Source organism: Elephas maximus, chromosome 25 (genome assembly GCF_024166365.1).
Source record: "Elephas maximus indicus isolate mEleMax1 chromosome 25, mEleMax1 primary haplotype, whole genome shotgun sequence".
Taxonomy (NCBI): Eukaryota; Metazoa; Chordata; class Mammalia; order Proboscidea; family Elephantidae; genus Elephas; species Elephas maximus.
Window position 1 is genome coordinate 20,255,727 of NC_064843.1, and position 140,135 is coordinate 20,395,861.

At 44.6% G+C, this 140,135-nt stretch overlaps 3 protein-coding genes, 1 long non-coding RNA gene and 3 other non-coding genes across 10 annotated transcripts; 1 reads left to right on the forward strand and 6 right to left on the reverse strand.

Moving 5' to 3' along the window:
• Positions 1–883: 883 nt before the first annotated feature.
• On the reverse strand, positions 884–20,817 carry LOC126067224 (somatomedin-B and thrombospondin type-1 domain-containing protein-like). Its single transcript, XM_049868932.1, has 5 exons — positions 20,546–20,817; positions 11,317–11,511; positions 9,301–9,379; positions 5,818–5,994; positions 884–1,298 (listed from the first exon to the last, which is right to left on the reverse strand). Exons 1-5 carry the CDS (start codon positions 20,787–20,789, stop codon positions 1,181–1,183), a joined length of 813 nt encoding a protein of 270 aa, XP_049724889.1. The 5' UTR covers positions 20,790–20,817; the 3' UTR covers positions 884–1,180.
• A 28,589-nt stretch (positions 20,818–49,406) lies between these two features.
• On the reverse strand, positions 49,407–52,056 carry LOC126067229 (uncharacterized). Its single transcript, XR_007515362.1, has 5 exons — positions 51,954–52,056; positions 51,489–51,595; positions 50,566–50,624; positions 50,181–50,265; positions 49,407–49,627 (listed from the first exon to the last, which is right to left on the reverse strand). It is a non-coding gene; the product is annotated as an uncharacterized LOC126067229 (long non-coding RNA).
• LOC126067883 (small nucleolar SNORD12/SNORD106) lies at positions 50,367–50,458 on the reverse strand. The gene has a single exon (XR_007515495.1). It is a non-coding gene; the product is annotated as a small nucleolar SNORD12/SNORD106 (small nucleolar RNA).
• LOC126067884 (small nucleolar SNORD12/SNORD106) lies at positions 50,700–50,790 on the reverse strand. Its single transcript, XR_007515496.1, has one exon. It is a non-coding gene; the product is annotated as a small nucleolar SNORD12/SNORD106 (small nucleolar RNA).
• Positions 51,667–51,757, reverse strand: LOC126067885 (small nucleolar SNORD12/SNORD106). The gene has a single exon (XR_007515497.1). It is a non-coding gene; the product is annotated as a small nucleolar SNORD12/SNORD106 (small nucleolar RNA).
• A 514-nt stretch (positions 52,057–52,570) lies between the features above and the next one.
• Positions 52,571–82,818, forward strand: ZNFX1 (zinc finger NFX1-type containing 1). Of its 4 annotated transcripts, none has more exons than XM_049868911.1 (15): positions 52,586–52,661; positions 54,515–54,693; positions 55,567–55,724; positions 58,360–60,168; positions 64,227–64,358; positions 65,900–66,048; positions 68,569–68,718; positions 69,710–69,824; positions 72,045–72,292; positions 73,868–74,007; positions 75,400–75,554; positions 75,959–76,104; positions 77,032–77,142; positions 77,473–77,568; positions 79,329–82,818. In XM_049868911.1, exons 3-15 carry the CDS (start codon positions 55,664–55,666, stop codon positions 81,765–81,767), a joined length of 5,751 nt encoding a protein of 1,916 aa, XP_049724868.1. In that variant the 5' UTR covers positions 52,586–52,661; positions 54,515–54,693; positions 55,567–55,663; the 3' UTR covers positions 81,768–82,818. The 4 variants fall into 4 exon arrangements, with proteins under 4 accessions (XP_049724866.1, XP_049724868.1, XP_049724869.1 ...); XM_049868912.1 differs by having other exon boundaries at positions 55,610–55,724; XM_049868909.1 differs by lacking the exon at positions 54,515–54,693 and having other exon boundaries at positions 52,571–52,661; positions 55,610–55,724.
• DDX27 (DEAD-box helicase 27) lies at positions 81,915–102,964 on the reverse strand. The gene is made up of 21 exons (XM_049868915.1): positions 102,800–102,964; positions 100,230–100,376; positions 98,092–98,151; positions 97,639–97,837; positions 97,316–97,362; positions 97,103–97,189; positions 96,205–96,310; positions 93,909–94,082; positions 92,952–93,102; positions 91,321–91,420; positions 91,021–91,162; positions 90,060–90,213; positions 89,152–89,233; positions 88,855–89,032; positions 87,116–87,222; positions 86,790–86,892; positions 85,675–85,769; positions 85,453–85,576; positions 84,858–84,945; positions 84,189–84,263; positions 81,915–84,055 (listed from the first exon to the last, which is right to left on the reverse strand). The coding sequence occupies exons 1-21, from the start codon at positions 102,890–102,892 to the stop codon at positions 84,037–84,039; spliced, it is 2,331 nt and encodes a 776-aa protein (XP_049724872.1). The 5' UTR covers positions 102,893–102,964; the 3' UTR covers positions 81,915–84,036.
• Positions 102,965–140,135: the final 37,171 nt, after the last annotated feature.

A 140,135-nucleotide genomic window follows, 5' to 3' on the forward strand; every position in this document is an offset into this window, starting at 1 on the left:
AGCTGCGGATTGAGGTTCAAACCCACCCAGCAGCTCTACGGGAGAAAGACCTTTCGATTTGCTTCCATAAAGATTACAGCCAAGAAAACCCTCTGGAGTAGTTCTCCTGTGTCACATGGGGTCACCATGAGTTGGAATTGACTCAATGGCATCCAAAAACAACTTCTTAATTTCATGTTTGAACAAAGACACAGCAGGCTCTGCACTCAGCAACTTGGGTGGACACAAGACCTAGCCAAACTTGTTTGGCTTCCATTGTGTTTATTTTTCTGGTTGCCTTCTAATTATGGCAACTGGCCATTCACTTATTCATTCATTCACTCACTTATTCATTCAACAAATATTTATTAAGCATTATTGTGTGCCAGGCACAGTCCTAGGTACTAGGAGCGCAGCAGGGAACAAGACAGACCAAAATCCCTGTCCTCGTGGAGCTGACGTTCTAGTTCAAATCCTGGCTCTGTCACTCACTAGCTGTGTGACTTTGGGCAAGTGACTTGACCTCTCTGTGCCTCGTTTCCTCACCTGTAAAATAGGGATAATAATTGTACGTAATCAGGATCCAGTGAGTCAATACATTTAAAGGGCCAGGACAGTGCTTGGCACACTGTTTACCAGGTGCCATCGAGTCAGTCCAACTCACGGCGACTCCCTGTGTGTCAGAGTAGAATAGTGCTCCACAGAGTTTCCAATGGCTGATTTTTCAGAAGTAGGTCACCAGGCCTTTCTTCTGAGGTGCCTTTGCAGTGCTTAATAAATGTTTGCTACTATTACTTGTTTTCATTTATAGCCATGATCAAACAGTCCCTTTTTAAACAAAGTATTTAAGTATATTCCTTTTAAAATATGTTTATTTAAGCTTTAAAAAGGGGGGGTGGGGCGGGGGAGTGGAGAGTCAATTAAAAAAAGATTGTGTACAGGTAAGAAGGACCAGGCAGAAGCCATAAGGGTGTGTGTGTAGACAGGGAATTTAGGAAGTCCTGAACTAGAGGAAGATGTGGGTAAGGCTGCGACTCAGCTGGCACTATTTTTCACATAAGGACAAGGCTTGTTCCTTCAGTCTTGAAATTGCAGGCTTGTCCCCATCCCCCCATCCTGCGGGATCTCAAGCCCTGGAGGTTTCCCTGCCATCCAGGTGGCTTTGCAAGAGGGGTTCTGGGCAGTCTGAGGCCTGTGGTCGCTAGATGAAGATGAGGCTGTGGACGGCAGGGCAGGTGCAGTCCTGGAGCTGCCTGAGTCGCTCCCAGCTCCCTCTGCACTGGGCGTGGCCGGCCGCCTGCCACACCAACAGCTGGTTCCTGCAAGAGACAAGGCTGGCTCAGGTCACACAATTACTGTCCTGGGCTCCGGAGACATTTGTCCTCGTGAGCCCCTTCCTCCATGCAAAAAATACTTAAATTTATGTTTTACGACTGTATTGTATAAAGACAAAGGCTTGATTCATTATTATAACCAAACCGGCTGCTGTCAAGTCAATTCCAGCTCATAGTGACCCCATGTGTGTCAGAGTAGAACTGCACTTCATGGGATTGTCAAGGGCGATCTTTTGGAACTATATCACCAGGCCTTTCTTCCAAGGCTTTTCTGGGTGGACTCCAACCTCCAACCTTTTGGCTAGTAGCTGAGTACTTAACCATGTATACCACCCATGGACTCTGGATTCATTACTAAATAGTCGTTATGGTTATATCATTTTTCTTCTGATATAAAAAAGTTATAAAATATTTTTGTGAACCCTAGAACTGTGTGGGTACTGGGTCCTGTGCCTAATAGAGAAGGAGTCCCTGGACTGACCACAGGGCTGCCAACACTCAGAGGCCACCTGGGGCAATTCAGATGGCTCTCAGTGTCCCAGGGAAAGGGGGGTAGACAGCAAGGTGGTACTATCAACGTCCTTGCTGGGCAAACTCAGGCAAGTCGCTTGCCCTTTCTGTGCCCTCTTTTCCTCCCCTTTTGGGAGGAAACACAGTGGAGTGGTTAGAACCACAGGCTCTGGAATCAGCCAGGATTCGTGACCCAGCTCCTGGAAGCCTCAGTCTCCTGAGCTGGGAAACAGGGTTATCAATAGCCCTCACCTCTCTGAGGTGTTGGGAGGGTTATAGGGGATACTGTGTGCAAAGAAAATAAAAATAATAATGATGCTGGTGATGATGATGATGATAGCAACTAACCATTTCAGCCACAAGAAGGAGCCATCTACTGCTACAACACAACCACGTGGATGAAATTTGCAAACCTGATGTCAAGCAAAAGAAGCCAGATTCCAAAGGGCATATCCTGCATCATTTGGTTTATATAAAGTTGAAAAAAAAAAAAAAAAAAAGCAAATGTATAGCATTTAGAGGTGCACACCGAGGTGAGCCAAGCTATAAGGAAAACTACAAAATAGATTGCTTTAAACATCGGTGGATCAAATTGACAACAGCACCTAGAAAGATTAGAAAGAAACCTCAGGGGGCAGTGAGTCTATGTTAATGGGAGAGGAAGACCTCAGAAAAGAAGGGTGAGAATGTTTGCACAACTCGAAGATTGTAATCAGTGTCACCGAATTGTACCTGTAGAAAGCGTCGAATTGGGGTATGTTTTGCTGTATGTATCCTCAACAACAACAACAACCACATAAATATGATTTTTTTTAAAGTCAGTGGAAAAGGAGTGGCTGTAGTTAGAGGAGTACGTGTAAAGGGGCTGGGGGGCTGGCCAGGTTCTGTTTCTTAGAAGTAATGACTACCCAGGTGGGCCTCCTTTCCAAACACCTGTTAACCTGTTCATGTATGTTTTAGCCAGTTTTCTGTATGTAGAATTCAAATCTTTAAAAGATGTAAGATAATAACAATAATGAATACTGTGTGCCAGGTACCATTCTAAGCTTCTAAGCACCTGGCTCGTAATAGGTACTTCACAAACGACAGCTGTTCAGATCACTATTACTATTGCTATCATAGCATTTAAGTGGAGTGACTGTCTTTTGCCTCAGAAGGACTTGTGAGGCCTAGATAAATGAGAAACACACATATAAAGCACCTATTTGACACCCAGCACACAGTAGGTATGCAGCTAAAAGGCAGGTATTCTCTGCTCCTCCCCAAATCAGAGACACTTCTCCGACTAAATAACCCAAACCAAACCCATCGGTATCAAGTCGATTCTGACTTATAGCAACCCTATAGGACAGAGTAGAACTGCCCCATAGGGTTTCCAAGGAGCGGCTGCTGGATTCAAACTGCCAACATTTTAGTTAGTGGCCGAGCTCTTAACCACTGCACCGCCAGGGCTCCCTCAGGCTAAACAAACCCTCCTAAAATCCCCAACTGACAGGCTAATCCCTCTCCAGCCAGTGCCCTTTGCATGCCCACCCTTGCCAGCTGCCCACGGAAAGAATCCGGCTGCCAGCTCATCTTCCTCCTCTCTTTTATCCTCTGCTCTGCCCAGTCCTGCCTGGTGAGCTCATGCTCCAATTAGACCTTCTGGGAACCTGGCCCTGGGTGGGGTGGGAGCAGGGAGAGATGCTGCTCTCTGCTTTCCGCTCCTTTCCATCCTGGTGGAGGCAGGGATCTCCACAACTCCCATCTCAGCCTCACCACAGTGCCATATTTCTCATCCCAGGGTATTTCCATCCAAAAAGGAAAACTTGGGTTTAATCAGAGTCTTCAGGCAGGAAAGGCTCACCCAAAGATGGGTGGATAAACTTAGGCTCTAAGATGTGAACATCTAGCCCAAGGAATGAATATCTAATGGTGGGATCTCAGATCTAGGACGGGTAAGTGGGAGAGAGGTTGGAGGAGGGCAGGCAGAGATGACTTCCCTACAGTATAATAATATCTGTCATTTATTTGTTGGGCACCTACTATGTGCCATGTTCATGACATCTATTATGTCTCATTTTCACAAAGTAGGTACTGTATTATTGTACTTATTTTACAGCTTAGCCATGACAATAGGAGCACCCACTAAGCATCCAAGAAGGGCCAGGTGCTACAAAAGGGCTTGGAACCCTTCGTACAACTCTGTGCAGTGGGTCTACTAGGATCAGGTGGAGGGCTTACCCAGAGCACACAACTAGTAAGGAGAGGCAGGATTTGAACTCAAGCCTGTGTGGCCCCAATGCCTCTTGTCCCAGTACATCTGTCCCTAACACCCCACCTGGCATCTACATTCCCTGCATTAAGTTTGCAGTGAAAAGGGGCTGCTTAATTTTAAAAGAAAGGAAATTAACACCCTTGGAAATGGGAGAACTTCCTGGACAGACCCCAGAGACAGCCCTCGTTCCAACAATGTAATAATCCTTTGCACTACAAGCGCACTTTCGATGGGAGATAGTTTAAAATAGACTTAAGAGCTTGGCTCTGGCGTCTGAGTGGCTTAGGTTCAAATTCCATCTCTGCCACTTGCTAGATGCGTGACCTTGGGCTCCTCTTTGTACCTCATCTCATTCTCCTCATCTGAGAAGAGAGTATCCTAAAAGGACCCACTTTAGATTCTTGGAATAATTCAATGGTCTACTGTGTGTTAATGTGACCTCACTCCTGGCTCACTCTGCTCCAGCCGCAATGGTCTCCTTATTGTTCCTCAAATGGAGCAGGCACACTCCTACCTCAGGGCCTTTGCACTTACTGTTCCCACTGCCCAGAATGCCCTTCCCCCAGATACTCACATGGCACCTGCCCTCATTTCCTTCAGGATTCTGTTCAAATGTCACCTCCTTACTGTCACTTTCCTTTATCATGCTTTTAAAAATAACAATCCCCAGGACTGGCCCCTCACTCTGCTTTCTTTCCCTAGCACTAGTCTCCTGTCTGACAAATTATAGACTTACTTGTCTAAGGTCTGTCTTCTCACAGTAGAATGTTGGTCCCATAGGAGAAGGGACTACGTCTGCATTGTTCACTGCTGTATCTCCAGTACCCAAAACATAGCCCATACTCAGTAGTAAGTGCTCAGTAAGTATTTATTGAATGAATGATGAATAAATGGCTGTCAACAGCTTAGAATAATACCTGGCACATAGTAAGTACTCAATAAATGTTGTTGTTGTTGTGTACTGTCAAGTTGATTTTCGACTCATAGTGACTCAATGTGACAGAAGAGAACTGCCCCATAGGGTTTTCTAGGCTGTAATCTTTACAGAAGCAGGTTGCCAGGTCTTTCTTTCATGGAGCCACTAGGTGGGTTCAAACCAGCCACCACCACTAGGTTAGCAGCCAAACTACTTAACTGTCGTGCCATTAGGCCACCTTCCATAAATGTTAACTGTTATTATAACTAGTACGCTAAGGGCTTTCAGTGACACCCTCCTCCTATAAGACACAGTCTAGGGGGCTGATGTGATCCCAATCTGGGTTCAAATTCCATTGTGTGGCCTTGACTAAGTTGCACTATCTCTCTGAGCCTGTTTCCCCATCCATAAAATGAAGGTAACCAAACTTGGCTTTTAAGGGAATTTTGAAGATACATTGATAAACACCAGCTCCCTTTTTCGAGCACTTCCTGGCTGCCAGCACACTGTGCCAAGCCCTCAACTTGTACAATCACACTAACCCTTGCCCTACCCGCGGGAAGGTCCTCCTATTATCTGCATTTTCAGATGAGGAAACTGGAGTTCAGAGAGGTTAAGAGACTTGCCCAAGGTCACACAGCTGGAGGTGGCAGGAGCCGGCTCCTATCCCAGGCTAACCTCCTTGGGCATTGGGATCAGGACCCTGCTGACCCCACTCTGGCCAGGGAGCAGCAGCTGGCCCCTGTGGCACCATCTCAGGCAGCAGAGAAGCCCCCAGGCTCAACAGTCACACTTCCCCACACCCAAGTCCCAATGCTCACCCTCCAGCCCCACCACCGTCCCCATAGCAGCGCTGGCTCCTGGTGTCCTGGGCTGGCCACTCGCACCTCACGCAGACCGTGTGGCCCTGGGTCAGATACCTCATCCACTGGGCGTGGGGTGCCCTCACCTGCCTGCAGCTCCCCGGGATGGGCCCCAACCGGAACTGGACACAGTACCTGCAGCCACACAGGGAGACACCACCCCAAGCACCATAAGCATTTATGAAGCACCTATGGTATACCCAGCCCTATGCAGGCTCAGGTTGGCAGAGTTTCCTCTTGATATAGAAACCTTCTGGGAGACCAGAACTAGTGCGTGGCTACCACTAACAGCCGTTCTGATCAGGGCCACAATAGATGGATCCCGATAAAACAGGAGAAAAATGTGGAACAGCACTCAAATTCTTAAAAAGTCCAGACTTACTGGACCGGTTGAGACTAGAGGACACACTGAGGCTATCACCCTGAGATGCGCTTTAAACCTTAAACCAAAATTATTCCTTGAGGTCACCTTTTAGCTAAATAACAGATTGGCTCATAAAATAAAGAATATTACCCATAAGTAATCAGCTCCTTTAAAAAATCATCGATACGAGACCAAATGGTCAAAATTTACTCTAAAGCAAAGATGAGAAGGTAAGGAGGCAGGGAGACTAGAGTAATGGAAATGGTACAACCAGAATGGAGTATATGAGAATGATGACACATTGTGGATAATGCAACCAATACCAATGAATAATTTGTGTAGAAATTGTAAAATGGGAGCCTAATTTGCTGTGTAAACTATCACCTTAAACACAATAAAATATTATTTAAAAAAATAAGAAGAAACCTTTTGGGCAACCCAGTTCAGATCAATAGGTTGCATACAACACAAGACTCAGCTCCTGATTTTTAAGTCAACATGATTGAGGGCTTACTTAATGTACCAGGCCCTGTTCTAAGCACCTTATCCAACAGGCTATCTATTTGATTTCTCCTCTGTCTGCTCCACCAGAATGTCAACTCTACAAAGGCAGGAATTTTTGTTTATTTTGTTCACTGTTGCGTCCAACTCCTGGAGTAGTATTTGGCTCAATAAATATTTGTTGAATGAATCATTTTGGGCCAACGAAATAGGAAAACCCTGTGAGGCAGGTGTTGCCCTCAGTTTTCAGTTTAGAATACTGAGGATCAGAGAGATAACTTGCCCAAAGTCACACTAATAAGTTGTGGTGTCTAAACTGGAACCATCTAGACATACCAACAATCACGAAGGTGGTACAGCACCGGGCAATGTTTCATTCTGAATACATAAGTTCGCTGTGAGTCAGTATCAATTCCACAGCAACAGCAACAACGCTGTGGTTGTTGGGTGCCATCAGGTTGATTCCAACACATAGCAACCCTATACGACAGAGTAGAACTGCCCCATAGGGTTTCCTAGGTTGTAATCTCTACAGGAGCAGATCTCCAGGTCTTTTCTCCCCCAGAGCAGATGATAGGTTTGAACTGCTGACCTTTTGATTAGCAGTTGAGCACTTAACCTTTGCATCACCAAGGCTCCTTCACAACAAAACTAGAAGAGCCTAAACTGACACTCATATCCACGTTGCCACATCTAACAAAAGATCTTCTTTTATAGAAAAGATCTACCGTGAGAATTACTGCAAAGGGAAGCTCCCCATTTCGGGTATCTGAAATAAGACTCAATTTACCAAAATTTTTACTCCTACCCAACTTTTTTCATGTGTAGCAATAAATGGCACCCCCTGCTGGAGAGGACACAGCTTGTCAAGGGCTCAGGGGTGACTGTGTAGGGCTGCTGCCCCCTGGTGGCTGAGGGCTCTAGGAGGCCGGAGGAGTAAACCCTTGCCTTCTGCCAGGGACAGCCCAAAGCCTGCTCCTAGCCCTTCCCTCTCTGAGATGCCCCCCAGAACTCTCAGGAATCTGGCCCTTACCAGACACCTGTGATAAATGGAAAGCATGTCTTCCCGACACACTTTCTCTCTCCCTCTTTGTGGTATCTTTGGTAAACTCTTGCCCTCACCCTATGCAGTCTTGAAGGGGCTGGTCACGTGCCAATCAGGGTGCCTCGTCTTGTACCACCACATCTGCCACAAGAGTGGATGGGTGATCAAAGTTAACCAATCCGAGTTCCCCACAGGGTCTCAGTGAGAATGATACACTGAGTCTGGGAGAGAAGATACCTTCTGCTGGAGTTGCTACCTGGGAGGAGGCAGGAGGGGCGGGGGCTGGTGACCATCTTGCCCACAGCAGGGAGAGAGCCTGCTTGAGAAGGAAGCCAATATATGAAGAGAGAGAGAGAGAGCGTGAGAGCAAGTCTGGACATAATTGGAGCTCTTGGATCCAGCCATGCTTAAAGTAATACTATTCCGAAACTTCCTTCCTAGTTATGTAAACCAATAAGCCTCCTTTTCACGTGAGCAAGTTTGAGCTGAGATTCTTTCCCTTGCAATCAAACGAATCCTAACTAACATAGCTCTCTTCTCCAGCTCCACTTCCACTGCCTTAGTTCAGACCTCGGTCTTTCAATTGATATTTATTAACTACCAGTGTCAGACACTGCCCTAGAAACTTGAATTTACCACCACTATCTTGCAACATACTTGTCTCCAGTCCCTACAATCCACGCTTCACAAGGTAGCAGGGCTGCCATCCTGGTCCAAACCACCTTCATCTCTTGCCTGGACCATAACTGTTGTCTCCTCCTCACTGGTCTCCCTGATTCTCCCCTTGCCTCTCTGCAATCCATTCTCCACATAGTATCCAGAGGGATCCTGTGGAAACCTAAGTTAGATCATGTCACTCCTCTGCTCAAAACCCTCCCATGACTCCCATTTTATGCAGAGAAAGTGCCCAAGTTCTACAGCCCTCTGTGATCTCACCCTCACTCTCTTTCTGACCTCATTTCCTACTCTCTCACTATCCCTGCACTCCAGCCACACTGGTCTTGCTGGTCTTTGAACATACTAGGTGTGCCCTGCCTCAGGATCTTTGCCCTTGCTGTTCCCTCTTCCAGATATGTTCTTCCCCAGATATTCTCCTCTTGATCTTAGTTCAAATTCTCAGTGAGGGTGTTCCTGGCACTCCTACCTTCTTCCCTGCTTTACTTTTATCCATAGCTCTTAGTACCATCTGACACGTTATTTACTTTTTTTCTGTCTCCTCCCACCAGAATGTCCACTCCATAAAGCAGGTTATTTTGCCTTTTTGTTTGTTTGTTCCTTGCAATAGCTCCAAGGCTTAGCACAGCACCCGCCACATAATAGGCACTCAATAAACATTCAATCAATGAATGAATGAAGAAATGAAGACCAACTGATGAGGACTTCAAAATCCATGTTGATGAGTTTACAAAAGCAACATGGTAAGAAGTGGGGAACTATTGAAGTAAGACAGAGACATCATGAAAGACATTTAGTCCAAGGAAGAATGGTCATAGATTCTAGGTTGCCTTAGGGTTCATTTGTTTCAACTTACCCTACTGTCTCCTGCTCCTTAGGTACACCTCGCTTTTTCCGCTCTTTCCCATATCTGCCCGTGGTTATCAGAGCTGGGACTGTAGAGCAAGGAGAAAACTGAATCAGGCAGCACAGTACCCAGGTTGTGGCACCACAGAGGAGCCAGGCCTGGGTATCCGCGGCACCAAGTCATTTATTTGAGAACCCCAAGGAGACGGCAGGATCTTAGAATTGGGTAGGCAGTCCTCATACCCTTTGTTCAGTATTGGAGGCGGAATCATATTTACCCCTGAGACTCCAGGGCCTAGCACAGGGCCTGGTGTGTGCACAGTGAGTCTCAGTAAAAGCTCCTTGAGTGAATGAGTGATTTTGGTGAATGAATAAGTGGATAAGTAAAAAAGAATAGATAAAAGAGTCAGTAACTGGATGGATGGATGGATGGACAGATGGATGGATGGATGGATGATGGATGGATGGATGGAAGGAATAAATTATGGAAGAAAGGAAGGATGGAAGATGGGAGGATGGAAGAAAGGAAGGACAGAGAGATGGGTAGATGAATGATAGATAAAAGAAATGATGAGTGGAAAGAAGGATGGATAAAGAGAAGACAGGTGGATGGATGAATAGATAAAAGAAATGGTATAGGATAAAAGAGTGGATGGATGGATGGATGGATGGATGGATGGATGGATGGATGGATGGATGGATGGATGGATGGATGGATGGATGGATGGATGGATGGATGGATGGATGGATGGATGGATGGATGGATGGATGGATGGATGGATGGATGGATGGATGGATGGATGGATGGATGGATGGATGGATGGATGGATGGATGGATGGATGGATGGATGGATGGATGGACGGCCGGATGGATGGATGGATGGATGAAAAGATGAGAAGATGTAAGGATGGAAGAGAGGAGATACAGAGGGATGGTTGGATGGATTAATCAATTAATAAAATTATTTTGTTGGGCCAACTTTCAAGTCTTCCTTCCTAGAGCAAGCAGATTAGGAGAACACACAGGAGGAGACTTGATAGCCACAATTCACAAGAGTTAGGGGAAAACAAAGCCAAAGAAGTCCCCATCCCTCTCCACTCCCTGAGAGATCGAGTTGGATGAAACACCAGTGCTTAACTAATGCTGGTGACCTAGAGGACGGCCACACAGGGACATCCCAGGTACCTCCTCCTGTTGCTGCCATAGGGATTGAACCTATGGCAGCTGTAACACACTGTACACACAATCTCCTGTCTCTCCTCTCTTCCAGCAGCGATCCTGCTTCTTTTGATGCAGCCTAAAGCAGTGAGGAGAGACCCAGATAAATCTGGTTTCTGGTCCCGGCTTCCCCTCTTACAGCTGAGTGATTTTGGTCAAGTTACTGCACCTCCCTGAGCCTCAGTTTTCTCATCACAAAAATGGGGATAATATTAGTACCTACATCATAGAGTTGCCAGAATTAACTCAAATCATATATGCCCATTGGTTCATCAGTGGGCACATGACCCGTGTCAGCCAACAAGTGTTGTCCTAGGGCTTTTGCTAGAATTAAGAGGAAAGGGGCTACTTCTTCCTGGAAGCCTAGAGCTATCAAAGACCATTAGAGGAGGACACTCTGCCTGGCAATAAGGCCAACACAGAGAAAAGCAGAGCTGAGAGAGGGGGAGAGACACTTGGCAGCATTGTTTGAGCCCCTGGATCCAGCCATGCCTGAATGTATCCCCGGCAATTTTAGTTACATGAGCCAAGAAATTTTGCTCAGGTCATTTTAAGTTGGGTGTCCCATCCCTTGCACTGACAAAAAGTCCTGATCAATTTACACAGAGAAATGAGTAGAGAGAGGACACTGAAATGCCCAGAAGAAGTCAGAACTTCTTACCTCATCCACAAGGTGAGGAGGGGAGACAGGGCAAAGGAAGGCAAAGTCCCACCCCAAACTCAGGCCCCTCCCAGGGATCATGGGGGCCCCGACAGTCCAGCCAGATTGCTCCCACTGACAGCCACTTGTGGCCACCCCCAGCTCACGCAAGGACTGTTGGCACTCCACTCCCTGGCGGCTCCAGTACTCCATACAGCCAGCCTGCTCTTCTAGCGGGGGACAGGGGGCACCACCATTCCTGGGCTCCTGCAGGATGTGCCTCTGGCGGACGCGGTAGGAGACCTGGCAGGGCTTGGCACAGCGACTCCAGTCACTCCACTCTGCCACCACGCAGGGTACCGCTGGAAGAGAAGGCGGCATCTCCAAGGGGGGCTTTACAAGGTCTGGCTCGCCGGTGGCCAGGTCTTCCCCACCTTTCCCACAAGCAAACCCCACTGACAACTAGAAATTGTGCAAATCTGAGCTCATGCCTTCCTTGAAAGTCTCCCTACAACTGTTTCTGCCTACCCAGGCTTAGAATTTCACATTTTATTTATCCAGTATCCACGGTGATTGTTGGGTTGTTTCTATTACTCCTTCCTTCAATAAACCCTTCCTAAGGAAGCACCTCTCTGTGCCTCAGTTTTCTCCCTTGTGAAATAGGAATAGGAACCGTGTCTACCACATTGGGTGGTCTCGGGGGGTCCACCAGCTATGACATATAAAGCATTTGTTCCTGGCACGTAGCAGGTGTTCAGTAAACACTGGCTGTTCCTCCTCGTCCGCAGAAAAGAATGAATGAATGAACTACAGCTACACCCACCAACAAACAGGAGCGGACAGAAGCTACTGTGAAAGGAGACATACATTCAGTGAGATACGATTTACACAGAGTTTTTAAACCTGCAAAGCAGTGCTACATAAACCCAAAACCAAACCCATGGCCATCGAGTCAATTCTGACTCATAGAAACCCTGTAGGACAGAGTAAACTACCCATAAGGTTTCCAAACTGTAAATCTTTACAGAAGCAGACTGCCACGTCTTTCTCCCGTGGAGCAGCTGGTGGGTTAGCAGCCAAGCACTTAACCACTGCACCACCAGGGCTCCTTACAGGACTATATACCAAACACATTGCTGTCGGGTCGATTTCGACTCATAGTGACCCTATAGGACAGGGGAGAACTGCCCCTTAAGGGTTTCCAAGGAGCAGCTAGTGGATTTTAACTGCCAACTTTTTGGTTAGCAGCCAAACTCTTTAACCACTGCACCATCAGGGCTCCGCAGTACTTTTTTTTCTTTTTTTTTTTTATAGTGTTTAGAAATTACAGGTATAGCAAAAATGTTGTTTTTAGGTGCCATCGAGATGATTTTCAACTGACAGCGACCCCATGTGATGGAATTGCACTGCCCACAGGGTTTTCTAGGCTCCAATTTTTATCAGATTACCAGGGCTTTCTCCTGCAGAACTGCTATTAAATATTAAATATATATTAAAATATACAAAATATTCATATACATAAAACACCAAAATACACATATTTCTTTCTTCAGAGGTAAACACTATTCTGAATCTGGCATTTATAATTGACAAGCATATATATGTATTATATGGAGCCCTGGTGGCTCAGTGGTTAAGAGCTCTGCTGCTAACCAGAAGGTTGCAGTTCGAATCCACCAGCCACTCCTTGGAAACCCTATGGGGCAGTTCTACTCGTTCTATAGGGTCACTATGAGTCAGAATCGACTCGACAGCAATGGGTTTGGTTTTGTATATGTATACATATCTATATACATGTCTATAAATATATATAGACATGTCCCCCCACCCTCTCTCCCAGAAAGTGTGTCTAACACCAAGGCCCCCTTGCCCACTATCTTGAGTTCAGCCAGTATAGGTGGGGGACCCAGCAGAGATCACAGGGTGGGAAGAGCAAAAGGCCCAGGTGTTTATATCCCCACTCCCTCTGGCCCCCTCTGGTGGCTGTAGCCTACCAGTGGCTGCATTCCTCCTGACTAAAGGCCCTGCCAGTGGACCCTCAGCCATGGACCCTGCTGTCCCCATTTCCTTCTGCAGCCCTGGCCCCCTCTCTGTGAACAAGCCCTCAGTAAATCCTCTTCCATTAAAGCCTCCTGGGCTGCCACCTGTCACCTGCCAGGACCCCAGCTCCTGTGTGTGTTTGCACTATAGTCAACCCATTTCACAGATGAGACCACTGGGGCTTAAGAGGCAGTGTGCCTAAGTCGAACCAAGGTGTTGGAGTCTGACATACCTGCGTTCAAACCACAACCTCACAGGTGTGTTGCAATGACAAATGCAGACAGTTGGCATGCTGTCAATACAACAGGGACCTTTATTCATTCATTCCACAAGTATGTACGCCCTACTGGGTGCTGAGCACTGGGCTGGGTGCCGGGAACACAGATGAGCAAAGCAGAAAAAGCCCATGCCCTTGAGGTGCTGACATTCAGCAGCGGAAACAAACAATAAGCAATAAAGTGTAACTTTGAGAAAAAACAAAGCAGAATGAGAGTGGCAGGGTCAGGTGATAAGAAACTATTTTAGACAGTGGGGTCAGTGCCTCCATAATGAGTGACATTTGAGCAGAGACCTTAAGGAAGTGAGGGAGGGGGCTGTGTACATATCTGGCGGAAAGTGTTCCAGGCAGAGGGAAAGCCAGTGCAAAGGCCCTGAGGCAGGGTCAAGGTTGGCTATCGGAGGGACAACAAGGAGGCAGAATACCTATAAGGGAAAGTGGTAGGAGGTGACATCGGAAAGGGGGGGAGATATATCGTAGAGGGCTTTGATGGCCACTGTAAGGAATCTGAATTTTATTCGAACCATGAGGAAAAGCCATTGCCAAGTCTTGAGCAGAGGGTGTCATGCTCACATTTAATGTTTTAAAAGGAAGTCTCTGGCTACTGTGTGGGGGTGAGGGTGGAAGCAGCAGACCAGCAAGACGGCTAATGTAGCTGGCCAGGCAAAACAGGGTTGTCAACAGTAGAACCTCCTAGAAAAAGAGAGATTTGCGCCACTGGATACGTTCACAGAGTGGCTGGACAACCTGGCAGGGAGACCACAGACGACATTCAGGCACTGGTGGGCAGCTAGACCAAGGGGCTCACCAATGCCCCATCATGATCCCCTGCCTTGTCTGCCAGGCAGGGACAGCCCTATGCAGAAATTAGAAATTTTTATCCATGTCGCCAGCATCTGTGAAGTCACCAAGCTGCATGTGCACAAGTCACCCCCAGGGAACTAACACCACCGCTCCCACAGGTCCAGGGACTCGAACTCTGTACACGGGTGTGCTTATCCACATCACGGCCACCTCCTCCAGTAGAACTTCAGCTCCGTGGAAGCAGGGTCCTCGTCTGTCTCTTTCTCTGCTGTAGCCCAGCACCAAGCACAGTGCCCGGCACAGAGGGACTCCCTGGTGGTGCAGTGGTCAGGAGTTCAGCTATTAAAGGAAAAGTCAGTAGTTCAAACCCACCAGACGCTCCACAGGAGAAAGATGTGGCAGTTTCGTAAAGATTACATCTTTGGAAACCCTGTAGGAAAGTTCTACCCTGTCCTATAGTGTTGCTAGGAGTCAGAATCGACTCAACAGCAAGGGGTTTGAGTTTTGTTTTGTTTTATTTTTTTTTTTTAATATGAATACTGAATGAGGAAATCCGGTCTTAGAGACAACAAAGCAAATAGGGCCACATGTTGGCATTTCAAAAGGCACCACCAGATGGCAGTGTTTCTCGAACTAACAGCCCTCCCCACCTTTTTCTGCGTAAGAACCAAAACCAAAACCAAACCCAGTGCGGTGGAGTCGATTCCGACTCATAGCGACCCCATAGGACAGAGTAGAACTGCCCCAAGGAGCGCCCGGCAGATTCGAACTGCGGACCCTTTGGTTGGCAGCCGTAGCACTTAACCACTACGCCACCAGGGTTTCCCTGAGTAAGCAAAGAGAGAGAAATTCTAGCTTATCAGAGAAGCAGAAGAGAGTTAAGGCTGCTCATCCAACCTTGGGGACCCAGATAATATCGTGCTAGCTGAAACTGCTGGAGCCAGACTGAATTTCCCACATCCTCTTGGAATCTTTCTGTTCCCACTAGGACATGCCCAGGCTTGCAGGGAAATGCCTTTCTGGACTCTCCAAACCCCACGTCCTCTCTGAGCCTCAGTGCCCATCCCCTTAACCATCCACCCTCCTGTCTACCAAAAGGATTTTTCTAGAACGCAGCTCTGACCTGCCACCTGAAATCCATGAGTGGTTCCCATCTCCTATTGCAGTGGGTCACAAACGGTCTTTTTTGATGGTGAATCCTGGAGACCCCAACCCCAGTAGCTCAAAAGCTTAATTTTTCCTGCCAAGCATCTGCGGTCACTCATCTCCTCCTCCCCCTATTTAATATCTCAGCGTGGTTTTACTTTGAGTTCCTGAAATTCCTGGTTTCTCACAGCTAGGAGTGGGCGACTGTCATTGCTGTCTGCCCAGTCTCCTTATGCCCAGGCTCTGGTAACAGTACCTCAGCTTTCTTTTGAGGGACCACCCATCCCCACTCACAGTCCACATGGTTTGGGCTGGGCTGACCTCATCCTCTCATTCCTGGGGTGGAGCATGTGACCCAGACATAGCAAACTGGCATATTCCTTCTCCCTGGGCTCCGTGATTGTTTGGATACAGCCACAGCTGGGCCAATGAGAACCAACCCTAGGGCTCTGGCTGTACCAACTGGGAAAAGGATGCTCTCATTCCACTAGGTTGCTAAGCTGCTTGATTAATGCCAGTTTGGAACTACTGGAGACTATCTTTGTCACCATTTGGTTACAGCATGCCTGAGAAAGAAGTTAACACAAGCAGAGCTGAAACATGGAGATCGAGTCCTAATGACATCCTTGGAGAACCTGGATCCAGCCAAGCCTGAAGCTAAGATACCTGAGTTACCTGAGCAAAAAAAAAAAAATTCCCTTAAATCAATTTGAGTTGTGTCACAACTCTACGAGTACTGACTAATACAATGAATACGTAAGTGAATAAATGGGGACATTGGTCCTTACAGGGTTGAATTAAGTATTAAAGAGTATAAAATATATGAAAACATTCAGTAAAGAACTTGAAAAACGTGAAGAAGTGATATCCATCTTTTTAGGCCTTGTTAGTCACTTCGGCCCCATTCTCTCCCTGCCTCCACTCCATACTCAACAATTATTTCCAAGCTTCATCCAAGCCCTAACTAAAATGATTTCCTTTACAACTACCTTGTCTCTCAAAAATAGACTATCAGCTTCAAGGGGACCAGAACCCCATCCTTGCTCCCAGCCCCTACTGCTGCTGAGCTGGGTGCATAGCAGGTGGCCATCACTTATAATCGAGCTGACCTTGGAAGATGTCCAGGGCTTTCACCTACAGGTTCAAATGCTCCCTCTCCTAACATGCTAACCCTTTCCTACCTTGAGCAACTATATACTGTAATATTGTGCTCTGGGGCCCAACTGCGAGGCTCAGATCCCAGATCCGCTACTTAACAGCTGTGCCACTGAAGCAGATCACTTAACCTCTCTGTGCCTCAGTTCCTCGTTTATAAAATGGACATGATAACACCATCTGTTCCACAAGGCTGTTAGGAGGCTTAAAGGAGACAATGTATTTACAGCACTTAAAACACAACCTCCCTGACAGTTATTGTTGTTAGCTGCTGTCAACGGGGCCCTGACTCATGGCGACCCCACGTACTATGGAACAAAACGATGTCTGGCCCTGCACCATCCTCATGACCAGTTTCGGATCAAATCTTCCTGAGCCATACGGATTTCACTGGCTGATTTTGGAAGCAGCACGCCAGGCCTTTCTTCCTAGTCTGTCTTGATCTGGAAGTTTCAGTGAAACCAGTCCAGCATCTTAAACCAAAACCCGTTGCTGTCGTGTCAATTCCAACTCATAGCAACCCTATAACCCAGACCCTATAGGACAGAGTAAAACTGCCCCACAGGGTTTCCAAGGAGCGGCTGGTGGATTCAAACTGCCAACCTTTGGTTAGCAGCCGAGCGCTTAACCACTGGGCCACCAGGGCTCCCGTTCAGCATCATAGCAACACAAAACCCTCCACTGACAGACGGGGCGTGGCTGCGCGTGAGGCACATTGGTCAGGAATCGAAAATGTCTCCCTCGTGGAAGGTGAGAACTCTACCGCGGAACCACCGCTGCCCCCAAGTAGATGTTATTTTGTGCCCTCTATTCTCACTCATAGCAACCCTATAGGACAGAGTAGAACTGTTCCATAGGGTTTCCGAGGCTGTAATCTTTGTGGGAGAATATCACCAGATTTTTTCTCCCTTGAAGCGGCTGGCGCATTCAAACAGAACAGGTAACTTTTACCTTTTGGTTAGAGCCAGGCGCTTAACCACTGTACCACCAGGGCTCCTTAAGTACATGTTAGGTATTATTTAAAAAGAAACAAACAAACAAAAAAAGTCATCCTTGACGTCTCCCTCTACAACGACCAATTACTGAAGTCAGTCTTTATCCCCTAAATCGCTCACGAAATGTGCAGTTCTCTCCAGCTCTCCTTTCCTGGTCTCCACACTCCCTCCAGGCTCTGATCCCTTGGGAAGCAAAAAATGTGAAGTTTTCACTGATCCCTTCACACGACCCAGCGGCCCCAAAGGAGCAAATCAAATGGAGAAGCAAAGCTTTGAGGTCCTGGGCCCACCAATGCTTTGTAGGGAGGAAAACATTGGGGAGCTGATAACCTCGTGTGACCCTGTGGCACAAGCGAACCCTGAGAAAGTATCACTCCTCCCTCTGCTGGCCTGGCTCCAGGGGCGCCCACTCCTGGCTGCAGCAGGGGAGCCCCACAGCCGGAGGTAGACCTAACCAGGCTCTGCATATCCACCCCCCCACCACCACCAAAAGTAAACGGACAGGTACAAAAGGATCCCCGAGACAGTCCTTCTCTAGGGCTAATCTGGGGGAGTCTCATTTGCTATGATTTGGGGAGACACCACACCCGAAATTACTTGTTCCTCTCACTGCTGCCTGAATTTCCACCATTAGCCACTCAAACTTGTGGGAAGCAGCAGTGAGCTAGAGGACTTGGGATCAGACCCCACTTTCACCACCTGCTGGTCCACTTTGGCGGGCCAACGCCCTCCCTCTCTGCGCCTCGCTTTTTTTAAAAAACATTCACACTTAACCCCCACGGCATTGTGAGAATATAATCAGGCTAGATGCGACACAAGCCCAGTTCCGGGGCAGAGAGGGTGACCAATAAATGTGACTTCCCTTCCACGTTGAACGTCTTTAAAATTGCCCTTTCTCATGAAGAACACCAAGGTCACACGATAACTATGAGCCCAAGAGACAGAAAGGGCCACATGAACCAGAGACTTACATCATCCTGAGACCAGAAGAACTAGATGGTGCCCGGACACAACCAATGACTGCCCTGACAGGGAGCACAACAGAGAACCCCTGAGGGAGCAGGAGAACAGTGGGATGCAGACCCCACATTCTCATAAAAAGACCAGACTTAATGGTCTGACTGAGACTAGAAGAATCTCGGCAGTCATGGTCCCCAAACCTGTTGGCCCAGGACAGGAACCGTTCCTGAAGACAACTCATCAGACATGGAAGGGACTGGACAATGGGTTGGAGAGAGATGCTGATGAAGAGTGAGCTACTTGTATCATCAGGTGGACACTTGAGACTGTGTTGGCATCTCCTGTCTGGAGGGGAGATAGGAGGGTAGAGAGGGTTAGAAACTGGCAAAAAGGTCAGGAAAGGAGAGACTGGAAGGAGGGAGCGGGCTGACTCATTAGGGGGAGAGTAAGTAGGAGTATGGAGTAAGGTGTATATAGGCTTATATGTGACAGACTGACTTGATTTGTAAACTTTCGCTTAAAGCGCAATAAAAATTATTTTTAAAAAAATAAATAAAAATTGCCCTTTCTCTCTTTTAAATGTAAACTCCAGAAGGAAGCCCCGCTGATGCCTCAGAATGGAAGGAGGGGTCCAATCTCCCCCCGTCAAAGGAAAGTTGGACCACATCCATTATACACAGTGACAGAATTCAGATTTTGATGGTGGAAATCGAGGTTTTTGTCTCTTTTGGTATGAAAATTGTACTCTTGAGATTTAAAAAAGAACCAAGTCCTGCCCACGGTGGCTCAACAAAAGCAGCATCTGATTTCAGGGCCTGGCTGATAAGCGCTCGCGGAGAGGCCGAAACCCTTACCAGGAATGCTCGGGCTGGGTCTGTAGCCACAGCCAGCCCGAGGACCACACGAGGACGTTGCCTGCGTACAGATCAGCCCAGTCCCTCCGCCTCCCGACCCAGCCAGCCTAGATTTTATTGACCCCGCTCCCCGCTCCTCCAGTCTGTTAGCCTTCAGCTCCTAAGGCTTCTGGCGTCTCTCCACGCCCTCCACGCCAAGCCCCTTCCAGGCCTCGGCACTTCCCTCGGCTCTCGTCCCCCTGTCCGTTTGCCTGGTGACAACCCTCCCCCGCAATTTAGCGCCTGCGCCTCATCTTCCCTCTCAGTCCTCCACGCCCGACGCCTTCCCCCAACCAAATAAAATACCGGACGCCCAGAATTTCAGAAAAGCAATCAATAATTTATGAGTCCCAAACTCTAGGACATACTTATACTAATATATATATATATATGTTATCTTAAATTCAAATTTAACTGGGCATCCGATATTTTTATTTGCTAAGTCTGGCAACCCTACTCCGAGTCCAAGAGCTCCCGCCTTCGCGCCCCTCCATGGTTCACCAGCCTGCCTTACCGCCCATGATGTCCAGGAGTCCTCCTTAGCGCCTGTCTCCTCCTCTCTCGCACCCCAGCAGGCCCCCAAGCGCCCATTTCCGTTCCGTCTCCTGCTCCCTGCACCTGTGCCTGCCTCGTGCGGCTCATCCACAAGCTCCCACCCTCGCACCCTCTCCGAGTCCCGCAGGCAGTCCTTACGCCCCCACCTTCTATACACCCCTCCTCTCTCCACGCGCCCCTCTCCATTCCGCCCTTCGAGTCCCGCGCGCAGTACTTGAGCCCGCTCCTCCCAAGCACCCCTCCAATCTCCACCCGCCGCCTCCATTCCGCCCTCTGAGGCTCGCGCGCCCGGTTGGTGGCCCGCGCACCTTCCTTCGCCCACACCTCCACAGCCCAAGCTTCCCCTTGGTGTCCTGCGCGTCTGTGTCCCTCCTTCGCGCGCCCCTATCCATATCCCCCAAGCCCAGTGCGCCCCTGTACTCCCTGTGCGCCCCTCCCCGCCTTCGGCTCGTGCGCCCCTTCCACGCTCAGAGCCTCTCAGTGCACGGCTTCCTCTCTCCCCCGCACCGCTTGGCCGCTGCTCTCCTACGCCCCGAGCGCCCCGCCGGGGCTTTTAGCTCCCCAGGCGCACCTGGACAGACCCGCGCGTAATCCGCGCAGCAGTCCCGCGCCGCGCCGCACGCCTGGTCGCAGAAGCAGCGCGGGGAGCCGCGGGCGGCGCAATTCGGGTCACGGCCTGGGCAGCAGCGGCCCAGCGCGGCGCAGCCCTGCCCGGGCGAGAGCGAGCCCGGAAGCCCCTGCGCCCAGGCTCCCACAGCCACCGCGGCCAGAGCAAGAGCCACGGGCAGAGTCGGCGCCGCGCCGCGAGGGGCCATAACCGGGATCAGTCTAGGACCCGGACACCAAGGGCACGGACCCTCCGTTGCCCGCCCCGCTGTGGGGCGGGGTATCTCGGCCCGACCCCTCCCTGGACCCACCTCCTACCTTTCGCCACGCTGATATACACCCCCTACCGTCCCATCCAAACTTTGCACAGCTTCGGTGTCAGTGAAATACTAAGATAACGATGATAATGGCCTCAACAACTTTGCAGAGTCTCCATTGCCCACAGGTGCCACGGAGATAAAGACGATACCAAGATCACCAGAGCAATATATTATAACAGATAATAATATGATAAACTAGTTGCTGGCTAGTTGATTCCAACTTGTGGCGATTCGCTGTGTTTCAAAGGAGAACTGCACTCCATTGGATTTTCAATGGCTGTGATCTTTCAGAAGCAGATAGCCAGGCCCTTCTTCCTCGGTGCCTCTGAGTAGATTCAAACTGCCGATTTTTTTGGCTAGTAGCCAACTTTTAACCATTTATCTACCCAGAACTTCTAACAATATAATAGTGTTATGGGTATTCTTGGTAATGTCGCTATTGTAAGAATAAATAGTGGCTGATAAAAGCAATAGCCGCTATTTATTTTTATAATTATAATAGGAACATTACCAAGAATAGCTATAATGTTATTAAAATCGTAACAATAACCATAAATATTGCCATGTAAGGAGATAGGAGCCAGGCTGTGTACCAGTCCACTATATGTGTCTTCAGCGTTGCCCGAAGATAAATGCTTGGAGACACCTTCATTTTTGGCCACATTCCTACCACCTGATCATTATTTCCTTTCCTGAATATTTCTCTTTAAATGGATTCACTCTTTAAGCTTAGAATTAAAAAAAAAAAAAAACTATATCACTACCATAAATGGAAAGCCAGAAATGTTTTGTTCTGTTTTTAATAAATAGAATGGCAAGGAAGGAAGGACAGAAAGACAGAGGAGGTGCTAGAATGCTCTAATTCATTGCCATAAGTCAATTCCAACTCATAGTGACCCTATAGGACAGAGTAGAACTGTCCCATAGGGTTTCCAAGGCCATAATCTTTATGGAAGCAGACTGCCACATCTTTTCTCCCTTGGAGTGTCTGGTGGGTTTGAACTGCCAATCTTTCAGTTAGCAGCAGAGCACTTAACCACTGTGCCACCAGGGCTCTTTGTAGAATGTTTTAAGTGAGCTAAATCCTCATGTACTGGCACAAAAATAAACATAATGTTAAAGATGATAAATCCACACATGGCCACTTGAGCACATTATTTAGCTCTGTGCAAGTCACAGCTAGAAGAAATAGTCACCAAGGCTAGAAGTGGTTGCCATGACAATTAAGGATATGAAAAGATGCTCAACCTCCTAATAAAACCAGTGGCTGTGGAGCTGACTTGACTCATAGCAACCTCATGTGTGTCAGATTAGAATTGTGCTCCATAGGATTTTCAATGGCTGATATTTCAGAAGTAGATTGCCAGGCCTTTCTTCCAAGGCACTTCTGGGTGGACTTGAACCTCTAACCTTTTGGTTAGCAGCCAAGCATGCTAACTGTCTACACCTCCCAGGGACTTCAAACCTACTAATAAAACATTTTAAATATAAAAGTACACTGAGATACCATTTCTTGCCAATTAGATAGCAAAAATCAATAAGACTGATCTTCATTGGAATAGAATTGGGGAGGATGTGGGGAAATGAGCACCTGAGTATGAAGCTGATGGACAAATACGGAAGCACACTCTCCTTGGGAGACAGTTTATCAATATCAAAATTACAAAAGCACTTCCCTTTTGACTCAAGAATTCTTACAGGTAGCAGCACACATGTTCAGAGGACGTAAGTGCAAGATTATTAGCCGCTTTACTGTAATACTAAAAGGCTAGTATCAATCTCAGTGTCCTTCAGTAGGGGCGGGTTAAATCCATTATGGTCCATCCCTGCAAGGATACTGTGCAGCTTCCTAAAATAATAAAGCATTTATTTATGTGCTGATATGAAAGACCTCCAACACACATCATTGGTGGAAAAGCAAGGTACAGAACAGTATTTATAGCATGTGTCTCTTACGCTGGGTTTTCTAGAGAAGCAAAACCAGTGAAGCATATATAGAGAGAGAGAGAGAGATTCATCTCAAGGAAATGGCTTACACGGTTGTAGAGGCTGACAAGTCCCATGTCCATGGGTCAGGCGTCAGTCTGGAGGCTTCTACTGACTCACATAGGTGCAGGGCAGACAAACCCAAGATTGGCAGGTCAGACTGCAGGCTACTGGTTCACAGGCTGCAGAAGCTGATGAATCCAAGATCGACAGGTAAGCTGCTAGCTCAAGTCGCAAGAAGCGGAGATCAGATGATGAAAAGCTGGCTGCAGAACCCAGAGCAAGAGCCTTGCTAGAGCATTCATTTATAAACTGCAGGCAGGCCACATCCCCCAAGGAAACTTCCTTTCAACTGATTGGCTCCTCATAGCAGATTTCATCATGGAGTGGATTACATCATTACATAACTGCTAAACTACATCATAACTGCCAAACCACTGAGAATCATGGGTCAGCCAAGTGGGCACACAACCTTAACCATTACAGCATGTTACCATTTCTGTTTTTTTGTTAATATTTATATTAGATGCTGGCACATGCGTAATATATATCTGGGAAGAGATGTAATAAATTGGTAGGAGTGGTTGCCTTTGGAGAGACGAGCCAGGTGGTGGAGATGGAGGAAGGGGACTTACTTTTCCGTTTACCTCTTAGCACCTTTGGAAACTATTACCACGTGTCTGTATCGCCTATTCAAATAAAAGTGAAATAATACTGTGATGGCTTCCGGTGGCGGCAGGGGTGGGGAGGGAGGCGGGGAAGATTGCTTTTAGTCTCGTTTGTAAGTATCACTTGTTTTACAAAATGTCTTAACTATCAAGAAAGAGGAAAGAAATAAGCAAAGAGAGAAAGGAAAAGCAAGATGAGGTCTCTACGGACATCAGGGTCAGGTGAGGGCAGGTAGCCTCTCCTAACCATGGCATGTTCCTGGAGCAACCCCTATAACAAGGCCCAGCAGCTCCTATAGTTTCCAGCAGCCTTTATCTAGTTTCTCTCTGTCCTGCCAGGTTGGAATCATCCAAGTAGCTAGTGACCCAGTTCCCAGAAATTCTCTCCTGCTGTCCTTTTGTAATGGCCCTGGGGGCTGTGGGGCTCTTGGCAGATGCTACATCTGTGGGCACAAAGGGAAGCTTATTCTCCACTGAGCAGGGCGAGTAGGATCCATCAGACTGCCAAAAACTACCCAGCTGGGGTGGGGCATCCCTCTCTCCATGGGTCTGGGTCGAAGGGTGCTGTGCTGTGGGTGGAGGATAAGGGATTAGTCAGTCTCCCTTCTGTCTCGGTTATCTATTTCTGCATAATGAACGACTCCAAAACTTAGTGGTTTAAAACGATAATTTACTATTATCTCTCACGGTCCTGTGGGTTGACAGGGTTCAGCTTGGTGGTTCTTCCGTGGGGTCTCTCGTGTAGTTTGTGGTCAGAAAGCAGCTGAGGCTGAAGTCACCTGAAGGCTTTGTTGGGCTAGACATTCAAGATAGCACCTTCACTCATCTGTCTGATGCCTCAGCTGAGTTGCTTGGAACAACCTGGGACTGACTGGGCATCTTTTTCTCTCCATAGCCTCTCCATGTGGCTAGCTTGGGCTTCCTCAAATCATGGCAGTCTGAGTGGTCAGACTTCTGCAATGTCAACTGGCTTACCCCGGGGCAAGTGGGACCAAGGTGGAAGCTGCAAGGCTTCTTATGACTTAGCCTCAGAAGTCAGGCATATCATTTCTGCCATATTCTATTGGTTACACAGGGCCAGCCCAGAATGAAAGTAGGAGGGATGCATGGTTCTTGGGAGGCCTTGTTTGGAGGTCAACTACCACAATGTTTCTTGCCATGCAACTCTTTTTTCCCTTAGTTCTCCTCCTACCTCATCAGCCAGCCCTCCTTGTGCATCAACTTGGTTGGGCCGTGATTCTCAGTGGTTTGGCAGTTATGATGTAGTTTGGCAGTCATATGATGATCTGACGACTTCCATGATGAAATTTGATATGCTGGGATCACCTCCATTTTGGGATCTGCCATGAGTAGTCAATCAGTTGAAAGGAAGTTTCCTTGGGGTTGTGGCCTGTATCCAATATAGGTGGACTCTCTGGTAAGGCTCACCAGTTTTCGCTCACTCTGGATCCTGAAGCTGGCTCCTGTTCATTTGACCTCAAGTTCTTGAGACTTAAGCTGGCAGTTAACCTACCATCTTGCCTGTTGATTTTGGGATTCGTTGGTCTTCGCAGCCTGTGAGCAAGAGCCCTGCTGTCTGACCTGCGGATCTTGGGTTCACCAGCCCCTGTGGTTACGTGAATCAGGAGAAGCCTCCAGCCTGATCCACAGACTTGGGACATTCCAGCCTCTACAACTTCATGACTCATTTCCTTGACATAAATCTCTCTATATAGATATTTGTTAGGAGCCCTGGTATGGTTAAGAGCTATGGCTGCTAACCAAAAGCAGCAGTTTGAATCCACCAGTTGCTCCTTAACTCAATAGCAGTGAGTTTTTTGGTTTAGTAGTACCTCATTGTGATTTTCATTTCCATTTCCCAAATAACTAATGATAGTGAGCATCTTTTTATGTGCTTATTGGCCATTTGGATATTTTCTGAAGTGTCTGTTTAAATTTCATTGCCCTTTTTCTTATTAAATTGTTTTCTTGAGTTGTAAGAAAAAAAAATCCAAACTTGTGACTGTTGAGTCAATTCCAGCTCGTGGCAATCCCATGTGTTACAGAATAGAACTGCTCCACAGGATTATCTTGGCTGTAATCTTTATGGAAGCAGATTGCGAGGCCTTTCTTCTGTGGTGCTACCCAGTGGGTTTGAACCACCAACCTTTAGGTTAGTAGTTCAGCACAAACCATTTGTGCCACCCATCTTTCAGTTGTAAGAGTTCTTTATATACGTGCTAAATGCAGCTAAGAAGGTGTCTTAGGCTGGGTTCTCCACAGAAGCAAAACCACTAACGCATATAAATATCTATATAAAACCCCATACCCATTGCCATCAGGTTGATTCCAACTCATAGTGACACTATAGGACAGAGTAGAGTTGCCCCCATAGGGTTTCCAAGGCTGTAATCTTTATGGAGGGAGACTGGCGTATCTTTCTCCCTCAGTGCAGCTGGTAGGTACAAACCACTGACCTTTCAGTTAGCAGCCAAGGACTTTACCACTGTGCCAGCAGGGCTCCTTGAGATACCTGTACATATCCATTATTAGCTAGAATTAAAAAGACTAATCATACTGTTATGGATTGAATTGTATCCCACAAAAATGTATGTCAACTTGTCTAGGCCATGATTCCCAGTATTGTGTGATTGTCCACCATTTGTGATCTGATGTGCTTTTCCTATGTGTTGTAAATCCCACCTTTATGATATTAATGAGGCAGTATTAGAGGTAGTTATGTTAATGAGTCAAGACTCAGTCTATGAGATTAGATTGTATCTTGTGTCACTCTTTTGAGATATAAAACAGAGAAGCGAGCAGAGAAACAGGGGGACCTCATACGCCAAGAAAGTAGTGCCAGAATAAGACAGAGGTCCCCACGTTGTGGAAAATTCCACCGCCTCAAGCAGCTTGCTTGGCACACTCCACAGCTTTTCATTAACATCCTGGTTCCCTTTTCCTTCACTGCTGCCCAGAACTAGAGGAAACTGGTGGAAACCAGTTTAGGTGTCATGTTGATAATCTGGATAACCTTTTAGCTCATTAAGTGCCTCATACACAGTAACTTCCCCACCTCTTGGTGGAGTTTAACCGCCATTTTCCGAACATGTGATGCATGAAGTTACATGTAAACCCATTGCACCTGCGTAGTATGATTAAGAATGTTGCTGATGTAACTTGTATGAATTTCCTGCTTGTAAATCCCATAAAAGTAACCTTTCCTCTTGCCCTCACTGAGCAGTCTTGGGGGCAGCAGCCTCAACTGTTCCTTTCCTTGCCCAATGAAATAAAGGAACCTTTCTAATCTCCTACCTCAGTCTCTTGTTTATTGGCTGAGATGAGTCGCTCCAGGCAAAACCTGGGGTTTCCACCTGGCAACAAGGAGAAGAGCCTGTCCTTTGGACCCACAGTTCCTGTGCTGAGAAGCTCCTAAAGCAAGGGAAGATAGATGATGAGGACCTTCCTCCAGAGCTGACAGAGAGAGAAAGACTTCTTCTGGAGCTGGGGCCCTGAATTTGGACTTCCAGCCTACTAGTCTGTGAGAGACTAAACTTCTGTCTGTTAGACCCATCCACTTGTAGCATTTCTGTTACAGTAGCACTAGCTGACTAAGACTCATACCAAGTGTTGGCAAGGATGTGGTGCACATAGATTTCATATGCTGCTGATGGGAAGGCAAAACGTGGGACAACCACCTTGGAAAAGAGCTTGGCAGTTTCTTGAAAAGTTAAGCATGTACCTTGTGGTCAAAGTTAAACATGTATCATATGGAAATATGATATGACTCAGCCAATCCACTCCTAGATATTTACCCAAGGGAAACTGAAGTGTTTGTCCACCCAACAAGTTGTACAGAAATGTTCAGAATAGCTTTACTTGTAATCACTAAAAACTAGAAACAATCTAAAAATTTCATCAACAGATGAATAGATAAATAAATAATGGACTATCCATACAATGGAATACTACTCAGCAATAAAAAGGAACAAATTATTGAGACCTGAATCACAGATGAATTTTAAAATCATGCCAAGTAGAAGATCTCAGGCAAAAAAGAGTATAGGCTGTGTAATTCCACTTACATACATTCTAGAAAAAATGCAAACAAATTTATCGTAATAGAAAGTAAGTTGGTGGAGGAAATGGAGGAAGGAAGGAGTTACAAAGAATCAAGAGGAAATTTGAGGGATGATGGGTATGTTCACTAACTTAACTGAGGGAATGGTTTCATGGGTATATACACCTGTTGAAAATGATCAGATTGTACACTTAAAGTGTATGCTGTGCCATCTACTTCAATTATTCTTCAATAAAGTTGGGTAAAAATTGAATCAAAAGAAGAAAAAAAAAAAAGAAGACACATATTTGGGAGAATACAAACCAAACAGTTAACAATTGTTACCCTCAGAGAGTGGGACAGTTGACAACAGTTACCTTCAGAGAGCGGGAGTGGGGGACTTGTTTCCTTACACACAGCTTTCTAGTTTGAATTGTTTACGACAAAAATTACTTACAAGTTTAAATAAAAAATCAAAACAGTTTTTGCCTCCAAGCCTTGGCCTACTGCGAAGAAGATCTGTCACGTGACCTGAAACCAACCAACTTAACAAGGCCAAGAAGCAAGTCATTCTGCCAAACAAAGACACCTCCTGGACTTGAGCCAAAGGTTTCTGGGGGCAAATTGCCATCTGGAGACAATGAAAACTGTGCTCCCTCAGAACAGGGGCTTTATTTACACCTTATATCTACATTCTAGACCAGGCTGCATGTATGATTGCCCAGGAAGATAATGGAGTCATTAATCTCTGCCCAGCCTGGGCTCCTCCTGCCAGCTTCCCAGTGGCGTAATTAAACCAGCAGGCACCTGCGCATCAGCCTCCACAGTGTCTGCGGGACAGAGGAGCAGGGCATCTCTGGACACCACCATTCTCACCCTCTTTTCTACCTTGTTCCTCCCCCATTAATGTAAACTCACTGCCCTCTAAGGTTCCTATCTAATCTTTAAAGTTGATGTTGTCAATTTGAATCCAATAGATAGGGTCACCGTGAGTCGGAAAGCACTGGACAGCTATGGGGTTTTGGGTAGATAGTTCTTAAAAAGAGCATAATGCTCAAGGCAGGATTTTTAAATAGGTAAAACCAAACACTAGATTAAGATTTCAGGGGATACTTTTGGTATAAGGTTTAAAGATTATCTCAGGACAATAGTTTTGGGGGTTCACCCAGCCCCCGTGGCTCCAGAAAGACTGAATTCCATGAAAATTTGAAATTCGGTTCTGCATTTCTTCCCCCGCTCCTTTGATCAGGATTCTTCTGTAGACTCTTTGATCAAAATGTTCAGTAATGGCAGCCAGGCACCATCTACTTCTGGTCTCATGCAAGGGAGGCATCTATCAGAGGTTTTGACTTCATTGATCTGAGATACAATCAGGATGTCAGCACTTTTTAATGTACAGCATACATTTGGTAGAGTGCATTGAGTACACGACCTTCAAATGGATAGCCTGATGGTTTTTACACACGTGTACACCCATGTGACCACCGCCCAGTTAAGGACATACAACATTTCCAACACCCCAGAAAGCTCCTTCGTGCCCTTTCAAGATAGGATGAACAACCATCCAGGTTTGCCTAGGACTGAGGGGTTTCCCGGGAAGATAGACTTTCAGTCCTGAAACCAAGAAAGTCCCAGGTAAACTGGGACAAGTTGGTCACCTTACTTCAAGATCTACTCTCCCTCCTCCACCCCCAGGTAACCACCATTCTAACTTCTAATCTAGCCCAGAGTTTTAAAAGTCCCTCAGGTGAGTCTGATGTGCAGCCAGGGTTGACTCTAGGGTGTAATCAGAATCACCGGGAACTCAAAACAAACCCAACCCATTGCCATTGAGTCAATTCCGACACACAGTGACCCTATAAGGCAAAGTAGAACTGATCTATAGGGGTTCCAAGGCTGTAATCTTTACAGAAGCAGACTGCCACATTTTTTTCCCATCAGCTGGTGGGTTCGAACTGCTAACCTTTCAGTTAGCAGCCAAGCGGTTAATCACTGCACCACCAGGGCTCCTGAATAATCAAATTGCTAGGCCTCACCACCAAGAGTTTCTAATTCAGTAGGTCTGTCTTGGAGCCAAGGAGCCCTAGTGGCACAGTGGTTAAGGGCTCAGTTGCTAACCAAAAGGTCATTGATTGAAATCCACCAGCCCCTCCACAGGATAAAGATGTGGCAGTCGGCTTCCATAAAGATTTTAAAAAAGAATCAAACTTGTTGCTGTCAAGTGGATTCCAACTCATAGCGACCCTATAGGACAGGGTAGAACTGCCCTACAGGGTTTCCAAGGAGCAGCTGGTGGATTTGAACTGCTGACCTTTTGGTCAGCAGCAAAGCTTTTAACCACTGTGCTACCAGGGCTCCCTGTAAAGGTTATAGCCTTGGAAACCCTCTGGGGCAAGGGGTTTGGTTTTTGGCGTCTTAGAGCCCAAGAATTTGCATAGCTAACAAGTTTTCCCAGTGATACTGATGCTGCTGATCCGCGTACCTCACTTGGAGAACTATGTCTAAGCCAATCACAGTAATTTCACTCCCCCTTTTTTTTTTTACTGGCTAGGCTTAAGCACATGATGTATTTCTGGCCAATGAGATGTGAAGAGCAGGCTGCTGGGAGCTTCCGGAGCACCATTCCAGTAAAGTCTATTAAATGGTACCTTGGATTGCTCATGGGGCAGTTCTGTCTTGGGACAGGGTACCTGGAAATGATTTTTTCCACTGATAAAGAGGAACACGAGAGAGAATGTTCTCCTCTTTAAAATTCAGTCTTGTTTGGGTGTGTCCTCAAACTGTGGCCACCATCTTGTGACCTTGAGGTAACAAGCCTGAGGACAAAACAAGAACTGATCAGGATGGCAAAGAAGAAGGCGGGAGAAAACCTGGGTCCTTGAAGAAGTTGTTAAACTTCTGAATCAACCAACCTTCCTTGGAAATTTCTTTCCTTTTTGTTTAAGTCACATGTAATTGGGTTCTCTCTTTGTTGTTGGAAACATCTAACGCTCTGCTACTGAAAGTGTAGTCCAAGGACCAGCAGCATCAGCATCCTCTGGAAGCTTGAAGGGCAGAATCTCGGGCCCCACTTCAGACTCATTGAACCAGCATCTGCATTTTAACAAGATCCCCACTTTAAGGTCTGAGAAGCACTGCTCTAACCTATACAGCAGCCCATTGGCTTCGAATTTTCCAGCCCTTTCTGTGGGCCTCCTCCCCATCTCTTATAACTGCATGAAATCAGGTTATTACCAATAATCGTATGAAAAGATGCCATGGTCACTGGATACAGAAGCCCCCTAACCAATTTTCCTCTTCATCTGATTGGCCAGAACTAGGTCACATGCCTTAGCTGCAGAGGAGGCTGGGAAAGCAGTATCTGGCTTCATGTCTAGCTTCATCTCTCTTCAATATGGGAGATACGGTCTGCCAGAAAGGACATGGGTGGGAAAAAAACAGCTCTTGGGTAGGCAACCAGTAGTGTCTACCACAAATAAATAGTGTTAATGACCATTTTCAGAGGTGAAACAAGGCTCAGAGTGTGAAGTTGCTTGCCTAAGCTCAGACAGCTAGGAAGCACCTGTCACTTTGTAGGAACTTGACACATTTTTATAAAGGAGAGTGGTAGAGTCAGTTAGGTCCCAGGGTGATGCAAAGAGTATGTGCTCAACTACTAACCTAAAGTTTGGTGGTTCAAACCCACCCAGCAGCACAACCAAAGAAAGACCTGGTGATCTGCTTGTGTAAAGATTACAGCCAAGAAAGCCCTATGGAGCAGTTCCACTCTATAACACACGGGGTTGCCATGAGTTGGAATTGCCTTGACAGCAACTAGGTAGAGTCAGTGAGTGGCTGAGCTAGCTAGACTTTGAACCCAGATCCCCTGATATCCTATATGCTAAGCCACTTCCTTAAGCTGCCTTTCTGTTGCCTTTTATGTGTGTTTATATTTTCAAATAACAGGTTTTGTTTTTTTTTAAGGACAGAGCTAACTCAGTGGGCCGTAAAGTATTATGTGACTTCCTGTGTGGCAAAGCACAGTCAGAGAGAAAGATGGATGCCTGATACAACTGGAACTTTCCCAGCTGCTTTTGGACACCACCCTACCCAAAATGTATATGGCACCCTTAGACACACAGGAAAATGTTATTCTCACCATTTCCTTACAAATGTCTAGCTGGCTTCACTGATAAAATTGGAAGTTCAGGGCGGAACCGGGTACCTGACTTTCTGTTAATGGTTTACTTTCCAGCTTAATTTCCCTCACTGGCAGAAAGAGGCTGAGAAATTGGAGGCCCATAAGTTAGAGATGAGGAAAATTCCTCCTAAGCAAACACGTTAAGTGTTTATAGAGAAATGTCTGCAGTTTAAAACTTTTACTTCACCTTAACTTGAGTCCAGGTCTAATAAGTATTGAACTGATGTTAGTTATGTGTGTCTGGGGCCCAAGTTCCATCAATGGGCAGGTTTATCAGTAACCAAAATAGAAAGTGTGACACAATTCTGTGTAGCTTTGAGGTGCAATGGATCACTTTTATGTGGCCTTTCTTGCCATGGTCTTATAACTTCCACCAAGTACTTGGGCGGGACTGTGCAAATAAGGTAATTGTGGCCCACCAACGGGACTGGTCAGTTTTGCCATCCTGCTAGGCTTAAAATGAGCCATCCCAGAGGCAGGAAGATCTCATCACCACCAGGGAAGAGGAGCCAAAAGCAGAGTGAGTGTTTTGGACACAGGATTCCTGCACTGAGAAGCTCCGGAACCAGAAGACAGGGAGAGAGAGATGTAACACCAAAGGCAATGAGAAATGGTGGCAGAAAAGTGGTGGGAGGAGAGACTGGCAGGAGACAGCTCAGTAGGTTTCCCTGCCCTTGGAGAGGGAAAGGTGAGTGTCTTCCAGCAGTAAGCTCACTGGCAGAGTAGGGTGCTTCCGGCCACTTGGTGGCGCTAGATTTGCTGGCCCACAGAGCTAGAACTGAGTGCCTTGGGGCTGAAGCTTACTAGTGGAGTGGGGTGCCTCGGACACTTATCGGCAGAGGTAAAACAACTTTGTGACACTTGCCCAAGCTGGGCAGAGGCCGAGGGCCAGGAAGAGGCATGCCTGCAGGCACAGCTGAGAAGAGGCTGTCCAGATGGAAGAACTGTATCCGGAGCATTCCTGAACCTGAACTGTAACCTCTTACTTCCCTAATAAACTCCATAACCGTATTGTCTGTGAGTTCTGTGTGGCCACTGCAATGAATTATCCAACCCAGCAGAGAAGTAGATAAGTGCTGTGGGAGGGACGGTTGGTGTCAGAATTGGTAAAGATGGCAGAGAGAGGAGGCGTGTCTGATCTCTCTACCTCATAGGAATCAGCCTTGGGCTGTTGATCTTGATTCTCCTTACCCTTTGTGAAGTTAAAGGATGTCAGACACCTCCTCCACACCATTTTTACAAGCTCCAACAAGCTCATTCCTATCTCACTGTTTCTGTTCCCACTCCCAGAATGCTCTTTCCTTTCGGATTTTCTTATGCCCAGCCACTTTTCATCCTTCGAGTCTTGGCTCATATGTCATCTCCTTAGAGAGGCCTCCCCTGAACATCATAGCCAAAGCTGTTTAGAGATTCAGGGTGAAAAATCACTGAAATAACTCAGTGTCCCTGTAGGGATGGTTTTCTTTAGCATCTTCTTTGGGTTAGGGGCATTTCGCCTTGCATCTGTTTTCTTCCTCCTCCGTATCAGGAGAGTTTTTAAGAGTTTAGCATTGTAGGGGATTTGACATCAGATTAAGTTTATTACTTGGAAAAATAATACAGGCTGAGCACTTTTCTCCAACCTATGTGGAAGTCTACCAACTGGCCAGCTTTTCTAGTGATAATCAGCAAATCAGGAGATTTTCACTTGGGAGACTTTCTCAACCTAGGACTCTATTTGCTTAATTTTAAAAAATCCATTGCCGTCGAGTCAATTTGGACTCATAGTGACCCTATAGGACAGAGTAGACCTGCCCCATAGAGTTTCCAAGGAGCACCTGTTGCATTCAAACTGCTGACCTTTTGGTGGGCAGTTGTAGCGCTTAACCACTATGCCATAGGGACTCAGTATATTGGAGAATATTTTAAAAGGGGAGGGGATGAAGAAAATAAAATACAGTTATTTTAAGTGGATCTAAAAGATAGGGAAAGATCTCAAATTTTTCCACACTTTGCAGATTCAAAAAATAAATGCCCTTAGAGCAGCAGCCCATAGTTAAATGAACATAACATTAAGTTGCTTACTCCACTTGCTCTCCTATTTTGCTAATCCCTTTGATGAGCATTAAAATTTGTCCAATCAACAGACCTTTCTTGAGTATATTATTGAGCTTTTATGCCAGATATTTTCCACACTTCTTCTGTGTAACGACCCCGCGAGGTATTGTTCTGAGTCCTATTTTACAGATTGAATTCTGTCACCCAAAAATATGTGTTGTAAATCCTAACCTCTATGCCCATGGTTATAATCCCCTTGGGGAAGGGGTTGTCTTTGTTATGTTAATGGGACAGGATTAGTGTAGGGTGTATCTTGAGTCAATCTCTTTTGAGGTATCAGAGATTAAAAGCAAGTGAGCAGGCAGAGATGGGGGAAGAGAGATGCCAAGTCACATCAAGATGGCCCAGGTGCAGAAGCTCAAAAGAGGCAAGGACTTTCCTCCAGAGCCAACAGAGTAAGAAAGCCTTTCCCTACAGCTGGCACCCTGAATTCAGACTTCTAGCCTCCTAAAATGTGAGAAAATAAATTTGTTTGTTAAAGTCACCCACTTGTGGTATTTCTGTTATAGCAGGACTAGATAACTAAGACTGGGGCATGGAGAGATAACATGATTTCCCAAGGTCACAAACCTGGGAAGTGATGTGTCTCAGGGTGCTGACCCACATGGACTTTGCATGTGTGTGTGTGGGGTGAGGGGCAGGAATGCGTGTCTAACTCAAACATGTATATACTTTCCCTTCATGGTGTCACTCTGGCTCCTGTGGGGTATGTGGCATCTTGTATGACTTTTCCTAGCTAGAAAATCTGAACAGAGTTGTTTTTGTATTTTAATATTAGTTCTGTTTTCTTTCCTAAATTTTACGTATTTTCATAACAGGCATATGCTGCAGATTGAATTGTGTCCCCAAAATATATGTATTGTAAGTCTTAACCCGTATATCTGTGGTTAAAATCTCATTTGGGAATGGGTTCTCTTCATTTTGTTAATAAGAGTACTATCGAGGAGTGTGTCTTAAATCAATCTCTTCTGATATAAAAGCAGAAACGGGAAGAGAGATGCCAGGCCACATGAAGATCGCCCAGGAGCAGAAGTTCAAATAGACAAGGACCTTCCTCCAGAGCCGACAGAGAGAGAAAGCCTTCCCCTAGAGCCGGCACCTAAATTAGGACTTCTAGCCTTCTAAACTGTGAGAAAATAAATTTCTGTTTGTTAAAGCCACTCACTTGTGGTATTTTCATTATAGCAGCACTAGATAAACTAAGATAGCATATATTATTTTCATATTCCAAAACACTGAATGTTTTTATGTCCTCCCTGGCTGGCTATAAGAATCATCTTTTCTTTCTCCAATTTATTTTTTAATTATACAAGCAACACATCATTAGAGAAAGTTAGATAATACAGATGGCAAAAATGAAACTAAACTTTAAAATGACCCCCATATCCCATACATAGGAACATACATACATACAAATACAACACAGATAGATAGTTAGATATATTGACTATTAAGAGTTATGTATCCAAATATCCAGATTTTGATCTTTTACCATCCCCCACTAAAAGAAGCCATGACTCCTTAGAGATATAGCTGATGCCAGGACTGGAGCAGGAATGGTACAACATCAGCCTGGGGCACTTTGATGTACCAGAAAAGAACAACTTAAAAAAGTTATTGTTAGTTGCTGTCAAGTGATCTCTGACTCATGGCGACTCCATGTACAGCAGAACAAAATGCTGCCTGGCCCATGCTATCCTCATGATCACTGGTGTGCTCAGGTTCACTGTTGCAGCCCTTGTGTGTTTCCAGTGTCTTCCAACCTATTGGGGTCAGCTTCCAGCAATGTTTTGAACAATATCCTATTGTGATCCACAGAGTTTTTCATTGGCTAATTTCCAGAAGTGGATCATCAGACCCTTCTTAGTCTGTCTTAGTCTGGAAACTCTGCTGAAACCTGTCCACCATGGGTGACCCTGCTGGTATTTGAAATATCAGTGTCTTAGTCCTCTAGTGCTGCTATAACACAAATACCACAAGTGGACGGCTTTAACAAAGAGAAATTTATTTTCTCACAGTCTAGGAGGCTAGGAGTCCAATTCAGAGTGCCAGCTCCAGGGGAAGGCTTTCTCTTTCTGTCGGTTCTGGAGGAAGGACCTTGTCATCAATCTTACCTCGGTCTAGGAGCTTCTCAGTGCATGGACCCCAGGTCCAAAAGACATGCTCCCTTCCTGGTTCATTCTTGGTGCTGGGAGGTCCACCCTCCCTGCTCCCAACTCTACTCGCTTCTCTCTTTTATACCTTAAAAGAGATTGATTTAAGATATAGCCTAATCTTGTAGATTGAGTCCAGCCTCATTAACATCATAGAGGTAGCATTTACAACACATAGGAAAATCATATCAGATGACAAAATGGTGAACAGTCACACAATACTGGGAATCATGGCCTGGCTAAGTTGACACACATTTTTGGGGGACACAATTCAATCCACAACACTGGGATACAAATAAAGCCAAGAAGGTTTGTTTCTGCCATAGTCAATAAAAAGAAAAGATAGTCACCTTCTAAACAGACCTGCAATTAATTAACATTGGAACCATGTGAGGGAGTGATCAGTGGACCAAACCAAACCCATTGCCATGGAGTCATTTCTGACTCATGGTGACCCTATGTATTACAGAGTAGAACTGAGGTCCGTAGGTTTTTCTTGGCTGTTATCTTTGTGGAAGCATATTGCCAGGTCTTTCTTCTGCAATGCTGCTAGGTGGGTTTGAACTGCCAGCCTTTAGGTTAGTGAAAAAATCAAACCAAACCCGTTGCTGCCGAGTCAATTCCAACTGAGAGCAAACCTATAGGACAGAGTAGAGCTGCCCCATAGGGTTTCCAAGGAGTGCCTGGTGGATTTGAACTACCAACCTTTTGGTGAGCAGCCATAACTCTTAACAACTATGTCACCAGGGTTTCCTTAGGTTAGTACCAAAACCAAACCAAAGCCACTGCCATCGAGTCGATTCCGACTCATAGCAACCCTATAGGACAGAGTAGAACTGCCCCATAGAGTTTCCAAGGAGTGCCTGGCAGATTCGAACTGCTGACCTCTTGGTTAGCAACCGTAGCACTTAACCACTACGCCACTAGGGTTTCCCTTCGGTTAGTAGTGAAGAACAAATCATTTGCATCAACTGGGGGACCTAGATTCCTCCTTCTTCTCCATCCACCCTGCTAATTCCAGTACCAACCCCCCCCCCCCCCAAAAATAGGCCCCTTGACATCGAGTCAATTCTGACTCATGGTGACCTTGTAAGACAGAGTAGGACTGCCCCATAGCGTTTCCAAGGAGCAGGTGATAAACGCAAACTGCTGACATTTTGGTTAGCTAAGTCCTCCTGCTCCTTCACCCATCGAGGCTTTAAAGCCAGTTTGGAAACAGACCTTCTGGAAATCTCACAAACCCCAATTTCCACCAGACAATCTTGGAGGAAAAATCCCAGTTGACAGAGGCTATGAAAGTTATTCAGAAGGTACACACCTAGGAGCTCCATCAAGACTGCGTCTTAGAAACAGACGCCATTGTCCCAAGCCAGGGTGCTCCTGAGAACAGTGCTGTTAGATGTAGCAGATAAAAATACAGAATGTCCAGTTAAATTTTAATTTCAGATAAATAACAAAAATTTTTTAGCATAAATATGCCCCCATGGACAAATACTATTTGTTATTTATCTGAAATTCAGATTTTACTGGCCTTCCTGTGTTTTATCTGGCAACGCTACCCAGGAGTGACAAAGGCCAAGCCGGAAGAGACAGTCTATTTACAAATGTCACAAATTGACAGAATCAGTTTTAAAACTTGAGAGATTTCACTCAACAATTCACATTTGTAGCTTTTCTTAAGAATGGGAAGTCCCCACCACACTGATAATAGCCACCCAATTATGAGAACATCGTGGGGACAGGAGGTGATGTGGAAAAGTGAAAAATTGATGGCTAATATGTTAAGGCGGAAGGACGCTGGGCAAATAAGTTTTTGACTTGTTTGTCACATGATGAGTCAGTCCAGTGGTCGCACAGTCAGCAGCCCATTCCTCAGGCCTGGGGAACGGACCTACTCAACGCTTCTGGGCTGCAGTCAACCCCAAAAATGCTGGCTGCAGAGTCTGAAAAGCTCGCTCATCTGCAAGGCGCCTGCAAGGCAGACTTCCTGCTATTGTAGCTCTAGGGTGGAGGCGTCTCGCCCAAGGCTGGAGAAATGTGTGCCTACAGCACCTCCTGCAGACACGGGGTGCAGCAGCGAGTCCTGAGAGGGACCCTACTTCCATCTTCCCTGCCAATTGTGCAGCCACAATTAGGAGAGAGGCAGGCAAAATCTAGGAGGAAGAGAAGAAAAAGAAAATTAAAGGAAACTAAAAACAGCGAGAATTTACTAAGGTCTTTCTGTGTTCCAAGCTGAGTTCTAAATATTCATTTACTCCCCATGAGGTACCCATTGCCGTTGAGTCAATCCCGACTCATAGCAACCCTATGACTCATTGCAACCCTATGAGGTAAAAAAAAAAAAAAAAATTTTTTTTTTTGAAACCATTATATCACTATTTTCAAATAAAGACGCTGAGGCTCAGAGAGATATAAATTACAGCCTCAAAACCACATGGTTAGTAAGTGGGAGAACCAGGATTTGAAACCAAGAAATCTAATTCCAGAGCCCATGTTTGTTTTTTCAAATGTATTTTAATTATCACACAGTATAATTGATTTAAGGAGCCCTAGTAGGTAACCCTATGGGGCAGTTCTCTTCTGTTACACAAGGTCACTAGTATTCGAAAACTGACTTGATGGTACTTAATAACAACGAAATTGACATATTGTCTGTGTATGTGGTATACAGTTCTATGGATTTTAACATGTGTATAAATTGGCGTAACCACCAAAACACACCCCACAAAACTCCCTCGTGCCAGCCCTTTCACACCCACCCCAACCCATAATCCCAAACCACCACTATACTTTTGTCTTTTCAAGAATCACACAAATGGAATCATATGGTAAATGTAATCATACAATATGTAACCGTTTGAGACTGGCTTCTCTCAGCATAATGTAGAATTCATCCATATTGTTACACATATCAGTAGTCATTCCTTTTTAATCAGAGCCCATGATTTTTATCATCATGGTGATGATTTTGTTGTTAGTTGTTGTCAAATCAGCTCCAAATCATGGGGACCTTATACACAACAGAATTAAATGTTACCTGGTCCTGAACCATCTTCATGATCGTTGATATGTTTGAGTCCATTGTTGCAATTCATGTGTCAATCCATTTCACTGAGGATGAACAAGCTCAATGTCACCAGTCAAGACAAAGCCAGGGGCTGGCTGCAGAACAATTGTTCATGTGCAAGTTCAACCTGAAGCTGAAGAAAATCAAAGCAATCCCCAAGGGCCAAGGTACAACCTTGAATACATTCCACCTGAATTTAGAGACCATATCAAAAATAGATTTGATGCACTGAACACTAATGACTGAAAACCAGAAGAAGTGCAGGAAGACACCAAGGACATCTGCCTTAGGCTGGGTTCTCTAGAGGAGCAAAACCAGTAAAGTGTATAAATATAAATAGATTTATATCAAGGAAATGGCTCACGTGGTTGCAGAGGCTGTAACCCCCCAAGTCAGTGGGTCAGGAAAGAGGCTTCTGATTCACATGGCCATACGGGCTGGCAAACCCAAGATTGGCAGGCCAGAGAGCAGGGCTGTTGCTCACAGGCTGTGAAGATCAACAAATCCCAAGATCAGCAGGCAAGACCACAAGTAAGCTGCTAGATCAAGTCCCAAGAAGTGGAGGTCAGACGAACAGGAGCCAGCTGCAGGATCCAGAATAAGTAAAAGCCCCGGAGTCCTGCCCAAACATCTACCCACACTTGATGAAGGCCACATGCCCAAGGAAACTCCCCTTCAACTGATTGGCTACTCACAGCAGATCCCATCATGGGGGTGATCACGTATCAAATCTCAACAGGGAAGTGATCACAACATTATATGCCTGCTAAAACATTGAGAAATATGGCCCAGCCAAGCTGACACACAATCTTAACCATCACAACATCATACATGAAGAAAGTGAAAGATCGTTAAAAAGACCGAATGGTGATGATAACAAATAATAATAATAATAACCTCTATTGAGAGCAGAACTGCCCCATTGGGTTTCCAAGGAGCGGCTGGTGGATTCAAACTGCTGACCTTTTGGTTAGCAGCCATGCTCTTAACCACTGCGCCATGAGGGACTCATGGTGATGATAACTATTTACTAACTACCCTGTGCCAAGTGCTACACATTATCTCATTTGCTTCTCACAGGAAGCCTAGAAGGAAGACAATGTAATTATGCCCATTTTACAGATGGAGCATCTGGAGGTAAGAGCTGGTAGAGTCACAAGCTGTATGCCAGGGGCCAGGACTAGAAAGACACCAAAGCCCAGGTGTTGGATCATTTGTAAGACTGCTCTGTTCTCAGTGAAGGGGGAAGTGAGTTGTAGGGGAGACAATACCACCTCCTGGCTAGAATTCTGGATGATGGCCTATGGATCTCATCTTTTCCCACAGCTTCCCAGAAATGCTTGTGATTTCATCCACACAGCTGGTGAGGGCCTGAAGCAAAACCCTTGTAAGGTAGTAGGCCATAGAAATTAGGGGCAGAGTCTGGGTTTCAAATTTCAGCTCCTTCACATCCAAGGCATACAACCTCAAGAAAGCCGTTCGCTAAACCTCCCTGAGCCTGTTTTCACATCAATAAGATGGGGTCATAACTAACAGTGTTGGGGTACAGATTAAATGAGACAATAGTTTAGCACACTATCAGCGCATGGTGACCACTTCAGTGAACACATTTCCTTTTCTTCTTATGCTTCCCCACCTCAGACTTTCTCCCATCTCACTGTGGCAGAAAAACGTCTTTATTCACCAGTTACAAGCTGTGTTCCTACTATGGGCCAGGCCCTGGGCTAAGCACTTTACAGACATGTTGTTGTTGTTGTTAGGTGCCATGAAGTCAGTTCCGACTCATAGTGACCCCATGCACAATAGAACGAAACACTGCCCATTTCTGCACCATCCTCACAATTGTTGCTATGCTTGATCCCATTGTTGCAGCCACTGTGTCAACCCATCTCCTTGAGGGCCTTCCTCTTTTACGCTGACCCTTTACCAAGCATGATGTCCTTCTCCAGGGACTGATCCCTCCTGATAACATGTCCAAAGTATGTGAGATGTAGTCTTGCCATCCTTGCTTCTAAAGAGCATTCTGGTTGTACTTTTTACAAGACAGATTTGTTCGTTCTTTTGTCAGTCCATGGTATATGCAATATTCGTCACCAACACCACAATTCAAAGGCACCAATTCTTCTTTGGTCTTCCTTATTCATCATCCAGCTTTTGCATGCATATGAGGCAATTGAAAACACCATGGCTTGGGCCAGGTGCACCTTAATCCTCAATGTAATTTCTTTGCTTTCCAGCACTTTAAAGAGGTCTTGTGCAGCAGATTTGCCCAATGCAATGTGTCTTGATTTCTTGACTACTGCTTCCATGGGTGTTGATCATGGATCCAAGTAAAATGAAATCCTTGACAACCTCAATCTTTTCCCTGTTTATCATGATGTTTCTTGGTCCATTTGTGAGGATTTTTATGTTTTCTTTATGTTGAGGTGTAATCCATACTGAAAGCTGTGGTCTTTGATCTTCATCAGTAAGTGCTTCAAGTCCTCTTCACTTTCAGCAAGCAAAGTTGTGTCATCTGTATAACGCAGGTTGTTAATGAGTCTTCCTCCAATCCTGATGCCAGTTCTTCTTCACATAATCCAGCTTCTCCGATTATTTGCTCGGCATACAGATTGGATAGGTATGGTGAAAGGATACAACCCTGACATACACCTTTCCTGACTTGAAACCATGCAGTATTCCCTCATTCTGTTTGAACGACTGCCTCTTGATCCATGTACGGATTCCTCACGAGCACAATTAAGTGTTCCGGAATTCCCATTCTCCTCAAAGTTATTTATAATTCATTATGATCCACTCAGTCGAATGCCTTTGCATAGTAAATAAAGCACAGATAAACATCTTTCTGGTATTCTCTGCTTTCAGCCAGGATCTGTCTGACATCAGCAATGATACCCCTGGTTCCAAGTCCTCTTCTAAATCCGGCTTGAATTTCTGGCAGTTCCTTGTCGATATACTGCTACAGCAAGTCTTGAATGATCTTCAGCAAAATTTTGCTTGCATATGATATTAACAATCTTGTTGGATAATTTCCGCGTTCGGTTGGGTCACCTTTCTTGCGAATAGGTATAAATATGCATCTCTTCCAGTTGGTTGGCCAGGTAGCTGTCTTACAAATTTCTTGGCATAGATGAGCGAGCACTTCCAGTGCTGCATCCATCTGTTGAAACATCTCATTTGGTATTCTTTTAATTCCCAGAGCCTTGTTTCTCACAAATGCCTTCAGCGCAGGTTGGACTTCTTCCTTCAGTACCGTCGGTTCCTGATCATACGTTACCTCCTGAAATGGTTGAACGTCGACCAATTCTTGGTATTGTGACTCTGAGTATTGCTTCCATCTTCTTTTTTTTTTTAATTTTTATTTTACTTTCAGTGAAAGTTTACAAATCAAGTCAGTCTCTCATACAAAAATTTATATACACCTTGCTGTGTACTCCTAGTTGCTGTCCCCCAATGAACGGCACACTGCTTCTCTCCACCCTGTATTCCTTGTATCCATTCATCCAGCTTTTGTCCCCCTCTGCCTTCTCATCTCCCCTCCGGACAGGAGCTGCCCACGTAGTCTCATGTGTCTACTTGAGCCAGGAAGCTCACTCCTCACCAGTATCATTTTCCTTCCATCTTCTTTTGATGCTTCCTTCATTGTTTAATATTTTCCCTGTAGAATCTTTCAGTATTATAAGTCAAGGCTTGAATTTTTTTTTCAGTACTTTCAGCTTAAGAAACGCTGAGTGTGTTGTTCCCTTTTGGTTTTCTATTTTCAGGTGTTTGCACATATCATCATAATACTTTACGTTGTCTTCTGGAGCCTCCCTTTGAAATCTTCTGTTCAGCTCTTTTACTTCATCATTTTTTCCATTTGCTTTAGCTACTCGATGTTCAAGAGCAAGTTTCAGAGTCTCTTCTGACATCCATTTAGGTCTCCTTTCACTCCTGTCTTTTTAATGACCCCTTGCTTTCTTCATGTATGATGTCCTTGATGTCATTCCACAACTCATCTGGTTTTCAGTCATTAGTGTTCAATGCATCAAATCTTTTCTTGAGATGGCCTCTAAATTCAGGTGGGATATACTCAGGATCATACTCTGGCTCTCGTGGACTTGTTCTAATTTTCTTCAGTTTCAACTTGAACTTGCATGTGAGTAAGTGATAGTCTGATCCACAGTCAGCCCCTGGCTTTGTTCTGACTGGTGGTATTGAGCTTTTCCATCTTCTCTTTCCACAGATACAGTCGATATGATCCCTGTGTATTCCATCTGACAAGGTCCACTTGTATAGTCATTTATTTTGGTGGAAAAAGGCATTTGCAATGAAAAAGGTGTTGGTCTTGCAAAATTCAATCATGTGATCTTTGGCAATCATTTCTATCACCAAGGCTGTATTTTCCAACTACTGATTCTTGTTTCCAACTTTTGCATTCCAATCACCAGTAATTATCAGTGCATCCTGATTGCATGTTTGATCAATTTCAGACTGCAGAAGTTAGTTAAAAATCTTCAACTTCTTCATCTTTGGCCTTGGTGGTTGGCATGTAAATTCCAATAATAGTTGTATTAACTAGTCTTCCCTGTAGGCATATAGATATTATCCTATCACTGACAGCGCTGTACTTCAGGATAGATCTTGAAATGTTCTTTTTGACGATGAATGCAACTCCTTTCCTCTTTGAGTTGTCATTCCCAACATAGTGGGCCATATGATTGTCCAACTCAGAATGACCAATACCAGTCCATTTCAGCTCACTAATGCCTAGTATATCAATCTTTATGCATTTCATTTTTGATGATTTCCAATTTTCCTAGATTAATACTTCATACATTCCAGGTTCTGATTATTAATGGATGTTTGCAGCTGTTTCTTCTCATGTTGAGTGGTGCCACATCAGCAAATATAGGTCCCAAAAGCTTGATTCCATCCATGTCATTAAGGTCGACTCTACTTTGAGGAGGCAGCTCTTCCCCACTCGTCTTTTGAGTGCATTCCAACCTGAGGTGCTTATCTTCCAGCACTGTATCAGACAATGTTCCACTGCTATTCATAAGGTTTTCACTGGCTATTCTTTTCTGAAGTAGACCGCCAGGTCCTTCTTCCTAGTCTGTCTTAGTCTAGAAGCTCAGCTGAACCTATCGGCCGTGGGTGACTCTGCTGTCAGTTGAATACCAGTGACATCGCTTCCAGTAATACACAAGCCCCCACAGTACGACAAACTGACAGACACATGGGGGCTTTATGGAATTCAGACATGGCTTTATTGAATTCACAACTCTTTAAGTAGGCATTGTTGGAAACCCCATTTCACAGACAAGGAAACTGAGGCTTAGAGAGGTGAAGTAATTTGCCCAAGGATGAGACTGAAGCATCAAATGCTTGGTGGGATTGTGGTGGGACTTGAAGGTAGGGTGGCAGTTTGCAGAAGATTTGAGCCTCCAAGGCTGTGATGGTTAAGACTGTGTGTCAACTTGGCTAGGCTATGATTCTCAGTGTTTTGGCAGTCATATAATGTTGTGATCAATTCTCTGTTGAGATTTGATACATGATCAGCCCTGTCTTAAGTCATCTAGTGCTGCTATAACAGAAATAACACAAGTGGATGGCTTTAACAAAGAGAAATTTATTTCTTCACAGTAAAGTAGGCTAAAAGTCCAAATTCAGGGCGTCTGCTCCAGGGCAATGCTTTCTCTGTCAGCCTTCTCAGCAAGCTTCCCCTGGACTAGAAGCTTCTCAGAGCAGGGACCCAGGTCTAAAGGATGCACTCTGCTCCCGGCACTGCTTTCTTGGTGGTATGAGGTCCCCCCCTTTCTGCTTCCTTCTTTCCTTTTTCTCTCTTCAGAGATAAAAGTGGTGCAGGCCACACCCCAGGGAAACTCCCTTCACATTGGATCAGGAATGTGACCTGGGTAAAGGTGTTACAATCCCACCCTAATCCTCTTTAACATAAAATTACAATCACAAAATGGAGGACAACCACACAATACTGGGAATCACGGCCTATCTAACCACGTTGATACATATTTTGGGGGGACACAATTCAATGCGTGACAACCCCTAGTTGAAGGGGAGTTTCCTTGGGTATGTGTCCTGCTTTGAGTGTGGATGCACATTCAGGCAGGGATCAGAGGCTTTTGCTCATTCTGGATCCTGCAGCTGGCTCCTGTTCATCTGATCTCTGGTTCTTGGGATTTGATCTAGCAGCTTACATGCGGTCTTGCCTGTTGATCTTGGGATCTGTTGATTCTCCCAGCCTGTGAGCAACAGCCCTGCTCTCTGGCCTGCCAATCTTGGGTCCGCCAGCCTCTGCGGCTACGTGAATCAGAAGGCTCTTTCCTGACTCTTGGACTTGGGACGTTATAGCCTCTACAACTGCGTGAGCCATTTCCTTGATATAAATCTCTCTATGTATATACTTATATGCTTTACTGGTTTTGCTCCTCTAGAGAACCTAGCCGAAGACAAAGGCCTACCATTGCCCCCGAAGCTCAGCGAAGTTTGGTCTTGGCAATGACAGCAAACCTGACAGACTCAGGTAGTTGGGAAATCTCTCGGGAGTTTTTTAGGCCCCTGGCTGGCAGCCATTTGGAGCCACTTCTTACCTCAGAGATGGCTCACCAAGGAAGTCCACCAAAAGTGCTTGAACTTTTTTTTGTTTTAGTTGTGGTAAAATATAAATCACAAAAACAATTGTCATTTTAACCAGTCTTAAATGTAGAATACATTCAAACTTTTAAAAGCTGGAAAGTGGCTCCTTCTACTATCCCTTAAACTTCGTTTAAATAAGCCCATTGCCGTGGAGTCAATTCCAACTCATAGCAGCTGGTGGATCTGAACTGCCTACCTTTTGGTTAGCAGCCAAGCTCTCAGCCACTACGTCACCAGACCTCTACATGCTGCAAGTAAGCTGAGGGTTACAAACTCAAGTCAGTCTGACAGGGTTTGAGTCCTGGCTCTGCCATTTATCAGCTGTGTGACCTTAGGCAACTCACTTCACATCTGAGTCCTTGTTCCCTCAATTTACCCTCATACACACACTCCACCACTAGCCCCTGGCAACCACTATAGTTTTCTTTTAAAAAAATGTGAAATAAATGGAATCATACAATATGTAACTTTCTGAGACTGGCTTCTCTGAGCAAATTGGGTTAAAAATATTACATCCCTCTTAGAGTTGTTGGAAGAATAGATGGTTAATTATATGTAAACAGCTATGATTAACACGTACCAAGGGCTCAATGGGGCAGTTCTACTCTGTCCTTTAGGGTCGCTGAGTCAGAATCGACTAGCCAGCACTGGGTTTAAGGGCTCAATAAGAAAACCCTGGTGGCGAAGGGGTTAAGTGCCACGGCTGCTAACCAAAAATCAGCAGTTTGAATTTACCAGGCGCTTCTCGGAAACTTTATGTCCTATACGGTTGCTATGAGTCGGAATAGGCTCCACGGCAACGGGTTTGGTTTTTAGTTTTTTTTAAAGGTTTGACAAATGTTAGCTATTGTTACTATTATTACTGCTACAGGGACCTTATTCTATTTCTCCCTCTGCCAGCAATGTCAGCTCCCAAGCAGGCAAACATTTTCCTGTTTTGTTCACTAGTGTATCCCTAGTGCCAAGGCCCATAGTGAAAAACCAAAACCCATGGCTGTCGATTTCTACTCAGAGTAACCCTGTAGGACAGAGTAGAACTGCCCGGTAAGTTTTCCAAGTCTGTAATCTTTATGGAGGAAGAGCCCTGGTGGTTCAGTGGTTAAGTTCTTGGCTGCTAACTGAAAGGTCAGGAGTTTGAACCCACCTGCTGCTCTGCAAAAGAAAGATGTGGCAGTCTGCTTCCATAAAAATTACAGCTTTGGAAACCCTATGGGGTAATTCTATCTTGTTCTACAGGGTCGACTATGAGTCAGAATTGACTCAACTGCAATAGGTTTGGTTTCGATTTTTTAATCTTTATGCAAGCAGACAGCCACATCTTTCTCCCATGGAGAGTCTGGTGAGTTCGAACCACCGATCTTTTGGTTAACAGCCAAGCACTTAACCACTGTGCCACCAGGGCTCTTTTGGCACATAGTAGATAATATTTACGGAATGAATTGTTGTATGAATACACTCTTTAAGAAACATTTTGTGGGCCCCAAGATGTGTCTTCAGGCTGACAATTTGTGCGTGATGTTCAAGGAATCAGTTGTCTTTTTGCTTTAGTCAACACCTGCTATGTGCGAGGTATAGCTCTAAAAACTGCAGCGGATGTAATGAATAGAAGACATTCCTGGCTGGAGTAGGAGTCAGCAAGTTGGAGAGCAAAAAGGAAGGGCATTGGTTTGTCAAACAGATCAGGGTTTATGACCTGATTCTGTCTCTTGTATGGAGCTGGGAACCACAGCCCTCCAAGCCTCAGTTTCCTTACTTGTACAAACAGACTAAGGATCCTGCTAATTCTCCCCTCACAGGTCTGTGACAAGTAGCAAAAGTGTGTGTGTCAAGTGCTTCAGCAGTCCCGCCACAAAGTGTCTTGAGTGGCCTGCCATGTGCCATGCACTATGCCACATGCTGCAGAGGCAACCGCAGAACAGAGAAGTCAGAGTTGCTACCTGCATGCAGTCATAGGCTAATGGGGAGAGACAGATGATAAATACGCAGAAAGCAAATTAGCCTGCTGACCATCAGACTGGGGCCCTGGTGGCACAGTGATTGGCTGCGAACCAGAAGATTGGCAGTTGGAGTTGCTCCTTGGAAATCCTATGGGGCACTTCTACACTGTCCTATAGGGTTGTTATGAGTTGGAATTGACTCAATGGCAACGGTTTGGTTGGTTGGACCATCAGACCAGGAGCCCTGTGGCGCAGTGGTTAAGCACTTGGCTGCTAACCAAAAGGTCAGTGGTTTGAACTTCATGAGATTACAGCCTTGGAAACCCTATAGGGCAGTTCTACTCTGTCCTACTGGGTCACTATGAGTCAGAACCGACTTGATGGCAACAGGTTTAGGTCATCAAATCAGGATGCTCTGAACAATATAAACATTCTAAGGAGGCATAGGAGGCCTGGAAAAATAATTTAACAACCCTTCTCCTAAGTGAGGAAATGCTGGTGGGGTAGTGGTTAAGAGCTACGGCTGCTAACCATAAAGGTCATCAGTTAGAACCCACCAGGAACTCCGTGGGAATCCTGTAGGGCAGTTCTACTTTGTCCTATATAACCTCTGAGTTGGAATCGACTGAATGGCAATGGGTTTGGGTTTTTGAGTCCTCCTAAGTCGATAGCACTGTTTTCTTTTTTTAAGTGATGGCTGCTTTCTAACCAATAACATTCCCAGGCCATTTCCATGGTCCCACCTCCAAAACACTACCGCCGCCTCCTCCTCATTGACAGTCATCAAGGGTAACCCTAAACCCTATAAAAGTCCCTCTCCAGTGCCCCTAAAGGTTTGACCACAGGGGTGTCCCTGGCTAATGCACTAGAGTCTCAAGTTCTCTAGCTTCCTATTAATTCAGCCATACATGTTGGCTGGAGGTTGACAGGTAATGAGCATTTCCTCCCCAGCTCCATCCCTCTAGGTCACAGCTGCCTGACAGGCTCCCTCCCCTCACTTGGAGCCTCAGGGTGGTAAGAGAATTGCTGCTGCTAGCCTTGGGTTATTATACTATCCCCTTGGGGATTCCAGACACTGACCACGCCCCTACAACCATTGTAACTAAATTCATATATCCTAATTTGGCAAGGCACATTTCCTCGCCGATACCCTGGAATATGCAATAGGTGCCCTGATGGCACAGGGCTAAGGGGGTTCAAACCCACCAGCCGCTCCACTGGACAAAGATGTGGCAATCTTTACAGCCTTGGAAACCCGATGGGGTAGTTCTACTCTGCCATATACATAAGGTTGCTGAGTCAGCAATGGGTTTCGGTTTTAACAGCCAAATCTACTTGGCTGTACCAGAAACTAGGGTAAGCATTTTATACAATACACCTTTAATCCTCACTGTCATTATCTCCATTCTGCCAAAGAAGCTGAAGTTCAAGGGTGAGATAATGTGCCCAAGGCCACACAGCTGATATGGGGACCCACAATTCAAACCCAGCCAGTGATTGAACCAACGCTCCAACTTTTCTGCCTTCCTTAGGAGGGGGTAAAAATTTGGCCAAGATTCAGGAGCAGGAGAATTAATCTACTGCACCAACACGTGTTGTTAGGAACCAACTGCCTGATAGGGAATTTCCTTTCAATAAAACCTGGGATCAAGAATTACTCAAATGAAACTTGTAGATAACCAGTTCCGACTTGATACCCCTGTTCAAGGTTTTTCACCAACAGTTAAACCAAATACAAGAACACTGATTTAAAAGATTTTATTTTCTTTTTCCAAATCGGAAAACAAAGCTAGAAAGATCACAAAGACTTAAAAAAAAAAAGCACAGGTTTTTCAACTCTGGATATTGCTGAAGTTATGTACACAATCACCCTAGGATTCTGGTGCAGTCTGTTCCACCTCTCAGTAACACACAGGGTGTTTTTCAAAAGGCCTTGTATTCAAAATCCATGGTTGAGAACCTTACTAAAAATAAAACAAAAACGTGGATTAGCTAGTACTCCATTCTGGTGTAAAATGCTACTTGTTAGGGCAATGGGAGCATCTGTTTGAGACTTAGCTATTCAGAAAGAACTAGGTGGATGAACAAACAAGTAGCAGACTAAGGGAGCCAAGAGACTTCCAATCACTGAGACAAACCACCTACCATCTACAATCCAATACCTATGTTGTCTAAATTCTTAATCTCATTATTAAAATAAATCTTTACAGGAAACAGAAGCAATAGATCTAGAATGGGACCCACACTACCGGAAAACTTTAAAAGGTATACTATCTGCCAAAGCATACATAGTAACTAAAAATGTTCAATAAGCTTTTTTCCCTTCTTTATTCCTGAAAGACCTAGTAGTGCCGCCAGGGGAGTATCAGTCGTACTGAGAGGGGAGTCATTCTTAACCTCCTGTTTTATACCCAAGGTGGAACTGGGCCCTGAGGTTACTCCCAACTGGGCCTCTCTACCACTACCCTACTTAATTACCATTTCACTGAAGAAACCGCCACCTTGCAGAATACTCACCTACTACAGAAGACAGACAAGCCGGGGGAAGACACCAGGCTGTGTCATCAACCCACTTCTTGCCCTGTGACACGTGCCTCCCGACCTGTACAAAGCAAACAGATAATTCCTTTGAGGGGGGGTGGTGTCAGGCTGTGGGGAGAACAAGCCAATACCTACTTAAAAAACAAGGATTTCATCCCTGGGGCCAATGCATCAGACAAAAAACTGGCTAGTAGTTAAGAGATCAACATGGTCGATCTGATGGGGAAAAAAGTTCTGTCATCAGCTGCAATGGCCAGAAACTAAGAAGCAACCCTGTGTTAACAACCAATATGAAACAGTTACTGTCCCTCCTCTCCCAAATCTTACTCGGGTGACAGAAACAAATGTGGGCATCACTTACCAAACCTTTTCCACACCAGGACTCCTCCTGGTCCATTCAGATTCCCGCCAGCAGCAAACCTAAGATGAAAACACAGAAAGATCAGCTCCTGCCAGCTACATCCCCAAGGGAGACAGGGCAGAGGAGCTGCTCAAACTGGCATATCAGACAGAAACTGGCTTAGAGAAGTTAGATCAACATGGTCGATCTGTCGGGGAAAAAAGTTCAGTCATCATATATGCCAGCAGGAAGCTTACAGCTTTGACAGCTGCCTCTAAAGGCAGGTATTTTATTTCAATATAGACACTGAAAGTGCCTTGAACGAAGAGTAAGATCTAGCTGGTCTGCGTCCACGTTTGCAAAGTCATTCAACATTTGAACATTTCTGTGCTGTGTCCTGTTGCTGGCACAACAAATACCTCTGGACCCCTATGAGAGGCCAGTGCAGCTGGGGACAGTGACTTTCATAAAGATTAGGAAGATAAGAGATAACCACGTGCTCCCAAGAAATTCTGCCCTTTCATGTCTCAACCCTGGACTCAAGGAAGTGAGAAAGTTATGCAGTTGGGAATTAGTTCGAGTGGCTAACTCAACAGAAAGTAGTTCTCATAAGAGAGCTAGAAAGTCCACACATTATCCACCCACTTGGAAGTTTAAAGGCGTAAGAAATCTATTTGCCCAGAAACACAAATGAGTGGAAGCCCAAATCGTGGTTTAAGGGGCACTGAACACCTTTTACAATTAAAAGATCATTTCACATCGAGCCATTAGTTCTCCTGAACCTCAGTTTCACCAATAAGCCTGGTCGTGAGAACTGCAATAAAGCATACAAAACACTTTAAGTACCTATTACCTAAGAGATGCTCAATTATTAAACCTTCCAATTTTTAATTTTTTCTAGCGAACTAAAAGGCCCCTCAACAGGCCAGTAGACAAATGCTTACCCCAGAGGTCAGGAGACCGAAGGCTGGAAACGTCCGCACCGGGTGCCTTCGGTGGCCCAGCGGCGTCCCACTTCAACAGCCATCCTGCACGCTCCGGCCGCGCTAACCTGCGAACAATGAAAGGGCATGGATCACCATCTTCCCACGATCAGAAATAAACAGGGCCGGGCCGTTTGAGACTGGTATATCAGAACCAACTGGCAGGTGTTCAAAGACATCAGCATTGTCGATATGATGGGGAAAAAAGTCAAGTCATCACTTATACCAGCCTGGGGCACCTCGGGTCCGTGCGTTAGCCGTGGGTTTTCCCAGCTCCAACTTACCTTCCCCACGGCCCTAAGGCCTACCTAGCTCAGAGCCAGAGAAATCCCAAGGAGGGGGCAACTACCATGGGCCGCTGGAGGGACGGTGCAGAGACCGGAAGGGAAAAAGAGGGCCACAGAAAACAACAGGGTCTACACTCACCACATACGGTAGCAAACCGGAGGTCCCGGGATGGGCCCACATCGGGGGGACCCGAACTACAGACACCACCCCCGACAGCACCCCAAACGAGAAAGGAAGAAAGACGGCGTGGACCTCACTTATATAGCCACAGGAGGCTCTCGAGCCTGCGCACTGACCTCAAGACGCTTCCCCTTCCCTTCGCGCCGCGCAGGGACCCCTGGGAGATGTAGTCTCCAAGTCGCCCGGCTCGAGGCGATCGGATGGTTGTCAAGGCCGCGTCTAGCCCCGCCCCCCTCCCCGTACACACTAGGCCACCGGGGTCGACCGCTTCGCCGCCATGTCGCGCTTCGCACGCACCGAGGTGCCGGTCGGGGCCACCCCTCATGGGGGGCCGGCTGAGGCCTGCGACAGCTTTGGGCGCAGTTAGCCCGCCCCCCGCAGTCCCCGCCCCTCAGCCGAGCCGCCGGCCCCGCCGTCAGGGAAATCCGAGGCGACTCTGCGCGTCCTCCCGCCCCTGCCGGGCTGAGGGCGGGGCGCCCGGCCCAGGCCCGGCCCCTCGCTCACCGCCCCGCGGCCCCCTCCTTCCCCGGGCCGCCCGCCCGGCTCTTCGCCCCGCCCAGAGTGTGCCGGGAAAGGAAACCGAAAGCGTGCGGGGCCGGGCGGGGCCGCGGAGTTGCTTGGGCCAGAGCGAGCCGCCGGCCGCTGCGAGAGGACGCGCCGGAGCCGGTGAGTGGCCCCCGCTCCGCGCCCCGGCCCCGCACCTGCTCCTGTCCCGGCGCCGCGTCGGCCCGCCGCTGCCTGAGCCCCGGCGCCCCCTCACCTCCTCAGCATCCCGTCCTCTCTCCTCAGCACCCCAGCACCCCTTAGAGTCCCATCCCGTCCTCAGCGCCCAACACCTCCTTCACCCCCTGCCACCGCCCCACAGCGCCCCCGTACCCTCACAGCGCCCCCGTACCCCCTCAGCGCCCCCGTACCCCCACAGCGCCCCCGTACCCCCTCAGCGCCCCCGTACCCCCACAGCGCCCCCGTACCCCCTCAGCGCCCCCGTACCCCCTCAGCGCCCCCGTACCCCCTCAGCGCCCCCGTACCCCCACAGCGCCCCCGTACCCCCACAGCGGCCCCGTACCCCCTCAGCGCCCCCGTACCCCCTCAGCGCCCCCGTACCCCCTCAGCGCCCCCGTACCCCCACAGCGCCCCCGTACCCCCACAGCGCCCCCGTACCCCCACAGCGCCCCCGTACCCTCACAGCGCCCGCCTTTCCCACACCTCCCTCAGCAACCGCATCACCTCCTCGGTGATCTCCATCATTTCCTCAGCACCTCTTCACTTCCACTGCCCTCAGCACCTGCACCGCTCCACTCAGTGCCCCCGTCACCCCTTAGCGCCTCATCCCCTTCTCATTGCCCGACGTTTTCATCCCGCACCTCCACCGCCGCTCCGTGCCCCCGCATCCCCCTCAGCGCCATCATCTCTTCAATCATCTCTTCAGTGTTCCCATCATTCCCTCATCACCTCCTTCACCTCCTCTGCCCTCGGCACCTCTATCGCCCCATCACCCCCTTCCATTGCCCCATTACCACATCTGCCTCTGACTTCATCATCAACTTCCCCTGTATCCCCCAGCCGTCTGTACCCTCACTTTCTGCCCCAGCCACCCTCCCTTATCGACCTTTGTCTTCAACTCCTGTCATCTCATTCATCCCCATCCTCAGCACCCAAGACTCCCCATACCTATTTCAGACACCCCCATTATTTCAGCAAGCCCCCCACCCTCTTCTTCTTGAGACCCTCAAACCCCTTAGCAATCTCCCATCTGCCCTGCTGCTCCCTGCTTCAGCCTTGTGATGCTACCTTCCTTTATGCCACCACCCAACCCTAGCTCTCCCTTTATCCCATAATATTTCCATCAGGACCCTTGTACTCTCTCAGGACCCTGGAGACTGCCCCTGGAAACCCAACTCTGGCCTTCTTGCTTCAACCTTTTTTTCATTCCACGCTGATAATTATCTTTTGCTGCTAATTCTGACCTGCATACCAGCTTATCCATCCCCGATTTTCTTCTTCTGCCCTTTGGCCCCAAGTCCCAAAGAAACTCACTTTAGTCTGCTTTTTTTTCATAGCATTTTCTGTTCCCATATCTTACTCCCTTTCCTTGTCTTTTCTAACATTTCTTTTGTCCCAGAAAATTCCTGTTTTGTTTTGTTTTTTAACAAGAAGGAGAAGAAATTTTCCCTCAGGGAATTCTGGGCGGGGGTGGGGGGGGACCAGAAAACTAAATATTGAATCTGAGCCATGAGAGCCGGGTTTGATAAGATGAGGGAAGAGACTTGCCAAAAATATTCCCAGCAGGAAGGAAAGGGACTCCCTTTCTGATGAGAATAAAAACTATTCCACCTACAATGCCAAATCTATTCAAAGTTTCCAACTATGAATATTAGAAAACTCAGCAAGGGGAACGGACTCAAGAGGCCTTTTGCTGAGTACTCTGAGTCACGCACTCTATTCCTAGCCCCAGCTCACGTGATATGTATAAATTAGATTGAAAGTTCCCTCAAAGGGGCATTCTTTTCCTCTTACAGGACCAGTGTCAAAAATCATCAAGATAGAAGAAAGAGAAGGAAAGAATTGCAGATTTCTAAGTAGTCCTGAGGAAACAGCACTCTGTCCATGCTAAGCATCCTGGTTACTGAAATGTGTAATTTCTTTTCTCTTGATGCAGTAGAGCAAAGAGCTTAATCAGTTGGCTGCGTTCCAAAGAGTACGTTAAGGGATTAACTGCTCACTAATTATTTATAGACTATTTTTTTTATAGAGTAGTATAAACTATTAACTGCTGTATAAGTGCTGGATGCGATGGCGAGTACATGGTTTTGGATTAACAAAAATGTACTCCTCTTTACCCTGGCAACAATATTTGTCTGCTTTATAGGAAAGGAAAATGAAACCTAGCAACTGATGAAGTAACTTGACTAAAGGCATAAACCAAACATTAATTATGAATGGGAGTTGATGACATTTCTTCTACCCCATGAAAGTGCAAGGATAAAGGGAAGGATAACCTTAAAATTATCTAAATTGTGGATGTAATGTTTTATATCATAATTGGGCATTGTTGTGGGTTGTGTCCCCAGAAATATGTATTGGAATCCTAACCCCTACACCTGTGGATGTAATCGCATTTGGGAATAGGGTTTTCTTTGTTATGTTAACGAGGCCATATAAGTATCAGTATAGGGTGTGTCTTATACCTAATGACTTTTGAAATATGAAAAGAGCAGATTAAAAAGAGTGAAGCAAGCAAAAAGGGGAAAGATAGATGCCATGTAGAGATTGCCAAGGAACTGAGGAACAGAAGCTAAAAGAAACAAAGATTTTCCCCTAGAGCCTGTTTCCTGAATTTGGACTTCTAGCCTCCTAAACTGAGAAAATAAATGTCTGTTCATTAAAGCCACCCACTTGGGTTATTTCTGTTACAGTAGCACTAAAAAAACTAAGATAGGCATTCACAGAGCTGAGTACTTGTGCCCATCATTAAAATCTCCGTTTAACTCTTAGGTAACAAATTATTAAGATGTAGAGACAGTAAAATTGTCTCAATGCCATTTTGGGTTTTTTTTTTTTTTTTTTTTAGATGGCTATGTTTCAAGAGCACTGATAACTCTCAATCTGTCCAGATTTCCAGATAACTGAAAGTAACGTGAATGTGAAAAAATTCAGGTGACTCAGAAATGGAGAATAGAAGACCTTGGCCAGAGTCCAGGCCCAGGAATCCCCATAACAACCACAGAGGTGAGCAAGGTTTCACATCTAATGGAAAGAAAATTCTAATGATAACAGAAGGAAATTGGGTTCCCTGTGAATGAGCAGGACTGTCTAAGATTGCCTGCATGTCTCAAGAATGGCTTATTCCTTAGCTGCAGCATGAATGACTCTGAAGAATAGATAAAGCTCTCTCCTTTTCCTAAAAGATCTGATGAATGAGTACAGCTTATTTTAGCAGAAATAGAGATGGGGTGTCAGAAATGGAAACACCTACCTGGTCTAGAGCAGTGCTATCCAATAGAAATATAAGGCAAGCCAAAATGTAATTTTTAATTTTCTAGTAGCTTCATTTAAAAAAAATAGTGAAACTAATTTTTAAAATTCAGTACTAATTTAATTTTTTTAACCTAGTATATCCAAAATATCAGTATTTTACAATCGAATAATATTTTAATTATTGTAATACTTTAATAATTTTAATAATATCTTTTACTTACTCTCAAATACTCAGAAATTACCATTTCAAGATTTCATCAGTGTAAAAAAAAAAAGTTTAATGAGCTTTTTAACTTCTTGGTGCTAAGTCTTTGAAATCTGGTGTATATTTTACACATCTCAATTACAACTAGCCACATTTCAGGTGCTCGATCGCCACTTGTGGCCAGTGACTATGTATTCAACAGTTCAGGTCTAGAGTCTCAGTCACCAAGCAAAGTTAGTTCCACAAGCATCAGTCTACTGCAGTGATTGTTGTGTTTGCTCAGAACTTTCTGAAAAAAAGCGACCAAATGGGCTCCTGCTTTTCCCTGAATTTGCAGCGTGTCACCTGAGATTTAGCTGTGGAGCAAATAAGGAAGAACCATGGAATTTTATTTTATGAGCTGTGGGGACGTTGAAAATATGAGAAATGATACAATTTTGTATTCTACCAAGAAATCAAGTCTTCTAATAGATTAAAATATGAAAAGTAGAACTTTCTTAATGTAAAACAAGAAAAACACATAAATGGAGTTACCATTTGATGTCATGATATGGCACGATAATCTTGAAAATGTGCCTCTGAAGCTTTCATAACATTTTTATCTAATTTTGTTTTTAAAATCCCTAAGTCATTCATCCAAGTTGGGTGAGTCAGTTCTGGAGGAAAGGAAAGTGAAAAAAACAGGATTTGGGGTATGTTGGCCATGGTCATTCATGAATGTGTGGCAGATCTGTAGAGGAAAACCAGTGTGGCTTCATCCACCGTGTGATTTTGGCTTTCCAGTTTGTGCTGGGTGTGGCCCCCCCTCCCCACCACTTCCTGCCTGATGGTTGGTAATAGATAAGTACCATGGGGATGAAATCTGGCCACAGAAAGGAACAGAACTTAGTTTCATTTTCCAGTTTTCTGAAACAAAACTTAACTTTCTTCTTTTTTTTTTTTTTTTTAGTAACAGTTTTGTACTTGTTGTTAGGTGCCTCAGAGTCCATTTCAGCTCATAGTTGACCCCTTGTGTCAGAGTAGGACTGCCTCATAGGATTTTCTATGCTGTAATCTTTACAGGAGCAGATTGCCACATCTTTCCCCTGAGGAGCCACTGGTGAGTTCAAACTGGCAACCTTTCAGTTAGCAACCGAGCAGTTAATGGTTGCGCCATGAGGGCTCCTTAGAACAGTTTTAGGTGTACAGAAAAACTGCACAGAAAGTTTCTGTGTACTCTTTCTTCCCCCTGCGTACAGCTTCTCCTGTTAACAGCTTGTGTTAATGGCGTATTTGTTACAACTGAACTGACAGTGATACAATATTACTAGTCAAAGTCCATCGTTTGTCTAATACTCACTCTTTGTGTTACAGTTCTGTGGGATTTGACAAATGCGTAATGCTACATATCCACCATTGAGTTTCATTTTTCAGTTTCCTCACTATTCAAAAACATCTTGGTTAAAAAAAAAAAAAAAAACTCCACCTTCCCCTTTGCCATTTGAACTGCATTTGCTGATGCCAGGCAAAATTGAAGTAGCATTTTTCTTCATGATTTTATCCCACTTGATGTCTCTGTTGCCTGTGACATAATTGTTTAGTAGAACCAATGATCCTAGAAATCAATAGGGTATTCCCAATAGAAAATAACTACTAGTGCTATTAGTGATAACTAACATTTACTGAGTTTTTATGTGTCAGGTACTGTACTAAGCATTTTATAAACATTTAATCTTTACAGTAGCCCAGAAACTGAGGCTTAGAGATACTGTACAACTTGACCAAGGTTACACAGTGAGGAAGTGAGCAAACCTATATTTGAAGCAAGTATGCTTAGCCTTGAAACTCGTGTGTTGACTACTCTCTGACACTGGCAAGAGACTAGAAGCAATAAGCTCATCTTTTTGACCCTCTGAAACTTACGTCCCAGCCTGTAAGGATTAAATGAGATACCGTATTATTCATTCTGTAGCCTGCGTTAGGCACTCAACAGATATTTATTCCTTTTGCACCCTTTGAAATAGTATTTTCGTAATACATACAGCAACAATAATCATTTAGCTTACACTTGGCAGAAACTTCTTCTTTCTCCAAAAACCTGAGCTCCTTTGTTGTTTTAGAAAATGAGTATGTTCATTGTTGTCCTATTGGGTTTCCCTTCTCCCTTGTTTTTTGTGCTTACCTAGTATTCATTGTGTTTAGGGCCTGTGGATGGAGAATTATCACAAAGAGCTAGAAATCAGACCAGTAACGCAGCAGCCGGCGTTCTTAGAAGAGGAGCCAACCAGCCTGAAAGGCATCCTAGGGCCAACAACCATCTTGTTGCTTGCCGGCAAAGGGAAGAGAGGTTTGCAGCCATGGGCAGAAACCCACATCAGGACAGGAGGAACCATGAGGGGCAGGCCGCTGATGAAGCTAGAGGCCAAAGACATGGTCAGGAGAATGACACCAGGCGGAGAGATGGCAACCAGGAGGTAAGGAACCGCAGACCACCATGGCCCAATGAAAACTTCCAGCAGTGGCGGGCCCCCTACCAGAAGCCTGCAGAACAGCCTCAGCAGGTGAAGAGACTGGGCTACAAGTTCCTAGAAAGTCTTCTGCAGAAAGACCCCTCTGAGGTGGTCATCACCCTTGCCACAAGTTTAGGTCTGGAGGAGCTCCTGTCTCATTCTTCCATGAAATCCGCCTTCGTTGAGCTCATCTGCCAGGTTCTTCGTAAGGCTTGCAGCTCCAAAATGGACCGCCAAAGCGTTCTCCACGTGCTGGGCGTGTTGAAGAATTCTGAATTCCTCAGAGTCTGTCTGCCTGCATATGTGGTACGGATGATTACTGAACCCATTCCCGACATTCGAAACCAGTATCCGGAACACATTAGCAACATAATCTCCCTCCTCCAGGACCTTGTAAGCGTCTTCCCTGCCAGCTCTGTGCAGGAAACGTCCATGCTTATTTCCCTCTTGCCGGCTTCTCTTAATGCCTTGAGAGCCTCTGGTGTTAACATAGAAGAAGAGACAGAAAAGAACCTGGAAAAGGTTCAGACCATCATTGAACATCTGCAGGAAAAGAGGCGAGAGGGCACTTTAAGAGTGGACACCTTTACTCTAGTGCAATCTGAGGCCGAAGACCATGTTGACAGCTATCGGACCATGCCCATTTACCCTACCTACAATGAAGTACACATGGATGAGAGACCCTTTCTTCGCCCCAATATCATCTCCGGAAAATATGACAGCACCGCTGTTTATTTGGATACTCACTTCCGACTTCTTCGAGAAGATTTTGTCAGACCCCTACGGGAAGGGATTCTGGAGCTTCTTCAGAGCTTTGAAGACCAGGGCCTGAGGAAGAGAAAGTTTGATGACATCCGAATCTACTTCGATACCAGGATTATCACCCCCATGTGTTCATCATTAGGCATTGTCTACAAGGTGAAGTTTGACACAAAACCACTGAAGTTTATTCGCTGGCAGAATTCCAAGCGATTGCTCTATGGGTCCTTAGTGTGCATGTCCAAGGACAACTTTGAGACGTTTCTTTTTGCCACTGTGTCTAACCGGGAGCAAGAAGATCTCTGCCAAGGAATTGTCCAGCTCTGCTTCAACGAGCAGAGCCAACAGTTGCTAGCAGAGGTCAAGCCCTCTGACTCTTTCCTCATGGTGGAGACAACCGCGTACTTTGAGGCGTACAGACATGTCCTCGAAGGACTTCAGGAGGTCCAGGAGGAAGATGTCCCCTTCCAGAGAAACATTGTAGAGTGTGACTCTCATGTGAGGGAGCCAAGGTACTTGCTGGAAGGGGGCAGGTACGATTTCACCGCCTTGATAGAGAACCCCTCAGCCCCTGGGAAGTCTCTGAGGAACACCGAGGGTTTGAGACGTCCCAGAGTTAATGTCTTAGACCCCACTCAGTGGCCCTCAAAGGAAGCCCTGAAGCTGGATGACTCCCAGATGGAAGCCTTGCAGTTTGCGCTCACAAGGGAACTGGCTATTATTCAGGGACCTCCTGGAACAGGTAAGAGAGATAATTTTTCAGAGCACTTGACATCTGCTTATGAGATAGACAGGGGAGGTTTGGCTCTAAGTTCCTAGAATGTCTTATTTAGAACTATTCCCCTGAGATGGGCATCAAACTTGTTTATGAAGTAGTGTCTTATAGTGATTTTCCTATGGGCACCCACCGGCATACGTAATAATAGACTAAAATCATAAGGTTAGAAAAGATTGCTAGTGACCAAACTTAGGGAGATAGCACTGTCTGTGAATGACTGTTTTACACACTTTACATATGCTGATTCACTGCATCCTCACAATGACCCTATGCATTAGAAACCGTTATTATACCCATTTTACGGATGAGAAAACTAAGGCAAAGAGATGTTAAATAATGTATTGAAGCTCACACAGATGGTAAGTGACAGACCTAGGACTTGAACTCAGGTAGTCTGGCTCTAGAGTCCTGGCTCCTCTCTACCACACTGTGCTTGCTTCTCATGGAAACACACATCTCTACCTCTTCATCCCCCATATGCCACTCTGTAATCCTGCTCTGGAGCAGTAACTGCTATTAGCAGTTTGATGTGTATCTTTCTAGATGTTCTCCAAGATTGACACTGATATACCTCAGTGTTTCTATGTGTACTTAGATATTTATGTGCATACGCATATGCTTTTTCTGCTTTTTAAAATAATAAAAATAGGATCATGCTCTATATATTGGTCTATTTTTTTTTTCACGTAATACTTGTTATGGATATCTTTACATTACAGTGACATTTACAAATACACCTCATTCTTTTTACTGTCCCTGCGTATACTATTCCAGAGTATGAATATACCAACTTTTTTTTTTTTTTTTTTTGGTATTATACACAGAGCTACAGTAAATATCCATATAGATGTGTGTATATCTTTGGATACTCTGCCTATTATTATTTCTGTGATTTTTTTTCCTAATTATGGGGATTTACATTAATAGTTGTAATAAAACCTGTTACTGTAGAGTTGATTCCAACTCATACTGACCCTGTAGGACAGAGTGGAACTGCCCATAGGCACTGCCACATCTTTCCCATGGAGCAGCTGGTGGGTTTGAATCACCATACTTTCAGTTAGCAGCCAAGTGCTTGACTATGCCACCAGGTCTCCTCCCTAACGGTTATGACAAGCCAAAAAGCCAAACCTACTGCCATCGTGTCAATTCCTATATGAGAGAGTAGGACTGCCCCATAGGGTTTCCAAGGCTGTAAATCTTTATGGAAGCTGACTGCCACATCTTTCATCTGAGGAAGGGCTGATGAATTTGAACCTCTGTCTTTCAGTTAGCAGCTGAATGCTTAACTACTGCACCACCAGGGCTCCTTAATAGTTATAATAAACGAAACCCATTGTCCCTGAGTTGATTCCAACTCATAGCGACCCTATAGGACAGAGCAGAACCGCCCTATAGAGTTTCCAAGGAGCACCTGGTAGATTCAAACTGCTGACCTTTTGGCCGTAGCTCTTAACCACTACACCACCGCGGTTTCCAATAGTTATAATAAAAAAAAACCCAAACCCATTGTCACAGAGTCAATTCTGACTCATAGCCATCTACAGGACAGTAGAACTGCCCCATAGAGTTTCCAAGGAGCGCCTGGTGGATTCAAACTGCTGGTCTTTTTTTTTTAGCAGCCATAGCTCTTAACCACTATGCCACTAGGGTTTCCAGGAGTTATAATAAAAAAAATCACCCTTCCAAAAAGATATACCAATTTGTACTCCCACCAAAAATGAATTAGTTTTCCCATCTCCTTACATTGTTTTCAGCATTATAGGTTTTTAGCTTTTTCAGTTTTTGCTGATCTGAGAAATTAAAAATTTTGGCTCATTATTAATTTTATGTTTTAATAAAAAATAGTTCATAATTTTAAAAAGAAGTCCTTGTCTTCCTCCTTCCCTTATCCCACTCAGTCTCCCTCACTAGAGCAAACAGTGTTGTCAGTTTGCTGTGTACCCTTCCAGAGATAAGCTGTGAATATTAAGCAGGTACAGACTTTCTTTTTTAACCCAATATGTTATAAACACTGTTACCCACCTTTCTTTGCTTACTTATAACTTGGAGACCCATTCATATTGATATATAGCGTCTCATTCTTGTTTAGACTGCATATCGTTCCATTCTATGGCTAGATCATGATCTATTGAAAGGCTCACTGCTACAAACAATATTTCAGTGAATAGCCTTGTTTGTGAATCATTTCGCACATGAACAGGATATACCTAGAAGAAAAATTCTTAAGAGAGCTATTGAGTCAAAGAATATGTGCATTTGTAGTTTTAATAGGTAGTGCCAAATTGCCATCTGACAATGTATATATCACAGTAATTTAATTTGTATTTCTTTAATTAAAAATGAGATTAAAAAAGAAGAATGAGATTAAATATCCTTTCTTGCATTTATTAGGTATTTATATTTCTGCTGCTGTGGATTGTCTTTTTATATTCTTTGCCCATGTTTCTGTTGAATTGCTTCTCTCTGTTATTGATTTGTAGGAGCTGTTTGTATATTCAAGATCTGCATATTGTAAATAATTTTCCCTGTTACCACTTGAATTGGGACGCTTTAGCTCCAAGTATAGAAATATTTCAGGCTAGTTTAAGACACACATGTGTACACACATACACAGTTACTAGGGAAGGGCCTACCTGTGAGTATGCGGGGAGGTAGTAAAGGGGATCATTTTTGGAGTGAAATCCCAGTAAGTATCTACTCTAAGGGGTAAATAGAAGGAAGCATTGGGGAGGGGATAGAGTAAATATTACAAAGATTCACCTTCCTATTGAAGTATCTTTATCCATCCAGCCCTCCAAACTAGAAACCTAGGAGTTACCCTTTTCTGTTTACTTTCCCCTATAGCCAAACTGTTACCAAGTCCCAATCAATTTTACCTTTGAAACATCTCCCATCTTCCTACTTATCTCTGCTACTGGAGCCAAACTTCAGTTCTCACTCACCTAGAAGATGGCAAGAGCCTCCTGACCAGTCTACCCGCATTCCCTCTTGCCCACTCCTACTCACTTGTAACTTCCCCAGGGAAGTCTCTTCCAGTTTCATCAGCAAGGCCAAAATCCCAGTTATATGGTTTCTTGGTACCATGTATTTCTTTGTTTCCACATTTACAATTTCACGTTTGTTTGTATGGTTAGTTATTCTTTCTCTTCTATAGGTTTTAAGATTCAGAAGGATAAGAACCTTGTCTGTTTTGCTCACTATTGTATCTCTAGCATCTAACCCAGTGCCTGCACCTAGTAGACACTCAAAAAATATTATTTGAAGGAAAAAAAAGGTAGTAAGAAATTGTTACTTATCATGTTGTGTTAAAATCTTCATTTTTGTTATATTGCTCCCTCACTCAACTTTGAAGTTTTTTGAGGACAGTGGCTATCTTACTCAGCCTCACACAATGTAGGAATTTAGTGGTTTATAGACTTAATTAAGTGCCAATTATTAATGAACCTATAACTCTGACTCTAGTGCTGATTTCTATAATGAACTTTTCCCTCCCATCACAAAGGCGAGTCTGCCGTGGTATATAAAAGCATTTCTAAAAGAATTTTCCACATGAAATTGGGAACAACCTATATGTCCATCAATAGGGAACCGACTAAAAAAATACCTTACAGCTGTAAAAAACAAGAATTCTTTTTATGTACTGATAGAGAACGACCTCCAAGATACAGTAATTGAAAAAAAGCAAGATGTAAAACAGTGAAAATAGTCCACTATTCTTCATATTACAAAAAAAACTTTGGCGGGCAGACCTAGAAAAAAATACATGTGCATACTTGTATGTGCTTAGAATGACTCTCTGGAAAATTACATAAGAAACTGGTACCATTTGGTGCTTTCGGGGAGAGGAACTGGGTGACAAGGGGACAGAAATGTGAGGGGGACTTTGTACAACATAGCCATTTGTACTTGGATTTGAAATCAGCTGAATGTACTACCTTTAAATTTTTTAAAACAATTGCTGTAAGTAATTACTCTTTTAGAAAGTATATTTTTAAACTCATTCTTTTTCTGTTTTCTAGGCAAAACCTATGTAGGTCTCAAAATTGTTCAGGCCCTTCTAACCAACGAGTCTGTTTGGCAAGTTAGCCGCCAGAAGTTTCCTATCTTGGTTGTGTGTTACACTAATCATGCTTTGGACCAGTTTCTGGAAGGTAATATCTATAGGCAAAATTGTTCTCTATCAAGATGTTTACAGTTGAACTTGAAACAGCACTGTCAGTAGCTTTTTCTGTTGCTCCTTGAATAAACTTCACAGTCTTTATCATGACCTTCCAGGCCAGATGGGATCTCCCCAGCCTAACTCTGAACCTCATCTCCTACCTCTTCCCTTGTCCTCCCTAACTCTACTTATGCTGGTTATCTTCAATTCCTTGAGCTCCTCTGGTTTCTCCTTCAGCTCCTGCTGTTCCCCCTGCCTGGAATGCATTTTTTTTCCCTATCCCCCTCCCTCCCTCTTGAGCCCATCCAGCCTAGCTGGCTCCAACTCATTCTTCAGGTCTCACTTTAAAAAGAAGACTTCAGGTGGACTTTCCCTGCTGCCCCGAATAAGGTTAAGTCTCCTTTGGTACTTTTTTCTTTATAGGCTTAGCATATGTGTGATGGATTTTTTTTATAATCAATTTCATGTGTCCCTACCCTAGACTATAAACACTGTGAGGGCTCGTCCTATTTCTTGCCGTATTCACAGATTCTGGCACATATTAGGCACTCAAAAAATACTAATTGCATGAATGAATGAATAAGTATATGCTTTTCCTTCTGCTTAGAATATTTTTTCACTCTTCCTGTATCTTACTTTCACCTAGGTAAATATTTCTTATTCATAGAGTCTCAACTATTAAAAAAAAAACAACTCAAGAATTAGATCTCTACCCCACCGAGACTAGTATCATGTGCTTAAAATACTTAGTGCACTTATCACTGTTGTAATAAATTGTTTAATGAGTATTTTTTCTGCTAGACTAAGACATGAGAACAGATCAGGAACTGAGTCTGTGTTTTAACTGCCATAGCTCAGCACCTAGCACATGCCTGGCACATAATAATCAGTAAGTATCTGTAGGATGAATGAGAGATAGATAACTTCTACTGGATGTTTGCTTTGTGCCAAGCCCTGAAGCTAGGAGCTTTAAAGATACTATCTCATTTTCCATACGGTAGGGGGAACCCTATAAGGAAGATATTTTTTAAAAAAACCAAACCCACTGCTGTTGAGTCAATCCCAACTCATAGCGACCCTGCAGACAGAGTAAAACTGCCCCATCGGGTTTTCAAGGCTGTAAATCTTTATGGAAGCAGACTGCCACATCTTTCTCCCAAGGAGCGGCTGGTGGGTTCGAATCACCAACCTTTCAGGTAGCAGACAAGTGCTTGAAACTGAGGCTTAGTTAAGTAAGTTTCCCCAGGTTATACAGCAATAAGTGGTGGAGCCAAGATTTGGGTCCCTGATTGTCTGATTCCAAAGTCCGTGCTCTTAAGCACTACACTTTATTGCTCTGCAGGTCACATCTTCTCTAGGGCCTTCTTGCTCATTAATGAGGTAAATTTCTTGTCAGCACCAGTTTGTCCCTAAGGGCAGTGTGGAAAAAGGTCCAGGGACCAGCTGAGACAAGATCCCAAACACACAGCCCCCCTCCTGAGAGAACTCAACATAGGTCCTCTCCGCTCTGCTATGCTTCACTTTGTTCCACAGGCATCTACAGCTGTCAAAAGACCAGCATCGTGAGGGTGGGTGGAAGGAGCAGCAGTGAAATCCTGAAGCAGTTCACCCTGAGGGAGCTGAGGAACAAGCGAGAATTCCGCCGTAGCCTCCCTATGCACCTCCGAAGGGCCTACATGAGTGTAAGTCCCAGCTTTGGACTGTCTGAGCTTTCTGGATTTGGAGGCTGCTCAAAGCTGTGAAGGACCCTCCTGATCAAAAGGAGGGAAAATACAGAACAGAATTTCTAATTCTCATGGACTCCAGACTCTCTGGAGCCATGGAGACTCTATAATCCCCCAGAACTCTTGCCCTGAGATAATTTTTTTTTTTTTTTTATTGTACTTTAAGTGCTTGAAGTGGAAGTTTGTAATACAAAAACTAATACACATCTGGCTGTGTACTCCTAGCTGCTCTTGCCCTAAGGAGACAACACAGTCCTCGTCTCCACCCTGTATTGCCTGTGTCTTTTCAACCAGCTCCTGTCCCCGTCTGCCTTCTCATCTCACCTCTAGACAGGAGCTGCCCACATAGCCTTATGTATCTCCTTGAGCCAAAAAGCTCACTCCTCACCAGTATCATTTTCTGTCTTATAGTCCAGGCCAATCCGTGTCTGAAGAGTTGGCTTCAGGAATGGTTCCAGTCTTGGACTAACAAAGCGCCAGGGGACCATGACCTCCAGGGTCCTTCTAATCTCAGTCAGACCATTAAGTCTGGTCTTTTGATGAGAATTTGAGGTCTGCATCCCTGTGTTCTTCTGCTCCATCAGGGATTCTTTGTTGCGTTCCCTGTCAGGGCAGTCATTGGTGGTAGGCGGGCACCACCTAGTTCTTTCAGTCTCAGGCTGATGTAGTCTCTGGTTTATGTGGCCCTGTCTCTTGGGCTCATCTTTACCTTAGTCTTTGGTGTTCTTCATTCTCCTCTGCTCCAGGTGGGCTGAGACCAATTGATGCATCTTAGATGGCCACTTGATAGTATTTAAGACACCAGACGCCGCGCACCAAAGTGGGATGCAGAACGTTTTCTTAATACATTTTGTTATGCCAGTTGACCTAGATGTCCCCTGAAACCATGGTTCCCAAACCCCCATCCCTGCTACTCTGGCCTTTGAGGCGTTTGGTTGTATTCAGGAAACTTCTTTGCTTTTGGTTTAGTTCAATTGTGCTGACCTCTATTGTACTGTGTGTTGTCTTTCCCTTCACCTAAAATAGTTCTTGTCTACTATTAGTGAATAGCCCCTCCCTCCCCACCCTCGTAACCATCAAAGAATATTTTCTTCTGTGTTTCAGCTATTTCTCGAGTTCTTATAATAGTGGTCTCATACAATATTTGTCCTTTTGCAGCTTACTAATTTCACTCAGCATAGTGCCTTCCAGATTCCTCCACGTTATGAGATGTTTCACGGATTCATCATTGTTCTTAATCGTTGTGTAGTATTCCATTATGTGAATATACCATTATTTATCCATTCATCCATTGATGGGCACCTTGGTTGCTTCCATCTTTTTCCTGTTGTAAACAGTGCTGCAGTGAACTTGAGTGTGCATACATCTGTTTGTGTAAAAGCTTTTATTTCCCTAGGATATATTCCAAGGAGTGGAATTGCTGGATCGTATGGTAGTTCTATTTCTAGCTTTTTAAGGAAGCGCCAAATCAATTTCCAAAGCGGTCGTACCATTTTACATTCCCACCAGGAGTGTATATGTGTTCCAGTCGCCCTCAGATAATTTTTAAACCTTAAACTAAAATTATCCCCTGAAGTCTTCTTAAAACCAGACGATAGTTTAGCTTAACTAGTAAAGAATGCCTGCCTTGAGCATTATACTCTTTTAAGATCTATCTATATGGAATCAAATTGACAACGCAACTGGAAAGAATACATGGGAACCTTAGAGGGGCAATGAGTTGATGTTAATGGAGGAGAAACAACTCCAAAAAGGAGGGTGAGAATGGTTCCGCAACTCAAAGAATGTAGTCAGTGTCACCGAATTATACATGTAGAAACTTGCATTGGTGTCTATTTTTGCTGTGTATGTTCTCCACAACAGCCAAAAAAAGGGAGAAGAAATTATTTAAAAAAAAAAAAAAAAAGCTATGAAGGACCCAAGTTCCTTCTGGCATTCCAATCATGGTGAGACCTTTGCCCTCATGATCCAAGATGAACAAAGAATGAAAGGCACACTGACCTACCCACCCTCCTGTCTCCACTAGGACCTTAAGCCTACTTTCCCCAAACCATGCACAGCACTTCTACTTATATCCCATTGACCAGAACTTAATCACCGAGCCAAGTCTAGCTCCAAGGGAGCCTGGGAAATCTTATCCTTTAGCTGGGTAGCAGTGTGCCCAACTAAAAGTCTGAGTTCCTATTACTAAGGAAAAAAGAGAACAGATAATTAAGAGGCTAGAAGTCTCTGCCACGGTGTCCTTGACATGTTTTTCTGTTGGATTCTTTTTCTTACTGTCTTTTAGACATTTTGGATGCTCATCTTTTGGTTTCAAGACCACGGTAATGTGCCTCAGGAAACTGATTTGTTGACTGGTCTATTTGTTGTTCTCTCTCCTTGCTGTTCCTGTCTTAGCTTTGGCTTTCCTCAAGGCAGGGACTGAGTTTGGGGGATGATGGATGTTTCCTCCTCATTTTTTTTCTCTGTTCCTTGCAGATCATAACGCAGATGAAGGAGTCAGAGCAAGAGCTACATGAAGGGGCCCAGTCCCTGGAGTGCACCATGCACGGTGTGCTACGGGAACAGTCCCTAGAGAAGTACATCTCTGTCCGGCACTGGAAAAGCCTGACGAATGGACCAGTACAGGTAGGGGTCAACCCTGGGAGCCACAAGCATCCCGCTTGCCCCCAACTGGAGCAGCAGAGTTTTAGCTCTTTGGTAATCTGATGCTGCCATTATGTGAAAAGTTCCCTTTCATAACGGGAGGCAGCAGAGTGTAGTGGTCAAAAACAAGACTCGGGAGCCAATCTGCTAGATTCGAATCCTGCTTAGCTTTTAATTTCTCTGTGCCTGTTTTCTCTTTTATCAAGTGGGCATAATAACAGCATTAAGTTGAACCATATAAAATTGCCAATATTTGTAAATTTGACTTGTAAAAACAGCAATTTCTTATGGATCAGCTTAATTCTTATCTCACAGGATTGTCACTAGAATAAACAATATTTCCAAACCTGTTAACATAATAAAATCATAACGAGAGGTTTGCTGTCAACAGATCTAGGTCATGTGGACTGACTGTGTGACTTGGGCCAGTGTGATCCTCAGGCCCCTCAGTAGGGATAAATAATGCCTCCCTTTGAAAGCTCTTGTAAGAAGTACGTAATTGAGATGATCTCTATGAAGTAGCTGACCAGGAACACATGCAGTGGTAGCTTTATCGTCATTGGTTTGGTGATTTCAGGGACTGCAGACCAAAAGCCTAAAGGGGTTAATTCCGTCATGTAAGTGAGCAAAGCAGGCTAGATGTGAGACAGTAGGAAGTAGAGAGGACTCTGGCAAGCTGGAAAAGGGGTGGCAGCAATCTAGTTCCCACCATTTGCTGTCATTCAGGAACGTACGTCCATTGTTGCCATAGCTCCTGATTTTGTCAAAACAGGCAGAAAGTTTTGGTTTTTTTTGAAGAAATACTGTGATTTTTAAAATTGAGCACAAGCCATAGTGAATGTTCCAATTGCCCAAGGGGCCCCAACTTCAACCTCTGAATTTTAAAGGAATTATTGTTTAATCCTTAGAGGAGACTGTGCCTTCACACTGGCTGCCAGGGAATTCTCATAACTGATGGTTCTTCCTTCCTCAGGATACCGAGTGGGTGAGCTTCCAGGGATGGAAACATTCCATGATGCTGGAGTGGCTGGGTCTAGGTGTCGGTTCTTTCACCCAAGGTATTGCTCCAGCAGGGCCTGAGATTACAGGTAAGGAGTGCACGTCTACCTACAATCACATCTTAAGGTAGAATATGGTAAAGACCAGAACAGCGAGACTTAAAAGTAATACCTGGAATATATTAAAGAGCTATGAATCGGTAAGGGAAAGACAAATAACTTGGTAGGAAACCAGATAAAAGATTTTAACAGGCATATCACAAACAAGGGAATCCTAATGCCCAATAAACATAAAAAAGTGCTCATTAGAAATTAGGGAAATTAAATGGTGCCCGGCCACAACTGATGACTGCCCTGACAGGGAGCACAACAGAGAACCCCTGAGGGAGCAGGAGAACAGTGGGATGCAGAGCCCAAATTCTCACAAAAAGACCAGACTTAATGGTCTGACTGAGACTAGAGGAATCCCGGCGGCCATGGTCCCCAGACCTTCTGTTGGCCCAGGATAGGAACCATCCCCGAAGACAACTCATCAGACATGGAAGGGACTGGACAATGGGTTGGAGAGAGATGCTGATGAAGAGTGAGCTACTTGTATCAGGTGGACACTTGACACTGTGTTGGCATCTCCTGTCTGGAGGGGAGATGGGAGGGTAGAGAGGGTTAGAAACTGGCAAAACTGTCACGAAAGGAGAGACTGGAAGGAGGGAGTGGGCAGACTCATTGGGGGGAAAGTAAATGGGAGTATGTAGTAAGGTGTATATAAGCTTATATGTGACAGACTGACTTGATTTGTAAACTTTCACTTAAAGCACAATAAAAATTATTTAAAAAAAAAGAAATTAGGGAAATTAAAACAAAAATGAAATACAGTATTACACACCCACGAGATTGGCAAAAACGAAGAAGTTTGATATAATTGAGTGTTGATGAGAATGTGGTGTGATGGGAACTCTGATACACTGCTACTGGGGGTATAAATTGTCACAACCGCTTTACGATAGCAGAAAAACAGAAGGAACTCAAATGTTCATCAACATGTGTACAGTGGATGAATCAGTTATGGTCTATTCAGAAAGCAAAATACTGTGCACCAGTGAAAATGAATTACAGCACATAGAGTAACACAGATGAACGTTAAAAGCGTGATGCTGACTAAAAGCAAGTTACAGAAAAATATGTGCATGATCCCATTTATATAGAGCTCAAAAATAGTCAAAATTAGATGATGTGTTGTTTAGAGGTATATATACAGCATATATGTAATAAATTTATTAAAAAAAAACAACAAGGAAATGAGTAATACAAAATTCAGGTTCAAAGGGCCCACAAGGCTCTTTAAAGAAGCTGGTAATTATTTGCCTCTTGACTTAGATGGACGGTACCTGGATGTTCATTTTATATATTTTTATTACTCTTTAAGTTGCATATATACATTGTATACTTTTTGGTATGTATGTTTGCCATTAAGAAAAACCTCTTTTTAAAAAGGTATATGTGCATATAACCCACTGCCGTCGAGTCGATTCTGACACGTAGTGACCCCATAGAGTTTCTAAGACTATAAATCTCTATAGTAGCAGACTGCTACATCTTTCTCCTGCAGAGCCGCTAGGGCTTTCAAACCACCGACTTTTCAGTTAGCAGGCAGTTGCTTTAACCACTGTGCCACCAGGGTTTTCAGTCACCTCATGTGCATGTAAAAGCTGGACTTTGAATAAGGAAGACCAAAGAAGAATTGATGCCTTTGAATTATGATGTTGGCGAAGACTATTGAATATACCATGGACTGCCAAAAGAACAAACATATTTGTCTTGGAAGAAGTATAGTCAGAATGCTCCTTAGAAGCGAGGATAGTGAGACTTTGTCTCACATACTTTGGATATGTTATCAGGAGGGACCAGTCCCTGGAGAAGGACATCACGCTTGGTAGAGAGTCAGCAAAAAAGAGGAAGACCCTCAACTAGATGTATTGACACAGTGGCTGCAATGATGGGCTGAAGCATAACAACGATTATGAGGATGGCACAGGACCGGGCAGTGTTTCATTGTGTTGTACACAGGGTCGCTGTGAGCCAGAACCAACTCTACGGCACCTAACAACAACAACCTGAGTGTATGATTTTAGAATTAAAAAATGTAACAAGAAAGTAAGAAACCTAAGTCTTCCTCCCTTCACTCGCATTCCTCCCAGTTTCCTTCCCTGGTGGTAAACACTTACACCTCTTGGGAATGTCTTCATGCATCTGAGTTCTTCCCCATCTTTTGGCTTCGAGAGTCGCCATCCTTGTCCTGCTTTCCTCTTTTAGCCCAGGCAGAAGGGGAGGAGGAGGAAGAAGGTGAAGAGGAGGCTTCACTGATCAATATTGCAGAGGAGGCCGATCTGATTCAAGCAGACCGGGTGATTGAGGAGGAAGAGGTGGTGAGGCCCCGGCAGAAGAAGAAAGAAGAGAATGGAGCAGACCAGGTGTTGGCGAAAATGCTTCTGGCCATGAGGCTAGACAACCGTGGCCAAGGGACAGCAGCTGGGCAGGAGCAAGCCACAGAAGAGTGGCAGGTAAACCCACTTCCTCATGGCCCCTGAAAGCCCTTATAGAATCGGAAACAGAAGGGCACCTATTAATGCCAGGTGGGTAGGGGCTAGACAGTTGGGAGACAGCCTTAAGAGTATCTATTTTGACCAGAACCTCAGCCCTTTGTTTGCCTCAACTTCTGTTACAGCATAGTCACCTCATCTTCACAATTTACTTAATGTAGCTCATTTGACAACCTAACCCTGGTGTAAGATAGGCCCAGTTCCCAGGGGTATAAAAATAATGACTCTCCAGAGGGTCCCTGGCAGGAAATGCCAACTTAGAAAGACAGGAAGCAGGTAGCCAAGTGCTTCTCTAGAACTTTTAGAAGAAAGCAGCACATGTGAGTCAGAGCAAACACTTCCGATCTCAGTGCTTGGTGCTTTCAGGGACGTTGTCTTCTTAACCCAAACTGTGTCTGTGAACATGCATTAAAATTTTAGAGGCTTAAGATAAAAGAGATGAAGCAGGCCCTACATTCAGGCTGCACAGAATCCAGCCTCACTGACACTGTGATCTGATACTTCTTTTAAAGACAGAATGGTTTGAATGCCAAGATGTCTGCATACAGACTTTTCCTCTGCTCCTTCCCTTGGTTGAGCCCAGTGGTCCTCAGAATTTACCATGCATTACTATGGCAGTAGAGGCTGGGTACTCAAAACAACATCTTCTGAACCCCACTGACAATTTAAGAGAATTTCAAAGGCAACTTGGACTAGGTGTAAATTTTATACCTGTCTGCTAGCTTTTGAATCTAATCTCCTGGTTCACTTCGACATCACTGTATGTGATGGAAGAAGTCGTGATCCCAGTTCCTGGAAGTATGAGTCACTGCATGTACAGCTGTAAATAGGCACCTCTGCCATGTGGCCTCAAAAGGGGTTTTGTTTGTTTTTGAGGCAAGGGAGATCTATAATATCGTGACATCCATCTCGCATGCCAATCCCTCTTGTTCTCAGACTCAGGGACAGAGCCAGGGGAGAGCACTTTCTCCTAAATGGTACATTTCAGCTGTTCATTAAAGGTACTGTGTTGACATGATGGCTTTAAGACTATCTAGCAGGCCCTGTGCCAAGGCCTGTGCTAGGCACCAGCAGCTAGGCACTGTTGTGCAGCATTCAACAAGACATTTACCACCCCACCTTACTGTCGACACATGTGTTTTAGGAAAAAGAAACAGTATGGTCAAAAGCTGTTCAGTGCTACCTAGTGTCAGCATTACTCTAAATGCTTTCCATGTACTTCCTCCTTCCATTGATCCAGCACGCCTATGAAAAGGTGCTGTTATTATTCCTATTTTATGTAGGGGATGCTGAGGCACATAGAGGTTTAAGCAGCTTGCTGTAGGTCCCACAGCTAGTAAGAGGTAGAGTAGGGCTTTGAACCCAGGCTGACTGGCTCTGTAGGCATTGTTCTTAGCTACTTTGCAATGGAAACATTTGTTGTGAGAGTGTGAGATACTCAGAGTTCATCAGAGGTGGCAGCCACCACCTCGAGTGTAGAATGAGGAGGCCCACCTCTGCTCAAACAGTGAACCTGGCTGGTGTTGATGTCTGCAGACCCAGCGCAGTCAGAAAAAGAAAATGAAGAAGAGAGTGAGGAATGAGCTTCTCAAACTGAACACCATGACCGAAGCCGAGGCCAATGAAATCCAGGACATTTGGGAGTTGGACCTGAATTCTCGATGGCAGCTTTATAGGTACTGTGCCCACCCGGCTCAACCCCAGCCAGCCCATGTGATCTCTCCAAGGGGGTCCTTTTCTGTTCCCAGAACAGCCTCCCCCACCGCATCCCCAGCCTTCAGCAACATTCACTGATTATTGATTGAGCACCACCGCTGAGCTGAGTTCTAGGAGTGCAGTCATAGGTAAAACAGACACTTGTACCAGACTTACTGGTCAGACAGATTATGGCCCCTGGACACCTTTCTAACCCAGAACTGAAGCTACTCCCAAAGTTCAGCTAAAGATGAGACAGGCCTATTAAACAAACAACACAGTGAGGAATGTGCTTCTTAGTTCAGTCAAGTATATGAGACTAAATGGGCAACACCTGTCCAAAAGACATGACAGGAAGGTAGGAAGGGACAGGAAAACTGAACAAATGGATACAGGGAACCTGGGGTGGAAAGGGGGAGAGTCCTGACACATTGCAGGGATCGCAACCAATGTCATAAAACAATTTATGTATAAATTTTTGAGTGAGGAACTAATTTGCGTTGTAAATTCTCACCTAAAGCACAATAAAATTAAAAAAAAAAAAAAAAAAAAGATACTTGTTCTACCCTCATGGAGCTTAGAGGCTCTCCAGGTAGACAAATTAGTCAAATAATTCCCCAAATACAAAGTTACAAATGGGCATGAACACTGAAAAGAAAAACAAGCAAGGAATGCTAAGAACATTGACATGGGACCTGAACTGGTATCTAGGAAAGTGATATTGGAGTCAAAATCTGAAAGATGAGTAGGCAGTAAGGGCAGCAGGAAATGAGGAGCAGAAGAGTTGAAGGAGCCACATAGGCAGAGGGCCCCAGATGGGAGGGGGAAAGTGAAGACTGCCACTAGCATGGCTGTGGCAGGGAGAGAGAGAAACAATGGCTCAAGACCAAGTCAAAGAGGTGAGCAGGGGCCAGACCATGCAGGGCCTTGTCGGGCTGAGCTGTGGATTTTATCTGAAGAGTAGCAGGAAGCCATTGGAAGGTTCTACAGCAGAGAGTAACATGATCTGTTTTACCTGTAAAAAGAGCACACTAGGTGCTCTGTGGAGAATTAGGGTGGGGAGTCAGGGCAGGGAGTATTCATGAGAAATTGTCTGAAACTTTTGAAGTCCCTTACTGTCTTCCCAGCCGTTAACACCTACTTATCCCACCCCCTTCTTTAGCTCCTGACCACTTAAATACATCTCTCTGCACATCTGTTTTGCTGGGCATTTTGGACTCTCAGTCCCGTACACCTGGGTTTCTCATCCCTTTCTCTCTGTGGCCTTTAAGCTCCCCAACAATCCACTTCACACATAGGGTACACTGAAGGGGGTTCCTCCACCTTCTCAAAGAGCACGTGTCTCCCTCTCCTTGGTTGCTACCATTCTCCAGGCTGTGGCTACAGAGGTACCAGGCTGACACCCGCCGGAAAATCCTCAACTTCGAACGCCAGTACCGCACATCAGCAGAGAGAATGGCTGAGCTGAGGCTCCAGGAAGATCTACACATCCTTAAAGATGCCCAGGTCATAGGGATGACAACCACAGGTAAGAAAGTATGGGAAAATTCACCTGCTCCAGTGACTCACTCCTGGTGCCAGGCTCCTATCAGATTATCTGGGACAGATAAAGAGAAGCATCTGTAGCAGGCTAGAGGAAAATACCAGGAAAGTCTGTCGAAAGCATCCTGTATTTAGGGAATTGTTGGTGAAATTCACCCACTTGCTCCTGAGTTTGGAATCTCAACAGTCACCTACATGGGTATGATGGTCTGGAGGCCACCCAGCACTCACTCTCTCATTCAGTGGTCACCACAGCCCTGAATGAGTATGAGGACTAAATTGTCACCAACCCAGGTTTAGGGAAGGCACAAAAGGGGATTTCCAGAGGATCAGTGGCCTGCAGATCCTGTGTATCAGCTCAGAGGAGCCTCTCTCCTCTCCTGACTCCAGGTGCTGCCAAATACCGCCAGATCTTGCAGAAGGTGGAGCCCCGGATCGTCATTGTGGAGGAGGCTGCCGAAGTCCTTGAGGCCCACACCATTGCCACACTGAGCAAAGCTTGCCAGCACCTCATTCTGATTGGGGACCACCAGCAGGTAAAGCAAGAACCCCTGCTAGATGGGCTGGCCCTCTAGGGGATGGGAGCAGACAGGAAAACCCTTGCCTTTCTGCTTCAACAGTCCTCAAGTTTTTTAGCGACTGACCTGTGATCCCTCTTACCCTCACCTCCCACATTCAACCTAAGAGCAGGTGCTATTAAATTTGGGGTATATTTTAGAGGTAGCACCGTTCGTTTCAGAAACTCTGGTCACGTAATGGTTAAGAGTTCGGCTGCTAACCAGAAGGTTGGCAGTTCGAGTCCACCAGGCGCTCCTTAGAAACCATATGGAACAGTTCTTCTCTGTCCTGTAGGGTCGCTATGAGTCAGGATCGAGTCAGTGCCAGCAGGGTTTGTTTTTTTTTTTGAAACCATCCATTTCATCTGTCCCTCCACCGCTTTCCTAGCCCATTATAGTCTCTTAAGTGGACTATTGCAGCAGCATCCTCCCTCTCCCTGCTTCCACTTTTGGTACTCTCTAATCCGTTTCCTATAAAGGAGCGAAAGGGATTTTAAAAAACAGTAAGATCATGTCACTCCCTAGCTTAAAACACTCCTTTGGTGTTCCGTTGCACTTAATATTAACAATCAGGTTTCTTAAAGTAGCCTTCAAAAGCCAGTATGATCGAGTTTCAGCCTGCTTCTTTCACTTCCTCTCATCCCACCCTTTACTTTGCTCATGGGGTTCCTACCCCTTGTCAGCCCCGCTCCCTCTCATGGCTTGTTTTGGTTATTGTTAATTTTATTGTGGTAATATATGTGTAACGAAGTTTGCCATTTGAACCATTTTTAAGTGTACGATTCAGGGACACTAATTACCTTCACCATGTGTGCTGCCCTCATCACTCTCCGTGGATGACTAAATGTATACTTGGCTAAAAGTATGTTTTCGATAGAGAATGCTCAGCCATGTTTCTCTTCTCAGCTGCGCCCCAGTGCCAATGTGTATGATCTGGCCAAGAACTTCAACCTTGAGGTGTCTCTCTTTGAACGGCTAGTGAAAGTAAACATCCCCTTTGTCCGTCTGAATTACCAGGTGAGAAGCTGGGCCTCGATTATTACCAAATGCCTCAGAGAAGGCTCCTAGCTAAATGCCAGTAAGAGAGGTTTCATAAAAATAAAACTGGCTTAGTAATGAAATGACTATCAAACTTATTTTGTTTTCTCCTTGCTTTAAAAGATGACAAGATCAGCCTGTGTTAAGTTTTTGTTGGTGGACAAAGAAGCTATTTAGATTTTGTTCTTTTTCCCTGTTATTCTTTTCAAATGTTACCTCCCCAGTTCTTCCAGCAGCAACCTAGTCTTTAGAGAAATTGTCCATTTATCCCCTGCCTATGTTTCTAATGACATTCATGTCCTGTTTCAGCACCGCATGCGCCCTGAAATTGCCCGCCTTTTGACTCCCCACATTTACCAGGATCTGGAGAACCACCCCTCCATTCTCAAGTATGAGGAGATTAATGTGAGTCTGCCCTACCTGATCTTTCTCTGGTGCTGTCAGCATCCCAGGAGGCTGTATTTTCCTCTGGATGGAAAAGGGCTTTCAGAAAAGAGGACAGTCAGCTTTTTAAAAACTGGCTATTGACTCCTTGACTACTCCCAGATCTTTAACTGCATCTCTTTAACTGTGGCATATGCAGTTTCCTGGAACCAGAGGCTGAGGATCCAGAAGCATTTTTAAGATGTACCCTATTAAATGACTCCCTAAGTCTGCACAAAAATGAACTGTTGAGAAAGCTATCCTGAAATATAGACTATTCAGTGCCTAGGGTCTTAAAAGCTTGTAAGCAGCCATTTAAGATACTCTACTGGTTTCACCCCATTGGGAGCAAGGGAGAATGAAGAAAACCAAAGACACAAGAGGAAGATTAGTCCAAAGGACTAATGGACCACAACTACCACAGCCTCCACCAGACTGAGTTCAGCACAACCAGATGGTGCCTGGCTACAACCACCAACAGCTCTGACAGGGATCACAATAAACGGTCCTGGGCAGAGCTGGAGAAAAACGTAGGACAAAATTCTAACTCACAAAAAAAGACCAGGCTTACTGGCCTGACAGACTGGAGAAGCTGTGAGACTATGGCCCCCATATACGCTTCTAGCTCAGTAATGAAGTCACTCCTGAGATTCACCCTCAGCCAAAGATTAGACAGGCCCATAAAACAAAACAAGACTAAAGGGGTGCACCAGAACAGGGGCAAGGACTAGAAGGCAGGAGAGGACAGGAAAGCTGGTAATAGGGAGCCCAAGGTCAAGAAGGGAGAGTGTTGACATGTTGTGGGGTTGGTAACCAATGTCACAAAACAATATGTGTACTAATTGTTTAATGAGAAGCTAGTTTGTTCTGTAAACCCTCAACTGAAGTACAATGTAAAAAAAAAAAAAAAAGAAATTATGTTAAGAAAAAAAGATAAAAAGAAATACTCTTTCAGGTCCAAAAAAAAAAACTGGCTATCGAGAGGAGGTACGATACGGAAAAGGAGCCCTAGTGGCATAATGGTTAATGTTCAGCTGCTAACCCAAAGGTGGGCAGTTCCAGCCTGCCATTCAATCTGTGGGAGAAAGATGTGACAGTTTGCTTCCCTAGAGATTTACAGCCGTGGAAACCCTATGGGGCAGTTCTGCTCTGTCCTATAGGGTCGCTATGAGTTGGAATCGACTCGATGACAGCAGATTTTTGTTTTTTTAAATAATATGGAAGTTGGGAATACAGAGTCCTGGCTCTGCCACTTAATAGCTGTGTAACCTTTAGCAAATCGTGTGAGAATTCTGAGCATCAGGGCCGTTTTCTGTAAAATGAGAATAACGGTTCCTATCTCATTATTTTGTTGTCTTGAAGGAGAATGTATGTGAAGCAGTTAGCACAGTGCAGTGCTCAATAGGTTAGCTCATCTGTTTTCACTGTTATCATCATCATAGAAAATCCCTAAGCTATCTCAGTTCCGTTCTGGGTGGTTATCTTAAATATTAATATCAGACAAGTATTTTGAAAACTATTTTGCTGTCTGTTATGGCCCCAAAATAAAGCACATAGTGACTCATTAACTTCAGAACTAATCATTGTGATGTGGAGTATACAGAAAGCACTCCCAAGGTCTGTCTCTGGTGCAGTCAACCTTGTCCTGTGTACAGGTGGCTGATGCACGTGAGGCTAGGAAGAAAAAAACTGCCGGCTGCCGTGAGTGGACCTTCTAACCTGTCACTTCTTTTCCTTTTCAGGGAGTCTCTTCCAACCTTTTCTTTGTAGAACACAACTTCCCTGAGCAGGAAATCCGAGAAGGCAGAAGCCACCAGAATCAGCATGAGGCTCACTTTGTGGTAGAGCTGTGCAAGTACTTCCTGTGCCAGGAATACTCGCCCTCCCAAATCACCATCCTCACCACCTACACCGGCCAGCTCTTCTGCCTGCGCAAACTCATGCCTGCCAAGACATTTGCTGGTGTCAAGGTCCATGTCGTGGATAAGTACCAAGGGGAAGAGAATGATATCATCCTCCTCTCTCTCGTGCGGAGCAACCAAGAAGGCAAGGTGGGGTTTCTCCAGATCTCCAACCGCATCTGCGTGGCCTTATCCCGGGCCAAGAAGGGGATGTACTGCATCGGAAACATGCAGATGCTGGCCAAGGTGCCCTTGTGGAGCAAGATTATCCATACCCTTCGAGAGAACAATCAAATAGGCCCCGCGCTCCGTTTGTGCTGCCAGAACCACCCTGATACCCACACTTTGGTGTCCAAAGCTTCTGACTTCCAGAAAGTGCCTGAAGGAGGCTGCAGCCTGCCCTGTGAGTTCCGGCTGAGCTGCGGGCACGTCTGCACCCGGGCCTGCCACCCCTATGACTCCTCGCACAAGGAGTTCCAGTGCATGAAGCCCTGCCAAAAGATAATCTGTGGAGATGGGCACCGGTGTCCCCTTGTTTGTTTCCAGCAGTGTCAGCCTTGTGAGGTGAAGGTGCCCAAAACCATTTCTCGGTGTGGCCATGAACAAATGGTCCCTTGTTCTGTGCCTGAGTCAGATTTCTGCTGCCAAGAGCCTTGCCCCAAATTCCTGACATGCGGGCATAGGTGCAGCCACCCATGTGGTGAGAAATGCGTGCAGTGTTCAGAAATGGTCACCACGGAACTCAAATGTGGGCATAGTCAACAAGTGGAGTGTGCTCAGGTGGAGGCCATTAAGTATGGTCTGCCAGTCAAGTGCATCACAAAGTGTAGCACCATTTTGGACTGTGGGCATCCTTGCCTTGGCTCCTGCCACAGTTGTTTTGAAGGGCGCTTCCATGAACACTGTCAGCAACCCTGTGAGCGCCTGCTCATCTGCTCACACAAGTGCCAGGAGCCGTGCATCGGTGAATGCCCTCCCTGCCAGCGGACCTGCCAGAACCGCTGTGTCCACAGCCAATGCAAGAAGAAGTGTGGGGAGCTGTGCAGCCCCTGTGTGGAACCCTGTGTCTGGCGTTGCCAGCACTACCAATGCACCAAACTCTGCTCTGAGCCCTGTGACCGACCCCCATGCTATGTGCCTTGTACTAAGCTGCTACCCTGCGGCCACCCTTGCATTGGTTTGTGCGGGGAGCCGTGTCCCAAGAAGTGCCGTGTCTGTCACCAGGACGAGGTTACCCAGATCTTCTTTGGCTTTGAGGATGAGCCCGATGCCCGCTTTGTGCAGCTAGAAGACTGCAGCCACATCTTTGAGGTGCAAGGCCTGGACTGCTATATGAATGAGCAGAAAGACGATGAAGTTGCCATCAGACTGAAAGTCTGCCCTATCTGCCAGGTGCCTATCCGCAAAAACCTAAGGTATGGAACCAGCATCAAACAGAGGCTGGAGGAGATTGAAGTCATCAAGGAAAGGATCCAAGGCTCAGCAGAGGAAATCGCCACCAGCCAGGAACGACTTAAGGCCCTGTTGGAGAAGAAGAACCTCTTCTACCTCTGGCTTCCTGAAGAATTCCTGATGCTAAAGAAGAAGCTGGCCCAGAAAAATCTGTCAGTGAAGGGCCTAGGGCTTGTTGAGAACTGCATCAGCTTCTACGACCGCTTGGCTGGCCTGTGGGATTCCCTGAAAAGGGTGCATGTCTTAGAACAAAACAATGTGAGCTATCGACTAAACCAGGTTCATGAGTGGCTAGGAAAGAAGCGTCTGAGCTTTACCAGCCAGGAACTGGGTGACCTCCAAAGTGAAATCCAGAGGCTCACATACCTGGTGAACCTGCTGACCCGCTGCAAGATGGCAGAGGGGAAGGTGAAAGGTAGTGTAGCAGAAGAGGTCTCCAGTGTCCGAAAGATCCTCATGAGCACATGTAAGTTCACCGAGGAGGATGAACAGCTTGTGCAGGAAAAGATGGAAGCTCTGAAAGCCAGCCTTCCCTGCTCTGGCCTGGGCATCTCAGAGGAAGAGCGAGTGCAGATTGTCAATGCCATGGGTTATCCTCGTGGCCACTGGTTCAAGTGCCCCAATGGCCACATCTACGTGATCAGCGATTGTGGGGGAGCCATGCAGAGGGGCACGTGTCCTGACTGTAAGGCAGTGATTGGCGGCATAAATCATACCCTGGAGAGGAGCAACCAGCTGGCTTCTGAGATGGATGGAGCCCAACATGCTGCTTGGTCTGAAACTGCCAACAACCTGATGAACTTTGAGGAGATCCAGAGGATGATATAGCACGATGGCATACCCACCGCTGCCTTTTGCCCTGGCCACTGTATGGCTAGGGGCCACTTTCTTAGGAAGGAACTGAAGTTTGTTTTTTATTATTGTCCACTTAATCTTAGCACCTGTTTAAGGATCCACTTTTAGGACTTGCCCATATTTGTTTCTAGATTTACCCCTGCGCTAGAGTAAGCACTTTACCTCCAGAACTGAGAGCAAAGTTAACAAATTTCTATTTTTCCCTTCTGCAAGTGAATGGACAGACTACCTGGGACATGTATGGCTTCCACCCAGGCTACCCAGTGGGATCTCTGGGTCATGATTTGTCAGATGTTTTTTCTGCCATGCTGCCAGGCAGTTTGAGTTAAACAGACTGATCCTCCTTGCCAGACCCTAACTTGCAGACTAAATTTCATTCTAATAAACAGGCCCAGGGGAGTTGTTTATGAACCATTAGCCTTTCAAGGAGCACAAGAATCCCTCCTGCCCAGTTCCTTGGGCACCCTCACTCCAGGAGACAGAGGCATGTAATCCCACCAAGACCTCACCAACCCTGACCCACTCACATGGTCACTGAGAGGGGAAGCGTGGCCCTCCCACATGTGGGGGCTTCTGCTGCAGGCCCAGGCTAACTAAGGAGTGATCCCTGGACTTTGACTTGCATTTTGGGACGGTGGGAGCTTTGCCCGCAGTGGGACAGTGTCAGTAGCAGGGCTGGTTTCCCTAGGCCCCGAATGAAACTAAACTCACATTTGGAACCAGAAGCCCCTCTCCAGAATGTGACCCCTCATCCCATCACCCTCTACTGCAGCTTTCACCTGGGCAGGGCGAACATGGCAGCAGCTTCTGCCCCGTACCAGAAGCCAGCCCCCAGGCCTCCCGCCCTTGTATGCATTCGTTCATTCCCTCAGTCCAGTGTTCCCTCGAACACTTAGGCATCTCAGGTCCTTTCTAATGTTGGCGCGGGAAACCTCCCTTTCTTACATATGCACTTCCTTTTTTGTCTTTACTATGCACTTTAGCCTCTAAAGCCAATTAATAAAAACGATGACTGAGAAAATCACTGGTCTGCTTGTCCTCAACTGTTAAAAGCAGCTCAGGTGGCTTGGGGGCAGGGAAGGCACTGCCTGCAGTGAGACCATTTTATTCTATGGAGGTATATCGAGCTCTTAAAAAAACAAAAATGACAGTACATGGGTTTGCACTTGGCTTTTTCAGCCAACAGTCTGGCTTGGGGAACTTTCCATAAGGCACATGCAGACTAGGGCCTGGACCAGCCTCCATCCTGCAGGTGCGCTGTCATCCCCTCGAGGACTTCAGTGCGGCCTATAGGAGTGGCTTTGAACACACTCTTTACAGTATGTGCTACTGGGTAACTATTGTCATTTTTTAAACTGGGGTGGGAATTTTACATCACCCTGAAATTATATATGACATGAAGTAGTGTCCCTAAGAAGTGCACCATAGCTTTCATCTAATTCTCAAAGGGACCTGTGATTGAGAAAAGGATGAGGACCACTATTCTACATGGTAGAAGCTGTTTTTGCAACAAGGAGCTTACAGCATCAGAGCCCCTACTGCGGCCCTTGCGCACCCATCTCTGCAGCAGCACTTTGACAGTGCAGTGCTAAGAGCTCAGTATGAATTTCAAAAACCTGCGTTCCCAGCTGTGCAACCTTGGAAGGTTACTCAGTCTTTCCAAGCCTCTGTTTTCTTATCTGCAAAATGGGAGAATAGTAGTACCTTCTTCATGGGAGTGTAGTGAGTCGAATGAGAGTGCTGGGCACACAGAATGTCTAGCACACGACTGGTGCTCAGTAAGTGGTAGCTTTTATTTCCAGGACATCAGAGAACACCATTTAGCAAGAATGTCCTCACTCCACAGCTAGTTCGTCCACAAGCACAAAGATTGTCGACTTGTTCCACGTGAGAATGCCAAGCTAGCAGACTGGGGGTAGGGCTTCTTGTTGGGGAAGGACATACAGCCACGTCTATCCAATCAGACTGAATCCTTTCCCCCTCCTCAGAAATACTCTGCCGGTTCATATATTCTTCATGTGAAAGCTCATTAGCAAGAAGGGAGCCTTAGCTGATGGATGAAAATGCTGAGCAAAGAGCTATATGCCACCCCCGTTTTTTTTCAATGCACAAATGACACAGACTTCTTAACATTGCCAACAGTCTTTTTTTACAGATGGAGAAAAGACAGGCCAAGCCAGGATGACTTCCCACAGGGAAGGGATTTCAGGGCTGCCCCACCAACTTTCTCAGGTCACCACAGCTACTTCCTCCTCTTATACCTATTAAGAAAATCAGCAGAATTAAGACCAACCGCCAAGACTACAAAGAGGAAGAGACTCCTTTTCCAGAAAACATTTCTACTCCAACTCCAAACAGTCACAACCCCTGTCCTTCCAAAACTGCAAACATTACCTGGATTTAGATTTAAAGTTTCCTCCTCGCCTCTTGTGGGACAAGCCCAGCTTTTTCCTCTCTTCAAAGGAAGGGCTGCAAGAGAAGATGAGAAGCTGAAACAGGCAAACTGGGGGACAGACAGATGCCACCTCCCAACCACAGCCAGCTCCACCTGCACAGGGATGGACACTTTCAGGGCCTGGCCTGTACGCATTTCTACCTGGTAATGTGGGCCTGTGGAAGTCAGGGCTCAGCTTTAAAACAAAATGGAAGAGGTTCTTCCTTTTCCTGCATATAATAAAACTATTTGGGAAGCTTAGTCCCTCCCCATGTTCCCAAGAGCAAGCGAGGATTCTTTTATGTTTGGAGTTCTACAGGGCTGACCCTGAGATGTTAGCGCTACCTCTCAGGGGAATGATGTATTTCCGAACCCGAAAATGTGCCAGTTCCCTCCAAGGCAGGAAGGCCTCAACACTGCCATGAGCAGCAGTACTAACACCTCCTCTCCTGTTCTCACCCTGGGCTCCGCAGAGGGTTGTGGGAGGAGGGAGAAAGAGGGCACATGAGCCCTTGAAATTACATACTATAAAGCTCTGTGTGCATGAGAATTAGGGGTGGCGAAAGAGGAAAAGGAGTCACAGCTTTCATCAAAATTCCAAAGGGTCCCACGAAGACTTAAAACCCTACCCAGCTCGATACTGTTTCAGGGCCTTCTTGCTAGTGTTGGTGAGCTCTTCGTCAAATACGGATTTCTTCGCCGGCCTCTGCTTCTTGGCTGTGCACAGAGAGAATGGGTTGGATATGGCCGTGTTTGGCCCAAGTTCCAAAATCCCCTTAAACTCAGGACAATGGCTCCAAGCTCAGTCGATGCTCTAGGGTGATGACTTACTTATTGACATGAAGGCAGTCATCAAATCTCAGCAGAGAAGTGATAAGGAATCAGAAGAACCAGGTGTTTGCAAGAATCCAAAGTGGAATGGACCACTTAGACCAGAAATGGGCCAAAGGCTGTCTTAATTCTATCCTTACCCAACTCCTCCAAGTAGCAGTTAAGGACTTAGGCTCTGGAATCAAAAAGGCCAGGGTTCAAATCCTATTCTCCCCACTAACCATGGGGTCATTCTTTTATTGGAGCCAGTAAGAGAAGGACAGCTGTATACACTGTGCATAATTATTCAAAAAACGTGGGATGTTATCATCCCTCAAATTCTCTCCCTGACCACAAGCACAGGTTTCAGGGAGAACATTCCTATAAGCTCCTACAGGCTCCCTGACTACCTACTAGGGCCTCTGGCAGGCTCGTCCTCAGGCATTGCTCGGGCCCTCTTGGCCCTACGGCTCCTCTTGGCCAACCGCTCAGCGAACATCTGCGCCTTGAGAATTTCAAACTGGGATCTTTCCTCCGCCTGGGGAACAGGGTAAGGTGTAAGGGCGGAAGAGGCCAGGTAGCCCCCAACCCCCCGCCACCGTGCAGGGACCAAACTCCAAAAGGAAGGCTGCTCACTGTCATTTCCCCCTTTTTCTTGGCATCCTTCATAAACTTCTTCCGTTTCTTCTTTCCTCTTAAGGCTAAGTCAAACTCCTGCAGAGCCTTGGCAACTGGGAGGAGAAGAGAGCATGAGATTTCAGGAAGCATTTTATATTTATTTTAAAACATGCGATAAGAGGTGCACATAGACTGGAAGTGGTCATAAGGGCTTAAAATGAAAAGCGGGAATCACTTTGTCTTTGGTGGTCACTGCCGTCTCAATCAACAACATGCTTTTTCCACTATATCCCGATTAAGCCATCTGAGACATTCATTATTCATCCACCTCCAGTTATCAAAAATGAGGATTTAGTCACTTATACTACCTCACAAGGAGCCCTGGTGGGCCAGTGGTTAAGCACTCAGCTGCTAACCAGAAGGTCAGAGGTTCAAACCCCCCAGCTACTCCACAGAAGAAAGATGTGGCCATCTGTTTCCATAAAGACGACAGATTTGGAAACCCTGTGGGGCAGTTCTGCTCTGTCCTACATGGTCGGTATGAGCTGGAGTCGACTCGACTACTGCAATGGGTTTTATACTACCCGATGCCTTCCCACCAGTATAGTTACTATTCCTAACAGAAAAATTTAACATATATATACACAGTTATCATCAGATAAAGACAGTCTCTCTTGTTTTTTAACCATTTTATTTTTGTTGTTGAGATAAGGACAGTATTTCTTAACTGCCTGCTATACCCTCTATGGAGGGCAATTTTGCAATACCTAACAAAATTGCAAATACACACTCTCTGACTCAGCAGTTTCACCTGTAGGAATTTATTGTGCAAGTCAGAGATACTTGCTTAACTGTGAGACGGCGTATTAGAGAAGTTTTTACTAAGTCGCTGTTCATAAACAATATCAATGTCCCTCAACAGGGGACTAGTTAAATAAATTATGTCCTACCTATATGATGGAAAACCATGTAGCCATTGGGGGAAAGCAGCTATATATACGTGTATGTAAAATGATCTCAAAGTTATGAAGTTAAGTGAAAAAAATGTGTCCAACAACGTGAGCTCATTTGTGTTAAAAAATGACGGCAGGAGAGAGAGATAGGGAATTTGTATTAAATATCTCCTGACTTACTCTTCTCTTTCTTCCTCTCTTCTTTGGTCTGGAACCAGCTCCTCTCTGGCTCTTGGTTTTGGGCCTCCTTCCCCTTCTCCAGGAGCCGCTTTGCTGTGTTGATCTGTGGGACAACAAAAGGAGTCGGTGTGGCCACTGCCTGCCATGAAACCTGCATCTGATAACAAATAACATGGCAGCAGCAGGAAGCCACTGCCTGCCAGGGCTCGGGGCTCTGATGATATGTTTGCCAGATGAAAGCTGTCAGAGGAGCGGAATGAATAGGGAGCAATGCAACATGCTTCCTGAGACAGCACTGCAGGCGAGCGGCCTGCTCACAGCCTCACCTGGGCTTCCGACTGCTGGATCTCCTTCTCCTCAGCCTCCAGCTGCAGGACGGCATACACATCCTTCTCCATTTTCTCAATCTTGTCCCGAAATTTGAGGATGACATCTTGAGGGAAGAAAATAAAAAGGATTTAAAAATGAGGGTGAGAATGCGTCGAAGGTCAGAGTAGCAGGGATGGGGGTCTGGGGACCATGGTTTCAGGGGACTTCTAGGTCAACTGGCATAATTAAGAAAACATTCTACATCCCACTTTGGTGAGTGGCATCTGGGGTCTTAAATGCTAGCAAGCGGCCACCTAAGATGCATCAATTGGTCTCAACCCACCTGCACCAAAGGAGAATGAAGAACACCAAAGACACAAGGTAATTATGAGCCCAAGAGACCAAAAAGGCCATATAAATCAGAGACTACATCAGCCTGAGACCAGAACTAGATGGTGCCCCGCTACAACCGATGAGAGCTGTGACAGGGAGCACAACTGAGAATCCCTGATGGAGCAGGAGAGCAGTGGGATGCAGACCTCAAATTTTTCTAAGAAGACCAGACTTAATGGTCTGACTGAGACTAGAAGGACCCTGGAGGTAGTAGTCCCCAGACCTTCTGTTAGCCCAAGACTGGAACCATTCCCAAAACCAACTCTTCAGACACGGATTGGACTGGACTATAAGACAGAAAATGATACCGGTGAGGAGTGAGCTGCTTGGCTCAAGTAGACACATGAGACTATGTGGGCAGCTCCTGTCTAGAGGGGAGATGAGAACACAAAGGGGGACAGAAGCTGGCTGAATGGACACGGGGAATACAGGGTAGAGGGAAGGAGTATGCTGTCTCATTAGGGGGAGTGCAACTAGGAGTACACAGCAAGGTGTATATAAATTTTTGTATGAGAGACTGACTTGATTTGTAAACTTTCACTTAAAGCACAGTAAAAAATAAATAAGGGTGAATGCTGGGTACCCACTGCCATTGAGTCAATTCTGACTCATAGCAATCCTATAGGACAGAGTAGAACCGCCCCATAGGGTTTCCAAGTCTGTAATCTTTGTGGAAGCAGGCTGCCACATCTTTCTCATAGGAGTGGCTTTTGGTTAGCAGCCAACCACTTACACCAGGGTTCCTTAAATGCTGTGTAGTGGATGAAAATTACATAGAGCTGTATTTACTAACATAGAAAACTTTATATGTGTGACTTCTCTATTTAATGCCCCACAAAGAATTCCTGTTGCTCTTGGAATAAATTCTAAACTTCTAAGAGTAGTCCCTGCCTACCTCTCTCATCTGTTTATTTCCCCATTGCTCATCATACCCTGGGCTCTCTGACCTGCCTTCTCTTTTATACACACAGTTTGCTCTTGCAGTGGGCACAGAAGAACAAAAAGAACGAAAGATACCCTAAGAGAATGAGACCTGACCTCCTCCCCATCCTGTACCCCCAACAACAGGAAAGGGTTAGCAGGGATTTTGCCCTAAGAAGAGACCTTTCCTTTCCAAAGGCTGGAAAAATAACTGAGTGCGGCAGTATTTACAGCTCTATCATTTATTTCCCTTTAGACAGGGAGATGGAAACAGGTGAGGTGAGACCTGCCTAAGAGCTGGGATACAAACCTGGCTCCTGACTACAAGGTATCTGCTCTCACCCACTACCCTCTAACCCATCCCCCCTCCCATAGGTCTGATCCAGGACCCTGCCCACCCACACAAACCACCCTGAGCCACTCCGATCACGGTGCTGCTCACCTTGAGGCAGGATCCGGGCCTTCACAGGGGCCTTGGCAGACTTCACAATCTCCTTCAGCATCTTCCGCTCCTCTTCTCCCACCAGAGACACCGAGCGCCCAGCCCTGCCGGCACGCGCTGTCCGTCCCACCCGGTGGACATAGTGCTTGACCGTGTTGGGCATCGTGAAGTTGATTACCTAGGAGGTCAAAATGGAGCATCAGTCAGACCTGGGAGAAGGGGCGGGGCGGGGGGGGTGCTGTGAAAGAAGGTAAAGAGGCTCCCACCAAAAGTTTAAGGAAGACAGGGCTCGCTCACCGTTTTCACACCCTCAATGTCAAGTCCACGGGCTGCCACGTCTGTGGCCACTAAGATGTCAATCTGTTCATCCTTAAAGCGCCTAGAAACAGCCATAGATAGAGCTGCTCACCCCGATGCCCTACTCTGCAGGGGCCTGAGACAGCAGAGGGCTCAGTGGGTACAGACTAGCACAGTGGGTGGATCCTACAAGGCAGCCCATCTGATACTCACACCCGCCCTTGCACAAACCATCAAGTACAGCAAACACAGCTTTGAGTATATAACCTTAAGCGGTAATTCTCACACATAATAAAGTTCGGTAACCACTAAGCTAGACTATCAGAAGCAGCACATGCAAATGTCTCAGCCTTTCTTTAAAAAACAACACTCAGTTCCCTTGATGAACGGGGTGGGTGGAGAGATCCCAAGGGCTCCTCCTTGCCTACTGGGTTCACTCCTTTCTGCTTTATTACAACGCCCCCCAAAACTGAGTCTCTCCGTTATTGTGAAGATTAAACAGGAAACTACGTGGAACAGGACAGCACAGGGTATGGTGAAGTAGATGCCCAGGCAATGGCTGCTGGCTCTAACTTTTGTTCTATCAGGCCAGGTGCATCCTCTGCTCTGGGAAAGCTCTCAGGTACAGACAACCAGCTCTGTCTTTCCAGGTGGAGTTTCCTGTTGTGGCCCCACTCTACAGCTCCCACACACAAGTCGTGGAGCGCAAGCATCGCCTTTTGTGAACCTACAAAGTCAGAGGTCTCGATGTATGGAAAACATGACCTGACAGGGCTTAATGTTTTTAAAGTGGGCAACTGAGGACTTGGCGTACCCTGCTCTAACATAGCTCTAACATAGTCCTCTGGTTCCTATTTTTCATTTGTCAAGCGAGGAGCGCCCTCTCCGGCCCTGCTGCAGAGCCTCACCGGAGGGCCTCCAGCCGCTGCGTCTGTGACAGGTTGCCGTGGAGCTCGCCCACCTGCAGCCCCATGAGGCCCAGGAGGATATGCATGCGGTGGGCCTGCTTCTTGGTCTGGGTGAAAAGCATCACGTGGTCGCTGAAGGTCCTCGTCAACAGAGCTGGCAGGGGGACAGGAGTGAGCAGGCAGCTGTCTCTGAGTCTCCTATGTGACTCCCATACCCTCCCCACCCGCTAGGTGCCAGGCGCTGTGCCTGGCACGGGAGACAGGCAAGGCCCCTGCCCCTGTGAAGTCATACTACAAGGCAGAGACTGAGGCCAGTGCCCAGGGGTGAGAAATACATGAGAGAGTGAAGGGAGGAGGGGGGTCACCCACAGGAAGATCTGGGGGAAGCTTCCAGGCAGAGGAAACAGCAAACGTAAAGGCCCCAAGTTTGGTGGGTTTGAGAAAGAAGGTAACCATGGCTGGACAGCAAGGCCCGAGGTGGGGAGGGCTATCACAGGAGTCTGGCGGGACCCGCTAGGGAGCTCGGATTTTAGCAGCGGAAGCCACTGGAAGGTTCTGAATAGGGAAGTAACAGAAGCAAATGTTCACGTACATGCGATCACTTCAAGTGGCCTGTGTTGTGGTGGGCGTTAGGCAGTGGGCAGAGTGGAAGCAGGTAAGAACGGTCAGGAGGCCCTTGCAGTGATCCAGGGACAGACAGGAGTGGCCTGGACTGAACAGCCAGAGGGGCAGGTGGTGGGAAGTGGCTGGGAGTTCAGCAGCACATAGAAAGTACTAGATGCTGGGAGGGAGGTGAGGTGGAGAGAGAGGAGGAAGGACTCGTGCAGAAAGCAGAGCAGCGGCGATGCCACTTACTAGGTCAGGAAGACTGGGAGGAGGTGGCACACGGAAAAAAACAGTGTGGACACCAGGAGGCCAGGGACTCGCCCACTCCCACTCCCAGCCTGCCCCTCGGCTTCACCTGCCACAATGGCTTCCCGGTCCCCCTCCCGATTGGGCCGGATCCGGATGAACTCCTGCCGCAGGAAGGGAGCCACATCCGTGTTGCTGTTCACGAATATGCGGACAGGATTTTTCAAAGAGACGGAAGCCAGATCTTTCACCTGCCAAGCACAACGACAGAGATGGTCACCCCTCTGAGAGAAGCGGGGAAGAGGTGACACTGTGCTTGTACTCGTCCCAGACAACCGCCCTCAAGCCCAGCCCAGGCCCTCCAGACTGGCCTTCCATTCACAGCCCCAAGGGGAATCCTGCAGCCCACCTCATCCGTCATCGTGGCTGAGAAGAGCATGGTCTGGCGGTGGTGGGAGCACATTCGGATAATCTCCTTCATCTGCTCCTCAAAGTACTCATCCAGCATCCTGGCAGGCAGGGTGAGGAGGGAAACTGTAAACACGGACTGAGCTCTCTTCTGTCACAGTAGTGCAGAGATAGAGAGGACCAGACAGGCCTTTGTTTTGTGGTTGTTGCGAGTTACGTTTCAGTCTCGCATATTTTATTACTCTCATTACTATTGCTGGGGAGCAGTGGCGGCTCAGTGGTAGAACGCTTGCCTTCCATGCAGGAGACCCAGGTGTAATTCCCAGCCAGTGTACCCCAGGCACAGCCACCGCTTGTCTGTCAGTGGTGGCTTGCCTATTGCTGTGATGCTCAACAGGTTTCATCAGAGCTTCTGAATAAGACAAAGTAGGAAGAAAGGCCTGGCGATCTACTTCCAAAACAGCTGCCAAAGAAAACTGTCCAGATCACAACAGCTGATTTTTGTCGTGCGTGAGGTTTCTATGAGTCATGGGCCAACTCGAGAGCAGCTAACACCAACAACATCAATACTGCTATTATTATTTTACCTTTTCACCAAGAATTACCGTTATATCATATTGGCTTGATCTTTTTTTTTTTTCTGATTTACAAATAATTCAACATAACACTTCACCCCTAAGTATTTCAGCAAAATAAGAACAATGACCTACATGGCCAATGCCATTACCACACCCAGAAAATTTAACAGTGCTTGAATAATATCTAAAGTAAAGTCCCTATTCAAATGCCCCAACTGTGCCCAAAATGTCATCTGATAGCCATCACTTAATTTTTTAGTTCAGGAACCAAAGTTCATGCACTACATTTGGTTGTCATGTCTCTTTCCAAACCAAAATATCCAAACCCACTGCCATCGAGTCAATTCTGACTTAGCAACCCTATAGGACGGAGTAGAACTGCCCCACAGGGTTTCTAAGGCTATAATCTTTATAGAAGCAGGCTGTCACAACTTTCTCCTGCAAAGCAGCTGGTGAGTTTGAACAGCACTTAACCGCTGTGCCAAGGCTCTTTAGAAAAGTCTCCTCACTCCACCTTTTATTTTTTGGTCCTTCATGACACTGACACAGAAGAGCCCAGTCTGTTCCGTGGGACGCCTCACCAGCAGGACTTGCCTGGCCGTGTCCTGGTGACTGGGCTTAGTCCAGTCCTGCTGGGAGGAAGTGGCGGGGTGCAGCTGACCGTGTGCGGCACCGGCCCTGCAACGGGAGCCCAGAGCATCCGTGTTCCAGCACCACCAAAGCGAGTCTGAGCAGCTGGTTAAGGTGGTGTCTGCCAGCTCTCTCTCTCTACCATGAAGGAACCTTTTTCTCTGGAAATAATCTGTAATCTGTGAGAGCAGAGTTTGATTCCAATTTTTCAGGTGGCCTATTCTTTCTGCATTTCACCCTCTAGGACAGGCTCCAGTCTAGGATCAGGTATGGCATTTAGTGGTCATGTCTCCTTAGGCTAAATCATTTCCACAGCCTCTCTTGGTCTTTTGAAGCACTGACATTTTCAGAATGGAGGCTAACATCTGAGGGCAGGGCCTTTGGGGCCTGAGAGCATGTGGGGGCCCCCACCCTTCAGATGTACCTGTCAGCCTCATCCAAGATGAGCACCTCAATGCTGCTCAGGTGGAAAGAAGGGCAGTTGTGGAGGTGATCAATGAGCCGGCCCGGGGTGGCAATGAGGATGTCAGGCGCGGCCCGAAGAGCTGCTTCCTGAGACTTCACGTCCAGGCCACCTGCAGAGAGGAAATCCCATGAGGCGGCCAGGTCAGTCACTCACCTGTGTTTCCTGTGCACCTGCCACCTGCCAGGTCCCATGCCCAAGGCGAAGGAAACAGCAGAGACTGGCAGAGTCCCTGCTTGCATGGATTATTCAATATACTGGGAAGTCATTATTTTATTATGATTGTGCTAAGTGCCTATAGAGTTGTTATAAGTCGGCATCAACTGGATGGCAACAAGTTAGGTTGGGTTAAGTTCAAAAACAATAAAATAAAAATGATGACACAAAGGCCTTTAGAACAGAATGACTCCAACATTCAGGTGTTGAGAGAGGCAGCTGGAAAAACTGATGATGTCCTTGTACATGTGTACAAAAATCACCTCTGACTTCCAACTGCCTGAAGACGGTAAATGGAGCTCAGGCCTACTCTGACACACACGGGGTCACCATGAGTCGGCCGCTGGAACCAAGCGAAAAGGGTACAACGAAGGAGGTCAGATCATACAACCATACTTCACTGGCAAAACGATGCCCAAAACAATCAATACTTGATTCACCACCAGGGTTTCCATCATGATTCATAGTAACCAGCAATTAGAACCTAATCCTTTTGGTACCAAGAAAAAAAAATAACATTTTCATAACTTTTTTTATTTTTCAAGGTTGCTTAAGCCCAATCAACCCCCTGCCCCCACTATCTGCTATTAAAACGTCATCCCAGGTTGTAAGTGGATGCAATCAATACGAGGGACCCTTCCTGACACTGGTTATCCTCAGAGAACAAGGCTTCCAGCAGGCAGCCCTTGGCAGGAAACTCACCCACAGCCAGGCAGGTGGTAATGCTGCAGAACTGGGCCAGCTGCTTGGTGACAGAGTGCACCTGGATACCCAGCTCCCGGGTCGGAACCAGCACGAGCACACGGGTCACCGCAGCCTGGCGGGGTTTGTAGATCAGACGCTCCAGGACAGGCAGGGCAAAAGCAGCGGTTTTACCTGGAAGGCAGGGCAGCAACGAGCAATGAGAAGGGGTTGGCTCCTTCAAGCTTCAGGTGTTCGCCAGCACCGAGAACCTACATATCCAGTCAGGGAGAAATGAAGCAACTAACTGTTCACATTTTTTGGTGTTAAGAACATTAATTTGTTATATATAAGCATTTTTTTTTAATATATAAACAGGTAAAATACAGTACAACAGGAGTATATACGTATGTAAAAATTCACACTAAAGGCTGAAGGGGAGACTGGATGGCACAAACAGTTAAGTGCTGACTACCAGCCGAAAGGGTGGTGGTTTGAATCCACTCAGAGGCACCTCAGAAGACAGGCCTGGTGATCTGCTTTCCAAAAGTCATAGCCTTGAAAACCCTATGGAGCAGTTCTACTCTGCCCACAGGGAGTCGCCATGAGTAAGAAATGACTTGATGGCAACTAACAACAATGACAAGACTTGTGGACTTAGAAAGTAATAAAAACTCACAAAAATAAAATCTACCAGGACACATATACAAAGGAGCACCACACTGCTGCCTTGTGTACTGGCAGGAAAAGATACCGAAGACATCTCAAGTGAAAAAAGCCTCACGCTGAACGGTGTGTGATTTGCTACCTTTTGTATAAAAAAAGAGGGAAGTATCTATGTACTTATTTGCATTTCAATTGAAACACATTTCTATTACATTTGCATTTGAAAAAACTCTGGAAGGGGGTGGAAATTGAAGAATTTTATTGCCTACCTTTCTAAAGTATTTGATTTCTGAGCCATGTACCTGCATTATCTATTCAGAAACAGACATTTTAAAAGAGGGGAAAAAAAAAGTAAAGAAACCAATCAACACAAGCCAGGATTCCTAAAACCCTGGTTTGTCATTTCTTCAAAATACAGAAGTGAGCCAGGCCTTCTCGACCTCTGAAAAGCTGTGCTTTCATCCACCTTTACTTTAGGATAAATTACTATAAATAGAATAACTCTTAATAACACTCTGCAGAGTTAGACTATGTATTCCCCAACTGCCTCCAAAAAGACTGAAATCTTTTAACCTCCTGCCAGCACTGTGTGAATGAAATTCTTGATCCTTCACAAAAATGCAGAGGCATCAGTAAAACAAAACTGTCCTTGGCTTTAGAATGCAAAGAGGCACACACTTGGCCCCAACTGGCTTTGTGGTTTGAAAGAGACCAAGTGCAGTGATCAGTGACCCAGGCAGTACCGACCACACATACTGCTGTCATTTGTCATCTGCGGCCTGAAGAGACAGGACTGAGAATGGCTGAGCCATCCCATTCAGGTCCGTGTGAAAGCTGATTGCTGTGCCCTGTGGGAACAGGCTGACTTGCCCAGTTCCCCCTTCCTTTAAGCAAGGATTTGTAGTGGGCTGGCTTTTGGCTTTGTTTCCATCACTGCAATTTATGGACTGGACAGTTCAATCTGTGTTCCCCGCCCCCGCCCCGTCCCCCTGGCAGCAGCCGGACAGGCTGCTAATCCCAGTCTCCCCTGAGCTGCCCCCAGCCCTGTCTCTTAGTTCTCCACCCCAGCCCTGTCTCTTAGTTCTCCACGTCTGGGATGGGCAATCCAGGCTGTGCTGGGTGCTGACTCTCCTCCCAGTCTCTCCCTCCACGAGTGGTCCCCCTTCCCTCCAATTCCCTCCAGCTACAGGCACAGGGAACAGAGAGGCAGAAACAAGCTAAAGTCTGTGAAGAGCTGCTATGAAGACAAAATGGGAACAGGTCAATTCGAAGTTCCCAGAATTTTCAAAAGCCAAAAAACCAAACCAGTTGCTGTCAATGAGATTCTGACTCATGGTGACCCTGTGTGTGGGGGGTAGAGCTGCACCCCACAGGGTTTTCAAGACTGTGACCTTTTGGAAGCAAATGGTCAGGCCTTTCTTCCAAGGTGTCTTTGGGTGGGTTTGAACCAACAACCTTTCCGTTAATAGTCGAGCACTTAACCATTTACACCACCCAGTGACCCCCCAAAATTTACAAAGGGTATTAAAACCATCAGTTCAGTGAACTTCTGTGAACTCCTTAAATAGTTAAAAAAAAAATTAGCAAATTGGCCTTCTGGTATCATTCTGGGTTTGACTTCTTCTGCCCCTTTGAGTCCCTATCCTTTTACCTGTCCCAGTGGCTGCACAGGCACAGATGTCCTTCCCCAGCAGACCCACAGGTATACACGCCTTCTGGATTGGGGTGGGCTGCTTGAAGCCCATGGCTGTAATGGCCTGAAGTGAAAACACAGCGTCAGACAGGAGGGAGGGGGAGTCTCAGCACAAAACAGGGCAGGTTTCCAAACAAGTGGTCACTATACCAAGCCCTCCTAGTTATTCACTCAACAAACACTTATTGCGTGCCTACTATGTGCCAAGCACTGAGTTCTAGGCCCTGAGGATGTAGCAGCAAAGCAAAGAAGTAAAACCTGCCCTCATGAATCTTACAAAAATCTGGCAAAAAGACACAGATCAAAAAATACACGTATGTCAGATGGAGATAAATATTCTGGAGGAAAACATGGCAGTTGAGGGGGATGGGGAGTGCAGAGGTAGAACAGCCTGGACTTCGATTTAAGTCAAGTCGTCAGGGAAGATCTCATGGAGCAAAAGGATGCTGACTATTGAGTAAAGCCTGAAGGAAGTGAAGTTTCTGGGAGAAAAGTGTTCTAGGCAGAGGGAACAGCAAGTGCAAAGGCCCTGAGGAAGAAGGATGCCTGACCTGTTTGAGGGTCAGCAAGGAGGCTATTGTGGCCAGAGCAGAATATGTGCTACCAAGTGACATCAGAGGGGATGCAAAGGGGCAGGCCCTTGTAGGCCAATGTAAGGGCTTTAACTTTTACCCCAAGGAAAACTGGGAGCCACCAGAGGGCTTGGAGAAGTGGAGGGACACGATGTAACTTTTTGTTCGAGAAGGCTGTCCAGCAGCTGCGTGAACAAAAGAGCTTGGAGAGGCAAGGAGAGAAGCGAAGTGCCCCATTAGGGAGCTACTACATTAATCCCACAGCTACCAAAAGAAGCCACTACCTTCAGAAGAGGTCGGGAAAGGTTCATGTCCTGGAATGAGAGGTTCTCATCATACTGAGATGCATCTTCAAAAAATCCTCCAGCTTCCTACACCACGAAACCAAAATCAGATAATGAGAACGCAGCACAAAGGGCCCAGGAAAACCAAATGGCCTTAAAGTCCTTTCAGGTTGCAAAAAACGAGCTGCACATGGTTTCCAAGCCCACACTAACCTGTCCTTTCTTCTTCTTCTTCTTCTTCTCCTTTACTTTGAGTGTATCTGTGGAGAAAAATACAGCCAGTAACCACAGCCCATACTTACTGAGCACTTACAATCTGCTAGGCACTGTCCTAGGGGCTTTACACGGATTAACTCACTGAAACCCCATAAGAACCCAATGAGGGGACTACTCTCATTAGCCTAAAAGAGAACCTAAAGAAAGAGTTCAACACAGCCAGGAGGGGAGCTTAAATACTAACTATGCAAACCCAAGAATTCCCACAAAGTAAAGGCAGGCCCCTCCCACTTCTCTGTCCCTGACTCTGCAACATCCACCTGCTTTGGTGAGGATGTTCTCATCAGCGGAGGAATAATCAGTCTCTGAATCTTCAGCTTCTGGGCCTTCCTGATCTTTCCCTTCAATGTCTTCCTGCTCCTCCAGCTCAGAGGTTTTTATCGTGTCTTTCTCCTTCTCCAACGTCTGATCCTCTGCTTCTTTCTCCTTCTCCAACTTCCCAGATTTGGCTTCTTTATCCTAGAAAAAAATAACAGTAAAGCAAGGGCAACTACACACTCAGGGAAACCAGAACCTAAGGCAAACAATATTGTGCTCTACAGTCTTGTTAGGATGCTACGTGGACTCCTGGGCAATATTAACCCTCAGCACACAGAGAAGCCTTCCTCTACCAGCCCCACCCCAACTCAGGCCCTAAAGAGAAATCGTGGGGTCGTCTGGAGAATAAAGCTCAGGACTTAAGGACAAAGAGAATAACTGCCTTCCTTTCTCACCTCTGTTTTCCTTTTCTTCCGAACTTTCTCAATCTTCTCATCTAATGTCGTGGCTGCTCGCTGCAGATAAAAATTAAGAGATAAAAAGAAACATGCATGTGGGAATGACACAAAGCAAGGTTTCTCGGAGGGTCTCAGATTTATATTAAATGCTAATATAAAAATGACTTGCTTGTTCTGGGATAGATTAACCAATTTGTGGATTATCCATGGCAAAACACTTATTAAATAAATGGTCTGTTTGTGAAAACAATTTAAATGAAAAGGAATCAATAAGAATTCCACATTTTAGAAGGTGTTTACTATTCACAACAATATAATTACCAAGAGATGCCATATTGTATCTGACTGCTACTTGGAAAAATCCTTTCCCTTGCCAATCGGGCATAACATAGCCTTTTAACTAAAATGTTGGAATCCGAACAAAATCACATAATGTTGCATAATGTTAAAACTTTAGAAAGGTTAAGTAAATGACCAAAAAAGTCCCTGCGTCGAGTTGATCCCAACTCACAGGGACCCTGTAGGACAGAGTAAAAGTGCCCCATAGGGCTTCCAAGGCTGTAAATCTCATCAGGGCTTCTAATCACTTTGTTCTGGTTCAAACCCCTGCTGCGAACCTGCATCTCTAACGAGTTCCCAAGTGATGCTAATGCTGCTGGTTAGGGACCAATTCTAAGAACCACTAGTACAGCAGTGGCTCTCAAAATTTATCACACTTAAGAATCACCTGGTAATCTTGTTAAACTGTGGATTCTGATCTAGTGTATCTGGGGTGGAAATGCAAGTTCTCAGTAGGGGTTCGAACAGAATAAAGTCTGACCTGGTTGAAAGCCCTGGTAAATCGAGCAGCTGGTGGGTTCAAACCGAGAACCTTTCTGTTAACATCCAAGCGCTTAACCACTGCACCACCAGGGCTCACTCAAGCTGCCATCACACTCACCATAACTGTAATGAGCCGTGTCATTATCTAACTATTTTCTACCTTGCGATACCATAAGATTCCTAGGACAGAGTCCATAATTACACCAGGTGCCTATACCAGGGTCTGGCAACGAAGATATTTGTCACATATGAGTCTGAAATTAATTTTCATTAAAACACAGAACAGGAGAACAAACAGTTCATAATGAATTTGTAAAAAAAAATTTCTTTGGCATTCTCTGATAAGATAACAAACAGGAAAAAAAAAAAGAAAAATCTCAAGATGACCTTGAAAAGGCAATGCTCATTTATTTCAATCAGAACAAGATCCAACAGTCTTGACAACAGTGCTCCAAGCAGGCAACATTTCTCTTTGAAGCATTTGGAATGGAAAAGAAGTTTGATGCATCTTCTAGCTTGTTAATCAGATTCCAAGAAATACAAGGGATCTTAGCAAAGGAACAGATGACGATGACATTTATGGGCAGCTTTGGCTGTGCTGTGTGGGAACCAGGGACCCTGAACAATAATGCCACATGAGGTTGCCTGGTGAAGTGACAGAGAATGACAATATCTGCAGGCTCTCAAAAACACGATTACCCAGGTGGCCTACTAGGCTGTCTTCTGTTGCTAGATAACAAACTGATATAAATCACAACTTCTAATATTCAAAACAAAGAGTGAATGCCTTAAAAAGAGACCAGTTTAACATAGCTCTGTCCAAGTCAAGCAATTAATGCAATGTTTGGTGTTCCTAAGCCATTGGGCTAGTATTATCGGATTTCCTCTAAGGCTTTTTTGCTTACATTTTAATATCCACAAAAGCAAGAAGGGCCTCTGAATATATACACTGAAGCAAGCGTGAGCTCACTTCCCAGGAAGATCAGTAATGGGCATTTTATAACTGATGGCATTTTATACTGAAAGAAATAAGACATTTTTAATACTTCTGAATGTCATCTGTACACCAATGAATGTATTTGTCGGTAAAGTCTGCAATAAATCCATTTTGCATCATTTTCTATTTAGCTTGGCTTTAATCAAGACTGTAGATAATTTGTGACTATCTGTCTCCACCTGTCAAACTACACCACACATTTCCAGAGGAGCCCCAGTATCTGCTAGATACAAGCAAATGAAAAAAGATAACGAGGTACAGGTTTGATGTTGAAGCCCGCCGCCCAACCTCAAAGCCCAAGGTCTGTCAGCCTCACCTTCTTCTTGAGCTGGCTCAAGACGTCAGCCATGGCCCAGCTGCCATCATACAACCCCTCCTTCTCAGTGAAGACAAAGTCAGGGTTGAAATCAGCACTTCGGTTCTTCTGCAAGGCTTTCTGCCTTCTGCCCAACACAATGGGTCCCTGTGAAGAGGGAGAGGCAGGGTGACTATCAAGACATGGGGGAAAAATTCTCATAAAAAGACCAGACTTAATGGTCTGACTGAGACTAGAAGGACTCAGGAAGTTATGGTCCTCAGGCCTTCTGTTAGCCCAAGACGGGAGCCATTCCCAAAGCCAACCCTTCAGATAGGGATTGGACTGGACTATGGGATAGACAATGATACTGTTGAAGAATGAGCTTCTTGGATCAAGTAGACACACAAAACTATGTTGGCATCTTTTGTCTGGAGGGGAGATAAGAGAGCAGTGGGGGTCAGAAGCTGGCCGAATGGACACAAACATAGAGAGTCAAGGGAAGGAGTGTGCTGTCTCATTAGGAGGAGAGCAATTCAGAGTATATAGCAAGGTATGTATAAGTTTTTGTATGAGAGACTGATTTGATTTATAAACTTTCACTTAAAGCACAATAAAAAAAAAAGATTACAACCAAGAAAACAAAACATTCTTGGCTGGCAGAAGGTAAAGAGGTAAAGAAGACCCTACACCAGTTTATGTTGGCTTCGTTCAAGGTCTGGATAAACCGAGAAAGAAGCAGGGAGACACAGTGGGGGTAGAGGAAGAAGGGCGGCAGGGAAAGTGGAGGCGCCAGTTTTGAAATGATCGTTTTATCATATTTGCTTTAGACCTTTTTTTAAATAATAGTTTTCCATTCAAGAAATTATCTATTGAGTACCTAATGTACATGAGACCTTAGGCTAGGCACTAGGGGTGACAGAATAATCTAGATCCAGTCCCTGCTCTCAATCTCAATAAGCTGAAACCCTAGCAGGCTAATTAATAAATAGTTATCATTTCTAGAGGGCTTACTGAGTATACTATTCTTAGTTATGCATCATACATGTATATCTGTTACATATGCACAGATATGTAATCTAAGTCTCACAATAACCCTGTGAGGTGCTGCCATTATCTCCATTTATAGAGGGAAAAGTGAAACAAAAAAAGGGAAAGTATTTGGCCTAGGGTCACTACTTGATAAATGGTGAGATTCAAGCCCAGACACTTAGGTTCCAGGGCTCAAGCTCTTATCCACTGTTCTAACATGCCTCTGAACAGACAGATGAGTAAATAGAAATTTTCAATATTATATAAGCAGTACCACAGAGGGAAATTGAGTCATTTAATCATTTTGGGAGGGGGTGGAGATATCAAGAGAGGCTTCCAAGATGAAATCATTTATTAAGTCTGATAGATGACTAGAAGCCTCTAGACAAAGCAGAGGAAAGAGTGTTCCAGGCAGAGGAACAGGAGAGAGAAAGGCTCAGAGCAAAGAACAAAGAACATGCAGGCTTCTGAAAAGTGAAGTAATTGAGAATGGCTGGAATGTTGACAGTGAGGGAGGGAGTCTGAAAGATAAGACTAAAGAAGGAGAAAACGAGCAGATTGTGAAGGATCTTGAAAGCACCTGAAAGTAGGCTTTGACATTGGAGAGTTTTGAGTAAGAGATGGCTCTAATACAGTTGTGCTATGAAAAGACCACTCTGGCTGCTAAGTGGAGGATACACTAGGGGGAGGCAAGAGAAAGATGGAGACCCTCTATGTTAAGACTGCAGGTGTCCAGGCTTGGACCAGAGTGGGAGCAGTGTGGATAGACAGAGGCTCACAAGCTAGCTTGCAGAGCACTGGAGGGCAGAGAGGAGGAAAAAGCTGTCAGGGACGGCTCCAAGGTTTCTGATGGTTTTTACCACAGCTGAGATGGGAACAAAGGAGAAGCAGTTTGCATGAGTGAGACCACAGGTCAGCTTTGGGGGAAGCTGAATTTGAAGAGGCCAAGGGATATCCAAGCAGAGGTGTCAGGAGGCAGGTAAGATCGCCAGGAGGGGGAACCGTCTGGACTGAATCTTTGACGGGCAAGCACTCTTTTCATGATAGTACATGATCCCTTGTCAACTGCCATACTCCTTAGGGTCCATAACCCCCTCACTCCAACATAAGCTTCAGGAGAGCGCGTCCTTGCCCATCTTGTCCATTGCTACATCCCAACGCTTAAACTTAAGCGCACACGTTAAGTTTTCAATAAAGATTGGCTTAACGAACGAACCCTGAGGTCAGGAAGCAGGCCTGCCTTCACCCTGGTTCTCTATTACACAGGGCACGGACAGAACAAAGAGTACTGGATTAAACATCAGTTCTGTGAATGGAAGCTGAGTACACCAAAGCGACAAGGAACGGCCCCCAGGAAGGCCCCCAGCCAAGGCGCAGAGGAAAAATTAGTGGCGAGCAAACTGAGGAAGATCTTGGGGTCCTGGCGGGACCCTTCTCGGGACACCTCCCGGCCTGGCAGGGGGCTGATGAGGAGCTGGGAGCAGGGGCCTGAGGAAGCAGCCAAGGAAACTTGAGAGATCGGAACCGGGACCCTGCCCCCGCCCCCGCCCAGCTCGTACCTCCTCCTCCTCGTCTCCGGAGTCAGACTCTGGCTCCAGCGGCACATCTTCATCTTCGCCTATGGTCCCAATTAAACCCAGCTCCTCGAACATGTTGCAGCAGCAGCCACTTCCGGAGGCGAGCGCGGCGTGCTGTCAGGTCCTTACTTTTCGGCAACCTCCTCGTCGTCACTGCGCATGTGCTAAGCATCACTTCCGTTTTCAGTAAGCCCTCTGCCACGCCACCCCCTCCACTGTAGAGTGCGCATGCGGCAAACTGGGCGTGGTTTGGGGGTAATGAAATCAGGAGGGCGGGGCTTTGCTTTATAGAAGCAAATTCCGTAGTCTTGGCGCTCAGAAAGCAACGAAAATCTAAGTAGGCCTGTTGATCAGCTCTGTGTTTATGCCCAAAAGAGCTGTGGAAGGAAATACAATAAAGGTTTAGCAATAGTCTGGGAGTGGTAGAATTATAAGTGATTTTTATTTTTCTCTAAGTTTTATCCACAATGAACATTTATTTTTGTAATTACAAAGAAAAAACATTAACAAAAATAAGGATAGCTAATCTTTATACACTGCTTTGTGCCAGGCACTGTGCCACGCCTTTACATGTGTTAACTAATTTAATCCTTAGCAACCCCGGATGGAAGTTACCATTAATGTCCCCATTTACAGACGGGGAGATTGAGGGTCAGAGAGATCCCAAGATCAGAGCCAGTTAATATCAGTGCTGGATTATAACCCAAGCAGTGGTCCCAGAGTCTTTAGGAAAGGTCTCAGAGCTCCAGAGGAACTTTTACTCCCATCTTCACTTGTGAAATCTTTTTTTGTTTTTTGTTAGTTGAGGTCCAGTCTGCTCCTTATGTACAACAGAATAAAAAGTTGCCCGGTTCTGTGCCATCTTCATGATCGTTGGTATGTTTGAGTCCACTGTTGAGTGCCTTCCAACCCAGGAGGCTCATCTTCCAGCACTATATGGAAGTATATAATATTTGCTTGTGATCCATAAGATTTTCACTGGCTAATTGTTGGGAATTTCAGAACATTTAATTGTGCTCCTGAGGAACCTGTACATAGATCAAGAGGGAGTCATTCGAACAGGACAAATGGATAGTGTGTGGTTTAAAGTCAAGAAAGGTATGTGTCAGGGTTGTATCCTTTCACCATAACTATTCAATCTATAATTGGTGGGTATTCAATCTATATGCTGAGCAAATAACCTGAGAACCTGAACTATATGAAGAATAGAGCGTCAGGATTAGAGGAAGACTCGTTAACAACCTGTGTTATACAGATGACACAACCTTGCTTGCTGAAAGTGAAGAGGACTTGAAGCACTTACTGATGCAGATCAAGACCACAGCCTTCAGCATGGATTACACCTCAACATAAAGAAAACAAAAATCCTCACAACTGGTCCAGTAAGGAACATCATGATAAACGGGGAAAAAACAGAAGTTGTAAAGGATTTCATTTTACTTGGATCCACCATCAACACCCATGAAAGCAGTAGTCAAGAAATCAAAAGACATGTTGCATTGGGCAACTCTACTGCAAAAGACCTCTTTATACTCCCGAGGTTCACTCTTCAGCCAAAGATTAGACTGGCCCATAAAACAAAACAAGTCTAAAAGGGCACACCAGCCCAAGGGCAAGGACTGGAAGACAAGAGGGAACAGAAAAGCTGGTAAAAGGGAACCCAAGGTCGAGAAGGAAGAGTGTTGACATGTCGTGGGGTTGTTAACCAACATCATAAAACAATGTGTGTACTGTTTCATGAGAAACTAGTTTGTTCCGTAAACCTTCATCTAAAGTACAATTAAAAAAAAAAAAAAGGCTTCTTTAAAGCATTAAAAGCAAAGATGTCACCTTGAAGATTAAGGTGCACCTGACCCAATCCATGGTGTTTTCAATTGCCTCATATGCAGGCAAAAACTGGATGATGAATATGGAAGACCAAAGAAGAATTGGCGCTTTTGAATCGTGGTGTTGGCGAAGAATATTGAATACACCATGGACTGCCAAAAGAACAAACGAATCCGTCTTGGACAAAGTACAACCAGCATGCTCCTTAGAAGCAAGGTTGTCGAGACTGCATCTCACATACCTGGGACATGTTATCAGGAGGAATCAGTCCCTGGAGAAGGACAACATGCCGGTAAAGTAGAGCAAAAAAGACGAAGACCCTTAACGAGATGTATTGACACAGTGGCTGCAACAATGGGCTCAAGCATAACAACGACTATGAGAAAAGCGCGGGACTGGGCAGCGTTTTGTTCTGTTGTACACAGGGCCACTGTGAGTCGGAACTGACTCGACGGCTCCTAACAACAATTTTTGGAAGTGGATCACCAGGCCTTTCTTCCTAGCCTGTCTTAGTCTGGAAGTTCCACTGAATCCTGTCAACCATGGGTAACCCTGCTGTTATTTGAAATACCAGTGACATAGCTTCCAGCAGCAGAGCAACATGAAAGACACCACAGTACCGACAAACTGAAAATCTTACTCACTCTTAAATCCAATTCATAATTACCTCCTCTAGGCAGCTTTCCCTAAACATCACTTCCTAGACATAAAGTGAATCCCATCCATACTCTGCTATCTATTATCTAGAACAAGGGTTTTTCACCTGAGGTTATTGGGTGGACTTCAGGGGGCCCATTGTTGAAACTCTGTCAACAATTTTGTGTGCATGTGCATTTGTCAATGGAGAGGTATACCTTCCATTAGGGATCTCTAGGTAAATAAATATTGGCTTAAGGAAAAGCACAGCAAAGTGTTAGGTATTCTTTGTTAGTGTTGCTGTTGTTGAGAATATACACAGCAGAACATACACCAATTCAACAATGTCTACATGTATGATTCAGTGACATTGACTACATTCTTCAAGTTCTGCAACCATTCTCACCCTCCTTTTCTGAGTTGTTCCTCACCCATTAATACAAACTCTCTACCCATTAGGTTTCCGATCTAATCTTGCTGTTGTCAGTTTGATCCTGTATAGATAGATCTTAAAAGAGTGCAATACTCAAGGCAGACATTCTTTACTAGTTAAGCTCAACTATTGCTTGGTTTTTTTTTTTTTTATTGTTTGGTTTTAAGAAGACTTCAGGGGATATTTTTGGTTTAAGGTTTAAAGATTATCTTAGGGTAATATTTCAGGGGTTCATCCACCCCCCATGGCTCCAGAAATGCTGGATCCCACTGAAATTTTAAATTTTGTTTTGCATTTTTTCCCTTTTGATTGGAATTCTTCTATAGAATCTTTTATCAGTGTGTTCAGTAATGGTAGCCAGGCACCATCCAGTTCTTCTGGCCTCATGGCAAAGGAGGCAGTTGTTTATGGAGGCAATTAGCCACTCATTCCATTTGCTCCTATTCCTGACTCTCCTTCCTCTGTTGCTCCAGATAAATAGAGACCAACTGTTGTACCTTGGATAGCCAGCAGCTTGCAAGCTTTTAAGACCCCAGTCACTGCCCAAGTAACTAAGAGGTAGAACAGAAGCAGTAAACATGGTATTGGGCCAATTAACTGGAATGTACCATGAAACCATGACCCTCAACCTCCAAACCAAGGAACCAAATCCCATGAGATGTTTGGTTGTGCATAAGCAATCTCAGCTGCTGCTTTTTTTTTCTTTGTCATTGTTATAAATATATCTGTCAATATACAATGTAACTTTTTACAGGTGTACAACTTTTGGGGAGCCCTGGTGGTTAAGAGCTCAGGCTGTTAACCAAAAAGTTCAGCAGTTCAAATCCACCAGCTGCTTCTTGGGAACCATATGGAGCAGTTCTGCTCTGACCTATAGAGTTGCTATGAGTCGAAATCGACTCGATGGCAATGGATTTGATTATTTGGTTTTGGTACAACTTATTGACAGCAATTACGTTAGTTGACTGTGCAACCCTACCCTTGAATCAATGTGATTTTTCCATCACCATAAACTGAAACTTAACACTCCATAAGCAATAACCCCTTCCTTCCCCCTTTTCCCACCTCTAGTAACCACTGATAACCTTTGGCCTCTATACATTCTCCTGTTCTTGACTTTTTATAGAAGTGAATTCATTCAATATTTGTCTTTTTGTGGTTGACTTATTTCACTCCGCATATTGTCTTCAAGCTCTATCTATATAGTAGCATGTTATCAAGACTTCATTTCTCCTACCGGCTGAGTAATATTCCATTGCACATATGTACCACATTTTCTTTATTGGTTCATCTGTTGATGGGCATTTAGATTGTTTCCAACTTTTGCCTATTGTGAATAGTGCTCAATGAACAAGTATCTTTCTGAGTCTCTGCTTTCAAGTTGTCTGGGTATATACCTAGCAGTGGAATTGCTGGATCATATGGTAGTTCTATTTTTATTTTTTTGGGGAACCGCCATATTGTTTCCCACAGTGGCTATACCATTTTGCATTCCCACCAGCAGTAGATAAGGGTTCCAATTTCCTCACAGCCTCATAGACATTTTTTTTTCTGTTTTTCTTCCTTCTTTCCTTCCTCCCTCCCTCCCTCCTTCCTTCCTTCCTTCCTTTCTTTCTTTCTCTTAGCCATCCTAAACCCCGTTATTGTAGAATCCATTCCAACTCATAGTGACCCTAAAGGACAGAGTTGAACTGCCATCCTAAAAAAAAAAAATCCTAGTGGGAGTGAAATGCTATCTCACTGTGACCTTGATTTGCATCTCTCTGATGGCTAATGACCTTGAACATCTTTTCATGTGTTTGGTGGTCATTTGAATGTCTCTTTGATGAAATGTCTGTTGAAGTCTTTTGCTCAATTTATGATTGGGCAAATGATTGGGTTGTTTTTGTTGTTGTTAAATTGTCCAAGTTCTATATATATTTAGTTATTAGATTTTCATCAGATATGTGGTTTCCAAAGATATTCTCCCAGTCTGTAGCTTGTTTTTTCACATTTTTGATAAAGTCTTTTGATGAACTAAAGTTTTTAATTTTTATGAGGTCGCATTTATTTAGTTTGTCTTTTATTTGTGCTTCGTTATTTATTTGTTATTGTATTAGATAACCCATTATTAAAAGCTAGGCCCGACGGCATTGCCCCTGCATTTTCTTCTAAGAATTTTATGGTTTCAGTTTTCACATACAGGTCTTTAATCCATTTTAAATTCGTATTTTGTATGGTGTGAGGCATATGTCTTGTTTCATTTTTCTGCATGTGGAAATCCAATTTCCCAACACCATTTATTGAAGAGACTCTTCTTTCCCCATCGAATGGACTTAGCACCCTTGTCAAAAATCACTTGACCATAGATGTGTGGGTTTGTTCCCGGACTCTCAATTCTATTCCATTGATCTATAGTCTATTGTTATACCAGTACCAGGCTGTTGTGGTTCCTGCAGCTAAGTGTTAGGTATTCTTCATTCGCAAGACTCCCCATCTGGAGCCGAAGTATGAAACTCACCACACCACAATTCCCATTAAAAGACATCTGAAACTAGTGTTGTGGTTCACCTCTGTTGCAAGCAGAAAGTGTTTATATGGAAAATGCTATGAAGGAGGATGGGTAGTTGGAGAAACATAATATGAATGGAAAACATGATGAAATGATGTACGAAGAGCTAAGGCAAATTTTAAAAACCACATCCACTCTCAGGAGGGTTTCCTGCAATGTTCCTCAGGAAATAAATCTTCCCTGGATATGCCACTTCCTCTATCAACCCTGTCCTGGCTCCTACCACCTAGAGATAAGATCTCTTCCTCCCCAGAATTGCCACAGTGATCCCCTTGTACTTGTTATGACACGAGGAATGTCTTCATCAGGTTGTGTGTAATTGACTCAATTCTGTTACCACCAGCCTGTGTTCCTTGAAGATGATGCATCTCCCTGAACCCCACCTGGTGCTCCATGGGCTTCAGAATCATTAAATATTTATTGTTGTTGTTTTTGTTATTAGTTGCCTTCACGTCAGCTTCAGCTCATGGTGACCCCACGCACAACAGAACAAAAGCGAAGCATTTTACTTCCCTTCCAATCTACAGGGCTCAGCTTTTAGTGCTGATATTCTTTTGTGATCCATAAGCCTTTCATTGGCTAATTTTCTGAAGTAGATCACCAGGCCTTTCTTCCTAGTCTGTCTTAGTCTAGAAGCTCTGCCCAAAGCTATCCACCATGGGTGACCCTGATGGTATTTGAAATACCGGTGGCATGGGTTCCAGCAAATCCAGGTTGCCTTCACACCTCATTTTCCCAGAATGATTGCAGTTGGTAAGATCTGGGTCAATGTGGAAGTCTTGAAAGCCTTGCCCAAGAATGAGCAAGTTACCTGAGATCCTTGGAGTTCCAAGGTGCTGTAAGCCTCTGAGATTTGCTTCACCTGCCTATCAAGTCCATCTTTCCTCTCACCTTTACCCCACCTTCTCACCCTGCCTGATTTTTTTCTTATTCCTCTTTAAACCAGAGTCTAGAGGAACTAGCTGGAAAAGCTGAAAAAGACATCTTATTTTTCTGACATCAGCCCAGGACTGTAGCTGTGCTTAGGAGAACCATGTTTTCTTTTCCCCAGCAATTCAAAACAGACAGTTGCCAACTGATCTTACTCTCAGGGTCGAGGTCAATGTTTCTCAATAGTCTACAACAATATTCTACAACTGAACAGTGGCGTCAAATCAAGATCAATTTATTAACATAAAACTTTCATAAATTACATAAATACCTATTGAGCTTCTACTTTGTGCCAGGCTATGTTCTGGATGCTGAGGATATTACCATCTCATTTCCCTCTCTCCTCCCCAGAGACAACTATTCTCATGAATTTGTTGTGTAGCCTTCCTGTTGGTGCTATTCTAACCTCCATTTTACAGATGAGGAAACTGAGGCACATGGAGATTAAGGAACTTGACCAAGGTTACATATTTGGTAGGTTGCAGAGTTAGTATAGACAAGATATTAAGTGAGATGAAGAAAAGAAGACAGGGTGACAGGTGAGAAGAACTGAGGAGACGAATAAGTTCTAAAGCTGAGAACTGAAGTAGGAGGAAGAGGCAACAAGATGAAGATTTTTAGGAACAGTGAACAGCAAATGCAAAGGCAACAAAGTGGGAACAAACTTGGCGTGATTTAGGAACAGGAAGCAGGGCCTGATGTGAGACGGGAGCCAAGTGAGGACGGAGATGGAGGTCGGAAAAGAGGACAGAGAGCTCTGCAGGGTTCAGGTCATGATGGGCTTGTAAAGCCGGTAAGGAGCCTGGCTGTTCTTTTAAGTGTAGTGGGAAGTCATTGGAAGAAGGTCAATTAGGAAGCTGTTGAGATCATTTAGGACAAAGATAACCGTGGCTTGGACTACTGTAGCAGCAAAGGAAACAGAAAGAAACAAAGTTGTCAATTAGGGATGTATTTTAGAAGTAGGCTGTGCTGATGGATTAGAAGAGAGAGAAAGAGAGGCAAGAAGGATAACACCTAGATTTTTGGCTTAAGTGATTGCATGGTAAACTTTTTTTTAAAATGGTGAAGACTGAGGAAGCTAAGGACACCAGACCATCTGGCTAACACCTACTCAGCCTTCAAATCCAAGTTCCAAAGACAGGTAACCCAAGGTAAGATTCATCAGCATGACAGTTATACCTGCCTCTTTGAGATTATCTTGGTCTTATCCTTGTCACCTATGTTGCCTTATGGTTGCAAAAGAGCTGCTGTACCTTCAAGCATTGTATCAGCATTCTAGGCAGGAAGAAGGGCAGGAGGGTAAAAGGACAAAAGGCTGTGCCGGTCAAGCCTGTACTTTTTCTCAGAAAAGAGATTTCCCAAAAGACCTACCTGGAAGACGCTTGCCTACATCTCATAGGCCAGGACTATGTTGCCAGGATAACTCTAACTAGAAGGTAGCCACAGAGAGGGAATTGTGGGTGGTGGTTGGATGAGCTGCCAAATCACCATTTGACAATAGGGATCAACTATCTCATGATGTGATTCAAATGTACTTAATGCCACATCTATTTACACCTCGGCTCCAGACACAGTCTTGCGAATGAAGAATATCTAACACTTTCTTGGGTGCTTTTCTTTAAACCAACATTTCTTTACCTACAGATCTCTAATGGCAGGTATACCATAAGATGCATACACAATTTACAGAAAGTAAATGAGAATGATTAAGTGTGGGATAATATTGGTACTCGCTTGATGAACTTAAAATGAAAAAATGCAGGTGATACTTCTAGCTCAGGGCCTGGCGCAAAGTTAGTTTCTAATTAATGAGCTAATATTATTCTTCTTTCAACAAATATTTGTTGATAATATGTACCACGTGCTGTTCCAAGAACTGGAAATACAACAGTGAACCAGATGGACAAGTTCTCCGATCTCATGAAAATTTTGAGAGACAGGAAATAACCAAGTAAACAAAGCTGTTTCAAATAGTGACAAATATTATTAAAAAAAAAAAAAAACTGAAATTGTTGTTAGTCGGCTCCAACTTATGGCAACCCCGTATGTGCAGAGTCGAACTGCTCCAAAGGAGTTTTTAAAACTTGTGACCTTCTGGAAACAGATTGCCAGGACTGTCTCCTGAAGTGTCACTGGGTGGGTTCAAACCGCCAACCCTTTGGCTAGTAGTCCAGTGCTTAGCCATTTGTGCCACCCTGGGACAGAGAAAGTATCAATCAGGACAAGCGGGGATTTGTGGTATTGGACTGGGACTGGTAGTATTATTGTGGACTCATGGTTTTCCATATATACATACCAAAAAAAAAAAAAACATTGCTCTGCAGTTGACGCCTACTCATAGCAACCCTATAGGACAGAGCAGAACTGTCCCGCAGTGTTTCCGAGGCTGTCAATCTTGATGGAAGCAGACTGCCACATCTTTCTCTTGAGAATGGCTGGTGGGTTTGAACCGCCGATCTTTTGGTTAGCCACCGAACGCTTAACTGCATCACCAGGCCTCCTTATATACATACACAGAGAATTAAACATAGATATGAGTATATGTGTGTGTATGCGTGCACGTGCATGTGCGTGAATACACACATTCGGTGGCATGCTGAAGCTGGCTCGTGTCAGCTGACGAGACTCAATTGTGGACATCTCTTCCCAATGTTGTGTTCAGTGACATCATGTTGGTAGCTTGAAATCAGCCATGTTGGGGGTATTTACATCATGAAAATCAGCAATCACTACAAATCACGGCCTCCTTTCCCTACCCTCTCCACATCCCCTCCACAGAAGCTTGTTAAACCCATTTATCAGCACGCTACTGCATATATTCCCTAGCTCTGTCTGGGAGGGGCTGAGAATAGCGACTTTCAACAGCAACAAAGATGCCTAGCACCCAATCTTGGTTTTTAAAATACTTTCTACACTAAACTCAAGGAGCCCTGGCAGCGCAAAGGGTTAAGCCTTCCACCGCTAACCAAGAGTTTGGCAGTTGGAACCCACCCAGTGGCTCCAAGGGAGAAAGGCTTAGCAATTTGTTTCCATAAAGATTACAGTCAAGAAATCCCTATGAGGCAGTTCTACTCTGTCATATGGTGTCACTATGCATCCAAATTGACTCAAGGGCACCTAACAACAACAACACTAAAACCACCTCTGTGATTTTCCTGACAAAGATGCATAGCCTGAAACTAACCACAAGGAAATATCAGACAAACCCAAATTCTACAAAACTATTGACCGGTAATATTCAGTGCGATGGATTGTCACAGCAGCTGCAACAAAGGGCTCAAACACAGCAACAATTGTGAGGATCACACAGGAGGCCCAAGCAGTGTTTGGTTGTGTTGTACATAGGGTTGTTATGAGTCGGAACTGACTCAAAGGCTCTTAAAAACAATAACAATACTCAAAAGGAGCCCTGTGGTGCAATGGTTCAACACTCAGCGGCTAACTGAAAGGTCGGTGGTTTGAACTAACCCAGCAGCTCTGTGGGAGAAAAGACCTGGCAATTTGCTCCCTTAAAGATTACTTTATGGGGCCGTTCTACCCTGTCATGTAAAGTCACTGTGAGTCAGAATCAACTTGATGGCAGACAACAAGAACAATGAGGCAGAACAACTAAATGCAATGTATAATTCTGAACATAAGGATCTTTTTGTTATAAAAGACATTACTGGACCAATCGGAAAAACTTGAATGGGATCTGAGGATTAGATGATAGTTATGTATTTTATTAATTTTGTTTGTATCATAGAGAAGAAAGTCTCAGTTGTAGGAAATACACTATAAAGTGTATGAGGGTAATGAGATATTAAGTCAGCAATTTACTTGCAAATGGTTCAGAACAAAGAAAAAAAAATGATTTGTACCATACCTACAACTTTTCTATAAGTTTGAGACTGTTTAAAAACATTCATATGCCAGTTTCCAAAGACAAGTTTTATACTTTCTCAATTAACTTACTATAACATTAATCTGTTCTTCACCTTATAGTCTTCTTTTATCTATGAAATGTGAATAACATCTACCATTTGTTTGGCCATAATTTTCTTTTACATTTGTAGTAACGTATGTAGAGAATCCTGTAAGTTATTGCATCACGTAGGGTTCTTTGATTATAAGCAACAGAAACCAGCCCTGGGTAATTAAAGCAGGAAGTGGAATTTATTGGGAAGACATGAGATACGTGGCAGGCTCTGTTGGAAACACTTTCTCTGCTTAATAAACATGTGATGATCTTGGGCAAGTGACTTAACTACTCTGTGCCTCAGTTTTCTCACCCAGAAAATTACAGTATCTACCTGTCTTAGTTATTTAGTACTCCTTTAATAGAAATACCACAAATGGATGGCTTTAACAAAGAGAAATTTATTTCCTTACGGTAAAGTAGGCTAGATGTCCAAATTCAGGGTGTCAGCTCCACAGGAAGGCTCTCTCTCCCTGTCAGCTCTGGAGGAAGGTCCTTCTCGTCGAACTTCCCCTGGACTAGGACCTTCTCTGTGCAAGAACCCCAGGTCCAAAGGATGAGATTTGCTGCCTTCACTGCTTTCATGGTGGTAGGAGGTCCCCCTGTCTCTCTGCTGGCGTCTCTTTTTTACATACCAAAAGAAACCAGCTGAAGACACAGTCCAATCTCGAAGATTGAGTCCTGCCTCCTCAATACAACTGCTGCCCATCCCCCTCATTAACATCATACAGGCAGGATTTACAACACATAAGAAACTCACATCAGATGACAAAATGGTGGACAATCACACAATAATGGAAATCATGACCCAGCCAAATTAATACATACATTTTAAAGGACACAATTCAATCCATGACACTACATCATAGGATTGTTGCGAGGATTAAATTAATTAATACATGTAAAGCTCTTAAAACAGTGTTAGTGTTCAATAAATATTATTTATTATGATTAACTCACTTACGCAAAGAGGCCAAAAATTGGCCAAAGCAGGATTTGAACCCAAGCCTGACACTAAAACCTGAGCTTCCACATGACAATCCTTTATTACAGCATTAACTGAACCATGATTCTCCCTCTTTTCTTCTAAATGTTCATGAAAACCAAAGGCTGTTCCTTCTCCTACCCCACTAGCAGTTTCTTCCTTTTGCCTCTCCTAAGGCTGATAAACAAGAACTTGTCAAGCTGGCTGGTCCCTTCCAGAAGTCCAGTTCATGCCCACACCCTTCAAAAGCTTTTGCTTCACTGGTATGCTTTGTTTGCCTTGGGTAATGTTATTCTTTTAAGTATAGAGACATTTAACCTAAGTAATACTGTCCCTGGTCTTTGATCTAGGCGTGCAACAGCTGCAGCTATGATGTAACATGCTTGCTTCGTGTGATTTCTGTCTGCCTTGTGTCTCAGCATTATCCTTCTTTCTGATATTTGATGGCAAATATCAGGTCAACATCTGAAAGAGTAATGCAATTCCCTGGAAGGTGCTATGGATTAGTTTTTTTTTCTTAAAAAAATGCTCAATTTATAGTTATTGTAAAAACACTACTAACAACAACAACAACAAAAAGACACTACTAACATAGGTTAATGATATAGCAATGAAAATATATAATATAAAACAGTGCTGTAAGAATAATAAAAAAATTTTTTGAAAAAGACAAAACAGAACACCATACCCAACCATTTCAACCATACCACTGCTTTCATTTTCCAGTCTTCCTTCTAAATTTGCTCTACATGCATTCCTGTCTTTATATGATCAGTAAAAATGATTGCCACTAATTAAGTACTTTAAACTTGGCAAAATGCTTTCATATATTTCATTTTGAGCCCTGAAGAAGGCAGAAAAGGAGATGCCAGAGAAGTGGAATGAAAACTAGAAGAGAGAGGCATCCAGAAGCCCAGGGAAGAGAATATTTCTAGAAAGGAGTGATGGATCACGTTAAATGCTGCTGAAGAGATCAAGAAGAGCAAGTAAGCAAAAAGAGATCTGAAAATGTCCATTGGATTTAGTGACATGTTTTAGTAAAGTATATCAAACCTTTGAAGAACATGTCCTCTTTTTGAAGAGGTTTGACTGTGAAAAGGAAGAAAATGGGACAGAGCTGGAAGGCAAATGTGGCTAAAGGAGGGTTTTTTAATAATTTTATTTATTTTCAACACATTATTGTACTTTGGGTGAAAATTTACACAGCAAGTTAGTTTCCAATTCAATAATTCATACACAAATTGTTCCATGACATTGGTTGCTGTCTTCGCAATGTGTCATCACTCTTCGCATTTCCATCCTGCCTTCCCTGTTTCAATTCCTATGTTTCCCTGCCCCTCCTTGCCCTCTCATCTTTGCTTTTGGGCAAATATTGCCCATTTGGTCTCATATAGTTGATTGTTCCAAGGAGCAGCACATTCCTCACAGGTGTTATTTTTTATTTTATATAGGCCAATCTATGATTTGGTTGAAAAGTGACTTCCGGGAGTAGCTTCAGTCCCAGGTTAAAAGGGTATCTGTCTTAAGGTGGTAGTTTTGGGGGTTCCTCCAGTCTCTATCAGTCCAGTAAGCCTGATCTTTTTCATCAATTTGAGTTTTGTTCTACGTTTTTCTCCCATGCCAACCAGGTCCTTCTATTGTGTCCCTGGGTCAGCATGGTTGGTAGTGGTACCTAGAGGAGGCTGTGGTTCTTGTGGGCCATTAGGTCTGTGGACTAATTGCTTCCTTAAATCTTTGGTTTCCTTCACCCTCCTTTGCTCCAGGCAGGAAAAGACCAATAGTTGTATCTTAGATGGCCGCTCACAAGCTTTTAAGAACCCAGACTCTACTCACCAAACTAGGATGTAGAACATAGACTGTATGAAGTGTCGTGCCAATTTACCTAGATGTCCCTCAAGAGTATGGTCCTTAGCCTTCAAGCTCAGTAAGTCAGTGTCACGAGGTGTTTGGATATGTCTAAGAAGTTTCCATAACTATGCCCCTTATGTGCTCTATTGTATGTATGGATATATACGCAGCATTAAAAAAAAGTAATTAATTTAAAAAATCCATTGCTGTCAAGTCGAATCTGATTCATACTGAGCCTACAGGACAGAGTAGAACCGCCCCATAGAGTTTCCAGGAGTGGCTGGTGGATTTGAACTGCTGACCTTTTGGTTAGTGGCCAGGCTCTTACCCGCTGTGCCACCAGGGCTCCATGCAGCATATACATATATGTATATACAAATGCCCACATCTATACCTATATATACACACACCCTCCCACACCTGTATAGCATAAGTATCTACCTATGTAACCACTTACAAAATTTTGGTAATTATTACTGTTGTTGCAGAATGGTTTGTTATAGCCTTTACCATAGTTGTTCTTTATTCTTACGTACCTCTCAGTGTCTTCATTTATCTTGGTCATGTTGTACTGGCTTCCCCCATGTTGTGTATTGCCTTTCCCTTCACCAGAATTATCATGTGTCTACTGTCTTGAAACCGATTTTCCCACTCTCCCCTTCCCGTCCCTGGAAACCATCAAATAATATTGTTTTCTGTGTATAAACCAATTTTTAACATTTTATGAAAGTCGTCTCATACAATACAAGTCCTTTTGTGTCTTAGGCTGGGTTTTCTAGAGAAGTAAAACTAGTGAAGCATATAAACTATAGAGAGAGATTTATATCAAGGAAATGACTCACATAATTGTAGAGACTGGTACATCCCAAGTCATCGGATCAGGATAGAGGCCTCTCCTGATTCACATAGCTGCAGGGGCTGGTGAACCCAAGATCAGCAGGTCAGACGGCAGGGCTCTTGCTTGCAGGCTGTGAAGATCGAAGAATCCCAAGATTGCAAAGGCAAGGTGGCAAGTAAGCTGCTAGCTCACGTTCCAAAAATCGGAGGGCAGACAAACAGGAACCAGCTGCAGGATCCACAGTGAGCAAAAGCCCGCAAGCTTTGCCAGAGAGTCCACTTATATTTGATGCAGTCCACATCCCCAAGGAAATGCCTTTTCAACTGATTGCCTACTCACAGCAGATTCCATCGTGAAGGTGATCACGTTATATCAAGTCTCATTATGGAAGTGATCATATCATCATACGACTGCCAACTACATCATAACTGCCAAGCTACTGAGAATCATGGCCCAGCCAAGTTGACACACAACCTTAAGGGTCACATTTTGTAACTGGCTTACTTCACTCAGCATAATGTCCTTCAGATTAATCCATGTTATAAGATGTTTCACGGATTCATCACTATTCTTTATTGTTGTGTAGTATTCCATCGTATGTATGTATATATGCACCATATTTTATCCATTCATCCGTTGATGGGCACTTGGATTGTTTCCATCTTTTTGCTATTGTGAATAATGCTACTATGAACATGGGTGTGCATATGTCTATCTGTGTACTGATCTTATTTCTCTAGGATATATACCTAGCAGTAGGGTTGCTGGATCATATAGTGTTTCCATTTCTAGCTTTTTGAGGAAGCATCACATCGTTTTTTATAGTGGTTGTACAATCCTGTCAGCAGCGGGTAAGAGTTTCAATCTACCCACAACCTCACCAGCATTTGTTGTTTTCTGTTTTTGTGATCAGTGTCATTTTTGCAGAGGTGTGATGGTATCTCACTGTAGTTTTGATTTGCACCTCCCTAAAAGCTAATGATCATGAGCATCTCTTCGTGTGATTGTGAGCCACCTGAATGCCTTCTTTGGTGTTCATATCCTTTGCCCATTTTTTTAATTGGATTGTCTTTTTGCTGTTGAGGTATTGAAGTTTTCTATATATTGTAAAGAAATATCAGATATGTCGTTGCCAATTTTTTTTTCAAAGTCTCTAGGTCCACTTTATACTTTTTTGGTGAAGTGTTTTGATGAAGGTCTTAGTCATCTGCTATAACAGAAATACCAGAAGTGGATGGCTTTAACAAAGAGAAATTTATTTTCTTACAGCCTAGCAGGCTAGAAGTCCAAATTCAGGGCATCAGCTTCAGGGAAAGGCTTTCTCTCTCTGCCAGCTCTGGAGGAAGGTCCTTCTTGTCAACTTTCCCTTGGACTAGGAGCTTCTCTGCACAGGAACCCCAGGTCCAAAGGACAAGCTCTGCTTCCGATGTTTCTTTCTTGGTGGTATGAGGTCCCCAACTCTCTGTTTGCTTCCCTTTCCTTTTTTCTCTTGTAAGATGAAAGGTGGTGCAGGCCACACCCCAGGGAAACTCCCTTTACATTGGAGCAGGGATATGACCTGAGCAAGGGTGTTATATCCCACCCTAATCCTCTTTAACCACAGAGATTATGACTTATAATACATAGGAAAATCACAAAATGGAAGACAACCACACAACACTGGGAATCACGGCCAAAGATGACATATTTTGGGGGACACAATTCAATCCATGGCAATGAGCATAAGTATTTAATTTTTAGGAGGTCTCAGTTATCTAGTTTATCTTCTGTTGTTCAGACATTTTTAGTTATGTTTGATAGTGTATTTATGCCATAAATTAAGACCCCTAGCTTTGTCACTATGTTGTCTTCCAGTAACTTTATAGTTTTAGGTTTAAAATTTAGGTCTTTGATCAATTTTGAGTTAGTTTTTGTATATGATGTGAGGTATGGATCCTGTTTCATTTTTCCGTAAATGGATGTCCAGGTTTGCCAGCACCATTGGTTAAAGAGGCTATCTCTTCTCCATTGTTCAGTTAAGTTAACAAAGTCAAACTGGAGTAGAGTAGGTTCAAATTCTAATCCCTCTTGAGTGATGTCTTAGCCATCTAGTGCTGCTCTAACAGTAATACCATAAGTGGATGGCTTTAACAAAGAGAAGTTTATTCTCTCACAATCTAGTAGGCTACAAGTCCAAATTCAGGATGTCAGCTCCAGGGGAAGGCTTTCTCTGCTGGTTCTGAAGGAAGGTGCTTGTCATCAGTCTTCTCTTGGTCTGGGAGCATCTCAACACAGGAACCTCAGATCCAAAGTACGCATTCTGCTCCTAGCACTGCTTTCTTGGTGGTATGAGGCCTCCATGTCTTTTTGCTTGCTTCTGTCTTTTATATCTCAAAAGAGACTGGCTTAAGACACTGCCTAATCTTGTAGACCTCATCAATATAACTTCTGCTAATCCATTTCATTTCATCAAAGTGATAAGATTAACAACACATAGGGAAATCACATAAAATGTTGGGCAATCACACAATACTGGGACTCATGGCCCAGCTAAGTTAACAGATTTTTTTTTTAATTTTTATTGTGCTTTAAGTGAAAGTTTACAAATCAAGTCAGTCTCTCACATAAAAACTTATACACACTTTGCTACATACTCCCAAATGCTCTCCCCCTAATGAGACAGCCCACTCCCTCCCTCTACTCTCTCTTTTCGTGTCCATTTCACCAGCTTCTAACCCCTTCTACCCTCTCATCTCCCCTCCAGGCAGGAGATGCCAACAGAGTCTCCAGTGTCCACCTGATCCAAGAAGCTCACTTCTCACCAGCATCTGTCTCCAACCCATTGTCCAGTCCAATCCCTGTCTGAAGAGTTGGCTTTGGGAATGGTTCCTGTCCTGGGCCAACAGAAGGGCTGGGGGCCATGACCAGCGGGGTCCTTCTAGTCTCCGTCAGACCATTAAGTCTGGTCTTTTTATGAGAATTTGGGGTCTCCAATCCACTGCTCTCCTGCTCCCTCAAGGATTCTCTGTTGTGTTCCCTTTCAAGGCAGTCATCGGTTGTAGCTGGGTACCATCTAGCTCTTAAGTTAACAGATATTTTTGGGGGACACAATTCAATCTATGACAAGTGGTGCCTTATAAAAGAAAAGGACACATACGGGGGAAGACAGATATCATATGACAACAGAAGCAGGTGCATCTATAAGCAGTAAAGGAACACCAAGGATTGCTGGCAGCCACCAAGGAATAGGAGAGAGGCGTGGAACTGTCCCCTCTCAGAACTCTCGGAAGGAATTAACATGACTGAGATCCTGATTTGAACTTCTAGCCTCTAGAACTGTGAGAAAATAAATTTTTGTTCTTTAAACCTACCTACATTGTGGTATTTTGCTTTGACAGCCCTAGGAAACTAAGATAAATGCCTAGAAAAGAAAAGAAGTCATTGCTAGTGTAAGATTCACAAGAAGCTGAGGAGGAAATAGGATTGATTTAGATAGGAGAGACATTAACCACTTCTGTGGCACCTGGAAGGAGAATATTGGTTCAGATGTAGGTGGGTTTTTGTTTTGTTTTGGGAAGGTGAAGGAGTTTTCCAATAGAGACCCTGGCAAATAGCTAGGGTTTTTATAGGCAAGTACAATAAGTGATAAAAATGATCAATGAGAATTTAGGGTATTGGAAAGAGTGTTCTTTAAATGATGGACCATAAAATCTTGCTGAATAAGGAGAAAGCTGATGGAAGGGGAGAAAATAGATGAGTAAATAGACTGAAGTTCTCATGAGATAGAAGAAGGGTCTTAATGAGTCATTAAATATTGTCATGGATTGAATTGTGTCCCCACCAAAATATCTGTCAACTTGGCTAGTCCATGATTCCCAGTATGTGTGATTGTCCACCATTTTGACATCTGATGTGATTTTCCAATGTATTTTAAATCCTACTTCTATGATGTTAATGAGGTGGAATTAGAGGTAGTTATGTTAATGAGGCAGGACTCAATCTACAAGATTAAATTGTGTCCTAAGCCAATCTCTTTTGATATATAAAACAGAGAAGTGAGCAGAGAGACAGGGGGAAGCTCATACTACCAAGAAACAAGAGCTAGGAGAATAGCGCATCCTTTTTAGACCTAGGATCCCTACCCTGAGAAGCTCCTCAGGCAGGGAAGATTGATGATAAAGACCTTCCCTCAGAGCCCACAGAGAAAGAAAGCCTTTCCCTGGAGGTGGCACCTTGAATTCGGACTTCTAGCCTCCTAGGCTGTGAAAGATAAATTTCTATTTGTTACAGCAGTACTAGATAACTAAGACAAATACAGCAGTCAAAACAGTTGTGGCCAGAGTATAAAATGATAATAGATTTATTTTGATGTTAAGTCCTAGTATATGGCCATAAGTGTGGGTGACTGAGGTGTGATGAAGGAGAAGGTCACTGGTCATGTGATAGTCTTAGAACTGAATGACCAGGGTTTGGATTGGTTGTCCATCTGAACATTGAGGTCACCAGGATGATGAGTGAAGTGGAATTCTATGAGCCAGTAGCCAAAATGTGGTGGATGAAGGCAGCGAGGAGGGGGCAAAGTGAACATAGCTGAATGATCTCTCTCCTGAAATCCAGTCTCACATTCACAGCAGTCTACAAAACATCTCTACTTGGATGTCTAGTAGATATCTTCAACTTAACAATATGGCCAAGCTAGCAGCAGAGGTTCTAGAAAATATAGTATTTTTTCTGAGCACATAATTACCCCAAAATAAAGTTGGGATTTTACTATAATAAAAAAATGAGAAACGAATTTTTTTAGGCCACAAACGGTCTCCACCCATGGAAGCAGCAGTCAAGAAATCAAAAGACTGTTCGTTGCATTGGGCAAATCTGCTGCAAAGGGCCTCTTTAAAGTGTTGAAAAGCAAAGATGTCACCTTGGGACTAAGGTGTACCTGACCCAAGCCATGGTATTTTTCAATTGCCTCATATTCATGTAAAAGCTGTAAAATGAATAATGGAGACTGAAGAAGGATTGACACCTTTGAATTGTGGTGTTGGCAAAGGATATTGAATATACTGCCAAAAGAGCCAATAAATCTATCTTAGAAGAAGTACAACCAGAATGCTCCTTAGAAGCAAGGACGGCGAGACTGCGTCTCACACATTTCAGACATGTTATCAGGAGGGATCAGTCCCTGGAGAAGGACATCATGCTTGGTAAAATAGAGGGTCAGTGAAAACAAGGAAGGCCCTCAATGAGATGGATTGGCACAGTGGCTGCAACAATGGGCTCAAGCATAACAACAATTGTGAGGATGGTACAGGACCGGGTATTGTTTCATTCTGCTGTGCATAGGGTCGCTATGAGTCAGAACTGACTTGATGGCACCTAACAACAACATTGTGTAACACTAATATTACCAGGTATTACAACAGTGGAAATTCAGGTAGCCTCAAAAATTAAGGGAAGTAACCAGAATATATAAACCAGAGCTCTTATAACTGAAAAACAATAAGACAAACAACCCAATTTTTAAAAAATGGGCAAAGGACTTGAATAGACATTCAAAGAAATATACAAATGGCCAATAAGCACATGAAACACTCATCATCATGAGTCATTAAACCACAACCAAACTTGTTGCCATCGAGTCGATTCCAACTCCTCATAGTGACCCTATAAGGAAATGGAGATCAAAACCACAATGAATACTACTTCACCCTCACTAGGATGGTTATTCTTTCAAAAAATGGAAAATAACAAGTGCTGATGAGGATGTGAAGAAATTGAAACCCTCATTCATTGCTGGTGGGGATGTAAAATGGTTCAACTGCTGTGGGAAATACTTTGGTGGCTCTTTAGAAAGTTAAACATAGAGCTACCATAAAAATATATATATATATATATATATATATATATATATATATATATATATATATATATATATATATATATATATATATGAACTATCAATTCCACCCCTAGGCATATACCCAAAGAATTTGAAAACAGGTATTCAAACAAATGCTTGTACACAAATGCTCATAGGAGTACTATTCACATTAGCCAAAAGGTGAAAACAACGTTCATCAGCAGAAGAATGAATAAACAAATTGTGGTATGTACATACAATGGAATATTATTCATCTATAAATGCTGTATTCATATATGCTACAACATGAGGGAACCTTGAGAACATTATACTAAGTGAATGAAGCCAGACGTAAAAAGTCACATATTTTACTATTCCATTTATATGAAAAATCCAGCATAGGTAAACTCACAGAAATAGAAAGCAGATTGCTAGATGCCAGGTGCTGGGGGACGGGGAGAATGGCGAGTAACTGCTTAATGGGTGTCATAGATTGAATTGTGTCCCCCTAAAACATGTGTCAACTTGGCTAGGCCATGATTCCTACTATTGTGTGGTTGCCCTCCATTTTGTGATTTGATGTAATTTTTCTATGTGTTGCAAATCCTAATCTCTGCCTGTGGTTATTGAGGTAAGATAAGGTTATGTTAAAGAGGATTAGGTTGGGTGCAACACCCTTACTCAGGTCACAGCCCTGATCCAATGTAAGAGGAGATTCCCTGGGATGTGTCCTGCATCACCTTTTATTTTACAAGAGATAAAGGGAGAAAGAGAGAAGCAACCAGAGAAAGGGGGACCTCCTACCACCAAGAAGGAAGAGCCAGAAGTGGAGCACATTCTTTGCACCCAGGGTTCCTGCTCTGAGAACCTCCTAGATCCAGAGGAAGATTGATGCCAAGACACCTGGAGATTTCCAAGGAATGCCAGGCCCACAGATATTGAAAGGAGAGAAGGACCTTCCCCCAGAGCTGACAGAGAGAGAAAGTCTTCCCCTGGAGTTGGGGCCTTGAATTTGGACTTCTAGCTTCCTAAACTATAAGAGAATAAATTTCTGCTTGTTAAAGCCATCCACGTGTGATATTTCTGTTACAGCAGCACTAGATAACTAAGACAGTGCGTACGGGCTTTTGTTTTGGAGTGATCAAAATGTTTTGGAACTAGGTAGAGGTAGCCGTTGTACAACAGTATAATGTACTAAATACCACTGAATTGTTTACTTAAAAATTATTAATTTTATGTTATGTGAATTTCACTTCAATAAAAAAAAAGAGAGAGTTGTGGTATTATGGATGATAGAAAAGTCATTCTACCATTTATTGAGATACAAGCAAAGGAAGCAATATGTGTGTTCCCACGGTTAACAGTAATTCAAACACAACATAAAGTGTAAGTACCAAATTCCTTTTCGGATATATAAATACAAGCCTATATTAAGATTTTTTGGATATATTAAGAAAACAATTGTGTGCTTTTTGTCAGTGCTAAAGTTTGAAAACTCAGTTATGTAGAATTTCCCCATATTTCTCTTCTACTGCCATAGAAAAAGAAAGAGACGGAGAAAAGGAAGGGAGGAAAAAAGGAAGAAAGGACGAAAGTGGGTTTTCCATCTAAGTGTAAAGTAACTAAAAAACACATTTTTTTTTTCCTGGTATGAAAAAGAAGAACTCCATGTTCTAAAGGACAGTGATTTTTAACCTAAAATTCTATACCCACGGCCATAGAGTCAGTTCCGACTCATGGCAATTCCATAGGGTTTCTAAGGCTGTAAATTTCTACAGAAGCAGAGTGCCACATTTTTCCCCCACTGTGTGCAGGTGGATTCGAACCACTGACCTTTCAGTTAACAGTTGATTGCTTTAACCACTGCACCATGACAGCTCCTTTAAAATTCTTTACCCAGCCAAATTCTCCATGAAATGTGAGAATAGAATAAAGATATTTCAAGACATGCAAGGTCTTAAAATTTCTCTTTTACCTTACCAAAAGACTTTATCAAAAGAGAACCTACAGATTGGGAAGAAATCTTTGGAAATAATATATCTGATAAGGGTCTAATCGCTAAAATACATAGAAAACTTCAACAACTCAACAACAAAAATATAAAAAACGGTGGGCAAAGGACATAAACAGACACTTCACCAAAGACGACATCAAACAACCAACAAACATGAAAAGATACTCGAGATCATTAGCTATTGTTGTTGTTGTTAGGTGCTGTCCAGTGGGTTCCAACTTACAGTGACCCTACGTACAACAGAACAAAACACTGCCGGATCCTCCTGCACCATGTTCACAGTTGTTGTTATGTTTGAGCCCATTTTTGCAACCAATATGTCAATCCATCTTATTGAGGGTGTCATGGATTGAATTATGTCCTTCCAAAAAGGACATAATCAACTTGTGTATCAACTTGGCTGGGCCATGATTCCTGGTATTGTGTGACTTTTCTATATGTTGTAAGTCCTGCCCCCATGATGTTAATAAGGGAAGATGGGCAGTAGTTGTGTTAGTGAGGCAGGACTCAATCTATAAGATTGGATTGTGTCTTGAGACAATCTCTTGAGATATAAAAGACAGATGAGCAGAGAGACAGGGAGACCTCATACCACCAAGAAAGCAGTGCTGGGAGCAGAGCACGTCCTTTGGACCCAGGTCCCTGTGCCCAGAAGCTCCAAGTCCAAGGGAAGATTGATGAGAAAGCCTTCCACTGCAACTGATGCCCTGAGTTTGGATTTTTAGCTTACTTTACTCTGAGGGAATAAACTTCACTTCCTTAAAGCCAACCTCCTGTGGTATTTGTTATAGCAGCACTAGGTGACTAAGACAGAGGGTTTTTCCCTTTCCTTTTCACCTTTTTGCTGACCCTCTGCCTTACCAAGTATGATGTCCTCCTCCAGGGATTGGTCCTTCCTGATAACACGTCCAAAGTGTATGAGACAAAGTCTCGCCATCCTCACTTTTAAGGAGCATTCTGGCTGTACTTCTCCAAGAGAGACTTGCTTGTTCTTTTGGCAGTCCATGATCTATTCAATATTCTTCACCAACAACATAATACAAAGGCATTAATCCTTCTTTGGTCTTCCTCATTCATTGCCCAGTACTGCACGCATATGAGGTGACTGACAATATCATGGCTTGGGTCAGGTACACCTTAGTCCTCAAAGTGGCATCTTTGCTTTTTGACACTTCAGAGAGGTCTTTTGTAGCAGATTTGCCCAGTACAATGCATCTTTTGATTTCTTGACTGCTGCTTCCATGGGTGTTGATTGTGGATCCAAGTAAAATGAAACCCTTGACTTCAGTCTTTTCTCCGTTTATCATGATGTTGCTTATCAGTCCAGTTGAGAGAATTTTTATTTTCCTTATGTGGAGGAGCAATCCATACTGAAAGCTGTAGTCTTTGATTTTCATCAGGAAGTGCTTCAAGTCCTCTTTGCTTTCAGCAAGCAAGGTTGTGTCATCTGCACATCTCAGATTGTTAATGAGTCTCTTCCAATCCTGACGCCACATTCTTCCTCATATTGTCTGGCTTCTATGATTATTTGTTCAGCATACAGATTGAGTAAGTATGGTAAAAGGATACAACCCTGATGCACATCTTTCCTGATTTTAAACCACACAGTACCTCCTTGTTCTGTTAGAATGACTGTCTCTTGGTCTAGGTACAGGTTCCTCATGAGCACAATAAAGTGTTTTGGGGTCCCCATTTGTCTTGGTCATCTAGCACTGCTACAACAGAAATAGCACAAGTGGATGGCTTTAGCAAACAGAAGTTTATTCTCTCACAGTCTAGGAGACTTGAAGTCCAAATTCAGAGTGCCAGCTTCAGGAGATTTTTCTCTCCATTGGCTCTGAAGGAAGGTCCTTGTCATCAATCTTCCCTTGGTCTAGGAGCTTTTCTGTGCAGGAACCTCAGGTTCAAAGGATTAGCTCTGCTCCTGGCGGTGCATTCTTGGTGGTATGAGGTCCCCCCCACTCTCTGCTCACTTCTCTTTCCTATTATCTCTTGTAAGATAAAAGGTGATGCAGGGCACACCCCAGGGAAACTCATTTTACATTGGATCAGGGATGTGACCTGAGTAAGGGTGTTACATCCCACCCTAATCCTCTTTAACATAACCCGCTTTTGCCTCATTAACCACAGGCAGAGATTAGGGTTTACAACACATATACATCAATCACAAAATGGAGAACAACCACACAATACTGGGAATCATGGTCTGACCAAGTTGATACATATTTTTGGAGACCAAATTCAATCCATAACACCATTCTTTGAAATGGTATCCATAATTTGTTATGATCCACACAGTCAAATGCCTTTGCATAGTCAAAAAATCACCCAAGATCCATCTGATATCAGCAATGATATTCCTCATTCCACATCCTCTTCTGAATCCAGCTTGAATTTCTGGCAGTTCCCTCTTGAGGTACTGCTTCAACTATTTTGAATTATCTTCAGCAAAATTTTATTTGTGCATATTAATGCTATTGCCAGATAATATCTGCATTCTGTTGGATCACCTTTCTTTCGGATGGGCACATATATGGATCTCTTTCAGTTTTTTTTCAGTCAGTTGGCCAGGTAGCTATCTTCCAGAATTCTTGGCATAGACAAGTGAGCACTTCAGTGCAGCTTGGACTGCTTTTTTCAATACCATCAGTTCTTGATCATATGCTACCTCCTGAAACAATGGAACGTCAACCAATTCATTTTGGTATAGTGACCCTGTATATTCCTTCCATATTCTTTTGATGCTTCCTGCATTTAGAGAGATGCAAATCAAAACTACAGTGAGATATCACCTCACCTGCAAAAATGGCACTGATCAAAAAAAACAGGAAACAGCAAATGCTGCCCAGGATGTGGGGAGATTGGAATTCTTATGCACTGCTGGTGGGATTGTAAAATGATACAACCACTATGGAAAATGGTATGGCACGTCTTTAAAAAGCTCAAAATAGAAATACATTATGATCCAGCAATCCCACTCCCAGCTATGTACCCTAGAGATCTAATAGCAGTGTCCTGAATAGATATATGCACACCTAAGCTCATTGCAGCATTATTCACAATAGCAAAAAGATGGAAACAACCTAGTGCCCATCAACAGATGAATGGATAAACAAAATATGGTATATACATACAATGGAATACTACATGATGATAAAGAATAATGTTGAGTCCAGGAAATATTTTATAACACGGATGAATCTGGAGGACATTATGCTGAGTGAAATAAGTCAATCACAAAAGGACAAATATTGTGTGACAACACTTTTATAAAAAGACAAAAATAGGTATACATGTAGAAATCAACGTTCTTTGGTGGTTACCAGGGATGGGAAGAGGAGGAAGAGGGAATCACTCTCTAGACAGTAGATACTCGGTATTTTTGGTGATTGGAAAGGCAATACCAAACGTGGGTGAAGTGTGCACAACTTAACCAAGGTAAATGATGACAATAAGAAATACACAAGATTAAGGGTGGCGTAGTGGTTAAGTGCTACGGCTGCTAACCAAAGGGTCGGCAGTTCGAATCCACCAGGCACTCCTTGGAAACTCTATGGGGCAGTTCTACTCTGTCCTATAGGGTCGCTATGAGTTGGAATGGACTCGACGGCAAGGGGTTTGGTTTTTTTGTTTTTATGGGTAAATGCTATAACATATGCAATTTGGCAACAACAGCAGTAACAATGCAAAAATATGAGAGTGGTTATGTAGGTAGATAGATATGCATACATGTATAACAAAGAATATATGTTTATGTATGTGCGCATGTATAGGTGTGTACGTAGGCATAGATGGAGCCCTGGTGGTATGCAGCGGTTAAGAGCTTTGCTGCTAACCAAAAAGTCGGCAGCTCAAATCCACCAGGTGCTACTTGGAAACCCTATGAGGGAGTTCTACTCTATGTTATAGGGTTGCTGTGGGTCAGAATTAAAAAAAAAAAAGCATAATATATACGCGTTTGCATGTGCTGCACATATATTCATGTATACAATAAAGCACACGAGGAGGCAGAGCCATGGTTACCTTCCACCTCACAGGACTTGGTTTGAAGGCTTAGGACCATAGTCTTGTGGGACAACTCAGTCACTTGGGACAATATAAAGTTTATGTTCTAGATCCTAGAATGGTAAGTATCATCTGGGGTCTTAAAAGCTTGGGAGTGGCCATCTTAGATACAACTATCGGTCTCTACTCATCTGGAACAAAAGAGAAATAAAGAAACTGAAGTCACGATGAAGCATCTAGTCTACAGGACTAACTGCCTACGCGAAACATGGCCTCATCTATCCAAAGACCTGAAGAAGTAGATGGTACCTGGCTACCACTACCTACCTTTCTTCCCAGGGACACAATAGATGGTCCTGGATAGAATGAGAGAAAACTGTAGAACAAAACCCTAATTCTTATTTAAAAATAAAATTGAATTAAAAGGCCAGACTTACTAGGCCAGCAGAGACCAGAGGAACCCCCTAAGATACCCCTTAAACTTTGAACTGAAACTAATCCTGGAGGTCACCTTTGGGCTAAATAACAGATGGCTCATAAAACAATATCGCTTGTGAGTCCTGTGCTCCTTAAAAAAAAAAAACAAAAACCTGTACATTTACCCTAAAGCAAAGATGAGAAAGTTGGGGAGGGAGGAGGCTTAGGGAAGCTGGATTAATGGAAGTGGAACAACCGGAATGGATATATGGACAATGTTGAAACAATGCAGAAAATGTAACCAATGTCACTGAACAATATGTATAGAAATTGTTAAATGGGAACCTAATATGCTATGTAAACTTAAACAAAAACTCAATAGAAATTTTATATATATTTTTTATCTTTCATGTCCCTTTCTTAGGAAGTGAGTGGCACATGAAGGAGAAAAACATAGGAGAAAAACTCATGGAGTCCAGGAAACAGGAGATCAAGTCCAGGAAAAAAGCAAAGGGAAGTGCCAGTGCCGCAGCTGCCCAGCAGATCTAGAGAGGAATCAATTCCAGTCAGAGTAGAACAGAGAGCTACAGGGGTATGTTGCCAGGGCTGGGGGGGGGGGGGGGCGGTGCGGGGGGGGGGGGTGCGGTGGGGTGGGGTGGACTGTGATGGGGAAGAAGTTATAGACCACCTGATGTGGACCCTGGTGGCACAGTGGTTAAAGCACTCAGCTGCTAATCTGAAGGTCAGCAGTTCGAACCCACCAGCTACACCACGGGAGAAAGTGTGGCAGTCTGCTTCTGTAAAGATTTACAGCCTTGGAAACCCTATCGACCAGTTCTACTCCATCTGATACGGTCACTTTGAATCCAAATCAACTCAACAGCAATGGGTTTTTGGAATGCCTTTGAATCTATTGAGAGAAGATTTCTATTCCTGTCAGTGATTTTTTGGATCAACTGGTGATAAGTACATAGAAAACTAGGTGTAGCCCATGTGTTCAAGAGATGGACCCATGGGGTGTAAGTTTACTCTTTCTTTGGCCCTTTATATGTCCAAACGTTCTCTGTGAGCCAGTGCTTCCCCACATCCTTGAATTAAGTTTTGGGCAAACACTCTGGCTTTTTAAGTCACTCTTAGGTGATAAAATCCTCTCGGTCACTTTAACCCCAAACAGTCTCCATTCCATAACTTAAAAAATCCACATCTATATGTTAAGCTGAACCATGTGGAATTGCCATTTGTATGGTCATAAGCAGTTGGATATTGTCAATTTCATTTGGTTCACTCTAATGAGAGTCCAAGCTTCCAAATTCATTTAAAGTTAAATCATCCATCACCCCTTCCCCTGCCCAGGCCTGCTTTGAACTGGCCACCTAAGGTAAGAAAGGGAGGCTTCATGAGCTTCTTTATTTCCCCATCCAGGCCTTCCACCACGCTCCTCCACTCACTGGCCTGGGATCTCATTAAAATCTTGATGAACAGAAATCTTAATGATGCAGCATCTTCCTAGCCATGATCATAGCTTGTATTTCTATTGGTTCAAAACCTTTTCTGTCTCCTTCTGTAGTATTTTAAACATTTTCTTCACATAGATTTTGTATATTTCTTGTAAAGTTGATTCCTAGGAATTTTCTGATTTTTCATAGCTTTTTAAATGAGGTCTCCTCAAGGGTTCGAACAAGTTCTTCCCGGTTCAATCACGACGGAGGAAGCAAAACCGGAACAGCCTTGAATTTTTTAAATTTGGGTGAACCAGAATGGTAACTAGAATGGGAAAAATTACAGGTCAAAGCCCTGTTAGAAACCTGATCTCCCTCTTAGAAAGCAAGGGTGGCACATGCATTGCATAGCAACCAAATCTCTTACCCCTCAGATTTTGAAGAAAATCAGAAACAGTGGTGCCCTACTCCAAGATGGCGGCCGAATGCGCCACTCTGAATGTGTGTCTCTCTCCACAGTCCTGCCAATAATCCAGTCCCATGCATCGGGCTTCTGAAAGGGCTCACTATGCCCTTCTGAGACTTCTGAGTCTCCCATTCCAGGGCTTTGACCTGTAATTTTTCCCATTCTGGTTATTGTTTCAGATCACCCAAATTGTAAAAATTCAGGTGTGTTCCAGTTTTGCTTTGTCCCATTGAACAATTTCTACACCAGTTGTTCAGTGACATTGCTGACATTCTTCACAATGTGTGAACATTCTCATTATTTCCATTCTGGTTGTTCCATTTCCACTGATCTAGTTTCTCTGCCCACTTACAGACTCATCTTTGTTTTAAAGTAATTGCCAACTGTTCGGTCTCATATAGGTGATTTTTTTAAAGGAACACAGTACTTATGGGTGACATCCATTATTTTGGGGGCCAATTTGTTATTTAGCTACAAGATGATCTCAAGGGTTAGTTTTGGTTCAAGGTTTGAACAGTATCTCAGAGGAATAGTCTTAGGGAGTCCTCTAGTCTGAACCAGTCCAGCAGGGCTGGATTTTTGTTGGTTTTTAGGAATTTGAGGTTCTGTTCCACACTTTTCACCCATTCTATCAGGGTTCATCTGTTGTAGACCTGGGCAGAATGGTGAGTAGTGGTAGTCAGGTATCATCTAGTTCTTCTGGTCTCGGGGTAGGTGAAGCCATAGTTTGTGTAGACTATTTGTCCTGTAGACTAATTTCTTCTTTCAGCCTTTGGTTTCCTTCTTTCTCTTTTGTTCCAGATGAGTAGAGACCAATAGTTGTATCTTAGATGGCTGCTTACAAACGTTTATGACACAAGACATTACTTGCCAAACTAGGATGTAGAACATAACTTTATGAACTATACTATGCCAATTGACCGAGATGTCCTATGACACTATGATCCCTATCCTTGAAACCCAGAAAGCCAATACAGCAAGGTATTTGGTTATGTCTAAGAACTATCCGTGACTGTGCCCCCTATGCGCCTTCTTATTTATATGAATATGTGTGCGTACAGTCACATAGATACATATACATATGCATATACCTATGTACACACACATATATACATAATTGTAGTGCAATGGATCACTTTTGTATGGTCTTTCTAGCCATGGTCTTGTAACCAAATGATTGGGTGAGACTATGCAAATAAGGTGTTTGTGGCCCACCAAGGGGATTGAACAGCTTGCTAATAATGCAAATAAGGTGCGTGGCACTCTTGTGGGGTTGGGGCCATGCAAATAGGGTGTACAGAAACCTTTCGAGGGGATTAGTCAGTTTTGCCACCCTGGTAGGCTTAAAATGAGGCATCCCAGAGGTAGAGAAGGAGGAAATCATTACCATCAAGAAGAAGAGATGGGAGTGGAGTGTGTCCTTTGGACTCACAGTCCCTGCACTGAGAACCTCCTAGACCCAGGTGAGAGAGACAGAGAGCTGTAACACCGGAGATGGCACAAGATGGTGCCAAGAGGCAGCAGCAGAGAAATGGCAGCAGCAGAGCAAGGAGACTGGTGTGAGACAGCATAGTGGGCTTCTTGGCCCACAGAGCCAGGTAGTTACAGTGGGTGTGCCGACTCACAAAGCGACAGAGCTGAGTGCCCTCAGGCAGGAGGCTTCCTGGTGGAGTGAAGTGCCTCCGGGCACTCGGTGGAGGTAGGCTTGTAGATTCATGGAATGAGAGAGCTGAGTGCCTTGGGGCTGAGGCTTACTGGCAGAGCAGGGTGCCTCTGGGCACTTATTGGTGGAGCTAAAGAGCTTTGTAACACTTGCCTGAGCAGGGCAGAGGTTGGGCTGTGGGGCCAAGGGGCCAAGAGCTGAGGGCCAGAGAGAGGCCTGCCTGTGGGCATAGCTGAGAAGAGGCTGTCCTGATCAAAGAACTGTATCCTGAATTGTGACCTGTTACTTCCCTAATAAACTCCTAAAAGTGAGTATGGTCAGCAGGTTCTAAGTGGCCATTGTAATGAATTATCGAACCCAGCAGAGAAGTTGAGAAGGCTGTGGGGTGGACAGCTGATGTCAGAATTGGTAAAAAGGTTGGAGAGGGAAGGTATATCTGACTTCCACCTCATAGGACTAAGCCTTGGACTGTTGATCTTGATTCTCCTTTCCCCCTTGTGAAATTAAACGAGGAGGTCTGATGATGCCTCCATGCCATTCTTACAGTTGGTGTCAGAAGCAGGATTGGTTGCAGTGGTTCCAGACTCATGGAAGTATGGGGCTCAGGAAGAGAAAGAATGAAGGTGTGTGGGAAGTGAAACTTGGGATTCTTAGATGTTTGCTTTGGTTGTTTTTACCTGTAATGGCTGAAAGGAAAGTAAGACATGTTATGCTGCAGCTGGAGTGGCTTGGGGCAAAAGCCAGACTGGCTAATAGGGGGCCATGGCTTTCTGGTTCAACCTAGCCAGAGGCTCAAGGCCGTATTGTATATGAATGGGAAGACAGTCAAGGTGTGGAGAAACTAAGATAAACCTGGGATATTTTTAAAAGTGTTATGTATTTATTTGAATGTACTACGAATATTGAATGTTTCTCTTACCTAGTGTTGTGAAACAGACCTAAAAGTATGATGGAAATGAATATTGAGTATTACAGATTACAGAGAGCGTGTAATTCTGCCTTCAGCTGTGTATAGAGTAATTGGGAGCATAGGTCCAAAACCTGAGCCCTACTCAGAATCTTCCCAGTCGGGAAATTTGCTTTTGAAAAGACAGGCAGACCAATTTCCTGTTGGGAGAGCAGGAAATCTGCATTTGAAGGAAAGACCTGCAGAGAAAAAAAAAATGCTTGTTTTGCTTTTTGAATTTCAAGCAAATGGTTTGTCATTGGATGTATCAAGGCAAGAAAAGTCAGTGCCCATCAGAAGAACCCTCTTCCAGGACTTGAAGTTAAAGGGAGCTGGCAAGTAGACAGCCTAGTATGCTCACCTGAGGTGACCACCTGGGGCCACGAGGTAAGTGGAAGCAGTGGAGGCGCAGTAATGAAGAGATGGGCTAAGTTTGGATATGTTCCATTGATACCCGTTGACCTAGCCCTCAGAGGCTAGAGATGAAAGAGAGAGAGAGAGAAGGGGCTGGCTGGTCAGAAGTGCAGGGAGCTGCGTGGGCTCCGGAGCGTATAGGTGGTGTCTGTTGACATAGGCCACAGTGGCTAGGAATGAACTGACCAGAACTCGACCAAACGAAGGGATGTTTGACACGGTGAGCTGGTACAGATTGCTGTAATTAGATGCCTTCCTCTGGATCGGACTTTGCTTATGAATACAGACGCTCAGATCCTAATCAGAACAGAAGATTCTTCACATCAAGGAATGTACTTGTCTCTTCAGAGTACTGCTTTGAGAGATGGGCAATTTATACACTGACTGTCCAAAATGCAAGAAGACAAAGGCATGAAGTGGCTGGCTTACATGCTTTCGTGGTGTGCTTAGACTTAAAATAATGGAAAATTCTGATTGAATAGTTTCCTCTTTTACTGATAGGTCTGGGGAGGAGAAGGTAAGGGAAGATGCTGATAGGATTATATGATTCAGCTGTGAGTGTTGATTGTTAATAGGGTTCACTGTGATTGTAAAAACTGTAATTATGGAAGAGTGAACTAAAGAGGAGGCGCTGCTGGACTGGAGTACAGTGGCTGAACCTAAAGTCCCTTAAAGGTTTTGCTATGCTGATACTTCATAAGGCTCAGAGTAAGGAAATAATCTTCTGTCAGTTAAATTTTATCAGACACCAGAAAGGGTAGAACTGAAATGACTTTTAGAGAATCTGACCAAATCAGACAAGTATCTGCAGCAGACCTGAATAGCTGGTACCTGAATAACCTCACCCTGAGGGCTCTTTGCCCTACTGAAGGATTAATTGTTAATGACTGTTTTGGACTGGTAGAATGATCCAGAAGGAGAAGTTATACTCCAGGTATGAAAGAACCATGGCTAGAAAAGGCAAGGCGTGGCCTGAGGTGCAATGAATCACTTTTGTATGGCCTTTCTCACCATGATCTTGTAACTCCCGCCAAATGATTGGGCAGGGTTATGAAAATAAGGTGCTTGTGGCCCACCAAGGGCATTGAACAGCTTGCTAAGAATGCAAATAAGGTGTATGGGATCCTATCAAGGGTATTGGTCAGATTTGCCATCCTGCTATGCCTAAAATGAGTCATCCCAGAGGTGGAAAGGGGGGACTTCACTACCACCAAGAATAAGAGATTGGAACAGAGCATGTCCTTAGACCTGAGGTCCCTGCACTCCAAACCTCCTAGACCCAGGAGACAGAGACAGAGAGCCGTAACACTGGAGATAGAGCAAGATGGCACCGAGAAGCAGTAGCAGAGAAATGGCAGCAGCAGAACCAGGAGACTGACGCAAGGCAGGACAGTGGGCTTCCCAGCCCATGAAGCAAGGTGATTACAGTGGGTGTGCTAACCCATGGAGTAAGACAGCTGAATGCCTTCAGGCAGGAAGCTTCCTGGTGCAGTGAGATACCTCCAGGCACATGTTGGCAGAGCTAGGCTTGCTGACCCTTGGAACCAGAGAGTTGAATGCCTTAGGCTGAGGCTTACTGGTGGAGAGGGTTGCCTCTGGGCACTTGTTGGTGAAGCTAAAGAGCTTTATAACACTTGCCTGAGCAGAGCAGAGGCTGGCCAGAGGGATTGAGAGCCAAGGGCCAGAGAGAGGCCTGCCTATAGGCATAGATGAGATGAAGCTGTCCTGATTGAAGAACTATATCCTGAATTGTAACTTGTACTTCTCTAATAAACTCTATAACTGTGCATATGGTCTGTGAGTTCTGTGTGGCCATTGCAAAGAATTATTGAACCCAGCAGAGAAGTAAAGAGTGCCGTGGGAGTGACGGCTAAAGTCAGAATTTGTAAAAAGGTTGGAGAGAGAAGGTATATCTGACCTCCGTCTCATAGGAATAAGCCTTGGGCTGTTGATTTTGATTCTCCCTGCCCGCCCTCCCCCCTCACCATGAAGTTAGACAAGGAGGTCTGAGGCTGCCACCACACCATTCTTACAACACCTCTACCCAGATATGCCCATGTACATATAGACACTCACATATACTTTTTGGTTGTTTTTCTGTTGTTTCAAAATTATGTATACCATAGCAATTGCCAACAGGTCCTTTTTGTGCGTGTACTTCTTAGTGACATGATTTACCTTTGTCAAGCTGTGTATACCTCACCCTCATTCGTGATACCTTTCCCAGCACCAAAAATAACATGTGTCTACTATCTGGACAGTGAATCTTCCTTTCCCCACCCTCAGTCCCTAGTAACCACTGACAAACATTAGTTTCTCTATATTTACTTGTTCATGTCATTTCATAAGAGTGAGAACATATCAGGGGTGGATTATCCAATCGGCAAGTTAGGCATGGTGCTTACCTTGCTTACCAGAGAATCTGTAGTGAACAAATTCCCATTTTTTCATAGCAAAGATGTTGCCTCTAAGTATGGCTAGCATTTATCTCTCTCCCAACCCGACAGCACCTTCCTACAGAATTAAAGCCTCATTTCACATTTATAGTCCCTGACACTGATTACCCACTAAACAAGGTAAGCACAGGCTTACTTGTGCTTACTTACTAATCTGTTGTGACCAAAGATTTGGTGAAACTCATGTGAAATTGGTCACTATAAATTAGTAAGTAAGCACATGTAAGCCCGTGCTTGCCTTGCTTATTGGGTAATCTTCCCCTGGAACATACAGTATTTGTTTTTTGTGACTGACCTATTTTGCTCAACATAATGTCCCTCAGGTTCATCCATATGTCAAGATGTTTTGGGAACTCATTTTTCTTTATCACTGAGTAGTATTCAATTGTATGTATATCACATTTTATTTTTCCACCTAACAGTTGTTTCTATCTTTTTGCTATTGTGAATTGTGCTGTGATAAACATAATTGTGCATATGTCTGTAAGTATCACTTTCATTAGATCCTTAGGGCATATACCTATATCTTCATTATCTAGTGCTGCTGTAACAGAAATACTAGAAGTAGATAGCTTTATCAAACAGAAGTTTATTCTCTCACAGTTTAGGAGGCTAGAAGCTCAAATTTAGGGCACCAGCTCCAGGGGAAGGTTTTCTCTCTCTGTTGGCTCAGGGAGGGGAAGGTCCACGTCATCAACCTTCCCATAGGTCTAGGAGCTTCTCAGTGCAGGGGCCCCAAGCCTAAATCACACACTGCACTCTTGGTTTTTCTTTCTTGGTGGTGATGAGGTCCCTCTCCTCTCTGCTTGATTTCTTTCTTTTATATCTCAAAAGAGATTGACTCAAGATACAATCTAATCCTGTAGATTCAATCCTACCTCGTTAACATAACTGCCTCTAATCTTGCCTCATTAACATCAGAGAGGTTAGGATTTACAAAAACCTTTTGCCATTGAATGCATTCTGACTCATAGTGACCCTATACAACAGAGTAGAACTGCCCCATAGGGTTTCCAAGGAGTGGCTGGTGGATTCAAACTGCCAACCTTTTGGTTAGCAGCCTAATGCTTAACCCACTGCGCCACCACCACCAGGATTTACAACACAAAGGATAATCACATCAGATCACAAAGTGGTGGACAACCACAAAGTACTGGGATCATGGCCTAGTCAAGTTGATACACATTTTTCAGCGACACAATTGAATCTTTAAGGAGTGGAGTTGCTGGGAGCCAATCACTTTTGAGATATAAAAAGAGAAGATTAGGCATAGACGCAAGCAAGCAAAATGGGGGAAGATGGATGCCATGTGGAGATCTCCAAAGAATGCCAAGAAGAATGTTACCGAAGTTAAGAATTTTCCTGCCCAATGGATAGAGAGAGCCTTCCCCTAGAGCTAACACCCTGAATTTGAACTTCTAACTTCCTAAAACTATGAGAAAATACATTTTGGCTCATCAAAGCCGCCCACCTGTGGCATTTCTGTGATAGCAACACTAGATAACTAAGATAGTGACCAAGGCAGCCTGGGTCCCTGTGCTTATAGAAGTTGACTTCCTTTTCCTAGCCAGATACTCAGCAAATAATTAATTAAATAATTATAAGAGTGCGAAGTCCTGCTAAGGTGCTATGAGAATGAGGCAGAGATAATTCATCAGGTGTTAGCATCCATTAACATCCACACCCAAGGCTTCAATTACCTGTCATATGCTATGGACTCATACCTTTGTCTCTGCAGTTCAGACTTCCCCTGAGCTTCAGACCTGCCTGCTTGCTGTTTCCACTTGGTGGTCTCCAGGGAACCTCAAACTCAAAGTGTCTTTAAAAGCAACGAATCAACCAAAGAAAGAAAGAAAAAAAAAAGACAACCTTATCTTCCAGAAATCTAGCAGTCATTACTTTAAAAGTTTATTTTATTGTGGTAAAAGACATATAACATAAAATTTATCATTTAATCATTTTAAGTGTACATTTCAGTGGGTTCAATTACATTCATAATGTTGTACAAATGTAACCATTGCCTATATCCAAAATTTTACATCACCTCAAATAGAAAGTCTGTATCTATTAAGCAATAACTCTCTCTTCTCTCCTCCTCACCCCGCCCCAGATAGAATCTAATCTATTTTTTGTCTCTATGAAACTTGCCTATTCTTGATATTTCATACAAGTGGAATCATACAATATTTGCTTTTTTCGTGACTGGCTTATTTCACATAGCATAATGTTTTCATGGTAACTTGTATTAAAATGTCATTCATTTTGTTTACCCGTCCATCTACTGCTGGAAACTGAGACCCTGGGGAGAGGCCCTGAGGCTACATGAAGACGGAGATGCCCAGCCAGACCTTAGGGGCTCCATCCCGCATTGTTCTAGCTCTAGGCACCGTCTGGTCTGATTGCAACCACAGGAGAGATCTCCCTCCAGTAGGAACTGCCTAGGCAAACCCTTTTGAAGTTCCCGAACCGCGAGAAAGAAAAAAATGATAGCTGTTCTGTTAAGCTACTAAATCTAGAGTTTGTTGTATTTGCCTCTTAGCAATAGTAACTGGAACCTGGACCACAGGGTTTTCCCCTGCTTGGCACACTTCCCACACCCCTTTTGCCTAGTTACCACTTATGTATCTGCAGTGCAATGGGTTTCTCTTATATATGACCTTTCTGGCCCTGAGTTTGTATTCTGCCAAAAGTGGTTGTTTGGGCTGCCGTCTGCCCTGCGATCAGTCTATTTTGTGCACCTTGTAGGGATTGGTTGATTTGCTATTCAAATACCTATTGCAGGCTATTCAAATAGTAGTTTGAAAATCCACCCAGTAGGATTGACTGACTTGTTTTCCACTGAGGGGATTGGTCAGTTTGTGGTCCTTCTGGGAGGGCCATGTCTTGAAATTGAAAAGGAATTTACTTAAATAAATGATCAACCCCACAGGGGTTTTTAGAGAGGCAAGGAAAGAGAAAGAGGATGGGGAAGCTTTCTAAAAGAGCTGTAATATGGTCAAGAGCCATAACACTGAAGATGGTGTGAGATGGTATGAGATTGCACCAAGCACAGCAATGCCAAGCAGCAATATGAGCAGTGGGAACCATGTGACCAACAAACTGCAGTGGTAAATGAGTTGGCCCACGGGTGGAACTGGGCGCCTCCAGGTAGGAGGTTGCCAGTGGAGCTGGGTACCCGTAAAGGGGAAGCAGGCACAGTCTAGGCAGGCCCCTGCAGGCAAATGCCTGAGCAGAGCAAATAGCATTGTAGGGGCCAGCTGGCCTCCTTTTGGCAGCGGCAGATACCCTGGCTGTACTCAGAGCTGTAACACTAAGGCCAAAAGAGACCCAGGCCTAAGGGCCAAAAGGAGGTGTCACGGATTGAATTGTGTCCCCCCCAAAATATGTGTCAACTTGGTTAGGCCATGATTCTCAATATTGTGTGGTTATCCTCCATTTTGTGATTGTAATTTTATGTTAAAGAGGATTAGGGTGAGATTGTAACACCCTTACCCAGGTTATATCCCTGATCCAATGTAAAGGGAGTTTCCCTGGGGTATGGCCTGCACCACCTTTTATCTCGTAGGTTCCTGTGCTGAGATGCTCCCAGACCAAAGGAAGACTGATGACAAGGACCTTCTTCCAGAGCTGACAGAGAAAAAAAGCCTCCCCCT

What these genes read in the sequence shown, in the direction of transcription:
- LOC126067224 (XM_049868932.1), bottom strand. Translation starts at nt 20,789, where the DNA reads ATGGCCCCTCGCGGCGCGGCGCCGACTCTGCCCGTGGCTCTTGCTCTG. An exon ending in TTACGCGCGGGTCTGTCCAG is followed by an intron (nt 11,512 to 20,545) that starts GTGCGCCTGGGG and finishes CTTCTCTTCCAG; the next exon opens with CGGTACCCTGCGTGGTGGCA. An exon ending in AAGGAGCAGGAGACAGTAGG is followed by an intron (nt 5,995 to 9,300) that starts GTAAGTTGAAAC and finishes GTGTGGCTGCAG; the next exon opens with GTACTGTGTCCAGTTCCGGT.
- ZNFX1 (XM_049868909.1), top strand. Translation starts at nt 55,664, where the DNA reads ATGGAGAATAGAAGACCTTGGCCAGAGTCCAGGCCCAGGAATCCCCAT. An exon ending in TGACGAATGGACCAGTACAG is followed by an intron (nt 68,719 to 69,709) that starts GTAGGGGTCAAC and finishes TTCCTTCCTCAG; the next exon opens with GATACCGAGTGGGTGAGCTT. An exon ending in CATAGGGATGACAACCACAG is followed by an intron (nt 75,555 to 75,958) that starts GTAAGAAAGTAT and finishes TCCTGACTCCAG; the next exon opens with GTGCTGCCAAATACCGCCAG.
- DDX27 (XM_049868915.1), bottom strand. Translation starts at nt 102,892, where the DNA reads ATGTTCGAGGAGCTGGGTTTAATTGGGACCATAGGCGAAGATGAAGAT. An exon ending in CCGGAGACGAGGAGGAGGAG is followed by an intron (nt 100,377 to 102,799) that starts GTACGAGCTGGG and finishes CCCTCTTCACAG; the next exon opens with GGACCCATTGTGTTGGGCAG. An exon ending in CTGTGCAGCCACTGGGACAG is followed by an intron (nt 94,083 to 96,204) that starts GTAAAAGGATAG and finishes CCTGCCTTCCAG; the next exon opens with GTAAAACCGCTGCTTTTGCC.